At 41.1% G+C, this 144179-nt stretch overlaps 3 protein-coding genes across 8 annotated transcripts; 2 read left to right on the top strand and 1 right to left on the bottom strand.

The window, feature by feature from the left end:
• Window positions 1-1973: 1973 nt before the first annotated feature.
• SMYD5 (SMYD family member 5) lies at window positions 1974-16058 on the top strand. Its single transcript, XM_063459982.1, has 13 exons — window positions 1974-2127; window positions 4423-4531; window positions 4849-4988; window positions 5891-6012; window positions 6307-6376; window positions 6756-6860; window positions 7734-7796; window positions 9247-9317; window positions 11053-11159; window positions 11908-11964; window positions 14682-14776; window positions 15021-15091; window positions 15673-16058. Exons 1-13 carry the CDS (start codon window positions 2035-2037, stop codon window positions 15818-15820), a joined length of 1251 nt encoding a protein of 416 aa, XP_063316052.1. The 5' UTR covers window positions 1974-2034; the 3' UTR covers window positions 15821-16058.
• Window positions 16059-69924: 53866 nt separating this feature from the next.
• On the top strand, window positions 69925-88359 carry GLOD5 (glyoxalase domain containing 5). The gene is made up of 4 exons (XM_063459981.1): window positions 69925-70045; window positions 83800-83949; window positions 85412-85567; window positions 87706-88359. Exons 1-4 carry the CDS (start codon window positions 70007-70009, stop codon window positions 87844-87846), a joined length of 486 nt encoding a protein of 161 aa, XP_063316051.1. The 5' UTR covers window positions 69925-70006; the 3' UTR covers window positions 87847-88359.
• A 3358-nt stretch (window positions 88360-91717) lies between these two features.
• Window positions 91718-143831, bottom strand: EXOC1 (exocyst complex component 1). Of its 6 annotated transcripts, XM_063458025.1 has the most exons (21): window positions 143714-143831; window positions 132555-132713; window positions 130315-130445; window positions 128964-129123; window positions 128187-128207; window positions 127006-127193; window positions 126319-126546; window positions 123207-123339; window positions 122185-122294; window positions 121474-121527; window positions 116219-116359; window positions 115491-115596; window positions 113109-113153; window positions 111047-111210; window positions 107453-107563; window positions 104731-104807; window positions 102964-103192; window positions 102286-102469; window positions 101240-101439; window positions 93550-93744; window positions 91718-92276 (listed from the first exon to the last, which is right to left on the bottom strand). In XM_063458025.1, exons 2-21 carry the CDS (start codon window positions 132676-132678, stop codon window positions 92124-92126), a joined length of 2754 nt encoding a protein of 917 aa, XP_063314095.1. In that variant the 5' UTR covers window positions 132679-132713; window positions 143714-143831; the 3' UTR covers window positions 91718-92123. The 6 variants fall into 6 exon arrangements, with proteins under 6 accessions (XP_063314095.1, XP_063314097.1, XP_063314098.1 ...); XM_063458027.1 differs by lacking the exon at window positions 113109-113153; XM_063458028.1 differs by lacking the exon at window positions 121474-121527.
• Window positions 143832-144179: the final 348 nt, after the last annotated feature.

Below are 144179 nucleotides of genomic sequence, written 5' to 3'. Positions count from 1 at the left end.
TATTGTGGGTTCAGTATCTGTGTACATTTTGTAAGCACAACATTAGTTGAGATTCTGACACGTAAATAGAAAGCACAGGCAAAAACCAAAACACTGTAACTTGTTCTTCTTACAGGCACATGAAATATTTTATATCTGTTAACCATTTAGAAAAAAAAATGAGAAAAGGAGCAATCATAAAAAAGTAAGTTGTATTTACATTTCACATACTAATTAACATGAATAGCTTCTTGAAAATTATTGAATTGTGCCATTTGAAATACACTAGGGTATATTTAAGGGGAAGGAGAGGGGGCTTAAAGGAGCACTATAGGGTCAGGAACACAAACATGTATTCCTGACCATATAGTGTTAAAACCACTATCTAGCCCCCTTGGCCTCCCTAAAGATAGTACAATCTTACTCGTATTCTTCAAGTCTGAAGCTGCTGCCTCTGCCTGTGAACTTCCTCTGACATCAGAAGTGGTGGCCGGATCCAATCACAATGCTTCCCCATAGGATTGGCTGAGACTGACAAAGAGGCAGAGCCAGCAGAATTCAAACACAGCCCTGGCCAATCAGCATCTCCTCATAGAGATGAATTGAATCAATGAATCTCTATGAGGAAAGTTCAGTGTCTGCATGCAGAGGGAGGAGACACTGAATGTTTGGATGCATTTTAGGCAGCCATGTCCCAGGAAGGGTCTCTAACAGCCACCTAAGGAGTGGCCAGTGAGGTTATCACTAGGCTGTAATGTAAACACTGCATTTTCTCTGAGAAGACAGTGTTTACAGCAAAAAGCCTGAAGGTAATGATTCTATTCACCAGAACAAATTCAATAAGCTGTAGTTGTTCTGGTGACTATAGGGTCCCTTTAATTTTATCACAAGCAGTTTACATTGTCCAAAACCAGGAATAATGTATCCATATAGCAGCTGTCTCTCAAGACATGCAGCTCAACACAAACTGGGATATCTTCTTTAGCTGCTATAATTGTGTACTTGTACTTCTTGGAGGAACAAGCTAAGCACCATAACCACTGCAGACGGCTTTAGTGATTATGTTGCCAAGAGTACCCTGGAACATCCAATGGTAAATAGTCAAACCATGGATTGACATCTTACCTGGTCTCACTGGACGCCTGCAGCCCCTGCATCCAGTCTTCTCTTGCAGGAGAATCTGGTTAGTGCTACAGAGCCACACAAGATCACACTCATTAGCTGAGAATGTCAGCTGTGTGTTTTCAGACAATAAGCATGGTCTTGCATTGGCATGCTTTATTCTTTAGACATCATACTTCTCTCGCAGGTGGCCAAATGCATTGCGGGTGCTTGGAGACTCACATAACTTGTCAAGCCTTACTAGAGGATAAGATACTTGCAATGTTCCTTTGAAGGGACACTAAGCACCATTTCAACTCTGTGAAAACTCAGCTTGGGAGGTAGGAGTCTTAGCATGGTATGTAGAGTTTGATTTTACCCCATAGTCCAGGCATATAAAACTCTGACCCCCAGCTATTCTTTTGTTCATATGGTTGTGAACAGAGTATTTACAACGTTCACCCAAGCAACTGAGGGGCATGCACACAGCTCAGTCTCTCTACAGAATTTGAGGTGGGCGATATGCATTACTGTGCTAGCCCAACTTGCACACATAACTTGGACAGCAAAAGAGGAACTCAAATTCTTTTTGACTAATGAAGTGAGCATGTTATTACGATGCTTAGCACTTCCCTTCAATACATACTTTAAACAGACAGTAAAACATATTTAATTTAGCCTACCTTTTAACTGCCCCTCCACCTCCAGAGCTTTGGGCAACAAATAATGAAAGCTATGTGTAAACTGATTTCCTAATAATCACTGTCCCAGTTTGCAGAGCCTGACAGCAATATCTCCTTTATTTTTAAATCTACCGCCCACTTCCCATGCAGATCCAGTCACATGGTCTGCTGATCTCAGTTCCTCCTGCTGCTCCCCAACTCCACGTGGGTAGATACCCACTGCACAGGCCAGTCAGCTGTTTCCGGGTCACAGTTCACGCTACCTCCCATCATGGCAGCCTCCATGTGCGACGTGTTCGCCTTTTGTCTCATGCCAGAAGAAGCCCGGAGGGTGGCTGAGATCCGCTTCATCAACAGTGGCAAGGTATTGGTGTGAAGCCAGGCAGGGAGAGGACAGATCTGGGGAGAGAAATGAATTTTGTAATGTGGAATAGGGGCTTTGCAGACACACACAGACACATGCGGCTCATCTCCTGTCTGTCTGTGCAGTCTGCGAACAAAGGGATCCAGCCCACCCTGTGTGCATGCTGTCTGTGGTGACAGGCTGGTTATATATTAACACATACATGTAAGGGGACATGTGGACTTTCTAACCAGGATTGCTACTCCAGGCCACTGCTTTCCTACAAGTTTATCCATGTCAATTATACTGTTGCTGCTTAAACTATTAAATAAACGACATCTGATTGTGTGCAAATGTGATAGTGACAGAAAAATAAAATAAAAAAGTAAATCCCCACTCACGAATGTAGGACAATTGTATCACATACTTTAACCCCTTAACGACCAAACTTCTGGAATAAAAGGGAATCACACATGTCATGTGTCCTTAAGGGGTTAAAAGAGAGGTTTCCCCTGAAATGGTGCTGAGCTGTCATTGTCAGCAAATTATATGAGCTCCTACTGTGTGCATGGTTTTGCCAATGCCTTTTTGTGCCTGTTCTTTTTTTTCTGACGTTTTTATTACAAAAGCAAATTGCACGTTTTATATTTAAAATAACCAAAAAGTTGGGTATTATTACATTTTGTTCTAGTGTGACCTAAAATTAATTCCCTTACTAATTCAACCCATGTGTTTTGTTTTTTTCCCTGTAAATATTATTTCCGATGTAAAATTAGTGTAGCTGTTCCATCTCGGTACATACCGTATGTATAACTTGAAAAAAAGACAAAAAGAGAAAATAAATCTTATTTTGCAGGATACATATAAAATAGTTATAGATGTGTCATTTTTAAGAATTCCTCCCATTCTGTGTCTGCTAAGGTCTGAAGAAATACATCCACTGTGACACAAGTGACGTTTTTACTGAGCAAGAAATTGTATCATGTTGACAAGATTATTCAAAATGTTATGCATTGCTGCATGCCTTTAATACTGTTTCAAGCTCTATTTCGGCTAAACATTTGCAATTCTCCAAGATTCCACTTTTAGCAAATAAATTCCCAAATTGTCTAGCTAAAATACAGTATTTCTCCCTGTTGATGTTTACTTTTGGGTGGAGAAAAGGGCATAGCCTCTACATCCACCTAACCTCCAGGGCTTTTGGAACTGTTATCTCTCTCACTGTGTCATGAATGCACAGGTTTATGTATGAAACTATGAGACCTGTGTATATTATGCCAAGAGCTTGTATTGGTTTATTTGCCAAGTAATCATCTTGTCTATATTTTGCATTTTACAATGTTCTTGGTATCAGTAATGACTGGAAAGAACAAGGAATAAGTAAAAACACCCATCCTTTTGTATTGTTGCACAGTAATAGGTTATGTATAGGACATTGTATAACTTTCAGTTTATATAAAGAGAAGGTAACAAAATACATAATATTTACTATAGTTCACATATTGCTATTGTATATTAAATAGCCAATAACAAGTTGTGTGAGTCTCACAAAGTAATAAACTAATAGTGCTGCACAGTTCTTCATATAAAAGGTGCAAGGAATAAATATAACAATTTTATGATAAAGCAAAGTTATACGGCTGAATTCATGGTGGGCAATACACAGGCGTGTGTGTGTATATATATATATATATATATATATATATATATATATATATATATATATATAATATATATTTAAAGGGTTATTCGAAGCACCAAAAAAACTTTATCTTAGGTGGTTTTGGTGCACAGATGCTGTCCTTTTTTGGTCAATGTGAAACATTGCCATTTCTGAAAAAAATAAATGTTTACATTGATCCAAAAATGTGTCTCTTATGGCATTAAGATTGGCAGCCACTATAGGCACTTTCTCATGGAATATCTTTGAAAATCAAAGGTCTACATTATGACACTGAATGTGTCAAATGCACGGGAGTCATTGCTTCTCTTTGATTGGGGGAGCATTTGATTGGTTGAGTGTTGCTTTTTATGTCCACAATGCGTTAGGGTATTTTATTGGACAAAAGTCATTATTACTTATGATGCACCAAGAAGACTTGAATGACGGTGAGTATTACAGCAATTTTAAAAACAAAAACAGGTGACCGTAATTTGAACATTGACAGGAACACTCTAACGTTAAAGTTAACATATTTATTTTTACCTTAAGAGTGTTCCATTAACATATGATTTGCTGCCATCTCGAGCTGTGTGCCACGCACAACCAAGTTTTTGCAAAATACATAGTTGGACGCTGTCATTTTTCTTATCCAGGGAAAGGGTCTGTTTGCCACCCGGTCTATAAGGAAAGGGGAAACTATATTCCGTGAGAAACCACTAGTCTCCTCTCAGTTCCAATGGAATGCCCTGTACAGGTATAGAGGTAAGATCGCCAACTCTTTCCATACATATGCTAGTGGGTAGAGGGTGATTTGGAGCATCTGACTCGTCCAGTCCATATACGTAGTTTGGCAGGAGATCACTTGTATTACCTGCAGAGCTCCATGCCAATCTTGGAGCTTTAATAAATGTTTTAATGATGTTTTGGCCTTTATGTTGCCCATTATAATATATGGTGTGTGCTTGATGATTCTTTTTACTGGGTTGCTGTATATACAGGAAATGTTCCTGAGTGAGTTTTTTTTTTAGCAGGATAACTCCCTTGGTTTTTTAAAAAAATTTTAAAAAATGTATTCACAGCTTGTGATCACTGTTTGCGTTCACTGGAGACGGCAGAGGAAAATGCGCAAAGACTTTCTGGAAACGTCAATATAATCCTCCCATACCCTGAACTCTGCACTATTCAGAATGGACTGCACCAGCAATGTCCACGATGCCGGGTCAGGATTACATGTGTATTATATGCAGTTTATATAGAACTTTAATGGAACACTCTATTGAATTTCTTTTTTTATTATTTTGTTTTCATGTTTACTAGATCTACCCCAAAATAAAACTTGCATGTATCTTTGGAGGTATATGAAAAAGCTTGCAAAGCTGCAGACTTGCTGTCTGCAGCCTTTGCAAGCCACCTGCTCTTTTCCCCACTTAGACTTTTAGTTTGTGCTGTCGAATACACCAATCAGAGGCTTTATATTGAGAAGCCTTTGTTCTGGAGCTGCACAGCTTTCCAGTGCTTCTCAATCTGTAGTACAGCTAATTTACAATGGGGGGGGGGGAGGGTAGGGAGATACACCTGCCACCTTCATTAACTTTGTGGTACTTACAGAAGAAGAAAAAACCTCTCTGGCTTTCTTAGTGACATCCAGGGAGGTGTTTCTGCCCCCAGTTATAAAAGTGCTGTTTTCTATTTAAACTGGCAATCTTATAAACAGTTGAAAAAGTGTCAAGCTCCAGACACATAAAGCACTTCAGCAAATTGCAGTGCTTTACGTATGTTAGAGCGTTCCTTTAACCCCTTAAGGACCAAACTTCTGGAATAAAAGGGAATCATGACGTGTCACACACGTCATGTGTCCTTAAGGGGTTAAAGGGGAAATACATTTTTTCCACAGCTTTATTTAAATGGTGTTAATTTGTACAAGTAACTGCCATCATATATCCTTATGCCTCATAAATATATTTTTAAGCACCATTAGGCCAAACCTTTCAGAGCGCACTATTTTACTAGCTGTACAGTTTACGGATGATATTGGAGTTTATTTAGTTAAGGGCCATGTGCTACTTAGAGCTGAGGAACTAGCTATGCCTCCAATTTAACATTTGCTTTCTTCCTGCACAGGTCTCATACTGTAGTGCTGAATGCCTTAAAGCTGCAGCAGACCATTATCACCAGGTTCTGTGTCTTGGGCCTTCTAGAGATAACCCTTCACACCCTCTGAACAAGCTGGAAGAGGCCTGGCGGTAGGTTGCAGTCTCTGTTTCCTTAGCACCAAACCACAAATCTCTATTTCTGATTGCCAAAAAGTGTAAGCACAACCGGGAATAAAGTGACAAGATTCTGTTTTATCATGACACATGTGCCATCTTTCAGTTACAATATCCCTATATGGAGCTTCTGGATCATGGCCAATCATTATGTACCTGATCTGTATCTAGGTTTATGCTCACTTATGATGGCTTTGTACATCTTTTAGCATTTAGCTCAGTATTCAAGCAAGAATGTTTCGTTATTGATTTCTTCTCATTCTCCCCTAGAAATATACATTATCCTCCTGAGACTGCCAGTATCATGCTGATGGCTCGTATGGTGGCCACTATCAAGCAGGTATGTCCTCCTCTGATCATGCACATGGTTTGTTGATTTTCTATCTATGTGAGTCTAGAAGGAAATACCTATTTGTGGTTAATGGTTATGTAGTGATGTTAGAATGTTGATCCGTTTTACTTTTAAAATAAGATCTGATTCGCTGTCCAGAAATGTTCAGAGCTGTGCTTTAGGGATAGGACAAAGCAACATTTAAGGGCAATACAGAGCCTGTTCAGCTTTACATCCAAACATGCATCTGTAAAGCTAAATGAAAATAGTAACTAAGTGGAGCAGCATTCACTAAGAAGTTTGGAATGACATAAATAGTTAAAAGAAAATACAGACACTGAACATTAACAATTAATTACTTACAGCTATATTTTTGTTAAAATAACAGGCTAAGGACAAAGATTGGTGGCTGCACCTTTTCTCTCAGTTCTGCAACAAGACGGCCAATGAAGAGGAGGAAATTGTCCATAAGTTACTTGGGGACAAGTTTAAGGTAATTCCTAAAAACAAATACTTCATTATATCAAACCCCAATCTCCAGTTATAAATGTGCTTTTTTTTTTTTTTGTTTGAGCGAGAGAGAACATCTTGATATGTGTAGCTAATGTTGCACAATATACACTGGGGCTACTCTTTGCTTAAGAATGGCTTGGAACTGCAGCATTTTGTAAAAAATCATTGCAGCTCTAAGACAGCTCTCATAGTTGTCAGTAAGTCAGCCATGATGATTAGTTTGTAAACACCTTTATTGCCAGGAGAGAACTGAGCCTCACTACTTGCATTTACATAATGAACTGGGCTGTCTATAAGCTAAAACTTTTCCCATAAACCTTTGCTGGTCAGAAGTTAACGTGGATAGGAGTATTATTATTAGTAGTATTAGTATTAGAAGTAGTTGTAGTGTGTGTGTGTGTATATATATATATATATATATTGCGCCAACTAATTCTGCAGCGCTTTACAAAATTATGAAGGGGGGGGAGGGGGGGAATTTCCAGTACATGAGACAATTACACAGTGACACAGAAACAATAGATAGATGAGGACCCTGCTGAAACAAGCTTACAGTCTAGATAGAGACCCCATAGACAAGAATGAGACACGCCTGATTGGTTTCTCTTCCTGGTGTGTGACGGTTCTGCATGCAGCTTCAGAGAGACCCAGTAAGCAGTGTTTCTGAAGAATAATTTAAAGTTATGCATGTTTCCAAAATGTATTTATTTTTCATTACTTTTTAATGCCTTAATAAGCCTCTATTTTAATGTGACTGCAACTAATGGCAACTAATGTTTGTGGCACGTCCTTTGGTATGTGGAACCTTCCTGGTAGCTAAATGAGTTTGTATAATCTTTTTTCTACCTCTCAGGGTCAGCTGGAACAGCTCAGGAAGTTATTTATGGAAGCCCTGTATGATGAGCGAGTGAGCCGGGTAAGTCCAGCATGGCAGTCGGAGAGCAGAGGAATCATGCTATGTGCCAATATGGCTTACAATTATCTAGCCTTCTAACATAAATTGGAGTTCACCTGTTTAGGCGCTTTTTTTCAGTCTCAAATGTAATTGTTTGTTATATGTATAGATAAACTAGAGTACAATATCAGTAGTGACTCTCAATCTTTCTGAGCATCATGGGAAATGTATTTCACTAAAACGTTCAGCCCACTTGCATGTTTCTTTTGCACAATCACATTTTGTTAGACATGCCACTGGGACATATTCTATTATGTAAATATTAAAGTCCCTTAATGCTGGCTTAAACAAATGTATAAAACATTCCGGAACAGAGAGACAAGCCAACTCCCTGGAAGGCATAAATATTTGCTGGCAGGATTTTCCAGGCCTCAATGTGAATGTCTGTCTATCTGTTAATTACAGGCTACACAAGCAATATAAACAAATATTTTCATTGTTATCCCTGTATGTAAATCCACAGGTCTTTATTTTGGCATATTTTAAGAGTTGAAACCCAGCTTTATTTTATTATATTCATAGAGATATTGAGAATTTATTCTGTGAAATTATATTTTTTAGCTTAAAATAAATAAATAATGTTAACATTTGTAGTATGGGGCCTGAAAAATCCAGGTCGCAATTACGACACAGAATTGGATCCTAGTACAGAGAATGTGTGACTTCTCCAGCACAGAGACAGCTTCCACAGAGCTCTATTTCTCCCCTAGACTGCTTATTTGTATCTTGTTTGAGTGATTTTGTTTGTGTTTATATCTGCATTTGTAAATGATTGCTATTGTATGTATGAATTTATATGTGTAAGTATGTGTCTGTATGTATGAATGTGTTTTTTGCATAGGTGAGTGATTCTTATGTGTGGCCCTTGTTTTTATATTAATTTAATAAGTGGCTAATGAGGTACGATAGTTTGCATTAGGTATGTGTGAGAGACAATCTTATGGCAGGTGTCTCGCAAAAAAGAAAAAATTCTAACTTATATTCCAAGTAGTGAAATAGCTAATGGGAACAACTACTTCCAAACTGAAAAGGTCTCAAAAAGTCTTTTGAACTTTAAATGTTCATTGTAAGGGGGGAAAAAGCCGAAAGAAGATTGCGACTTGTGCTTTTAAATTAGAACAATGTGCACAACCATTTGCAGATAACCCGAGCAAAAAAGAAAATCCCAGTCTCTCTGAAACACATTTCCTACTCTGACTTGTTCATTGACAGCAGCCTCTGTTGTTGTTGTTTTCCACTATGCTTAAATCTTCTTTGTTGAATTTGTGTGTGGTTTATTTACTAAATGGTAAAATGTGGTGAATTAAAACCTAATTCCGTTTGCAGTAACCGATTTGTTTACTTTGACAGCTGGTAACTCAGAATATGATGGTATTTAACATGGCATTCACTCTTCCTGTTTCTTACACAGTGGTTCACCCCTGAAGGCTTCCGGTCTTTGTTTGCTTTGGTTGGAACCAATGGACAGGGAATAGGCACAAGGCAAGAAAACACAGATCTTCTGTAGATAATGCAATACTTTCATAATGATGATATAACATAATTGGTTTAATTGAATACACCCACTTGTGTGTTTTTTAATCATCACAACATTTTTCTGTTGCCAGTGTACAATATATTTTGTTTTGTTTAGTATAACGTTCATATTCAGCATTAAAGGAATAATCTATGCACCTAAACAACTTTAGCTTAATAAGGCAGTTTTGGTGTATAGCTCATGCCCCTGCAGTTTTACTGCTCAATTCTTTGACATTTAGGAAGTGAATTGCATCTGTTTCAAGTTGCATCACACAACAGGTCCTGTTACTTCCTGGTTTGGTGAGCTCAGTGCAGCTAAACTCAAGAGGCAGTATTTGCCCAGAGTGCCTGCCTTGTACAGACTTTTCATTGAGCTGCATTATTAAGCCTGTGATTGGACAGCCACAGAAAGTCTGGACTGAGGAAGAAGGGGAGGGCTTGCAAATGCTGCAGAAATGAAATCTTAAGCTCTTGCAAGCTATGTTTTCATATACCCTTAAGGAAAAATGTAATAATGCAGGTTTGTTTTCATTGTGGGTATATCTACTAATCAGTGATTTTTATTTTGTATTTTGGCAGTAGAGTGTCCCTTTCAAATGCTATGCTGTATGTGATACACAAGTTTGGTGGGTCTTGCAAACAAATTGCAGACATTTTGGAAGATTGTTCAGTATTTTGCCTCTTACCATGTAAACGCATGTTAACTTAGAGTCCTGGGCCCTTGCCCTTCTATCCCCTTTCAATATTTTTGATAAGCAACAAAAGGGGGGATGATCTTCTGAACCAATCACAAATAAAGCAACATAGCGTATAACTGTGTATATAAACAGATTATAAGAATTGCGTTCACAAGTGGCCACTCACACTTTTACTGAAGTTTGCAAGCTTTGAATATTTATTTCTTTTCAAGATGAGAATTCCAAATCTTCTATCTGGGTTAGAATCTCCATAGATGCATTTAGATATATGTGCTCAAGAAAGGAAATATGATAAAAATGAGGTGCACATTCAGAGTGAAGTACAAAAATTCGTTTTAATAACTTACATCAAAATATAAAATCATCAGTGTAGTCCCTCTATGTCACCACCAGGGGTCCTACGCGTTTCATCCAGCAAAATAGGACTTCCTCAGGGACTTGCGTGGTGTATGGTCAACAGATACAAATGACAAACGCAATTCTTATAATCTGTTTATATACACAGTTATACGATATGTTGCTTTATTTGTGATTGGTTCAGAAGATCATCCCCCCTTTTTTGCTTATACTGTGTGGAAGACAAGAGGAAGTCTTTGGGGATATTGTTGGGAACCTTATCCTATGCAGGGAAGTTTCTTTCTGCTGATATAAATTGAGCACTTATTACACCGTGGTTGGTGAACACACACATTGTTTCTTTTTGCACTTCAATATTTTTGATAATGCTGAAAACTAACTGGGATAACTTTAGCCACAAGAAAGGCTAGATCATAATTTTAGAATTACAATAGTAAAAGGTACATAAATTATGCTTCACACTAAATGTATGATGTAATGGAAACAGCCCAAACTCCCATCCCATATGCATAGAATGTCTCCTATATTTCTCAAGGTTTTGGCCACATGTTTGAGTAACTTCTTGTATTCTGCCCCCTTTTCTTTAATACTCTTGGTACTTTTTCTGTTGGCTCTGGATGATCAGACCATATACTTCCTTGCAGTTCCTTGAGTCAGTGGGTTCATGCCTGTGATGCGCTCGACCTACCAGCTAAGGAGAGGGAACAGCTGGACACCGTTATAGACCAACTCTACAAAGATATTGAAAAAGGTCAGTGCTGGTGCACTAGAATAGATAGTCAGGGCAGCTAGCTTAAAAAACTAACAAAACAAAAAAGAACTCTACGCAATTTAGTCAGAATTGCATGTGTCCACTATGATTTTTAATGTAAAGACATTTTGCAGCTACAAAAAACAATGTGCATGTACTTTAATTTTTACATTTTAATGCCAGGAGTTCTTGGTATAGTCAAAGCTTGCCAAGCAAATGTATTTAACCCACACACATGGGCATGCTACACATTTAAGGGAATGCATTTCCATGCACTCAGAGCATCATGGAGTGAGTATATCACCTCCGGCACAAGAGTGCTGAGGAGTTAAGTGCGTTTTTGACTGCTCTGCACTGTGCGCACCAATACATTCTTCAAGATTGTCTCTACAAGATTTCACTGACCCGCTGTCTTGTCTTGCAAAAATTGCAGTTCCAAAATCTCTATTGTATTTGAAGAAAAAAAAACATGTTTACTTCCTATGCAGGATTCCTAATATTGATGTTAATATAAGTAGTATATACATTTACAAGCCTGTACAATGTACAAACATATCCTTGAAATACCTGCCACTACACATTTACACTTTGGAGCCAAAGGAGAGGATGAATCTTGTCTAGACCCATAGCCAGTTTCTAGGTAAATGCCATGTGCCTGCTGCAGTCTTGTGAACCACAATAACTAAAATGTCCTGCTGTTGCCTTTGCTGAGTTTTATTCACCATAGGTTCATGTCTTCCCTTTGTAGAGACGGGTGAATTTCTAAACTGCGAAGGATCTGGACTGTACATGCTGCAAAGTTGCTGTAAGTCGGTGCTATGTGGTGTGGTGTGATGTAATATACAACAAACACTTTTATCTGATCATCTTAATTGTTACAGTTCCTTATGATGAAAGGGGTATATATGAAAATAAATTACGATGATTATAATATGCTGCTAATTGTGTCTATATTAGTAATTTTTCATACATATACAAGCATTTGCAGAAACAAAGAGATTAATGAGATATGAAGTGTAGGGGAGCTTCAATACCGGCCATCGGTATCTCAGCCGAATCCTCTTGAAGCTGGAACAAGCGCTGTTAGTGAATAGCTCTATTCCACCCAGTAACTAGATGACACATAGTTCTGGGAGTATAACTAGTTTTTATTCCACAGGCTTGGTCTTTTATACACAGACCCCCAGCATGGGGTCTCCATTCACACAAAGAGTCAAAGCCCGTCCAGGCGCCTCTGTGTCTGGGAGATAGTTCAGCCAGATAGCGGTTAAACTAATTCTCTCCCGAACACAGAAGGTGTTGCATACAAATTACTCCAAAACACAATAAAAAAAAACGCAGGAACCCCAACATACTACATATCCCCGGATAGCGCTGATCAGAGTGCCCAAGATGGTAAGATAGTGCCCAGATCCATGGTGTGTAGCCAAATCACCACCGGGGTAAAGTTTTGACCTGCCACTACCAAAGTTCAATCAGAAAATCGTTCCAGGGGAAATGTACTTGCAGCCAGTCAAATGTCGGAAGCTCCTGCAGGCACATGAAAGAGGGCTCCCCCTGGCTCTCAGGGAGTGATTGGTCACATTAGTCTATAGTACCTTCCCTCCAAATAGCTCTCTCCTGGAATGTCTGGAGGTGGGGAAAAAGAGAGGTTAAAAGTGACCGGGGACTCGAGGGTGAAGTGTTCAAAAATTATTTCCAGGCGGTTGGCAGCCAAGTGCAGCTGAAGACCATTTTGCTGATTTGTGGCCGGATGACTGTCAGGTTAGAGCGTTCGGTAGAAAGGAAGGTACGGAGCCAGGGCGATAATAGTTAATTAGGGGGAAATGTAGGAGAATAGGACCCAGGTCTGCCACATGAAGATAATTCACAATACCATTTGTATTGTACTAATCACTGCACTAATCTGCCATTTTTGTAAATTGTGTTTGGAGTGCCCTTTTAAGTTGAATATATATATATATTTTAGCAGTTTTACTTATTTATAAAGCAGTTGAACTGACAAACCATTAATTAATGGTCAATTAAATAACCGTCTAAGCACCAAAACTTATTTAATAGCCTGCAGGAGGTGTGTGTGTTAGTTAAAAGTTTAACATAGTGGAATAATAAAACTTCTAAAGTGAACACACTGTGCTGTCAGTTCTGCTTTAAAATGAAAAAAAAAAATAACTTCAAGTTTGCAGTGTAAGTCACAGCCAGGGGAGATGTGGCTAGGGCTGCATAAACTGCACAATTTGTTTTGAATTATTATTTATAAAGCGTGAACAAGTTCTGTAGCGCTGTACAATGGGTGGACTAACAGACATGTATTTGTAACCAGGCGAGTTGGACGCACAGGAACAGAGGGATTGAGGGCCCTGCTTAATGAGCTTACATGCTAGAGGGTGTGGGGTATAGTGACATTAAGGGTAGGGTAGAAACGTAGGTTGCTAGGATAGTATTCATTGAGGGCTTAGTGTTTTGATTACAGTTGCAGGAGAGGAATCGGGGCGGGGAGGGAAAGAAAAAAGTATGGGTGAAAGTCTAACAGAGGGGAAGGGCGTTCTATAGGAACGGTGCCACCCTAGAGAAGTCTTTAAGGCGTGCATCAGGGGTAGGAGTACGAACAGAGGTTAGACGTTGGTTCTCCGGCAGAGTGTAGGGGCCTAGATGGGACCCCTAAATGGCAGAGAATTGAGCAGTGAGACTTGAGGCATTATCTATTCACTAAAGCTGCTTCATTAAACTAAAATTGTTTTGGTTCCTAGAGTAACCCTCTAAGAGTATTATCTCTTCAAAGATGTGCATGAATGGGAGAAAATAGAAATGAATAAATTGTAGATTGTAGCTTTTATGTACAATCATGAAGTGCTTTATTGGCAAATTAGATTAGTGTGCTCTTTTCCACAAAATAAAGTTTTAAGTTTCCTGTAATGCAGCAGCTAAAATATCTCCCAGTTGTAGCTTCACTCTACCTGCATGGGCCCTTAAATTACTTCCACCAGAGAAGCCTTACTAGAAGCTGGACACTTGGGTGGCAACTGCCACACTGTGCCTGCAATGCTTCTCATGAGTAGCACTCACATCCAAAATTGCAGTATGTGAGTAAGTTAAACCAAAGGGAAAAAAGAGAACATCCAAATCAGTGGAAATTCCACTTAAGTGTGCCTTAAGATTTAGATTTTTATAGCTTTCAAATCGCAAAAAGAAAAATATCCATCAGTTTATAAACCGATTGATATTTTGTCTGGATCCAACATTCTTTTATCTTTAATTCAAAACTTTATCCTAATGCCGTACCCAATGTCTGTCCATGCATATACGTTCTCTTGCTCTGAATCTCTAATCCTAAACTTCATGCTGCCAACCCACATACGTTAAAATCAATATCCTGTGTCTAACTCCATTAATTCATAACAATAATCTGTTTTGTTCTTCTATCTTTGGCTCGTTACTGATTAGCTGTACAAGTCATGTTACTTTCAGTGTTTTTTTTTTTTTTAATGCCAATAAGTTTTGTTTATTTATGTGCTTCCATAGGTAACCACAGCTGTTTGCCAAATGCTGAGGCTTCTTTCCCAGACAATAATTTTCTCCTTCACCTCAATGCATTGGAGGACATCAAGCCTGGGGAGGTAGGTACCACAGAGAGGAACGAACTTCCTTAAAATATATGATATTATACTCTATAACTTATTCCAGAAACAAATTCCTGCACTTTACCAGTTTACATATCCGAAAATTTAATCTATAATAAAATAACCTGTTTTGTCATTGCCATTGGTACAACCTTTTTACATACATGATACATATAAAGCATTTGGCTGCAGCTCGGTGGGAGGTAGCACACATTCCATAAATCCCTTTTTGTTCTCCCAGGAAATTTGCATTAGTTACCTTGACTGCTGCCAGAGGGATCGAAGCCGCCACAGTCGACACAAGATACTCAGGTAAACTAGCACTTATGTGTACAAACACATTGGTGTGTAATATAATAGTAATATCAAGGATTGAAATTTCAAGCACTGCGCTAGTAGCCAGGCCTTAAAAGTTACATGTGAGTGAGGCTAGAGGGTTTATGGTGGACTCCTCAGGTGGATTTCTTCTAGCTCTCCAAAGGCTAGTGGAAATTTTTCATTATATTTTATGATTATATAATGCATGCTAAAAACTGAAAAGTTCAAATAATATACGGATAATAAAATAGTGTAATAGTTATAGTATTGTATAGATCTAATTGTAATCGTACGATACAAAATAGTATAAGGGAGAATATTTCATTGAGATAAAATGCCTTAAATTAAAATTACAATGCGATTAAATGATATACCAAAGTAAGGGACTACTTTGTCTTATGTAGAAACCTGAAGTTGGAAAAAAAGCAGAGCTTACTATGACAAGTTTTGTCAGTTCCCAAAACCATTGCCAGACATGGTTGAGGGAAACAGTCATTTAGAGTTGGTCTATGGGGGCGTCCCATGATCCCTATACTGTTCATTTAGTAAAAACTTTCTACGGTTTCCTTTTGCAGGGAAAATTACTTGTTCGTCTGCTCCTGCCCAAAGTGCCTGTCACAAGCAGAAGACCCAGACTTGACATCTGAGGAGGAGGAAGACGACGCGGACCTGGATGGAGAGACCGATGATGCTGAACTTGAGGATGAGATGACGGACGTGTAATAAGTTGTCCTCTGGAAAAGATTTCACATTGCTCCACATGTGCCAGCGTTTGTTATCCTTTATTATAGAAAGAAAGAAAAAAATATCCGATAACAGTTGTCCAATAATCAGGAGACACCTCTATCATGCTTGGAACATTAAAAGCTATGGCTGATTTTGCCTACTTCCTCAAGAAGACTGTTTTCTCCTTGCAACTGTCCGCACGGTACTTGGAATGTTTGGATAAAGGTCGAAACACTATGCCAATTGATACCCACTACACTGGTTTGCATGTAACCACCCATAATCCTTGTTAGCTGCCTAATTATGAAACAGATTTGTGAACCCATAGGGAAAATGTTAGGGTTATTTTGTTGCAAATCTGTAGTATTCTAGATTATTAGAAATGTCCCTGGCATGACCACTTATTTATATACGTAATTCTGGCTGTATAAAGGATTCACATAACATCCCTTCAAACTCAAGGTTGTTGGTTTTTTTATGAACTCCAGGAATTTGCCATCTCTTGTTCAATGCAGAGTTTCTGAAATGTCCTTTTCACTTTTAATAATTGAAGGAAAAAAAGTTGTCTCTTGGTCTCTTATTATTTTACCCTTTTAATTTCTGTTTGAAATGTGTGATTTGTCAGAGGCTGGGAGACTACATTTACAATTAATCCATCTGTGAAGTCACCGCTATTGCAAGTGATCTAAAGCACCAGTTAAGGTAACCGACATGTATAAATGCTCCTGACTTTGCCCCTAGTCACACTTGGACATAATGTCATCTTGCCCTCTTCTCCGTTTTGTAACATTCTGTCCTCAGACCTGATTTCCTCTTATAAAATCAAATTACAGACTACCAGCTTACCTACTGGCTAGTGTTTCCTAATAAAGGAGATGCTTGTCATTGAAGGTGAGAGTTTGCGGTTTTTCTGCTCATCCTTTAAGGATCCAAATTTTTATTGGCACTCCAAAGGTGAATAACAAGCATAGACAGTGGAATTTAGAATTCCTCCAGTTTTTTTTTTTTTTTTTTGTATATACATTTTTTTTCCAGGATTTTCAAATTGCCAAAATTAGATGCGATAACAAAATGCTGCGCAATTGCGCTAGGGCGTGTACAAGAAGAAGAGGAAGTACAGAAATATATATAACGTAGCAGTTTACAGTATCTAATTAAAGTGCATACATGTTTTTTTTAATGTGTACATTTGGTACATCTTGTATAACTGAGTAGTCTACCCCATTCATCACCTTCGGTTGTTTGCCAATATATTTTAACTTTTAGACCTAAAGTATATGTAAATTGTCAAAACCAGGGCAAGGCACGCTTGGACATGGGACACTACGATGGGCTAATGATGCACTCAAGGATATGGGGTGCTGCACCTGCCATCCCATGTGGACACATCATGTTTCAAGTTCTCAGATTCTTACTTGGGGCTACGTTGGCCTGCATACCTAGTGTTACCCGTAGAAGATAGCAAAGAGAAGGTTAGTAACCTGGGGGGGAGGAGAAACCCTGAGACTAGCAGAAAGGGAGTGAGTGTAAAAGAGACAAAAAAAAGGGAGGGGAGAGAGGGAGGGGCCAGGTGCATCAATATTTTCTTGTTAAGAACGAAGGAACTGACTTGGTGACGCCCTGTAAAATAGTTTTTTCCTTATTTCAGTTTGCTGTATGTACAGTGATATATGCACCCCATACACACACACACACATACATATAAATCTACAGATCATCTCTCATACATACATAGACATGTGCACACTCACATACAGACACACACTGTCACATACAGAGGCATATATCAATATACACAGTCATATACATACATACAAACATACATACCAGGTTATTTACAAAAATGAGAATTGTCAGGAATTCAAAGTGGATGACACAATAGTCAAACTGGAAGCATTGTATTCCTGACAATTGTTTTAGTGAATAACCTCACAATCAGACACACACATCATCATGGACACAGACACACCAAAACACAGTCACAGACATACACGCATTAACACAATTACAAACATTCATAAAAAAACAGATGTGGGAGGAGCCTAACCTCGAGCCGGAGCGGTCGCCATCTCCCAACGCTCCGTTCCCGACACGGAAAAACTGCCGATTCTCGGGGGATTTACCCCACATTGGAGCATAGACACACCGGCTCTACCTGAGGAGCCCACCAAGAGGCGTCCTATGCCATTCCTACAAGCCGCCAAACTGAAACGCCAGAAGCGGAGATCTGGGGCCTACAGACCGCACACAGGCCTAGACCTGTCGGCGCTGCTCCAAGGCCTTGAACCCCTGGCCGACTCAGACTCTGAAGCTTACCTGCCCACCCAGACACCGACTATGGGGCGTCGGACGCAGAGGCAGAATCCAGAGGCACCCACAGGGTCCAGAGACATTGGGTCCATGCTCCAACGGCAGCCACTGACAAAAATGGCGGCAAGGGAGCCTGAAGTCGAGCAGGCCGTAACGGATGGGATACAGGCTGACCCGGCCCCTGACCAGGTACTTCACCCAGCAGGGGACACAGAGGGATCAGCCGCGGTCACACAACGCGACTTCCGTAACCTGGTCGCAGAGATAAAAGGCCTATTAGCAGCCGATGTGGCAGGAATAAAGACCGACCTACAAGCGGTAAATGACAGGGTGGCAGTGTCAGAGGGCGACATCACCCACCTCCGTAGGGATCTGTCGGCCCTAACGGACACGGTTTCCAACATGCACGCGACTCAACAAGCCCTGGCACTCCATTTCACAGCACTGGATGATAGGTCAAGGCGCAATCATCTTAAAATTCGGGGCATACCCGACCCAATCACGCCCGACGAACTCCCACATTATCTCCGGAGGCTGGTGGCCTCGGTGCTCCCACCAAGCCAGGCAAAGAAGTTTTCCCTAGACGGAACCTGCCGTTACCGAGCAACGCACGCTTGCCAGGGACAAGAGATGTCATAGTCCGCTGTTCAACCGCGCAAGATAAGCAAAGCCTGCTGACAGCACTACGAGGAAAGACACCGCTAGCATTTGAAGGCGCCACACTCTCCTTTTATCAAGACCTTACCAGGTCAACTCTGCAGTGGAGAAGATCTCTGAATCCTGTCACCAGCCAGCTGCGAACAGCCGGGATGGAATATCACTGGAGATCACCTAGGTTCCTGGTGGTATCTCACGAAGGGACGGTACATAAAATATCTACTCTGGCAGAAGCACCACAATTCCTGCGGAAACTGGGCTTAATGGCCCCGAAGACAACTCCTGCTCAACGATCAATCACTCAAGCACGGGACCCGCAGAACACCGACCCCTCCACCTCAAGGAGGCCTCAGACCCCCTCATCGGGGACTTGAATATAGTGGACAATGACAATCACGAAGATGTAGTCTGACCTCTTTGTGATTAGTGCCACAGCGCACACAGTATGTCCCCATGTTTTTCTAGCAAGTTTTATTGGACTATAGTTTGACCTGAAATAGCTCCATTGGCCACCCCAGTCCAGAACGCTCAAAGGAGCCTAAACACCCTCCCACCCATAGTGAGAAGCTCCGGCTCCCTGAAGTTAGAGTACCCACCCGTATGGTGGAGCACACTCCCACACTAAAAAATCCCCCGCTCTCCCCCCCCCGCTGCCCCCTAGGTTAGGGGTACATTTAGAAGGCAGCTGAACCACTCATTTGATCATTAGTCACAAAACCGTAGACACGGACTATGCCGCTGCTCTCCCTAAGCTATATTACTCTCATGTCAAAATGTCAATGTATGGTTGTTGTTTATTACTCTTTTCACCCAATTGTCTTTTCATGACATATGTTGTCTCATGTAACGTATTATGCACCCTACCCCTCTTTTATTTTTGTATCCAACCAAACGCTGACATAACAAAAAGAAAACCTTCAATAAAAATTGATTGACAAAAAAAAAAAAAAAAAACAGAGGTACATACATTAAAAGACACACAACACACTCAGTCACATAGACATAGGCTTATGTATAGCAGGTTGGTTGGTAGGTTATTTGAATTGGTGTTTAGGTGTGTTATGTGACTAGGTATGTAGTTACTCAGCAGAGTATTGCTGGTATACCACAACCTACACTTAGCAGCTCCTTTGCCAGCTACATACGGGGGGAGTTTCTAGGGTTGGGAGGTTTTCAAGGCTGCTTTCTAAAGCAACTACTCACTCTGAGTCCTACCGTGTTCCAGGCTGTGACACTCTTCCCTGCAGTGCCCACCTCACTCTAGCGTTTGGTCACAAATGCCCCCTCAAATTACCCTAGTGGTCCAGTGGTATCCTATATCTGATCCCTGGCAGTCCGGTGGTGAATAGCAGGAAGCGCACGTCCTGTTTAAGATCATAATACCCACTCCTTCATGGCTCCGGCTTTCAATGTTGTCAGAGCGCAGGCTGAGAATCTCTGAGCCTGTTTTCAGACTCGCTAACTAAGCGCCAGAACCATTCAAAGGCTGGTCCTGCTGACAGACACACTGGCACTCACTCTCAATGACACACACACTCACTGACAGACAACTACTTGACAAACACATTTGCTGACACACACAAACACTGACATACACCCACACACACTTACTGACAGACACACACCGAGTCACACTGGCAGAGACACTTACTGACAGACAAACATACACTCACTAACAGATACAATTACTGACACACACACACACTGACAGTAAAACTGACAGACATACACTCACTGACAGATACATTTACTGACAAAAACACACACACTTACTGACATACATACATACACAAGTTGTTTTCCTGGCACTATAGCTCCCTATAGTGGTCCCCGGTGGTGCAGTCACTTACGTGATTCCAGCGCTGATATCACTCGGCTGGTTCAGGATCCTCTGGAGGGGGAGACCAAATGCACGTGCGTGGTGATGGCCGTACTCGAATTAGTACTTCCCCCATAGGAAAGCATGTATAATATATTCCTAAGGGGTTTTACATGACTCTGCATGTCCTTATGCATAGTGTGAGGACATCCAGTGTCAGGCAACCAAAAGTCGCCTAACGACCTGGAAGTCCCTCTAGTGGCTGTCTACCAGAGTTAATCCTCAAATGTAATTATTGGAGTTTGCAATGATTTCCTTTGCAGGGTTAAGGGACTTGGGACACTGCACCCAGACCACTATAGTGAGCTGAAGTGGTTTGGGTGCCTATAATCTTTAAGGTCGCAGTTCGCCGGCCCCTCTTTCTGTTAAAAGGTCACCTTTGTAACTAATCCAGCCAATTCAATGCTTTCCCGAAGGAAAGAGTTGTGAGGCTATTGCCCATGCACCAATCAACATCTCCTCATAGAGATCTATTGAATAAATGCATCTATATGGGGAGCGTTGGCAACATTACACATTTATACATTGCAGCACTGAACTAGGAAGCACCTCTCGTGGCCATCTAAGCGGCTGGCACTAGGAGGTGTTACTAGGCACAAAAAAGGCAGTGCAGACTGCAGGGATAGGCTATAGACACCAGAGCCACTACATTAAAGGGAGACTCCAGTGCCAGGAAAACAATCAGTTTTCCTGGCACTGCAGGTCCCCAATCCCCGGTTGCTGAAGGGGTGAAAACCCCTTCAGTAACTTACCTGAGGCAGCGACGATGTCCCACGTCCCTGCTTCTTCCTCCGCGCCGCTCCTCCCTCTGATTGCGTCGGCCGGTGGGCGAGACTGATCCTGCCCACCGGCCGGGGAGACCTAATGCGCATGCGCTAGAAACCAGAAAGTGCATTCTAGTGGCTGTCTAGTAGACAGCCACTAGAGGTGGAGTTAACCCTGCAAGGTAATTATTGCAGTTTATAAAAAAACTGCAATAAATACACTTGCAGGGTTAAGGGTAGTGGGAGTTGGCACCCAGACCACTCCAATGGGCAGAAGTGGTCTGGGTGCCTGGAGAGTCCCTTTAAGCTGGTGACTATAGCGAGTGCGATTAAAACCCCAGGCTGTGCTTAAGGAAGAAACCAAAAAACAACAAATACAGGGTGCGCTGGATAAAATAAACGAAAACGATAACACAAAAAGGAAAGTCTCTATAGGTACAGTGTAGACCTTGAGTAAATGTTCTTCTGTTCTCGCTTTGGAATCGCAGTGGTTGGATATGAAACACAAAAGCAGAGAAGGGGGGGACCAATAGTGCAAAACCGTATGGTAGAGAGGATCACGAACAACACAGACGTAGAGAAATGCCAACTTACAATTTTTAGAGCTAAGCCCAGCTCTAGGTAAAACAGCTTACAGTGGTATTTGATACTCCCCACATGTAGGATATAACTGGGCAATTGGAGTCTCCACACGATTCTTTAAAACTTCTGAGACAGACGTCAGCATATAAAATATATAAAAGAAAAAAAACCAATGGTGCAATAACTTAGGTAGTACTGCAACAACAGACAACACAGAGGTCCTAAGAGTGCCAACTTACAATTTAGAGAGCTATAACCAGCTCTGAGTAAAACAGCATACAGTGGTATTTAAACTCCCCACGTGTAGGATATTCCTCTAGTGATGCTTGTAGTGCCGGTCTTATGAAAAATAAAATCACAAGAGAGGGCCCATAGTGTTTTCCATATGTAAAAATGACAAAGTGATAAAAAGAAACGTACTTACAGTGTTCAGAGCAGCCACACTGCTCTATGAACCAAGCGTAGGTGGAATAATCCCCACCAGGGATTTCTTTTGCAGTACTGGATCTTGTTAAAAATGATGATAAAAAGATCAGCCAGGATAAAACAGCAGCATATAAAGTAAATGAACTAACCCAAAGTAAAAGGTAGTAACAAAATACTTTAATATAAAACAGAGTAAAAATACACAACGCGTTTCGCCAAACAGTAGGCTTTTTCAAGTGTAGAGTAAATAATCCTGGCTATTCACATTATATAGGCAGCTAATTTGCAATGAATTTCAAAGATTGGCGCCAAAATGGCATCATTACCATGTGACTGCAGTCACATGACTTTCAGTTATACATATGATAGGTGGACATATTAAAATAGTGAAAAAAAAATCGTTTTTATATTTTAATAGTATAGGGTAGTACTAAACCCACATATGACCTGAGGGGTATAAAAAGAAATAGACTTTTATGTGAGGGAGGGAAGAAATTAGGTTGTGAAATGAAAGGTTAAAGGTCGCGAGGGCGTGGCCGTTTTTAAACCAAAAAGGTGGGCGGGGTCGGCATAATGCTGTGTGTATTCGCTGGGAATGCAGGGAAATGTAGTCCTGGTCACATGACACTGGTTTACACATATAATAGGTGGACAAGTTAAAACAGTAAAAAATAATCGTTTTTATATTTTAATAGTCTAGGGTAGTACTAAGCCCCCATATGACCTGAGGGGTATACAAAGAAATAGGCTTTTATGTGAGGGAGGGAAGAAATTAGGTTGTGAAATGAAAGGTTAAAGGTCGCGAGGGCGTGGCCCTGGGACCATCTTAGTAGAGTGGAGTGTAAATAGAAGGCGGCCATATTGTTGAAGGGCAAAAGGGGTGAAATGTAAGGGTGGGCACTATATTTAAAGGGCAAAGGGGTGGAATGTAATTATGGTTGGAGGAGAACATACAGAATATTAAAACATATTAAAAAACAGTGACAATATAATACAATTTTATGTGCAAATATAAAAAAAAAAAAAAAGTTAAAAAAAGAGGAAAATAAAGTTGCAGATTGTATATGGATAAATATTGCTAATAAAGGTTGCAATGTATTTTGCTACTATTAAAAGAATAATCCTAATAACCATATTAATTAAAAGTGAATATAAATTATTATGAAACAATACAAAGAATTACAAAAAATTAAAAAGGTCAAATTCTGCATTTAAGCCATCTGGGGTTAGTGTCTTAAGATTAAAAACCCATTCCATTTCGGCTTTTCCCAGAATATTTCTTATATCACCGCCTCGCCATGGAATATTGCATATTTGAATAGGGGTGAATTTAAGAACGTTGGGGTTTTTTTGGTGGTGTGTCAGAAAATGCTTGGACACTGTGTGATTTTCAAATCCATTTTTGATGTTTCGACAGTGTTCTGATATCCTAATTTTTAGGCACCTTGACGTCATGCCTACATATTGGAGGCCACAAGGGCACTCCAGTAGGTATATAACATTTTTCGTACAACACGTAATGAACTGTTTGATATTATAACTTTTGTTGGTAATATTGGATTTAAATGTTGTGGTTTTATTTGGGACTGACGTTTGGGTAGTTTTACAAACAATACATTTTCTGCATTTAAAAAAACCTTTGATGTTAGACAAGGTGGATAATTTTTTTGATGGTTTGGTCTTTGTAAAATTTTTTGTTAAAAGCGTTTTAAAATTAGGGGCACCTCTAAAAATGATATTAGGTTTTTCAGGGATAATTTTATTGAGAACAGGGTCTTCATATAAAATGTGCCAATGTTTGTGGATAGTTTTCCTTATGTCTTTGTTCTTGTTATTATAGTCAAAAATGATGGGTAGGGAAGGGGTAGTGGTGGAGTTTTTATTTTTGTATTTTAGCAGACTACTCCTTTCACCAGACTTGATTTTAGTGATAATGGTTTCAAGTTTTTCTTCTGAATAATGTTTGTCTAAAAATTTGTTTTTTAAAATGTTGCTTTGTTCGTTAAAATCTTCGTTAAGTGTGCAGTTTCTTTTGAGTCTTAGAAACTGGCTTTTTGGAGCGCTATCTAGCCAGGGAGTGTAATGACAGCTGTTTTGATCGATGACTGTGTTTGTACACACTTTTTTGAAAAAAGTTTTCGTGTTTAATTTACCATCTTTAATAAAAATGTTTAGATCTAAAAAGCTGATTTCTTCTTTACTAAATTCTGTGGTTAAAACAATGCCTTTGTCATTATTGCTTAAGTGATTTAAAAAGAGTTTTAAGGAGTTTTCAGTACCTTTCCAAATAAAAAATAAATCATCGATGTAACGGAAATATGAGACCAGGTTTGCCCTCCAATCATGGTTACCCCAGACTGCTTCAGTTTCCCAGTCTGCCATGAATAGATTAGCGTAGCTGGGGGCAAACCTGGTCCCCATAGCCGTGCCTCTTTTTTGAATATAAAAAGAATCTAAAAACCAAAAAAAATTGTTTTTTAAAATGATATTAATACCTTCTATGATGAAGTCAATTTGGGGTTGTGGTATTCTCTTTTCGGCTTCAAGTATTGTTGTGACTGCTTTGCAACCTTTGTCGTGGGGGATAATTGTATAGAGTGATGTAACGTCGCAAGTCACTAAAATGTAGTCATTGTGCCATGTAAAATCTTTAAAAAAGAGGAGAAGGGACATAGTATCTTTGAGGTAGGATTTCATATTTTTTACAGATGGTTGGAGTAAAATGTCAATGTATTCCGATAGGTTTGATAAAATAGAGTTGATGCCAGAAACAATGGGGCGGCCTGGGGGGTTGGTTTCATTTTTGTGGATTTTTGGAAGAAAATAAATTACTGGGATTTTAGGGTGTGATTTATTGAGGTAGTTAAATTCTTTTTTGTTTAAAATGTTGGAGTTACTCCCTTTCAGTAAGTAATTATATAAAGTGGCTTGGATTTGAGGGCTGGGGTCTGTTTTTAGCTTCTCATATACATTAGTGTCGTTTAGTTGTTTGTGGGCCTCTTCTATATACATTTCTTTTGAGAGGATTACAAGGCCGCCTCCCTTGTCCGCTGGTTTAATAACGATATTTTCGTCTATTTGTAATTCTCTAAGTGCTTTTAGTTCTTGGGGGTTTAAGTTAAGTTTGTCTGACTTTTTTTTCTTAATTTTATCAAGGTCTTTTAAAACAAGTTTTTCAAAAACCTCTAAAGGTCCAGACTTGCAATTTGATGGATAAAATTTAGATTGTGGTTTAAGGTGTGTATTGATGATGTTAAGGGTGGTGGTGGGTTGGGTAGGGGTGGTAGGAAGGGACGTAGTTTCATTTCCCATAAAAAATCTTTTTAAAGTGGCTTTTCTTACGAATTTGTTTACGTCCAAGAATGCTTGGAAGGGTTTAAATGATGTAGTGGGTGCAAATTTTAAGCCTTTACTGAGAACGGCTATTTGGGTGGATGTGAGTGTTTGTTGGGACAAATTAAAAATACCCCTTTCTTTAATGGGTTTTTGATTTTCTATTCTATTAGCCTTTCTCTCTTGCTCCCTTCTGCCACTTCTCCTTCCTCTAATGAATAACTTCTTTTTCTTACTCGTGATGCTTGGAATGATAGTGGGTGAGACTGTGTGTTGGATCTGATTTCTAAAAAATTATCCTCCGTGTCTATTTCAGAATCTACTGATAGGAGTTGATATCTGTTATGGTTAGTGATGGGGGATTTTGGTTGGTCTGTGTAGCCATAGTTTCTATGTGCAAATCTAGATCTTTGAGGTCTGGGGGAGGCATCCTTATATGTATTTGAAGTGTCATTTCTATAAGAGCTATAGTGGTTGTGATTGTAGTGGTTTTTGTGGTGGTGGTAACGAGGTGAGTGCGTGGACTCCCTTTGGGAGGTGTAGTGATAGGTTCTGGGATGTTTTTTGAGTAAGGGCTGGGGTATTGGTGGTATATATGATCTTACTGTGTTGTCATAATGTACGTTTGAATGTTGGTGAGGTCTATATGTGTGGTCTGATGTGTATTTCAATGCTTGGTGTTTAGGTGGGTGTTCATAGTTAGAGTAACGCGAAGTGTGAGCCTTTTTCTGATGTATAGGTGGACTACTTTTATTAAAGTTTAGAGAATTAACTACCTCAATAAATCACACCCTAAAATCCCAGTAATTTATTTTCTTCCAAAAATCCACAAAAATGAAACCAACCCCCCAGGCCGCCCCATTGTTTCTGGCATCAACTCTATTTTATCAAACCTATCGGAATACATTGACATTTTACTCCAACCATCTGTAAAAAATATGAAATCCTACCTCAAAGATACTATGTCCCTTCTCCTCTTTTTTAAAGATTTTACATGGCACAATGACTACATTTTAGTGACTTGCGACGTTACATCACTCTATACAATTATCCCCCACGACAAAGGTTGCAAAGCAGTCACAACAATACTTGAAGCCGAAAAGAGAATACCACAACCCCAAATTGACTTCATCATAGAAGGTATTAATATCATTTTAAAAAACAATTTTTTTTGGTTTTTAGATTCTTTTTATATTCAAAAAAGAGGCACGGCTATGGGGACCAGGTTTGCCCCCAGCTACGCTAATCTATTCATGGCAGACTGGGAAACTGAAGCAGTCTGGGGTAACCATGATTGGAGGGCAAACCTGGTCTCATATTTCCGTTACATCGATGATTTATTTTTTATTTGGAAAGGTACTGAAAACTCCTTAAAACTCTTTTTAAATCACTTAAGCAATAATGACAAAGGCATTGTTTTAACCACAGAATTTAGTAAAGAAGAAATCAGCTTTTTAGATCTAAACATTTTTATTAAAGATGGTAAATTAAACACGAAAACTTTTTTCAAAAAAGTGTGTACAAACACAGTCATCGATCAAAACAGCTGTCATTACACTCCCTGGCTAGATAGCGCTCCAAAAAGCCAGTTTCTAAGACTCAAAAGAAACTGCACACTTAACGAAGATTTTAACGAACAAAGCAACATTTTAAAAAACAAATTTTTAGACAAACATTATTCAGAAGAAAAACTTGAAACCATTATCACTAAAATCAAGTCTGGTGAAAGGAGTAGTCTGCTAAAATACAAAAATAAAAACTCCACCACTACCCCTTCCCTACCCATCATTTTTGACTATAATAACAAGAACAAAGACATAAGGAAAACTATCCACAAACATTGGCACATTTTATCTGAAGACCCTGTTCTCAATAAAATTGTCCCTGAAAAACCTAATATCATTTTTAGAGGTGCCCCTAATTTTAAAACGCTTTTAACAAAAAATTTTACAAAGACCAAACCATCAAAAAAATTATCCACCTTGTCTAACATCAAAGGTTTTTTTAAATGCAGAAAATGTATTGTTTGTAAAACTACCCAAACGTCAGTCCCAAATAAAACCACAACATTTAAATCCAATATTACCAACAAAAGTTATAATATCAAACAGTTCATTACGTGTTGTACGAAAAATGTTATATACCTACTGGAGTGCCCTTGTGGCCTCCAATATGTAGGCATGACGTCAAGGTGCCTAAAAATTAGGATATCAGAACACTGTCGAAACATCAAAAATGGATTTGAAAATCACACAGTGTCCAAGCATTTTCTGACACACCACCAAAAAAACCCCAACGTTCTTAAATTCACCCCTATTCAAATATGCAATATTCCATGGCGAGGCGGTGATATAAGAAATATTCTGGGAAAAGCCGAAATGGAATGGGTTTTTAATCTTAAGACACTAACCCCAGATGGCTTAAATGCAGAATTTGACCTTTTTAATTTTTTGTAATTCTTTGTATTGTTTCATAATAATTTATATTCACTTTTAATTAATATGGTTATTAGGATTATTCTTTTAATAGTAGCAAAATACATTGCAACCTTTATTAGCAATATTTATCCATATACAATCTGCAACTTTATTTTCCTCTTTTTTTAACTTTTTTTTTTTTTTTATATTTGCACATAAAATTGTATTATATTGTCACTGTTTTTTAATATGTTTTAATATTCTGTATGTTCTCCTCCAACCATAATTACATTCCACCCCTTTGCCCTTTAAATATAGTGCCCACCCTTACATTTCACCCCTTTTGCCCTTCAACAATATGGCCGCCTTCTATTTACACTCCACTCTACTAAGATGGTCCCAGGGCCACGCCCTCGCGACCTTTAACCTTTCATTTCACAACCTAATTTCTTCCCTCCCTCACATAAAAGCCTATTTCTTTGTATACCCCTCAGGTCATATGGGGGCTTAGTACTACCCTAGACTATTAAAATATAAAAACGATTATTTTTTACTGTTTTAACTTGTCCACCTATTATATGTGTAAACCAGTGTCATGTGACCAGGACTACATTTCCCTGCATTCCCAGCGAATACACACAGCATTATGCCGACCCCGCCCACCTTTTTGGTTTAAAAACGGCCACGCCCTCGCGACCTTTAACCTTTCATTTCACAACCTAATTTCTTCCCTCCCTCACATAAAAGTCTATTTCTTTTTATACCCCTCAGGTCATATGTGGGTTTAGTACTACCCTATACTATTAAAATATAAAAACGATTTTTTTTTCACTATTTTAATATGTCCACCTATCATATGTATAACTGAAAGTCATGTGACTGCAGTCACATGGTAATGATGCCATTTTGGCGCCAATCTTTGAAATTCATTGCAAATTAGCTGCCTATATAATGTGAATAGCCAGGATTATTTACTCTACACTTGAAAAAGCCTACTGTTTGGCGAAACGCGTTGTGTATTTTTACTCTGTTTTATATTAAAGTATTTTGTTACTACCTTTTACTTTGGGTTAGTTCATTTACTTTATATGCTGCTGTTTTATCCTGGCTGATCTTTTTATCATCATTTTTAACAAGATCCAGTACTGCAAAAGAAATCCCTGGTGGGGATTATTCCACCTACGCTTGGTTCATAGAGCAGTGTGGCTGCTCTGAACACTGTAAGTACGTTTCTTTTTATCACTTTGTCATTTTTACATATGGAAAACACTATGGGCCCTCTCTTGTGATTTTATTTTTCATAAGACCGGCACTACAAGCATCACTAGAGGAATATCCTACACGTGGGGAGTTTAAATACCACTGTATGCTGTTTTACTCAGAGCTGGTTATAGCTCTCTAAATTGTAAGTTGGCACTCTTAGGACCTCTGTGTTGTCTGTTGTTGCAGTACTACCTAAGTTATTGCACCATTGGGTTTTTTTCTTTTATATATTTTATATGCTGACGTCTGTCTCAGAAGTTTTAAAGAATCGTGTGGAGACTCCAATTGCCCAGTTATATCCTACATGTGGGGAGTATCAAATACCACTGTAAGCTGTTTTACCTAGAGCTGGGCTTAGCTCTAAAAATTGTAAGTTGGCATTTCTCTACGTCTGTGTTGTTCGTGATCCTCTCTACCATACGGTTTTGCACTATTGGTCCCCCCCTTCTCTGCTTTTGTGTTTCATATCCAACCACTGCGATTCCAAAGCGAGAACAGAAGAACATTTACTCAAGGTCTACACTGTACCTATAGAGACTTTCCTTTTTGTGTTATCGTTTTCGTTTATTTTATCCAGCGCACCCTGTATTTGTTGTTTTTTGTTTTCTCCATTTTCTGAAGGGTTTGAGGGTAGCCCTTCCTTTCAGGTGTGCAGCTTTTTTTCCCCCTTGTGATCAGTACTGTAGCGCTGTTCCCCTCCCACCTTTTCTCACTGTGCTTAAGGAAGAACAGGTGAGAGAGCCTACAAAGTGGACCAGTAATGTGAATTGAGTGTCCACAGAGACTAGCCGGGAAAACCACCCCATTGGGAGATCAAACCAGGTAAAATCTTGGGGAGTAGTTAAGGGGAATAAAATAAATCACTTTGCCAGCCTGGAAACGGGACATACTAAAAGGAATGACAGATTGGAATGCCCATAGACTTTAACAAGGCAGTGGAATGTCCATAGAGAATAGTGGACATAAAAGGAATGCCCATAAAGAATAATGGAAACAAAAGATTTCAATTAGAGACAAAACTATTACACATATGAAATAAATCTTTTGCCACAATACTCTCCAGATTCAGTGTCAATTTTTGAAATTGAGATTAAGTGGGATTATCATTGTTTTCTATGGAATGACAATGGTGAATGACTAAAGAGAATGCCCATAGACTATAATGGGAGGCAACACATAAACTCATTTGCAGGTAAATCTGTGTAATGTAGCAAATTCATCTTTAGCACAGGTGTTCCCCAAGTACATCAGTAGATTGTAAAATGAAAAGTAACTGGGATTATAGCTCTTTTCTATGGAATGACAGGTAAATGATGCAATGGAATGCCCATAGAGTATAATGGGAAGCAATATGTGACTTGGAATCTGAACCGTGATAAATATCAAGTAAATATTTTGCAGGCATACTCTGCGAGTTCAGTGGCAATTTTTGAAATTGAGATTAAGTGGGATTATCATTGTTTTCTATAGAATGACAATGGTGAATGACTAAAGAGAATGCCCATAGAGTATAATGGGAGGCAACACATAAACTCATTTGCAGGTAAATCTGTGTAATGTAGCAAATTCATCTTTACCACAGGTGTTCCCCAAGTACAGCAGTAGATTGTAAAATTAGGGATTATTCTAGCTTTAGTGACTGAATAATCTAAATTTTATTAATGACAGGAGGCGAATATTTGCTTTATCTTTCTTTACTGAACCTCCCAGCAGCAAAGGAACAGTTAACAGTAATGTAAAAAGTTCAACCAATCAGATAGTATAACAGTATTATATGATGTCATCAAACTCCTCCCATATCCTCTTTCTTGCTGTGGTCGATGATATGTCTGTGTCAACCGTGTAAACTGTAACGATGAACTGCGGACTAAGTTGGAGTCCTGAAGTAGTCAACATGTGGAATCTTCAGCGTGCTTGAAGGAGCCGTATATACAAAGGTAGGTATTTTTCACACTAAGGGAATAGAGAAGAGACGTGAGAGTATAGATTCTCATACTAGGTGAATGCAATTTATGGCATGTATGTTAAGAACAAATTGTAGTTACTCTTTGAATATAATATTGAATATTTCAAACACTAGATTAGAAGTGTTATGGCTAGAACCTATGGCCGATGGTGTATAAAGTGTGTGTAACCAGTAGACTGGAATGCATAGTAACTTACCTGGGCGGGTGTTAAAAAGTGAAAATAAAGAAGGGGGGGAAAATATTCGCCTCCTGTCATTAATAAAATTTAGATTATTCAGTCACTAAAGCTAGAATAATCCCTAATTTTATGGCAAGACAGGAGGCTTCATATTTGCTGTTTTAACGCTCCTATATGATAGAAGATGCAGCATGTGTCATAGGTTTGAAATAAAATGTACGGAATGTGGACTCTCTGGACCAATCTGCAGATGACAAAATGTCTGAGAGGAAGCTTCCCGCGCGAAAGGCTGAGGATGTGGCTGCTCCTCTGACTGAATATGCGCCAAAATTTGAGTCAATGCCTGCTTGCGCTAGTATCCATCTGATCCACCGTGCGACGGTGGGTGCGGATACCGGTTTGTGTGGTTTTACATAAGACACGAGGAGGGGTCCCGTAGGGGGGCGTAGAGTGGTGGTGGCATCTAAATAATGCCTTACGCAGAGTGCCACGCAGAGTGACTGTCTATTAGGAAAGTAAGGTAGAATACGGAGGAAGAATTAGTTTTGTTCGCTAATTTTCATTAGCGGTCCAGGATTCAAAAAGGGAAAAGACTTGAGTGATATCCCAGAAACAGGAGTATTTAGGAAGAGGGGGTCTGGCTAACCTGATCCCTCGTAAAAGTCTACAGACTGAAGGATGTTTCCCTATTGACGCATTGTCAATGGGATTATGGGCTGCAGAGATAGTGGATCTATAGACATTAATTGATCAATAGGATTTACCTTGATCAAATAGGGTAGACAGAAAATTTAGGATGATCGTCAGAGGTGCTGAAAAACACCAGCTGACCCAGTCTGGGTTCTCCTTAGTGGAGTGACAATGACTATCGTCACTATTAGGGCTTTGACCCGGTAGAGGGTGCGTTGGATCATGGAGAAAGGTGGGAAAGCATAGGCTCCTGTCTCCGGCCAAGGATGTAGAAAGGCGTCGACTGCCCATGACTGGGGTCTGGGAGCCAGCTGATAAAGGCTTCCGTCTGGCGGTTCAGACGGGATGCAAACAAGTCCAGTGTAAGGGGCCCGCGAAGGCAATGAATTTGGTGGAACACGCGGGGGTCTTATTGCCAGTCGCTTACATCCCTCCAATGGCGAGAGAACCAATCCGCGACTAGGTTGTCCGTGCCCGGAAGATATTCCGCTCTGATAGATAAGTTCCGTTCTAGACAGAATTGGTAAAGATCTTTGGTCAGATCGGATAGTAGCTTGGATCGGGAGCCTCCTAACCGATTCACATAGCGCACTGCAGAGACATTGTCCATGCGCAGTACTACAGTTGAAACAGTCTTTCGTGAAACTGGGAATTGCGAAAAGATCCTGTAATCAATTCCAAACAATTGATGTGCAGTGCTTGTTCGGATGGGGACCAAAGTCCCCCTGTGGACCTTTGGGCGCATGTGGCGCCCCATCCCAGGAGACTGGCATCGGATTCCAGAATGAAATCTGGTTGTGATCCGAAGATGGCTTTGCCATTCCAGGCTTCCATATTGTGAAGCCACCAGTGAAGTTCTATACGAACTTCGTCTGTCAGTTGGATGTACTGATCGTAGGAGGTGGAACGGTGTAGGTAGTATGTCTTGAGCCGTTGCATGGCTCGGTAGTGTAAAGGTCCTGGGTAAATGGCTTGGATAGAGGCGGACAGTAGGCCTATAGTATGGGCCAGATCGCGTAAGCGAATCTGATGGGTTGATAACAATTTGCGAATGTCTTGTGCCATTATCAGGATGTCATCAAAATATATGATGGATCTAATCCCCTGTGATCGGAGTAGCGCCATCACTGGTTTCATCAGTTTCGTGAAACATCATGGTGCGGAGCATAGTCCGAACGGGAGGCATGTGAATTGCCAGATTTCCTCTTGCCAGAGGAATTGAAGAAAAGCTTGATGGTTGCGAGCAATAGGAACTGTGAGGTATGCGTCTTTGAGATCGAAGCTGGAGAACCAATCTCCCAAGCAAAGGAGGTCCCTGAGTAGATGGATGCCGTCCATCTTGAAGTGGCGATACCTGACAAAGTGATTCAGGTTTTTTTTAAGTTGATAATTGGGCGTAGGTCTCCAGTTTTTTGTGGCCAAAAAAAAAAAATGTTGCTTAGAAAAGTATGCGGGAAAGGGGATTTCTCTATTGGCTCTTTTTTTACTAGCTTGCGCAGTTCGGTTTGTAGTGTCAGGTTGTCTGCTGCAGACATCTGTAGTGGTGTAGGTGGGGTGTCCTGGAAGGGGTGGAAAGGAAATCTTTTTGAACCCTTGGACTGTGTGTAGGATCCATAGATCCTGAGAAAGTAATTCCCACTGTTGGAAAAACTGTTTAATCGACCTGCTATCGGTACATTGAAAGAAGGGAGATTTATTACCTGGAGCAGCTCTTCCGCGTAGGAAGGCAGATCCACGTCCCCGGATAGACCCTCTATTAGTGAATAGTTGCCTGTGGTAGGGTCGGGGTTGTCCCGATTGCCAATAGTTTTCAGAGGGGCGAGGCCTGTAGCCTGTGAAGGCGATTCTGCTGTTCGTTCGGCCTCTATAACGTCCAGCTCTCCCAGAAAAACGGCCTGAATGAGAACGAAAAACCCTGCGCAAGGAGGATTGGGCCTTATTTAGGGTGGTGAACACCGCTACATGTTTGGAAAGGTCTTTCATGAACGAGTCCCCAAACAGTAATCCATTGCCTCTGGTCCCAGTTCTCCGGAGCTCAGATTGGCTAATTTTGCATCCAGTTTGTACAGTGCCGCCTAGTGTCTCTCAGTGGACATGGCCACATTAGCGTTGCCTAGTAAGCATAAGGCTCTCTGGGCCCACTCTCTAACTGTGTTTGGGTCAAATCTGGCGTGAGAGCTACCTTATTTGGAATGGTCGGTCGAGGGCACTCGGCTCTGAGTTTTGCCCTAATTTCTTTGTCCAGTGGTTTGCATAACCACATTTTACAAAAGTTGGAAATGTGCTCTGGTGGAGCCCATTCTGCTGACCGTGGGTGTCTGATGACCCTGGGGTCAAATAAAGGATCACCCGAAGCATCCAGAAGGATGTCTGAATCGGGTCCTTTTGATTAGGTAGTATAGCATCTAGATCTTTATGTGTGAGAAAGGTTTCCTTGACAAATTCCGATGGGGTATCCCCTAGCGCATTCGCCGAGGGGTCCTCACCAGAATATCCAAGGAAATAATCGTCAACCCCGTCTAACGTGTGGGATGTAGACCCTCTAAGGGGTTAAAGTTAGCTTGAACGGGGCGAGTGGCAATCAATTTTTGGGACTTGGCAGGAGCCTTGCCCTTGCCCGCAGACCTACTCTCCCCTTTCCAGGGGCGTTTGCGTGTAACCTCCTGATCCGAGGGTTGAGAGTCCTCGGAATCAGAGAGTTGACGTGCAGTAGGGGTGACTTCGGCCGAAGTCTTCTCATGAAAGGCTGCTAATGCCTTGGGGATGGAATCTGCAATGGTTGAAACCAACCAGGCTCTGAGTACCTGGGATATAGCGGGCTCATTAGTACCTGGGATATAGCGGCTTAACAACAGTTAAGTATATTAATTTGAAATAATGGAGTTGAATGGGGTTCACCCAAAATTATTTCAGAGTATAGATGAGGGTCACCCAAAATATTTGTGTAGTTTAATACGTAGGCGGCACTCAATATTTAGTGGGGTTGTCCACTAAAATATACACAAGTGGGTTGTACCACTATGATAGTAAACAGTGGGGTTAACCACTTAATTATAACCATAGACAGTGGGGTTCACCGCTGAGTAGTAATAAAGTATCACTTTAATTATAGTGCATTTGTATAAGGGGGTCACCCTTAACAGTAATATTGGTGTTAAAACACCTTAAGAATTGATATTAAAGTGTTGTATCACTTTAATTATAGTGCATTTGTATAAGGGGGTCACCCTGAACAGTAATATTGGTGTTAAAACACCTTAAGAATTGATATTAAAGTGTTGTATCACTTTAATTATAGTGCATTTGTATAAGGGGATCACCATTAACAGTAATATTGGTGTTAAAACACCTTGAGAATTGATATTGAAGTGTTGTATCACTTTAATTATAGTGCATTTGTATAAGGGGGTCACCCTTAACAGTAATATTGGTGTTAAAACACCTTAAGAATTTATATTAAAGTGTTGTATCACTTTAATTATAGTGCATTTGTATAAGGGGGTCACCCTGAACAGTAATATTGGTGTTAAAACACCTTAAGAATTGATATTAAAGTGTTGTATCACTTTAATTATAGTGCATTTGTATAAGGGGATCACCCTTAACAGTAATATTGGTGTTAAAACACCTTGAGAATTGATATTAAAGTGTTGTATCACTTTAACTATAGTGCATTTGTATAAGGGGATCACCCTTAACAGTAATATTGGTGTTAAAACACCTTAAGAATTGATATTAAAGTGTTGTATCACTGTAATTATAGTGTATTTGTATAAGGGGGTCACCCTTAACAGTAATATTGGTGTTAAAACACCTTAAGAATTTATATTAAAGTGTTGTATCACTTTAATTATAGTGCATTTGTATAAGGGGGTCACCCTGAACAGTAATATTGGTGTTAAAAACACCTTAAGAATTGATATTAAAGACACTCAATATAATGAAGTGGCAGATAATAAAATGGTGGGGGTCACCCACAAAGCCTTCCTTTATTTAGTAACAACAATGATAATACAGCAGGTGTTGGAAAAAATCCTGAGAAGGAAATAAAAGGGGGGAAAAAATCACTAAAAGAAATTCAGGTATTAGCACTTTAAGGTGCTATAACAGAAGAGGAAAATAGTACTTACCAGATCCGAAGTCAGGCGAGTTGATCGCTGCTCTGGTGACTGGAATACAAATAAAATGGCCGCCGCCAGCAAAAGGGCGGGAAACAATGCACTTGCTAAGTGCTGATGCGAACGGGCGGGGTAACGCGAGGGAGCGAAACTGAGAATAGTAAAAAGCAGTAATGAGTCGCAGGAGGAAAAACCTCCTGCGATTTAAAGGGGAAACCTAAATAAAGTTTAATAGGAAATTGACAAAGTAGTCCAAGATTGAATAGAATGAAATTAAAATAAATAGAGCATAAATGTTTCCACAGAAAGTGTTGTTAAAGTGATAAGTGAATAAAGTGTTAAAGGTATATGACCATTGTAAGACATTTTTTAATTGAAATAGTGTATTAAAGGTTAAATGATACAGCAATATAATTGGAGTAGACTCACCTGGGAGGCAAGCAGCAAAGAAAGAGGATATGGGAGGAGTTTGATGACATCATATAATACTGTTATACTATCTGATTGGTTGAACTTTTTACATTACTGTTAACTGTTCCTTTGCTGCTGGGAGGTTCAGTAAAGAAAGATAAAGCAAATATGAAGCCTCCTGTCTTGCCATAAAATTAAAAGTAACTGGGATTATAGCTCTTTTCTATGGAATGACAGGTAAATGATACAATGGAATGCCCATAGAGTATAATGAGAAGCAATATAGGACTTGGAATCTGAACCGTGAAACATATCAAGTAAATCTTTTGCAGGCATACTCTGCGAGCTCAGTGGCAATTTTTAAAATTGAGATTAAGTGGGATTATCATTGTTTTCTATGGAATGACAATGGTGAATGACTAAAGAGAATGCCCATAGACTATAATGGGAGGCAACACATAAACTCATTTGCATGTAAATCTGTGTAATGTAGCAAATTCATCTTTACCACAGGTGTTCCCCAAGTTCATCAGTAGATTGTAAAATGAAAAGTAACTGGGATTATAGCTATTTTCTATGGAATGACAGGTAAATGATACAATGGAATGCCCATTGAGTATAATGGGAAGCAATATGAGACTTGGAATCTGAACCGTAAAACATATCAAGTAAATCTTTTGCAGGCTTACTCTGCTAGTCACATTCTAGGTTTCTAATTTTCTTTGTTAACTCACTGAGGGTTATTTTATATATATATATATATGTGTGTGGGAGTGTGCTGTGTGTGTGAGCGAGGGTGCTGTGTGTCTGAGGGTGCGCTGTGTGTGTCTGGGGGCGCTGTGTGCGTCTGGGGGTGCTGTGTGCGTCTCGGGGGTGCTGTGTGCGTGGGGATCCGTTCTTCCTGGGGGTGGGGAGCCATGCTTCCTTCCCTGGTGGTACAGTTGAGAGTGCGAACTCTAACGTGCATGCTAGAGTTCACTCTCGCGAGATCTGAGCGTTGCTGCGGTAACCGCGGCAACGCTCAGACCTCGCGATAGGACCCGGCGGGTCTGCTGGCTAGAGCTCTGCCGGTACTCTCTCCTGCCTCCCTCCTTCCCTCCCCAGCCCGCGGCCGCATCTCAGTGTCTCTGGGCCGGTGAGGGAGATCTTTGATCTCCCCACCGGTCCATGGAGACACACAGCAGGGTTGGCGCTTGGATAGCGCTGGCCCTGCAGGGGCTGGCAGGGGAGATTTCCCCTGCCGGCCTCGGCCCCACGGCCATCGCGGCCCACCGGGCATTTGCCCGGTGTGCCCGATGGCCAGTCCGGGCCTGCTATAGACAACCAGATCACTTCATCTGTTTTAAGTGTCTCTATATTGTAAGCTTGTCTGAGCAGGATCCTCATCAACCTATTGTTCATGTAAGACTTTATAATTGTCTCATTTCATTAAATTTCCTTCTTTTCTAATATTGTAAAGCGCTGTGAAATAAGTTGGAGCTATATAAATACCAATAATAAGTGGTTTGGTTACATTGCTGTTTAGCTATGTGAGCTATGTTTTGTTTCCATTGGCTAATCCAGTTGTTCCCAAACATTTTAGGTTAAAGGTGCCCTTAATATTTCAGTATTTTCCCAGGGCACCCCAAGTCAAAATTTCTAGGTTGTATACAGGGCCGCCATCAGAAATTTTAAGGCCCCTAACTTAGCTGCGTGTCTGGGCCCCTGGGAGCCCGCATCCAAGCCCGCCCACAGGAATACACACACAGACTCAAACACACGCACTGATACAAAAGGACACAGATACACACAAAGATACATACTAACAGACACGCATACTGAAATAGACATACACGCATATAGGCATACATACTGACACACATATACAGACACACAGGCATACATATTGACAGACAGACACATAATAACATACATACTGTCAGGATCCCGCAGGCGGCTGCGAGGGGAGGCTGCAGTCCGCTCGCGGCACTCACCCTCCAGCCGTCCGCGGGTCCTTTCCCGGCATACGCTCGCTGGGCGGCATCCTCCCAGCCTCGGATGCCGCCCACGTCCTCCTCTCCGTCCCCCAGCGGCAGCATGCATGACGCTGAACGCTGGGGGACCGCCCACTCTTGTACACACCGCGGTCAGCCACCTGACCCGGCGTTAAAGACACAGTACGACAATCACAGTGGGAGACATAGATATCTCCCACGTGTGATTGTTAATTCTGATTGGAAGTTATCCAATCAGAATTAACCACAGGGTTTAAATACTTACCTTTCCTGTTCCTCCCTGCCCTGTTGTGGTCTTTGCTTACTAGTATTGATACTGAACATGTGTTTCTGGTTACGTACTCTCTGGCTTGTTAAACTGACTTTGTGACTTTCTCCTACCCTTTGACCTCGGCTTGTTTCTCGTTATCCTGTCTTCTGGTTCCCCTTACTCGGCTTGTCTCCTGACTATTCTGTGTGTGCTTAGCCCTGCCACTCTAAGGTCCGGTACGGCACCCTTTCTGTGTGTGTGTTAGCGTGTTAGGTTCCCCGAATCGTGACACATACAGACACACACACGCATAAGGACATACAGACACTGACATACATACATTCATACTGGCATACATTGACACTGGCATGCATACATACTGACAGACATAGATACATGCATACTGACATACATGCATACAGACACTGATATCCATACACACACACACACAGACATACATTCATAATGACATACATTGGTACTGGTATGCATACATATATGCATACTGACATGCATGCATACAGACACTGACATGCATGCATACAGACACTGACATCCATACATACACACAAACATATATTCATACAGACATACATTGATACTCATACATACATATATACATACTGACAGACCTACATATATACACATACTGACAGACGTACATACATACTGACAGACATACACACTGACACAGACAGCTCATTTATCAGCCACCCTCCTGTTTCTTACCGTTTCTTTGCAGGAGGGTGACTGGGGCTGATGGGAGTCAGCGTGGCTCTCCCTCTTCAAGGCCTCCACGCTGCCTATCCTCCTGCGCAGAGTGAGCTGGGAGGAAGTGACCGTCCGTCACTTCCTCCGAGCAGCACTTGCATTGCGGCTGCATTTATTTTTTCTTCAAGGGGCCCTGTCGCGCTATTACATGGTCACAGTGCTGACAGTGCCCCTGAAGATATAGGGCCCATCGGGTGGCACTGTCACGTCTAAACATTTGTTATGAAGGAACACAACTGCAGATTTCTTATAGTTTGAATATTTATTATCAAAAGTAAAAGGTATTGACTTTAAGTCCAATTACAGGTACTGTAGCTTTCATTAATAAACGATAACTGAAGTCCACAATTACAGGCACTGTAGCTTTAAGTAGTAAACGATAACTGAAGTCCACAATTACAGGCACTGTAGCTTTAAGTAGTAAACGATAACTGAAGTCCACAATTACAGACACTGTAGCTTTAAGTAGTAAACGATAACTGAAGTCCACAATTATAGGCACTGTAGCCTTAAGTAGTAAACGATAACTGAAGTCCACAATTACAGGCACTGTAGCTTTAAGTAGTAAACGATAACTGAAGTCCACAATTATAGGCACTGTAGCTTTAAGTAGTAATCGATAACTGAAGTCCACAATTACAGGCACTGTAGCTTTAAGTAGTAAACGGTAGTAATTAGCAGACACTGAATCAGAAAGAGTCTCTTTAGTAGTATTAATGAATTAGGGATTATTCTAGCCTCGGTGAGGGAATAATCTAAATTTTATTAAAGACAGGAGGCGAATATTTGCTGTAACGGAATGCAATGTATCAGCATACGATATCCGTTGGTACATCTAGGAAATCCACAGTCAGAGTAGAAAGCAAGGCAATATTCCCAATCCTCCCAATAACCGGACGAAACACAGTTTGGGAGTCAACTAACTCGGTTTATTCACAGGCAGCATATTTATACAGTTCCCCATGCAAGGGGTTTCCAGACAGTAATTCCAGGGGATTTCTCCCACCATGCACTGTGACTTTCCCAACAGGCCTTGCTGCACGAGAAAGATACTCCCACTAAAATGGACGACTAAGTGGATTATCTCCTCGTGCAGCAAAACCGACAATTGACATTAAAATGCAGAAATTACACAATATTCGGTACTCTGCAATAGTTGAACGTTCGGTAGATAGCTGAGGTCGGAGCGCACACTTTGTGAGAATACCGCTCCGATCCCAGCTGAATTGACCGAACGCCGCACATAATACAATAAAACATTAAAGTGAGTTTAAAAGTACCGAATAAGTACGGGACATACAATGTACCGAACGCGGGACTCCCGAACGCTCTGGAAGTCCAGCGGCGTTCAAATCATCGAGTAGCCGTTTTCAGTTCCAGGCTCTCGACGACCGAACACCGCTGCAGGGACAAAGGATCCAAGATGGCCGACCGCCGCATGGTCGGTAGTGGATCGACGGCCCCCTCGGAGAGCCCTTAATTACCGATTGCAACAATGTTGCAATCGGTGAATTGGTACCACACGACTTGGGAATGTGTGGTCGACCTGGGGAGCCCGTATTCGTACGGCGAACGGCCAGGATAGCCGTGCTTCGTCGTATGAATGCTTGGTGTGCTGGCAGCATACGGCTGCCAGCATGCGAACGGCCACAATACGGTACATACACAGGTTAAAATACACAGTACATATTCAGCCTACGGACAACCTTTAATAACTACAGTCCAGAAGTGGCTAGTTTTGCCACAATGCTCCCCCAGAACCAAGCCGGCATACACAGTCTGATCCCAACGGATCGGCTTGGGGATGTCCGGGAGAGTACTCACAGATCACTTCTCGAGTTCAGTCTGTCTGGATAACCCGTCAGCGTTACCGTTTTGTTTTCCTGGCCGGTAATGGATAGTAAAGTCAAAGGGCTGCAGCGCCAAGCTCCAGCGCAGCAGCCTGGCATTGTCTCCAGACACACGGTTTAGCCACACTAACGGGTTGTGATCTGTGAGTAAGGAAAAAGGTTGTCCGTACAAATAGGGCTGTAACTTTTTAAGGGCCCACACCACGGCCAGGCATTCTTTCTCGATGGCGGCGTAGCTCACTTCACGAGGCAGCAATTTGCGGCTTAAATAGGCTACGGGGTGTTCTCCGCCATCGGCTCCCACTTGGCTCAGTACTGCCCCCAATCCAAACATTGAAGCGTCTGTGTGAACAAGAAATCTTTTAGTTGGATCAGGAGCAGTTAACACAGGAGCATTGGTGAGAGCAGTCTTGAGTTGTTGGAATGCCTGCTCACACTCTGGGGCCCAGACAACCAGTCGGGGAAGGTTCTTTGTCGTCAGGTCGGTTAGGGGTTTGGCGAGGGTGCTATAGTCAGGGACGAATTTTCTGTAATAGCCGGCTGTCCCTAAGAACGCCAGCACCTGGGTCTTAGTCCTGGGGGTAGGCCACTTGGCTACGGCCTCAATCTTGGCTGGCTCGGGTCTCTGCTGCCCACATCCTACACGGTGGCCCAGATACTGTACCTCGGCCATACCTATGTGGCACTTGCTAGGTTTTAGGGTTAACCCAGCCTCCCCAATGCGATCTAGGATCGCCCCTATGTGGTGTATGTGGTCTTCCCAGGTCTGACTAAAAATGGCTATATCATCTAGATAGGCACAGGCATACTCCTGAAAACCATCCAGTAGCCAATCTACCATCCGCTGAAAGGTAGCCGGAGCGTTTTTCATTCCGAAAGGCATGACCTTGAACTGGTACAGGCCAAACGGAGTGACAAACGCCGACTTGGGGATGGCATCATCGGCTAGGGGAATTTGCCAGTATCCCTTACACAAGTCAATGGTAGTGAGATACTGGCCCCGTGCCATCTTATCTAACAGCTCGTCTATCCGGGGCATCGGGTAGGCATCAGACACCGTCTTGTCATTTAGCCTCCGGTAGTCAACACAGAATCGGGTGGTGCCATCCTTTTTAGGTACCAGGACTACCGGCGATGCCCAGGGGCTATCGGAGGGTTCGATAACCCCTAGCTGCAACATTTCGTCTAGCTCGGCTTTCATATGGGTACGGACGGATTCTGGAACCCGATATGGAGCCTGGCGCATAGGGAGCTGCCCCGGGGTCTCCACTCGGTGGGTGGCTAGCGGAGTGTACCCAGGTAAATTGGAGAAGGTAGCCCCTTTGGCTACAATCAGCGCTTGTACCTGGGCACGCTCCTGGGGGCTTAGCCGCTCCCCCAGCTGAACTCCCCGGGAGGGCTCTATCTGCTCCTCGGGTTCTAGTAGGTCGGGTAAGGGTAAATTTTCCTGATCCTCTAAGGAGGAGGCACAGATTGCCGTCACATCCTCTATCCTCTCATGGTAGGGCTTGAGCATGTTCACGTGAAGCATGCGTCTCTTCCCTACCCCTGAGCAGGGGCCGATCACATAGGTAGTGTCGCATCGCTGCTCCACTACCTGGTATGGGCCTTGCCAGATGGCCTGCAGCTTATCTGTGCGGACGGGTTTTAAGATCAAAACCTTCTGTCCCACCTGAAAGCTGCGGTCCCTGGCTCCTCTATCGTACCAGCATCGCTGGCGTTGCTGGGCCGCCTGGAGGTTGGTGTGTACAGCCTGAGTCAGCGCCTCCAGACGGTCCCGGAACTCCAGGACGTATGATACGATAGGGGTTTCGTTAGAGGTACTCTCTCCCTCCCAGTGTTCCCTAATCAAGTTCAAGGGTCCTCGCACCCTCCTCCCAAACAGTAGCTCAAACGGGGAGAAGCCTGTCGACTCCTGGGGGACCTCTCTATAGGCAAAGAGTAGGTGAGGCAGAAACCTCTCCCAGTCCTTGTGGGTTTCCCCGAACGTCCGAAGCATCTGCTTCAGCGTCCCGTTGAACCGCTCACATAGTCCATTGGACTGGGGGTGGTAGGCGGAATTAACTATTGGCTTAATGCCACACACCTTCCACATATGTTGAGTAACTTCGGCCGTAAATTGGGTACCTCGGTCCGAGATTATCTCTTGGGGAAAACCTACTCGGGAAAATACCTTCATTAATGCTTCGGCTACGGTCTCAGCGTGAATATTAGAGAGGGCCACGGCTTCGGGGTATCTGGTGGCGTAGTCCACTACAGTTAGGATATACCTTTTGCCAGAGGGGCTGGGTTTTGGCAGGGGACCTACGATATCCACTGCTACTCGGCTGAAGGGTTCGGCTATGATGGGTAGGGGGCATAGTCTGGCTTTGTGGCGATCCCCTCGTTTACCTACCCGCTGGCAGACGTCGCAGGAGGTGCAATATTGGCGCACGTCCTGAGAGATCCCGGGCCAGAAGAAGGCATGGGTCAAACGATATCGGGTACGGGTCATCCCTAGGTGTCCGGACAAGGGGATGTCATGAGAAATTCACAGCAGCTCCGGTCTATACTTCTGGGGTACCACTAGTTGTTTATTAGTTAAGGTGACAGACCCCCCCACATCTTTGGCCGTGACACGGTATAGCAGCTCTCTCTCCCTGATGAACCGCTCCCCCTCTAACCCTGCTTGGTCGGTTTGTGCCCGGTCCCTATATACTTGGAGAGTGGGATCGGTCTGGACTTCGGTCGCAAAGGTAGTCGGGGTATCCCAGGACATGGGGGTCAGTTGGGGAACATGGTCTCTTACCTGAGCCTCAGAGTGCGTTGGTGTAGCCGTGGTGCGAGCCTGTTGCCGGGTGGTTACGGGAAGGGCATCCTGGTACGGAGTCTGGGGAATAAAAGCGGAAGTCATTTGGCCCAAGTCATTCCCCAGTACAACATCGGCAGGTAAATTCTGCATCAGCCCCACTTCTACGGTCCCCTCTCCCACACCCCAATCCAAATGAACTTTGGCAGTAGGTAGCCGGTATACTGCTCCCCCGGCCACCCGTACTGCCACGGAGCCGCCAGTGTGGGTTGCGCCTGGTACCAAATGTGGTGCAACCAAAGTTAAAGTGGCTCCCGAATCCCGGAGCCCTTGCACCTCCTTTCCCTCCAGGGTCACTAGCTGCCGATGGTGCTGTCGGTTGTCGGTGGCTCGGACTGACATTACTTCGTGCAGCACCCCTAGAGACTCCTCAATTTGAGCGCTCAGCACGTCTTGGGTGGCGGGTGCTACCTGATAATGGTGCGCAGCAGCCCTGGGTGCCAAATTTTGTCGCACCTGATTCCAAGCTTGCCGGCTCCGGTTTTGGGTGCACTCTCGAGAAATGTGCCCCCACTGCTTGCAGGTGTGACACTGAAGGTTAGCCCTGCCGTTGTATTGGGAGGGGGCTGGTGGAGTATTCAGTGCCGGCCTGTGCAGGGGTGCGGTGGGGCCGGTAGGGATAAGATTATTGGGTGGCCCTGTAATCCGAGGGAGAGTCTTATTTTGGGCCCCGTGATGTCTCCTGGCATCAAAATGCTGATCCGCCAATTTAGCGGCTTCGGGTAGGGTGAGTGGTTTCCGGTCTATCACCCATTCTTGTGCTTCTGGGGACAAACCATTAAAAAATTGTTCCAGCAGCATTAACTGCCTCAACTCCTCCATGTTAGTGGCGTTGCTGGCCTGTATCCAGCCTAGCGATGCTTGGTCCAGCTTGTGCGCCCATTCTGCATGAGAATCTTTCTCAGGCTTGCGCAAGCCCCGGAATTTCCGCCGGTATGCCTCTGGGGTAATAGCATACCTCTCCAAGATTGCCCTCTTTACTTTAGGGTAATCCTTACTGTCCTCTCGGGGTACAGCACGGTAGGCTTCAGCTGCCCTACCCGATAATTTGCCTGCCAGCAGCGGCACCCATACTGCGGGCTCCAAATCGTGCAGATCGCACAGCCGCTCAAAGTCCTGCAAATACCCATCGATTTCGTCCTTTTCTTCACAAAACGCTTTAAATGCGTGATGTGGGACTTTGGGCTTGACCTGTCCGTAGGTGGAGGCAGTAACAGACTCTGCCCTAGGCGGGGTTGCTGGTGTGCTGGTCGCCATCAGATAATCCTGTACATCTGATACCATCACGGTCAGTATTTCCAGCGGTACTGGTTGCGGTAAAAACTCCAACCTGGTTCGCAGCTCTTTTTGGAATGGGGTCTCTTCCTTGGCTGGTGGGGGTGTAGCGCTGCGGGCTCGGTCTCCCTCCATCAGTTCAGCGATCAGCACAGCCTTAGACTTGTTGCTGGCTATCTTACCCCTGGCTTCCAGTAGCTCTTTTAAAGTTTGTCGTTTCAGTATGGTATAATCAATCTCCATACGAATTGCCCTTGCTTTCCTTGTTCGGTCGTTCCAGTTTCCACGAACGCTGCTTTTTCGGCTGTAAGGTTCGGATCCCGTCGCTTGCCACCAATTGTAACGGAATGCAATGTATCAGCATACGATATCCGTTGGTACATCTAGGAAATCCACAGTCAGAGTAGAAAGCAAGGCAATATTCCCAATCCTCCCAATAACCGGACGAAACACAGTTTGGGAGTCAACTAACTCGGTTTATTCACAGGCAGCATATTTATACAGTTCCCCATGCAAGGGGTTTCCAGACAGTAATTCCAGGGGATTTCTCCCACCATGCACTGTGACTTTCCCAACAGGCCTTGCTGCACGAGAAAGATACTCCCACTAAAATGGACGACTAAGTGGATTATCTCCTCCTGCAGCAAAACCGACAATTGACATTAAAATGCAGAAATTACACAATATTCGGTACTCTGCAATAGTTGAACGTTCGGTAGATAGCTGAGGTCGGAGCGCACACTTTGTGAGAATACCGCTCCGATCCCAGCTGAATTGACCGAACGCCGCACATAATACAATAAAACATTAAAGTGAGTTTAAAAGTACCGAATAAGTACGGGACATACAATGTACCGAACGCGGGACTCCCGAACGCTCTGGAAGTCCAGCGGCGTTCAAATCATCGAGTAGCCGTTTTCAGTTCCAGGCTCTCGACGACCGAACACCGCTGCAGGGACAAAGGATCCAAGATGGCCGACCGCCGCATGGTCGGTAGTGGATCGACGGCCCCCTCGGAGAGCCCTTAATTACCGATTGCAACAATGTTGCAATCGGTGAATTGGTACCACACGACTTGGGAATGTGTGGTCGACCTGGGGAGCCCGTATTCGTACGGCGAACGGCCAGGATAGCCGTGCTTCGTCGTATGAATGCTTGGTGTGCTGGCAGCATACGGCTGCCAGCATGCGAACGGCCACAATACGGTACATACACAGGTTAAAATACACAGTACATATTCAGCCTACGGACAACCTTTAATAACTACAGTCCAGAAGTGGCTAGTTTTGCCACATTTGCTTTACCTTCTTTACTGAAACCTCCAGCAGCAAAGAAACAGTTAACAGAACTTTTCAAAACAACCAATCAGAACAAAGCAACAGTAGTATAAAACCCCTAAGCAGGCTCTTCCACTTCCTCTTTCTTTGATGAGGTCGAGCAGGACAGCAAGGAAACCAACGAATCCACCTTGTAGCAGACACATCCAGAGAAATAATCGTCAAGCCCAGAGAGAAAATAGATTACACTGCAAGAAAAAGGAAAACATCGTGAAAGTAAACTGTCAAGGCAAGATGTCATATCCATACAATATCACTTGCACATTATAATACCTGATGAATAAACAAAGTCTACCGATCTTATGAAGACCTAGTATCTAGTATGTACCTAAACTAAAAGGCATGGACGAAACATAATTACAACACAAACATGATGAATAAAAATGCACACAGACGATCGCTAAATAATAGAAATAAGCTTTATTATGTAAAACAATGCATTCACAAAACATAACAATTTCCCCAATTAATTATAAGACCCAAATCCAGGGAGGGAACGTAAGAAAAGGGGGGGAAATATTCGCCTCCTGTCTTTAATAAAATTTAGATTATTCCCTCACCGAGGCTAGAATAATCCCTAATTTTATGGCAGGACAGGAGGCTTCATATTTGCAATTTTAACGCCCAAATAGTAGAACCAGAAGCAATATGACATAGAGGACTGAAATGAAAGGAGAATGGAAAACCCATTCCCTAAACCAAGCAGCGGTGTATAGAAAATGCAGAAACAGTTCAAAACGTCCGTACACAGAAATCAACAGCTGTCCATGAGTAGACGGAGGAAAGAACCAGATCCTGGATCTACATGGTCGTGTACAACAGAGCCGTGGCCTATCCGGAGAATAGGGGTACAACACAGAGGACGAATAGAAATGAAATATGTGTGGAGCAGAAACCGATGTACTGAACGGCAAGAAGGAAGAAGACACTAAGTCGATACCATGACGCCAGAACGCCATGAAATACAAGATGTACTGGGAAAAACCGTAAGCGGAAAAACTGGCGCAAGGCAAGTCCTTGTCATCAGGTCATTCCTCAAGGAAATGCAGAACACACGATACCACTAGACTTGAGGAATAGCAAGAGATAGGGCTCCTGTACGGTATACTCCTCTTGGTAGACTGCAGACCACGAGATCCTTACCAATGCCAGAATCTTGCGAAAACGCACATGAGTCGTCCTCTAGCTGACATAGGACGTGAATGGCCCCATACGATCCTACCCTGAGAGGGCAACTCAGCCAGACAATGGGGACAGCCATAGGGACCCAAACATCTCTCCAGACACCAGTCATGGCAGGCTACCCCTGTGGATCCCACACAGGACCTGGAGACAGGGAGTCGTAGATTGCCTTCCCATGGCAAACTCCAGCAAAGGGGAAAGCACAGAGGACTCCTCCGAAGTGGTGTGGCCAGGCAAAATGACACTCCCAGGAATTCGGTCTGAAGCAAAGCCCGAAGTATCCTGGAAGTAAACAGGATGCGTACGCCCCGAAGGAGACCAAGCTTGGAAAACGCGTCCCTCGCCTTGCTGAGGGTCCGGCAGCCAGCTGGAGAACCGCTCCGTATGGCAGTTCGCACCGAATTTAATCATGCCAGTAGTCGAGACCCCGGAGGGTGAGGCAACCAATCATTGGGGTCTCTCCATGGTCGGATGAAGCCGTCCGCCACATGAGTGTCTCGTCCCGCAGACATTGTCACAAATGACGAATACTTGTCCAGACGCTATAGATAGCGATCCTACGTGAGATCCGACTGCAGTCCAAAGTGGGCAACCAGTGATAAGTCCAGGCCGGAAGGTAGCGAGCAGTACCACTTCCCCTGGGAAAGCTGTAAACGTTGAACAAACCTGCAGGTAGTTCCATGCAGTTGGCGTGAAGAGGTTCCTCCTTTGAACTCCAGAGTCCAGGCCGAAGTTGGTTGGGGTCCGAAACTCCTAGGTAGGCCAGGTCCCCCTATGTCGGAGTCATCAATAAAGTTTTAGATGATCTTCGTCCGAAGGTCACATGATTCGGCCATACCAGGCCGAGGACCCGAGAAAGTGTCATGTTGGAGCGGCTGATAGTACCGGAACCTGGAGGTATGGCCTCGATGGCGAATAACAACTGGTCAATCGACCGGGTTGGGCCCCCAAGTGTGACCCGCAGGTTGCGGAGCATATGCCTGGCATTTTCCTTGAAGACAGACATCTTGGTCCTCGGGTGGCGGAGCATGCCTGGACCGAATATCCTATGAAAGACAAGAAACTGGGTTGACTGGGAGTGAGTCAGATTCAATATGTCTATGTTGATGGCAAAATCCATGTGGGTTTCTCGGATGTCCAGTCGAGGGAGAGAACCAATCATCCACGCCGAGCAGCTCTGAGGGAATGAGTGCCCTCCGTCTCAAAGTGTCCACAGGCGACATATGCATTGGGAGCATGTAGGATGGGGATGGGGCGGGAGTCCACTCCGCCGCACACTTCGCCCAGCCTGGCAACTTCGGAATGGACGCCTCTTTTGGTGATGCGTATTGCTCATGGAACGGTCCAAGGATCCCCGTTTTGCAGCTCTCAGGGGTAGAAACCAACTAGGCGATACCTATAAGTCATATAGGTACATTCCAAAAGGGAATTTAGTATTATTCGCTTTCCAAGCTGTAACGCGCCATTTGTCCCGAGGAAACATCTGTGTCCGCGTGTCGTCGACATCCAGTGGTTAGTCCCGGATAGAGTGCAAACCCTGTATCAGGTGTCTGCGGGGACCTTTCCGGACCCTGTCATGAAGACTGATCCTCTAGATGAATCCATTCGTTAGCCAACGCGTACCAGGGGTGCTCGGTGTAGCGTCTAGGATGGCCGGTGGAGTGTCCCCTGTAGGGTACCGATGGTTTCTGGCAGTGAGGTCAGCGGGGTAGCATGAGGACAGGACAAGTGACCTTATGGGCACGGGAGATTTGTCCTTTAGTCGTGATTGCATAACTGTCATAGAGGTAACACTGTTGGAGTGATACCTGGTGAGGCCAGCTGGGGGTCACCCAGCGTGCAAGAGGGGGTCACCCAACAAGCACAAGCATATTATGCAGTATAGGCCAGCAGGGGAGGGGGTCACCCTCAGTCTGAACATAATCGGACACTGTAGGTACAGTAGTGCCATAGTGGTTGGCCTTCAGACGTGATTGCATAACTGCCATAGAGGTAACACTGTCTGAGTGATACCTGGTGCGGCCAGCTGGGGGTCACCCAGCGTGCAAGAGGGGGTCACCCAACAAGCACAAGCATACTATGCAGTATAGGCCAACAGAGGAGGGGGTCACCCTCAGTCTGAATATAATAGGACACTGTAGGTACAGTAGTGCCGTAGTGGTTAGCCTTCAGACGTGATTGCATAACTGCTATAGAGGTAACACTGTCTGAGTGATACCTGGTGCGGCCAGCTGGGGGTCACCCAGCGTGCAAGAGGGGGTCACCCAACAAGCACAAGCATACTATGCAGTATAGGCCAGCAGGGGAGGGGGTCACCCTCAGTCTGAGCCTAATCGGACACTGTAGGTACAGTAGTGCCGTAGTGGTTAGCTGTAAAATAAAAGTAGCCAGACATAGCCAGTCCAGCAGTGCAGCCGGCAGGAGGGGGTCACCCTCATATAACCATAACCGGGCATTGCAGATCCAGCAGAGCTGTAGGTAAGAGGGGGTCACCCTCAGGGTGGTATCATAGAGGTCTGTACACCCAGTAGTGCGGTCAGCGAGAGGGGGTCACTCTCATTACGGTTATGACAGGACTGTATGTGGGGTCGGTTAGCCCCCCTGAAGGGGAGAAGGGTCCATACAGCTAGGAGCTGATGCACAGCTACAGACCACACAGGCATAATAATATTAGGATACATTTGAAGTGTATGTATAGTGGAAAATTTAAGTCCCTTGCAGGAAGGGCAGCAAAACCTTGGCAGGGGAGCTAGGTGCTGAAAACAGACCATATAATGTTTGTTGAGAGAAAGGCTTGAGTAGCATATATCACATGTGGCATAGTCTTGTTAAACAAAGATTTTTAAACAAAGATATTTATTTGAGCAGTAATACCCCTGTAAATCTAAAATTCTCCTTAGTAGCAAAAGGTGTGGCAAGTTTACTGCTAGGATAGAGAACCTAGTCACATTGCATCAGACAACATAGTAAGCTGCAGTGTGAGCTGAGAGAGTGCCTGGGACAGATCCTGCTATCCAGGATCTGTCACATGCAGCATGTAAGACAGGCACAGTAAGTAGGGGGATAGCTGAAAAATTGGGCCATCTCCCCTTGTATAGGGAGAGGGAAGGCTGGCCACATGGCCAGCAGGCAGCAGGGCAGCTCGGTGGGTGGGACCGGGCTGTATGCGACGCATGGAGCCCATGCGGCTCCAACAAAATGGCCGCCGCGGCCACAAAAGGCCTAGCGCGGCACTGCCACGGTTGAAAAAGTCGCTCAGCAAGCGGCCAGGGGCCGCGGGGAGCAGGTGGGGAATAAGGGAGAAAGGGTATGGGCGACAGAGCCCAGCAGGGGGACCCAGGGAGGGGGAACAGAGTACAGGCAGAGTAAAATCATTAAAGCAGGGACATCCAGAAAACTGCATGCTACATAGCATGGAGTGGTATAGGAAATAACACAGAATAAACTGCCTAGCTAAACACAGCAATAGACTGCCTAGAGAAAGCCAGCAATAAACTGCCTAGCTAAACACAGCAATAGACTGCCTAGAGAAAGCCAGCAATAGACTGCCTAGCTAAACACAGCAATAGACTGCCTAGAGAAAGCCAGCAATAGACTGCCTAGCTAAACACAGCAATAGACTGCCTAAAGAAAGCCAGCAATAGACTGCCTAGCTAAACACAGCAATAGACTGCCTAAAGAAAGCCAGCAATAGACTGCCTAGATAAACCCAGCAGACAAACTGTTAAAATAAATTCAGCAAGAAACCTGCCTAAATAAACCCAGCAATTAAGCTGCTGAAACAAACCTATGAAATAGACTGATTAAACAGACTGTTCAAATAAGCAAGCAGAATGTAGGATAAAAAAACAACCCAGAGCAGAGACAACTCTGAGTTGGTGAGTGCTCACCTGGAGGCAGCAGCAAAGAAAGAGGAAGTGGAAGAGCCTGCTTAGGGGTTTTATACTACTGTTGCTTTGTTCTGATTGGTTGTTTTGAAAAGTTCTGTTAACTGTTTCTTTGCTGCTGGAGGTTTCAGTAAAGAAGGTAAAGCAAATATGAAGCCTCCTGTCCTGCCATAAAATTAGGTGATAAGAAGTTACAATAGCTGTTCCATAGACTTTAACTGAAGCGATACAGATGCAGCTAACTGAGATAAAGTATGAGTTGAAGTTAGCTGTAACGGTTTTGTTTTATCGAAGGACTTTGAAGACAGGAAATAACAGCTTTGAAATGCAACGCTTATCACTGAGGTTTTACTTAGCTTCCGGCACATAGAACACTGGTTCCCGAGATCTCCTCTGAGGCGGTTATCCTGGAAGGAGAGAGTTCAGCTTTAGTCGTGGAAGAGGAGAGGTGAAGGGAACTTGAAGTCTTCTAGTCCGGTCCGGTAACAGAGGGCTTTCACAACGATGTTGCAGCCGGTTCGTGAGTACGGAACGTAGTTCAATAATCCAGCGTCGCTCAGCTGGTGCGGTCGGATTAAATAAGGAGACCGTGTCATAAAGGGGTGTGGCTAAGCTCCGTGGAACCAGGAAGTAAGAGGATACCATAGTTAAGGCATGACAGTACCCCCTCCTTAATGAGCAACCTCTGGGTGCTATTGACTTGGTTTAGAAGGGTAACGCTTGTGAAATTTGGAAATCAATTTGTCAGCATGAACGACAGAGGAGTTTTCCCATGTATCTTCATCAATTCCATATCCTTTCCATCTGATGAGGTATTGTAAAGAGCCACGATGGATCCTTGAATCCAGTATACTTTGAATTTCGTATTCTTCTTCGCCCTGGACCAATATGGGATCAGGAGAAGTAGTGACATTTCTTTGGAAAGGGTCAGGATGATGAGGCTTTAGCAAAGACACATGAAAAACAGGATGTAGCTTCAAAGTAGGTGGAAGTTTCAATTTAACAACATTACGGTTGATAACCGATAGTATCGGAAAAGGACCAAGGAAAAGGGAACTTAACTTCTTTGATGGACGGTTTGTAGAGATGTTCTTTGAGGAAAGCCAGACAAGATCACCGATTTTATAAGAGGGTGAAGGTTGTCTTTTTGTATCAAAAAACTTCTTTTGATTGGAGGAGGCCAATTCCAGATTTTCATGTAATTTCTTGAATAAAGAGGACATATGAGAGATTTGATTCGAATCGGAGAGATTAGATGAAGAAACTGTCTGAGCAGGAAATGAGGAAGGATGAAATCCATAATTGGATAGAAATGGAGTCATTTTGCTGCTGGTATGAAAAGAGTTATTGTATGCGAATTCTGCCATGGGTAACCATGTTATCCAATCGTCTTGTAAGTGCGAGCAATAACAGCGTAGATATTGTTCTAAGCATTGGTTGACTCTTTCAGTTTGTCCATCTGTTTGAGGATGATATGCAGATGATAGTTTACGTTGGATATGAAGAGTGGCACATAATGCATTCCAGAATTTGGAGGTAAATTGAGTTCCTCGGTCTGAAATGATATCGTCTGGCAGTCCATGAAGTTTAACTATGTTGTCAAGAAATATTTTTGAAAGTTCAGAAGATGAGGGTAACTTCTTTAAAGGAATAAAATGAGACATTTTCGTGAAGCGGTCTACTACCACTAAAATGGTGGTATGATGATGAGAAGGAGGTAATTCCACCATAAAGTCCATAGAAATGGATTGCCAAGGTCGTTCAGGAATCGGTAAATTCAATAATTGACCGAATGGTTGTTGATGGACATGTTTGGATCTTTGGCATACAGAACAAGATTTGACATAAGATTCAATAGTTTGGTCTTGACGAGGCCACCAATAGTATCTTTTAGACAATTCAAGGGTCTTTTTTATACCTGGATGACCTGCCAGAGGAGAATCATGAATAAATTCGAGTACTTTAGTTCTGAAAGAGGGAGGTACGTAAATCCGGTCTTTAAAATAGTAGAGACCGTTTTTCTTGGATAATTTAATTGATTTAGGAAGTTCAAGAGCATCTTCACTGAGACCTTTAATGTCGTCAATAAGAGAAGATAAGATTCCAATAACTGTAGACGGAGGAGGTTCAATTTTAGTGTCTTTATGGATCCTGGAAAGGGCATCAGCCTTTTTGTTTCTAGACCCAGGTCTAAAGACTATTTGGAAGTTGAACCGGGAGAAAAAGAGATTCCATCTTACTTGTCGAGCAGACAGTGTTTTATTGGAGTGAAGATATTCGAGATTTTTATGGTCAGTATATATGATTAAAGAGTTCTGAGCACCTTCAAGAAGGTGTCTCCAGGTTTCTAAAGCCACTTTGATACTTAATAATTCTTTTTCCCCTGTAGGATAATTCTTTTCGGCAGGAGATAATGATCGTGAGAAGAAGGCGACAGGATGAAGAGGTTCTTGAGGAGTTTTGTGTTGAGAAAGGACAGCTCCAATTGCAAATTCCGAAGCATCCGTTTCAAGGACATAAAGATATGAAGGATTTGGAAGTTGAAGAACAGGAGCTGTTGTGAACTTTCTCTTTAATTCATTGAAGGCAGTTTGAGCCTTCTCGTTCCAATTGAAGGGATGTTTTTTACTGTTAAGTTGATTGAGTGGGTGAGCTATCTCAGAGTAGTTTTTAATACATTTTCTGTAGAAGTTGGCGAACCCTAGAAATCGCTGTAATTCTTTTACTGTAGAGGGAACAGGCCAGTTGATGATACAATCGACTTTTGAATTATCCATACCTATTGAATGAGGGGAAATAACATAACCTAAAAAGGTTATTTCTTTGACGTGAAATATACATTTTTCGGGTTTAGCGAATAGTTTGTGAGTTCTGAGTCTGGATAACACCCATCTGACATGTTTTTTGTGTTCGTCAGGAGTGTTGGAGTATATGAGAATATCATCTAAATAAATGATGACACAGACGTCCAATAAGTCTCTAAAGATATCATTTATGAAATGTTGAAAAGTTGCAGGGGCGTTGCAGAGGCCAAAAGGCATCACCAGATATTCAAAGAGGCCATATCTTGTTCGGAAAGCAGTTTTCCATTCATCATTAGCCTTTATCCTGATGAGATTATATGCCCCGCGAAGGTCAAGCTTGGTGTAGATGGTAGCAGTTTTCAATCGTTCAACCAGTTCACTGATGAGGGGAAGAGGATAACGATTTTTAACTGTTATTTTGTTTAAGGCTCTGTAATCAATGATAGGACGTATAGTCTGGTCTTTGTTTCTCACAAAAAACATACTTGAGGCAGCAGGTGAGCTAGAGGGTCTAATGAACCCTTTCCGAAGGTTTTCATCCAGATATTCTTTGAGAATTTGCAATTCAGCCTCAGAGAGAGGGTAGATGTGCCCAAAAGGTACTGGGGCACCAGGTATGAGGTCTATAGGACAATCGTAGGAACGATGAGGTGGGAGCGTTTCAGCTTCTTTTTTACTGAAAAGTCTGAATAACAAGAAGGTATAGTTGGTTCTTTGGAGATCTGAAGAATAGGAATTTGCTGTAAACATGTTTCTTTACAATAATGTGAGTTAAAGGTGATAGAGAAAGGAGACCATGAAATTTGAGGGTTGTGGTTCCTTAACCAATTGATCCCTATTATAACGGGATAGAGAGGTGATGGAATAACATCAAATACTAGAAATTCAGTATGAATATGATTGGTGGTTACCTTTAGAGGGATGGTTTCATGAAGAATCGGTCCCGAGGATATAAGGGAGCCGTCAATCACTTTAATAGGAACAGAAATGGCTTTTCGAACACAAGGAATTTTATTCTTTGTTACAAAGGTTGAATCGATGAATACTCCATGTGCACCAGAATCGATGATAGCTTCAGTCACAATTCTCACCTTGTCCCACTGTAGTATAAGAGATATAGGAGTGAACGAAGTGGTTGGTGTAGAAGGGAGCGCACTGAAGATCGCAGGGGTATAGGCTTGCCTACCGGTCTTTGTCCGTTTTAATAAGGGACAATCAGAAACCAAATGATCTTGAGAGGCACAATACATGCATAGGTTTAATTGACGTCTTCGGTTCTTCTCTTCAGGAGTGAGAGGACTTCTTATTACCCCTATTTCCATAGGTTCACTTGGTAAGGAAGTCTTTTCTGGAGCTTTTGAGGGAGTGAAAGGTTTGCGGTCTTTAGAATGTAAAAGGGCTTTTTCGGCCTTTCTTTCTCTTAATCTTCTGTCAATACTGATTGATAAGTGAATTAGAGCGTTCAAAGTAGTAGGGAGTTCTGTTCTAGATAGTTCGTCTTTTACAGCTTCAGATAACCCAATTCGAAATTGGTTGCGCAATGTGATGTCATTCCACTGCGTTTCTACTGCCCATCTTTTAAACTCAGCAATGTAATCTTCAACGGGTCTATGTCTTTGCTGTAGTGTTCTGATTGTTAAATCAGCTGTTGCTTGTTTGTTAGGATCTTCATAGAGAAGAGACATGGCTTCAAAAAATTCATCCAGTGAGTCTAAGATGGGGTCATCGTTTTCCAGAAAGGAATGGGCCCATGACATAGGTTCACCTCTTAGAAAGGAAATAACCGAACAAACTTTAGTTCTTTCTGTAGGATAAGATCTAGGTTTCAAAGCAATTAATAGTTTGCAAGAGTTAAGGAACTCCCTGTATTTAGAACGATCTCCAGAGAACTTTTCAGGGTTACATACAGCAGGATCACTAGCCGAGTGCAGAATAATATGAGGAGTATGAGTTTGTAGATCTCTGACATAAGTGAGAATTCTATCGTTAGTAACTTGCAGGTCTTGCACACCTTGGGCTAGTGTATTAACTCTTTGATTCAGCGTAGTTATCGTAGAATCGAAATCTGCTGGATCCATTACAATGGCTGGATTATTCTGTCACGTCTAAACATTTGTTATGAAGGAACACAACTGCAGATTTCTTATAGTTTGAATATTTATTATCAAAAGTAAAAGGTATTGACTTTAAGTCCAATTACAGGTACTGTAGCTTTCATTAATAAACGATAACTGAAGTCCACAATTACAGGCACTGTAGCTTTAAGTAGTAAACGATAACTGAAGTCCACAATTACAGACACTGTAGCTTTAAGTAGTAAACGATAACTGAAGTCCACAATTATAGGCACTGTAGCCTTAAGTAGTAAACGATAACTGAAGTCCACAATTACAGGCACTGTAGCTTTAAGTAGTAAACGGTAGTAATTAGCAGACACTGAATCAGAAAGAGTCTCTTTAGTAGTATTAATGAATTAGGTGATAAGAAGTTACAATAGCTGTTCCATAGACTTTAACTGAAGCGATACAGATGCAGCTAACTGAGATAAAGTATGAGTTGAAGTTAGCTGTAACGGTTTTGTTTTATCGAAGGACTTTGAAGACAGGAAATAACAGCTTTGAAATGCAACGCTTATCACTGAGGTTTTACTTAGCTTCCGGCACATAGAACACTGGTTCCCGAGATCTCCTCTGAGGCGGTTATCCTGGAAGGAGAGAGTTCAGCTTTAGTCGTGGAAGAGGAGAGGTGAAGGGAACTTGAAGTCTTCTAGTCCGGTCCGGTAACAGAGGGCTTTCACAACGATGTTGCAGCCGGTTCGTGAGTACGGAACGTAGTTCAATAATCCAGCGTCGCTCAGCTGGTGCGGTCGGATTAAATAAGGAGACCGTGTCATAAAGGGGTGTGGCTAAACTCCGTGGAACCAGGAAGTAAGAGGATACCATAGTTAAGGCATGACAGGCACTAAGTGCATGGGCCACCCAATGGGCCCCATTAGCGTGCGGGCCCCGGTACAACTGCACCGGCGGCAGTTCCGTCGCTACACGTGTGGCTTGGGCAATTTCAAGAATTTACACTGAACCTTCACGGTTCAGAGTCCAAGTCACATATTGCTTCTCATTATACTCTATGGGCATTCCATTGTATCATTTACCTGTCATTCCATAGAAAAGAGCTATAATCCCAGTTACTTTTAATTTTACAATCTACTGCTGTACTTGGGGAACACCTGTGGTAAAGATGAATTTGCTACATTACACAGATTTACATGCAAATGAGTTTGTGTTGCCTCCCATTATAGTCTATGGGCATTCTCTTTAGTCATTCACCATTGTCATTCTATAGAAAACAATGATAATCCCACTTAATCTCAATTTCAAAAATTGCCACTGAACTCGCAGAGTATGCCTGCAAAATATTTACTTGATATTTATCACGGTTCAGATTCCAAGTCACATATTGCTTCCCATTATAGTCTATGGGCATTCCATTGTATCATTTACCTGTCATTCCATAGAAAAGAGCTATAATCCCAGTTACTTTTAATTTTACAATCTACTGCTGTACTTGGGGAACACCTGTGGTAAAGATGAATTTGCTACATTACACAGATTTACCTGTAAATGAGTTTGTGTTGCCTCCCATTATAGTCTATGGGCATTCTCTTTAGTCATTCACCATTGTCATTCTATAGAAAACAATGATAATCCCACTTAATCTCAATTTCAAAAATTGCCAATGAACTCGCAGAGTATGCCTGCAAAAGATTTACTTGATATGTTTCACGGTTCAGATTCCAAGTCACATATTGCTTCCCATTATACTCTATGGGCATTCCATTGTATCATTTACCTGTCATTCCATAGAAAAGAGCTATAATCCCAGTTACTTTTCATTTTACAATATACTGCTGTACTTGGGGAACGATAAATACGAACTTCAGAAAAGTATATAAACGTAAAAAAATATCACCACAATAAATAATGTGTATAAGTGGCAAAGTATATACTTATCTCAGTATTCAAATGAGACAGCCTCCCAGGTCATCACCCAGATCGGATGACCTTTACACAGCAAAATACAAGACAACAGGAATATTTGGGATACGGCTGAGAAATCTATAATTGTGTCAGACCTTCCGGCATTCGCTAACCGTGGACTTCCGGGTTCTCGGAGCGCGGCCACTCCCCCTCCTATGACGTGGTCGTTCCCAGGGTTCATAGAGAGTCCGCGTCAACACCACAGTGCTGGATCAACTCGAAAGCTCCCGCGAACTTCAAACTGAATATTTACTTCTACTGTGTATCGGACCCGGACTGTTTAATCATTTACCCTCCTTCTCCTCTCCTACGACCTCGGACTGTTTTTGGATATTCTCTTGCCTGCTGCAACCTCGATTCTCTGTGGAATCTCTATCACCAATTTGGATTATCACTCCTTCATAAGTTAAGTAAACCAGATTGGCTCAAACTTAATATATAACCATCCTAAATCTAAGTGGTTCGCTATCTGCTCCACATCAACTCATAATCTTGTTTCCAACACCTACTTATTAATTATCTGCATCCTAATTTGGAACTTCTCGCTGGTTGTGTTAAATTTACCTTATCCTAAAACAACTTCAAACACCGCTGCTGGTTATAACCTGCCAGGAATTAAAGAGACAGTTCATTTGATTATCTTTTTTATTTAAAGTAATAAACATTATCAAACTCAGAAATCTGCAGTTGTTTCCATCTTATCAACAATTGAGCATTACAGATTGATCCAGCCTAATTAATGGATACAGCAGATCTCACTTCTGAAATCACCAGATTAAACCAAAGAGTGGATACTCTCACTCAAGGCATGCAAGATCTACAGATCACCAATGAAAGAATCCTTACTTATGTAAGGGACTTGCAAACCCATACTCCTCACACAGTTACACACTCGGCTAGTGACCCTGCTGTCTCCAACCCCGAAAAATTCTCTGGAGACAGGTCCCAATACCGAGAGTTCATCAATTCTTGCAAGTTGTTGATTGCATTAAAACCCCGATCATATCCCACGGAAAGATCTAAAGTTTGTTCTGTTATTTCATTTTTGAGAGGTGAACCCATGGCCTGGGCTCATTCCTTTCTTGAGAATGATGATCCCATATTGGATTCTCTGGATGAATTCCTTGAAGCCATGTCTCTCCTTTACGAAGACCCAAACAAACAAGCGACTGCAGATTTAACCATTAGAACACTGCAGCAAAGAAACCGGCCTGTTGAAGATTACATTGCTGAATTCAAACGATGGGCACCTGAAACTCAGTGGAATGACATAACTCTACGTAACCAGTTCCGTATTGGGTTATCTGAAGCTGTCAAAGATGAGCTCTCCAGAACTGAACTACCTACTACACTAAATACACTTATTCAACTGTCAATCAGTATCGACAGAAGACTTAGGGAAAGAAAAGCTGAGAAATCACTCACTAGCTCTCTATGGAAAAAACCCTTCACCTCTTCAAAGGCACCGGAGAAACCTATAACTCCCGCTGAACCTATGGAAATAGGGGTTGTGAGAAGTCCTCTTACTCCAGAAGAGAGAACCAGAAGAAGACAACTGAACCTCTGCATGTACTGTGCTTCGCAAGAACATGTGGTCCCAGACTGTCCCCTATTGAAACGTCCAAGAGGCGGTAAGCATGGTTCTACCACGACTGTAATGAGTGTACTTCCTTCTAAACCAACCTCTCATTTCTCCTCTGTCTCTCTCATATTACAGTGGGACAAAGAAAGAATTACGACTAAGGCCATTATTGATTCCGGTGCTAATGGGGTGTTCCTGGACTCATCCTTTGTTACAAAAAATAAAATTCCTTGTGTTCAAAAACGTAATTCCGTCTCTGTCAGAGTTATTGATGGCTCCTTAATCTCCTCGGGGCCCATTCGCCTTGAAACTGTCCCTTTAAGGACTACTACTAATTATGTCCATTCTGAATTTCTTGTTTTTGATGTCATAAATTCTCCTCTTTATCCTATAATATTAGGGATAGACTGGTTACGGACTCACAACCCACTTATTACCTGGGCTCCTTTCTCTCTCACGTTTAACTCTGCATATTGCCAGAGAACATGTCTACAACACATCCCCATTTTGCATGTTACTAGGGAATCCACTATACCTTCCAGCTATTCGGAGTTCGCTGATGTGTTCAGTAAAAAGGAAGCAGAGACACTTCCTCCTCATCGACCCTATGATTGTCCGATTGACCTTGTTCCTGGTGCTCCTATCCCTTTTGGACATATTTATCCCCTCTCTGAATCAGAGCTAAAAACCCTCAAGGAATACCTAGATGAAAACCTCCGGAAGGGGTTCATTAGACCTTCCTGTTCACCAGCCGCTTCCAGCATGTTTTTTGTGAGAAACAAGGACCAGACTATACGCCCCATCATCGATTACAGGTCTTTAAATAAAATAACTATTAAGAATCGTTACCCTCTTCCCCTGATCAATGAGTTGATTGAAAGATTAAGAACAGCTACCATCTACACTAAACTTGACCTTCGTGGGGCATATAACCTTGTTAGAATCAAGGCCAATGATGAATGGAAAACGGCGTTCAGAACCCGATATGGTCTTTACGAATATCTTGTCATGCCCTTCGGGCTATGTAACGCCCCTGCAACCTTTCAGCATTTCATTAACGATATCTTCCGAGATCTCCTAGACGTTTGTGTCATCATTTACTTAGATGATATTCTCATCTACTCCAACAACCTTGAAGAACACAGAAAACACGTGAGATGGGTATTATCCAGATTAAGAACACACAAATTATACGCAAAACCAGAAAAATGTATATTTGAAGTCAATGAAATCACTTTTTTGGGATATGTTATCTCCCCTCATTCAATAAGTATGGATACCTCCAAAATAGATTGCATTGTCAACTGGTCTACTCCTACTAATACTAAAGACTTACAACGTTTTTTGGGATTTGCCAACTTCTATAGGAAGTTCATTAAAAATTACTCCAAGGTTGCTCATCCCCTCAACCTGCTCAATAGCAGTAAACGGTCCTTTGCTTGGAACGAAGAGGCTCAAGCAGCCTTTGATGAATTAAAACGGAGATTCACAAGTGCTCCCATTCTTCAACTACCTAATCCTGCTTTTCTCTACGTCATGGAAACGGATGCTTCTGATACAGCTATCGGGGCTGTCCTCTCTCAACACCAAACGCCTCAAGATCCTCTCCATCCAGTAGCTTTTTTTTCACGATCTTTGTCTCCTGCTGAACGAAATTATCCTGTAGGAGAAAAAGAATTATTAAGTATTAAAGCTGCATTCGAAAACTGGCGTCACATACTTGAAGACACACGCACTCCTGTAATTGTTTATACCGACCACAGGAACCTTGAATATCTTCATTCCAACAAAACACTCTCTGCCAGACAAGTACGCTGGAATCTTTTCTTTTCCCGTTTCAATTTTCAAATCATCTACAGACCTGGATCCAGAAATAAAAAGGCAGATGCCCTGTCCAGAATTCACCAAGATCTTCCTGTAAACGAAACTCAACCTCCTAAAATCATAGGTATTATTTCGTCATTAACTGATGATATTAAACATCTTAAAGAAGAAGATCTTGAACTTCCCAAACAAGACAATCTATCAAAAAAGGACGGGTTGTACTACTTCAAAGACAGGTTATACATTCCTCCCTTGCTTAGGAATAAAATACTCTCCTTGATTCATGATTCCCCTCTGGCTGGTCATCCTGGTACAAGAAAAACACTGGAGCTGTCTAAAAGATATTACTGGTGGCCTCGCCAGGACAGAACCATAGAATCTTATGTCAAAAACTGCCCAACCTGTCTGAGATCAAAATCTGACCATCATCCACCATTCGGTCAATTACTGAGCCTACCTGTTCCAGAAAGACCTTGGCAGTCCATCTCAATGGATTTCTTGGTAGAACTCCCTCCTTCGCAACATCATACCACCATTCTGGTAGTGGTAGACCGTTTCACCAAGATGTCCCATTTTATTCCTTTAAAGAAATTACCCTCTTCATCTGAACTTGCAAAAGTATTCATCAACAACATCGTGAAACTCCATGGTCTTCCTGAAGAAATCATATCAGACAGAGGAACACAGTTCACCTCCAAATTCTGGAATGAGATGTGTTCCTCCCTCAACATTCAACGTAAATTATCTTCAGCCTATCATCCTCAAACCAACGGACAAACAGAGAGAGTTAACCAATGTCTTGAACAATACTTGCGGTGTTATTGCTCTCATTTACAAGATGATTGGATCACGTGGTTACCAATGGCAGAGTTCTCATACAACAACTCGGTACACACTAGTAGCAAAATGACTCCATTCTTCTCAAATTTTGGATTCCATCCTTCTTCATTCCCCGATCAAGGACTTCCTTCTTCTAATCCATACGTCTCCAACCATAACTCGTTCATGTCTGCCCTCTTCCTCAGGTTACGTGATAACCTTAAAAATGCATCATCTGCTCAGAAAAAGTTTTTCGATACTGGTAGACGACCTTCCCCTACTTACAAGGTTGGTGATCTAGTATGGCTCTCTTCAAAAAACATTGTTACCAACCGTCCCTCAAAGAAACTAAGTTCACTCTTCCTTGGCCCTTTTCGTATATTGTCACTCATCAACGAAAACGTGGTTAGATTGAAACTTCCACCTACCATGAAACTGCATCCAGTCTTCCATGTGTCGTTGCTTAAACCACACCACTCCGACCCTTTCATGAGGGATGTTCATACCACTCCTGATCCCATTCTGGTACAAGGTGAAGAGGAATACGAGGTTCAGAGGATTCTCGACTCACGAATCCATCGTGGTTCCTTACAATATCTTGTCCGGTGGAAGGGCTACGGAGTTGACGAAGACTCATGGGTGTCGTCCTCCGCGGTGCATGCTCGTCGACTTATCAACGCGTACCATGCTCGCTACCCATCCAGACCTCGTTGACAGCATCCGGTGGCTGCTTCTTATGAGGGGGGTTCTGTCAGACCTTCCGGCATTCGCTAACCGTGGACTTCCGGGTTCTCGGAGCGCGGCCACTCCCCCTCCTATGACGTGGTCGTTCCCAGGGTTCATAGAGAGTCCGCGTCAACACCACAGTGCTGGATCAACTCGAAAGCTCCCGCGAACTTCAAACTGAATATTTACTTCTACTGTGTATCGGACCCGGACTGTTTAATCATTTACCCTCCTTCTCCTCTCCTACGACCTCGGACTGTTTTTGGATATTCTCTTGCCTGCTGCAACCTCGATTCTCTGTGGAATCTCTATCACCAATTTGGATTATCACTCCTTCATAAGTTAAGTAAACCAGATTGGCTCAAACTTAATATATAACCATCCTAAATCTAAGTGGTTCGCTATCTGCTCCACATCAACTCATAATCTTGTTTCCAACACCTACTTATTAATTATCTGCATCCTAATTTGGAACTTCTCGCTGGTTGTGTTAAATTTACCTTATCCTAAAACAACTTCAAACACCGCTGCTGGTTATAACCTGCCAGGAATTAAAGAGACAGTTCATTTGATTATCTTTTTTATTTAAAGTAATAAACATTATCAAACTCAGAAATCTGCAGTTGTTTCCATCTTATCAACAATTGAGCATTACAAATTGAAACACAAAAGTGTACATAGTGTAAATCTACATTAAATCATTGGTAAGTGATCATGAAATGCACTCACGAGATGTAGATGAAAAGACAGCGTTGCTAAGGTGCCTCCCCCGATTGTGATGGGGGGCTGATGCCTTTCTCCACTTGCTCCAGACGATAAGTGAAAAAACAGGACTTCCAAGGTGGTGGAAAAAATAAAACAATTTATTAAGGATGAATAATCACCCAGCAATAAAAGTAGAAATACAGGCTTAAAAAAGAGGTCCTACGCGTTTCGTTCACAAACTGGAACTTCCTCAGGGACCAAATGAATAAAATTACATGCAGAAATGACAGAATGAAAAAATACAGCCTACTCCCACCCTCCCACCAGTCCTGTTTTATAGGGCTAGCCCCTGAGTTGATTGGTGATCATCTGGGCGTCCTCCTTTGTTTCCTCCCTCATTGGTGGAACAGTAGGTCATATCCAGCTGATTTCTTTCAGAGTTAGTTGAAATTCCCGCGTTCTGTATCGGCCGAAAACCGGAACCGGAAGTGAACCTTCACTTCCGCGTTCCACTGAATCATGCGTTCCAGCAGTGAAATCCAAAGAGGTTGGGAAGTATAATGATGTGGCCATCTGGTGGTCGCCAGGAGAACAGTCCCAGAGAATAGGAATTTTAAACAGATATGAATCTATCAAGAGAAAGCATAATAATATCGGCAGCAAAAATGGAGAAATAGGTTTATGCAACATACATCGCTTGTGCCCCATAAAAATCGATACAAAATACAATTTATTTATAATTTCATGTTAGAATAACTATAATATATGAATTTGAAAAAATATATGAATTTGAAAAAATAGTACTTACATCTATATAGATACTATTTACTAAAGTGCCCTGTTTGTGTTCAAATATATTTAATTTCATTTGGAATTATTTAAAGTTATAGAATATACAATTTAAATAATAATATATGTGAATTTAAAAAATAATAATAATAATATACATATCTACCTTCAGAATACTCTTCATATATAAATGTGTATTTATCCCAGTGAAATACCCTTGATTGGGTAATGGAGAATAATAATAATAACGGCTATCTTCTTTTTAAGGAAATATGTAGACAGTTATAATGTGGGGGCTTCAATCAAATGCCCCATAAATCTCAATACAAATTTAATTAGAATAGCCCAAAAATATGTTATATATGAATGAAAAGTATATTGGATACATCCACCTTAAGTGTATTTGTTATATATATATATGTGTATATTCCACACAATGATACATCCTTAACTGGATAATAGGTCCAATTGTGGACAACCTGATTCCATTTCCACAGTGTATACAGAGTGTGGTATAAGAACATAGGTCCATACCACTACCTCTAGTAATGGGAAAAGAAAGAGAGATAAACAAATATTGATCTATCAACAAAATACTATACTTTATAGGAAACAGATCAGATCGATGTCTACGTTTAATCCCATAGGCTCCAAAGTTTGTAATTGGTGAATCCAAAAGGTTTCCCTTTGGGATAAGTTCTTAATCCTATCGCCCCCACGCCAATGGGGTACGACTCTCTCAATACCTATACATCTGAACTGTTTCCATGAAAAGAGAGGGCATGTGCTGCAATGGGCAGAAACCGAATGGGTAGTTAACCCCTTCCTGATGTTATTCAGGTGCTCAAGAATACGAACTTTCAAAATTCTCGTAGTACGACCCACATACTGTCTGCCACACGGACACTGCAGTAGATATACTACAAAGTCCGTGTGGCAGCTAATATCTGATTTGATGTGATATATCCTCCCAGTGGTGTGGCTGGAAAAGGTGTCAGATCTTACAATGGACACAGTTCTACAGGCTTTGCATACATTGCATCCCCTGCAAGATCCCGTATTGGTGTTAGTGGGAGAAGTTTTAATAGCGTAGCTAGGAGCCAGCATGTTCTTTAGATTTTGATTCTTTTTAAAGATCACTTGGGGGTATTGGGACAGATGTTTTCCCAGCACTGGATCTTGCAATAGTATTGACCAATGTGTTCATCCTTAATAAATTGTTTTATTTTTTCCACCACCTTGGAAGTCCTGTTTTTTCACTTATCGTCTGGAGCAAGTGGAGAAAGGCATCAGCCCCCCATCACAATCGGGGGAGGCACCTTAGCAACGCTGTCTTTTCATCTACATCTCGTGAGTGCATTTCATGATCACTTACCAATGATTTAATGTAGATTTACACTATGTACACTTTTGTGTTTCAATTATAGATTTCTCAGCCGTATCCCAAATATTCCTGTTGTCTTGTATTGTACTTGGGGAACACCTGTGCTAAAGATGAATTTGCTACATTACACAGATTTACCTGCAAATGAGTTTATGTGTTGCCTCCCATTATAGTCTATGGGCATTCTCTTTAGTCATTCACCATTGTCATTCCATAGAAAACAATGATAATCCCACTTAACCCCTTAACGCCGTTACGGCGTTCCATGCCGTCGCGCTTTAAATGGGCTTTAAAGCCGTTGCGGCGGCATGGAACGCCGTAACGGTTTAAGCCCCCAGGAGCCAGCAACTACTCACCTCCGCCGCGATCCTCTTCTGGGGGGCTGCCTGAGAGCCCAGGCAGCCCCCCTCCGGCAAATGAGGCCCCCGGGGGCCATGTGATCGCTCTCAAGGAGCGATCACATGGCCCCCTATAGCTGGCTATGGATCTGCCAGCAGGGGGACTGTTTGAAATATCAGACAGTCCCCCTGCTGGTAGGAGGTGTAAAAAAAATAAAATAAACATGTTTAAAAATAAATTAAATATATTTTAATATATATATAATATGTATATATATTATATATATAATATATATACATATTATATATATGTAACGTCATGCAACGTGTATTTTAATATTAATATAAGTATATAAATTAATATTAAAATACACTTAGAATGACGTTACATATATATAATATGTATATATATTATATATATAATAGATGTACATATATATATTATATATAAATACGTATAATTAAAATAATAAATAAATAAAATAATAAAATAAATAAATAAAATATTGAAACAAAATTTAATATAAATTATATATGCATATGTAATTTCATTCTAACTGTATTTTGTTATTAATATATATATATCGGTAACAAAATACACTTAGAATGACATTCTATATATATCTATCGTTGTATAAAATACAAATAACCGCAAATATATATATATAGATAAATACATATAATTACAGAAAAGATTACATTAGTATACACGTAGAATTTAAATACCTATAAATGCATATATATTAAAATTCTACGTGTATATTTAAATAATCTTTTAACGTAATTATGTGATTTGATTAATTAAAATTTGATTGACATGCCTGACAACACAGGGAGAAAGTGCAGAGAATTTAATTCGCAAGCACTATATTTGACCCTGTAACTCTCCAAGACACCATAAAACCTGTACATAGGGGGTACTGTTTTACTCGGGAGACTTCACTGAACTCAAATATTAGTGTTTCAAACTGGTAAATTGTATTACAACAATGATATTTTAAGTAAAAGTGACGTTTTTCGCATTTTTTACAAGCGAACGGCACTTTTATGGTCTATATTATTGTTGTAATATGTTTTACGGTTTTAAAACACTAATATTTGTGTTTAGTGAAGTCTCCCGAGAATAACAGTACCCCCCATGTACAGGTTTTATGGTGTTTTGGAAAGTTAGAGAGTCACATATAAGGCTTGCATTTCATTTTTTTCACATTGAAATTTGCCAGATTGGTTATGTTGCCTTTGAGAGCATATGGTAGCCCAGGAATGAGAATTACCCCCATGATGGCATACCATTTGCAAAAGTAGACAACCCGAGGTATTGCAAGTGGGGTATGTCCAGTCTTTCTTAGTAGCCACTTAGTCACAAACACTGGCCAAATATTAGTTTTTTGCTTTTTTCACACAAAAACAAATATGAACGCTAATTTTGGCCAGTGTTTGTGACTAAGTGGCTACTAAAAAAGACTAAACATACCCCACTTTCAATACCTTGGCTTGTCTAATTTTTCAAATGGTATGCCATTATGGGGGTAATTCTCTTTCCTGGGCTACCACACCGTCTCAAAGGTAACATTACTAATCTGGAAAATTTCAATTTGAAAATGGAACGTTCTATATTTGACCCTGTAACTTTCCAAAACACCATAAAACCTGTTAATGGGGGGTACTGTTGTACTCGTGAGACATCGCTGATTACAAATATGCGCATTTTTTTGCAGTAAAACCTAACAGTATTATGACATTCACAGCTAAAATGGCAGACGGAAATACAAATTTAAAAAAAAATCTTATTTTCTCACCTTTTTTTTATTTTATTCATAATAAATTATGTTCCATATATGAATAGTTAATGATAGATTAAAGCCCTGTTTCTCCTGAACAAAATGATATATAATAAGTGTGGGTGCATATAATTTGAAAGAGGGGAACTACGGTTGAACAGACATATAGCGCAAATTCCAGTTTTTGTTTACATTTTGTTTTGATCAGAACGTGCACTATTGACTCCGTCCTGAAGGGGTTAATCTCAATTTCAAAAATTGACACTGAATCTGGAGAGTTTTGTGGCAAAAGATGTATTTCATATGTGTAATAGTTTTGTCTCTAATTGAAATCTTTTGTTTCCATTATTCTCTATGGGCATTCCTTTTATGTCCATTATTCTCTATGGGCATTCCACTGCCTTGTTAAAGTCTATGGGCATTACAATCTGTCATTCCTTTTAGTATGTCCCCTGGAAACGTCACATAATTGCTGCATGTGAGTCTGGTCACGTGGGCTTTTGAAGCTTTTAAATGTGTCGGCAGGTGCTTCAGTGAACCATCACCTAATACAATGATTGCTAAGACTAAGCTTCCTGGCTGTAATAGAACTACACCTCCCATGATGCTTTGACAGTGCTAAAGTTGTGGTTTGCTTACATGACCGAATGACCTAACAGCTGCTGTTGCATTGTGACTGTCCTAACACTGGATCGATTTTACAGCCGAATTATTTCATGGAGTGTCCTCTTGTAATTTGACGCTGCCTGTCATGCAGATTATATTGTGCAGAATAAATTATGGGCAGTTTATAAACACTATTTAATTTTCTACCCATATTTAGAAAGTGGGAATTGTGAGCAATGCTCTGTTCGACATGCAAGAAAGGGTTAATGAACTTGGGCAACAGCAACACACCCACAGCCCTCCTATTCTGGGCAGCTCCCAGCTCTTTGAATAAGGAAGTGCAGCAGAAGGAAAAGTACCAAGTTTATTGCATTGTTCCTGCTGCTGAGAAGTCAAGACATGCTCTCAATCTGCCGTCTCCTTACACACCGAGCCCAGGTATACCCCGAGCCCCTTACTTACACCCCAAATCCAGGTATACCCCGAGTCCCTTACTTACACCCCAAAACCCCCGAAAAATACCTGGGAACACTTTTAGCATTTTTTTATTTTAATACTCAGTTTGTAGTTTAGTGAATAAACCAGTCCAGTCCTAGTCACACACCAAGCATAGAGACTGATTACCAAGGATCATGTCTGTACTCAATGCCAGAAAGGTACGGAGTCCAAGTACACTCTTTCATATGGAGTTCAGACCAGACTTGTACACACAGCCTAAATATTGCCTGAGTATCCCTGCTCACAATGCACTCACAAACTGACTGAATCTAGAATTACTGATCACGTCTCCGTACTGCCTGAGATTAGTGGGAGTTACAAGCACCACTTATTTCAACTTCTGCCATTAAAATGGCGTCAAGTGCCACTTGGGAGTGATACCCGCACTAATCTTGGGCAAAGAGGGAACCATGTACGTCCCAGTTCTGCCACAGATAAGGTCTCCACAAACCATGCAAAGCATATCAGTGCATTGTTCATTGTGGTAAATAATCATACAGGTGATGTCACCATCCATGCAGTTTAGGGTATTAAAAAAATGAATTGTAACATGAAATCTATCTGCAGGCACAAGATCTATCGATCTGCAAGCCAGTTTACTAATGTGGGTCTCTTGTGCCATGTAATAAAAATGATATAGCATACCTCCCACTATTTCAAATGGACAAAAAATAACCCTCTAATTTGACAGGTGTGACTGGAGATGTGGCCAGGGGAAAGGCAGTTCGGAGAAATTTTAGATGGCTCACTAATAATTTATGCAAATAGAACAATGCATCTCACTTACGCAAAGTGATTTCTAAACACACCACGTAATTTAACCCCTTAAGGACACATGACGTGTGTGACACGTCATGATTCCCTTTTATTCCAGAAGTTTGGTCCTTAAGGGGTTAAACATACGTTACTGTGAGTATTAAAGCTGCAGTCACTTCTTCCCCGAAACATGTTTTATAAAGATAGAATCTTTATAAAAAAAAATACTGAAATTCCAACCCAGTCAAGAGATATACTGAGACAAATAAGGGACTTATACCTTTTAAGGGTTAATGACAATATATTGCTCCCAATTATTGCAAAATTCTCTTGTACGCAAATACAGTCGTGGATGACAGAGCATGTAAAAACAAAAAGCACCTCTGAACGGGCAACAGCAGACCAACTTTGCGAAGTTCTATCTTCAGCTTATTGCAAATCCCTACAGAGGTTCAAATATTATTGTATATAAGCATCTGGGAAAAATAAGAGTCTGGCTACAAGCAATTAGTATGCATAAGAGCCATAACCCTTTTGTGCTTCCCATGTCGAGATCTCTCAGAAAATCCTGTATAGATAGTATTTAGTTCCTACAAGAATAGCTTCTATGTGCCCCAAAAAAACAAATAAATGTTGGAGGTTTACCCAAGAAAAAGGCACTACGTTACACGTCTGGTGAGGATGTTCCAAATGTCGCAAATACTGGCGGTATGACATTTCTGTTTTTCAATTCCATACTGGGTTTATTATACCCAACACCCCACTTTAGTGAATAACTCTCTTACTATTTGTAATCTGAGACAAATATCCTAAACATGTAAAATACTTGATTTTCCACACCCTTATAGCTGGTCTAACCCTATTGTCTAGAAACTGTGCCTTCACAGAGATCCCCACAATACAAGAGATCTCCAAATTGATCTCTCAAACAGGGAGATATGAACTGTCAGTCAGAATAACATGCTCCCTGCCCGGGCATCTACTGGAAGGATGCTTGGGAAAAAGTGGTACTGATACCGGAGAAACTGACGGAAGCCAAGCACAGAGAGATGGACACAGGTTTCTTCAGGAAGGAAGAGATTCTTTATTGGATCTCCGATCGGGACTCAGAGGGACTAGCGTCACCAAAATACAGCAAAGTCTGAGTACTGAATACATAGAGTACATTCCTTATATAGCACTGTAGCTCCTCCCACAATTAACTACACCCACACATACCCTTAACCTATTTAATGAATAGAGTCTAAACTCATCCATCCGGTCTAACCACGTGGCTCATCTGATACAAAGGAGAGGGACGCGTAATTCCAGTTCTTACATTCCTGCACCTGGTCAGTACAGTGATGACAGTATCTTAGCTACGTGTAATTAACCAACTGATACTACAAACACATATACATACATATGCCTTGTGGCAATCTTAGCCTGCTAAACTTGTATTTTACTGGAATTACATCACATTCCCCCCTTTGATGCCTCTGATATTTCACAATTACTTGAGGCATCACTTAACCTTGGTTTGCATATACCTCAGGTTACCATGAACCAGACCAGACTTATCTTATGATGTGAATCTTCAACATTCATCTTCTTGCATTGGTTATCCCTGATCTAGAGCCTTATACTTATATATCGCCATTATCTGTGCAGCAGCCTTCCTCTCTGCTATACTTCCTATCAGGCTTTGCACAGACCTAACTACTAAGGGTATAAGACACGGTAGGAGTAGACACAACAGTAAAATCAGTAGGACTCCACCTACCACTGCCTTAAGCCCTCCAAACCACTCATACCAGCTACCAAACCAACTACTTGGATTGTACCCTTTCCATACCTGAGTAGGCACATGCGCTAGTTTAACCATATGGCTAGTAAGCTCAGCTATTGCTTGCCCTTCGTCATCTATTTGAAGACAGCAATTACTTAGGTTAAACTTCCCACATACACCTCCCTCTACTGCCAAAAGGTAATCCAAGGCTAATCTATTTTGGTAGACTGCTGTCCTCATCCTGGTGTTATGCTTCGCTAGAAGATTGAGCGCTTGTGATGTCTCATTTGTGATAATCTCAACCACCGCCTGTAATCTTATAATACGGTTGAGCATATAAATAGGGGTTCTATAACCAAAGGTACCATCCTCAGCCCACGTGGCTGGCCCATAATAATCTATGATACGCTGGGGAGGCCATTCATCATCTTCCCAGGCGCCTATCTCTATGGGTCCCCTTTTCTTCCTATGATTCACATCATACACTTTAACACCTAAAGTCTCACCTGTTTCAATCGGTAACAAGAAGAAGGATGGTTTGAGCATACCCAACACACATGCCCCTTCCCAGTCCTGTGGCAGCTCCGAATAGGCTTTCTTACCACAGATCCAGTACAAATTTGCTGGGGCTCTCCAAGTAGATGTGATGGATAGATCAAACCACACATCCTTTAAATTGGCATATCTAGCAAACGGGTTAGATGGTTCTGAGACATTTGAAGCCGACCACCAAGTTGTATTCTTTGTATCATCATCATAAGCTTTTTGCCCTAGACAAGTTAATTCTCCTACAGAAGTATTATACATCATTCCTTTCCTTGCTATGCAAACATAACCTATGATGGAGGTCTTTAATCTCCACTCAGATTTACCTCTAACACTCATCTGATAATCGGCTTGTGAAGATATTAATTGGTCAACTGCCTCAGAACCGGACATTACCTCCTTTGCTTCCCAAGGCCATTGGTCTCCCATGTTAGTACCTCCACACACATAGCAGTTGGTAACATTAAGACTACCGGCAATACTTTCAGCTAGATCAATGAACAGGTTTTTAGCATTATGGGGGATCTTATTATCTATACTCATCTCTTCGTAAAAGGAATGGTATACTTGATGAGTCTGGGAGGATACCGTATCAGTCTCTATTCCTATAAACAATAATGTCCCAGGATCTAAACCCGTCCCGTATATTTGAAACCCAAATAAATTTCCATACTTATCTAAGAACTTGTCGGGGTTATTAATGAGTATATGGACTGGGTTGCATTCCATAGACTTACAATAAGGGCTAGTCGGCAACTTAGTCACTATCATGTCTTTGTCTACTGTCTGTCCCCAAGTTGCCCACCCCACACAAGACCAATATGGGCAAAAGTTATAATCTCTATTTGGGCATCTAGGACTTACATATTTATTTTTGCTACTGGGACAAATATATTTATCGTTAGACCCATACGTCCTCTCCCATCTAAGATCCCCACATACATTCCACGGCTTTCTACCACTCGATATCGCTTTACACGCATCAAATAGCAGAACACCCGAAGAATGTACGGATTCTAACACCGTTTTATTAATTAGGGTCCCCTGAGGATCTCCATTCCTGAGAGTCAACCAAATTGTACGAGGTTGATACTCCGGACTGAAGCACTTAGGTTCTCCTACTCCTAAATGGCACACACTATAATCTATATTTAAGTATCTACATCTCGATACATCTCCTTTACACTCGTATTGTGAATGCCAAATTAGGGTTTGGGAAATATGGTTACCTGTTCTCGTAGTCTTAATGCATACCTCACAGCTAGGAGTGTCGGTACCTCTACCTTCCTGAATATAAAAACACATATAAATAAACACTATCAAAAGCACATCTTTCGCCGTCATCCTCAGTCTTCGTCCGTGCGATGGCGCCTCAGCTTCCAGGATGTGAGGGCTGCAGGGAATGGAGTTCTGCTCATCTTCACAGGTGTCCCTTCGAGACTTTCCTGGCTTATACACTATGTGATGGTAAGCGGACAGGCTTTATTATGGCCTTCTCACTCACACCTGTAACAATAAAATTTGTAATCCACAATAATTCCTCGTTACTCCGACTGAGTAGTGCGTTTTAACCGGATCTTGCAGGGATTCTCTGGATCTGCTGTAACTTGCCAAGAATCGACTGCTGCTGGTTTAACCCTGGAGTGATGTATCCACGGAGTCACTTCTGCTACTTTTATTGCTGTAGGGGTAGACAAAAGAACAACATAAGGACCTCTCCACTTGGGCCCTAACGGTACATTATTCCACTCTTTAATCCACACTTGATCTCCTGGATGATAACTATGAACAGGGGGATAAATATTCACAGGTAATCTATCTTGTACCCATTTCTGTACCTCCTCCATAGTCTTACCCAACTCTACAACCTGCTGCCGGGTAATTCCTTCTCCCAACTGACTCAAGTCCCCCCTTAAGTTACCAAGTACGGGAGGTGGTCGCCCATACATGATTTCAAAAGGAGAGAGGCCCATCCTTCTGGTAGGGGTACTGCGGATTCGCAATAAAGCTATGGGTAAGAGAACGTTCCACTTAAGTTGGGTTTCCTGACACATTTTAGCCAACTGGTTCTTTATAGTTCTATTCATTCTCTCTACCTTACCAGAACTCTGGGGTCTATATGCAGTATGAAGCCTCCACTTTATACCAAGCATATGAGTCAGTTGTTGTAGGCACTGGTGAACAAAAGCTGGACCATTGTCCGATCCTATAGAACAGGGTAGTCCATATCGGGGTATTATTTCTCGTAGCAGGAATCTCACAACTTCTCCTGCTTTCTCTGTACGAGTAGGACATGCTTCTACCCAGCCTGAATAGGTGCACACAATTACCAGCAGGTAACGATGTCCACCCGATTTAGGCATCACTGTAAAGTCTATTTGTAGATCGGACATGGGGAGTCCCCCCATAAACTGAACTCCTGGTGGCTTTACTGGTCCTTGTCTTGCATTATTCTTAGCACACGTTACACATCTGCGTACAATGGCCTGAGTCAAGTTGGACAATCTTGGTATGTAGAAATGTTTTCTAAGAGATTCTTCAGTACTGTCTCTCCCAGAATGTGTCCCGTTGTGATAATTTTGGACAATTTCTACCGCTAGCGATGCTGGTATAACTATTCTTCCATCTTCTAGCTGATACCACTTGTTCTCCAGATACTTTCCCGGTTCAGTCTTTAACCACTCCTCTTCTTGAGCTGTATAAACTGGAGTCCATTGGGACAGTGGAGTTGGTATAAGAGCAGCTATATGCCCTACATACTCCTGTCTTCCTGATTCAGCAGCACGCTTAGCTGCACTATCTGCCATCCGATTTCCCTTGGTTACATCACCATCTCCTCTCAGATGCGCTCGACAATGTATGATACCGACTTCTTTCGGCTCCCACACTGCTTCCAATAGTTGTAGGATTTCAGCTGCGTACTTGATTTCTTTGCCTTCTGAATTCAGTAGTCCTCTTTCTTTATACAAAGCTCCGTGGGCATGAGTGGTTAAAAACGCATACTTAGAGTCCGTATAGATATTTACTCTTAAACCTTCAGCCAATTGTAACGCTCGTGTTAGTGCTATTAATTCTGCCTTTTGTGCTGATGTTCCTTTCGCCAGTGGCCGAGCTTCTATCACCTTGTCTATTGTTGTCACTGCATATCCTGCATAGCGGATCCCTTCTTTCACATAACTACTGCCGTCGGTGTAATATTGAACATCGGGGTTCTGGATGGGAAAATCACGAAGATCTGGTCTACTTGAGAATACTTCATCCATTACTTCCAAACAATCATGTTGACTTTCAGTAGGTTGTGGCAAAAGGGTAGCTGGATTTAAGGTGTTTACAGTCTCTAAATGCACTCTTGGGTTTTCACACAACATTGCTTGATACTTGGTCATACGGCTATTACTAAACCAATGATTTCCTTTGTAATCCAACAACGTCTGTACTGCATGTGGGACTCGTACATAAAGTTCTTGACCCAGAGTGAGTTTATCGGCTTCAGCTACTAGCAGGGCGGCTGCAGCTACGGCTCTTAGACAAGGTGGAAGTCCGCTGGCCACTGCATCCAGTTGCTTAGACATGTAGGCAACAGGTCTTTGCCATGATCCCAAGTACTGTGTCAATACTCCCACAGCCATTCTTCTTTGCTCGTGTACATATAAGTAGAATGGTCGTGTGTGATCAGGTAGACCTAATGCTGGGGCACTCATCAAAGCCTTCTTCACATCTTCAAATGCCGTTTGCTGTTCTTGGGTCCATAAGAAGGGGTCGTGCTCTGTACCTTTGATAGCTGCGTACAGAGGTTTTGCTAGTATCGCATAACTGGGAATCCATATCCTACAGAAGCCTGCTGCCCCCAAGAATTCTCGCACTTGTCTTCTATTCTTGGGTATTGGTATTTGGCAGACAGCTTCTTTTCTCTCTGGCCCCATAATTCTTTGACCTTCAGAGATATGGAATCCCAGATACTTGACAGTTGGCAAACACAACTGAGCCTTCTTTCTGGACACCTTGTATCCTGCCTTCCAGAGAATGTGTAGTAGATCGTGCGTTGCTTGCTGACAGATTTCTTTTGTAACTGCTGCTATCAACAAGTCATCTACATATTGTAACAATACACACTCTCCTGGGATGGACTCGAAATCCAATAGATCTTGACTTAGGGCTGAACCAAATAGGGTAGGTGAATTTTTAAACCCTTGGGGCAGTCTTGTCCAAGTCATTTGGCGTTTTGAGCCCGTTACAGCGTTCTCCCATTGGAAAGCGAAAATACATTGACTTTCTGCGGCAATTCGGAGGCAAAAGAAGGCATCTTTGAGATCTAAGACTGTGAAGTAAGTAGCCCCGCCCGGAATTAAAGCAAGCAGGTTATATGGATTGGGTACAACTGGATGTATGCCAACAACCGCATCATTGACTGCTCTTAAGTCCTGCACAGGTCGATACTCATCTGTGCCGGGCTTTTGAACAGGCAGCAATGGGGTGTTCCAGGGGGAAGTACAGAATTTTAGGATACCATACCGTATGAACTTATCCAGATAGGATTGGATGTTCTTCTTAGCCTTCTGCGGAATGTGATATTGTCTTAGGCTCACTGGATAAACCCCATGTTTCAGTTCAATTTTTATTGGTGGAATATTGCGGGCCAGTCCTGGTGGGTTGTTCTCTGCCCAAACTCCTGGTATGTTAAACAATGTCTCATCACTCCTAGGGTTTTGGCTAGTCAACACTGTATAAAGTCGCCACTCTTCTTCCTTTGGTACGGATAAAGTCATAATACCTGAAGGTCCATTAAACTTTAAAGATGTTGTTCCATCTGGTAGGAACGTAATCTGCGCTTGTAATTTGGATAGCATATCACGTCCCAGCAATTGGACTGGACATTCAGGCATATAAAGGAATTGGTGTTTTACTACGTGGCCTCCCAATGTACAGAGTCGACTTTTAAGAACCGGTCTTTCAGCACTTCTTCCAGTTGCTCCTATCACAGTAATAGTCCTTCCAGATGGAGGAGCAACTAGATTAGTCACCACTGAATGTTCAGCACCAGTGTCGATCATGAACGCACTCCTTTTCCCCCCTATTGATACATCGACCATAGGCTCCGCTCGACCAAGGGGGATGGAGCCCGGTCGGTATCAATAGTCCTCCATGACCGTGTCAGCCAATCCTACAAAGTCCCTACCTTCTCTATCGCGAGACCTTTGCGCTGCTGGAATATACCTGTCTTCCCTAACACTTCCTCTGTTCCCATTACTCCCTCTATAACCATTACTCCCTCCGGGACCTCCTCTACCTCTCGCTCTGCCTCTAAAGTTTCCGTAGCCTGCCCTGGGTTGGTCTCTCTCGTACTGCTCTCTTTGCGGACATTCGTTCCTCCAATGCCCTTCTTCCTTGCAATACGCACACTGATCCCTACTCAAAGGCTCCCTACTCCATCTATTATTGCCTCTATCTGGGCCCCGTTTATCTATGCCTGCGATCGCTACCGCTAGCATATCAGCCTTTTTACGCATCTTGCGCTCCTCCTCTTTCTTGCTTTCTGTTTCCCTATTCATATAGACCTTATTAGCTACCTCCATTAGTTGGGAGATTGACATACCTGCAAACCCTTCTAACTTTTGTAGCTTGCGCTTAATATCTCCGTAAGCTTGGCTGACAAAGGCGGAGTTAACCATTCGGGAATTGTCTGCGTCTTCCGGATTAAAGGGGGTGTACAAGCGGTACGCCTCCAATAATCGGTCATAAAAGACACTGGGCGCTTCATCGCTTTTCTGGATCACCTCAACTGTCTTCGACATGTTAATGGCTTTCTTTCCTCCGGCTTTCATGCCAGCAATTATAGCGTCTCTATAGGCTCTGAGTTGAACCATATCAGCACCATTTACGTTCCAATCGGGATCAGTGTTGGGATAATGTGTTGCGGCCCATGCTGCTGGATTAGCTTGGTTCAAAGCACGGGCTCTATCCTCTAATGCTTTAATGGCTGCTTGATTTATTCTTGTCCTTTCCTCATTGTTAAATAAAGTCATTAATAACTGCTGGCAATCAGCCCATGTCGGATTATGTGTCTGTACTATTGAGGTGAACAGATCAGTCATGGCTTGTGGTTTCTCAGTATACGAGGAATTATGGGTCTTCCAGTTTAAAAGGTCGGTAGTGGTGAAAGGGACATATACGAAGACAGGGTCAGCGTGTGCCATTTGACCTGCGGCATCGATATAAGCTGACCCGGGATTTAAGCGAAGAGGCATCTGATAGTGCTTTAATTGTTGGGCACCAGTCAACTGTCGGGTTTGGATGGGGCTACGTAGGGAAGCGTCAGTCATGGGTTCCGGTCGGGGAGATATAGGGTATGGGGATGTGGGAGGTTGGTTTTGGGAAAAGGTAGTGAATAGAACACTTCGGGCCGAGCTAGATGAAGCTTGACCGGAAGTCTGAAGTGGCGCCAAATCAGGATATTCGTTTCTAATGGGGGTGGGTTCTGGTTCCGGAAGGGGAGATTTAGTACGAGGGGGGGTGGATCCTGTACTGGAGGAGGAAGCGGAAGTGGATGAGGGTAATGAGGGAAGGGTTACAGGACTTCCTGTATTTGCGTCACTTCCTCTTACCGGAAAGTAAGGGGGCGGCAAAGGGATCTCGGACTCAGGGGGCGTGTCCAAAATGGGCCTAACACCAGCCCTAGTGGACGAACAAGTCCTAGCTACCATGAGGCGACACTGTTCCTCGTGGCATGTCCGGAGCCATTTTGGCGAGTCATTTACGGCCTGTCTCCAACAATCAATATAAGGAAACTGGCCGTAAAGTTCAGGCCTACCTGATACAGCCACGTGTAAGCGCTGTACCAGAGTTGGATCCAAACTGCCACGTGGCGGCCATGCCGCAACCAAAGTAGGCCACTCCCTAGTGCACAAAGTGACCAAACGTACAGGGGACATCTTAACCCCAAAATCACAAACTTTGAATCCCTTTTTAAAATTCTTAACCATACATCCTAAGGGATCCGGAATCGTTGACTGCGACGCACCCATATTTAACAATGGAACGTCGTCGACAACGATTACTATACACGCGTACTATTCAACAGTCACACCCGTTTCCTCTGGCAACAGCACCACGTGGTACGGTTACCAAGTGAAACGTACACAATAACAATAAACACTCAGGGAATTCCCGTACACACACAGCTGCTACACCAGTCACTATATAATCAATATTATGCCCTTTGGCGTAACTACACAGTCACCCACGCTATAATTCTCTATATACGAATTACCCGTCTATAACACACCCCAGTAACATCGTCTTTTACAAATAGCGGTTACAGTACGGTTAGCATAGGTCAAAGCACAAGTTAAGGTCACAATACAATTATTAGTGGTTATGGTGTTAAACATGCAATGGACGACAATGATTAGTACTTATTATATAATGTCAGTAAATATACAGGGTTATGGTACCGTGCACTATAATACAGCAACACACTATTAACACTCTCGCTAGACGGCTGAGCTCGCGCTATCTAACAAGATATACACTTTACTAAAACAATCGTTAACACATTTACAATTCCCAACTAAACTATTGGCCAGTACCTTGAATGGACTACCTAAAACTATATACACCCGTTTTGGTTAGCCACACTGCCCAATCACCACATATATAGCGAGCTAGAGAACCGAATTTACACAGACGCCTCTTAGTCGCACTATACAACGAGCTAGAGAACCGAATTTACACAGGCGCCTCTTAGTCGTACTATCAAAAGTCTAGTGGGTTCCAAATTTACACGCCTTCCCACTTAGCCCAGATAGGATGAGAACTAGCGAACCGAATTTACACAGGCGCCGCTTAGTCTCCCGGTCCCTCCGACCTAGCGAACGTAATATACACCCTAGAACGCTAGTCTAGACAAGACACCGGTGTCCGGCTAGGGCTATCTTACACCAGGACCCCGCCTGACTAACCAAATCAAACGGTCTGACTAAAGAGCGTTCGATCGAGCGGTGCGCCTTCGCTCCTTCCCTCCGACAGAGGGGGCAGATACAGATTCAAAAACCCCTTTGGGCCTACCGCACAATCGGTATACCCCTAGCGGGTCCTGCCGTCTAAAACAGCAGTTATCTTACCTCCTCGTTCCTGAACCTGAGTTCACACTCATCGACGGGGACACCCCAGCACTTCTCACGTAGAGGCCGATGATCTCCTGGACAACAGACCAGTGGCGCCGAGACGAAGGGAGGTCCACGCAGAAGTTCAGGGGTGCAGCCGTAGAGAACGTGGGCAAAGATAGACCGTCTCACGCCTCTGCCTCTCAGCTACCGTTGAACGATGAGCTTCCCGGCCAATGCACCAAATGATACCGGAGAAACTGACGGAAGCCAAGCACAGAGAGATGGACACAGGTTTCTTCAGGAAGGAAGAGATTCTTTATTGGATCTCCGATCGGGACTCAGAGGGACTAGCGTCACCAAAATACAGCAAAGTCTGAGTACTGAATACATAGAGTACATTCCTTATATAGCACTGTAGCTCCTCCCACAATTAACTACACCCACACATACCCTTAACCTATTTAATGAATAGAGTCTAAACTCATCCATCCGGTCTAACCACGTGGCTCATCTGATACAAAGGAGAGGGACGCGTAATTCCAGTTCTTACATTCCTGCACCTGGTCAGTACAGTGATGACAGTATCTTAGCTACGTGTAATTAACCAACTGATACTACAAACACATATACATACATATGCCTTGTGGCAATCTTAGCCTGCTAAACTTGTATTTTACTGGAATTACATCACAGTACCAAACGCCAGCCACAATGAGTTTTCTCCATACGGTTCATTATTTAATTTGGGAGATCCAAAGATCGGACAGCTGCACCAATGGATTTTGATTTACAAGGAATTGAATATATGATGCATTCGTAAACGAAAATGTCAGTTAAATCTGTGTAGGCAGACCCCTAACAACCAAAACTACTACTGGCAGTGAACACTTCTTGCTGTTGTCTCTTCACTGAAGCACACAATGTACTCCCCCTTTCCCAACCCCATCCTTCCCCTCCAGTTCTAGCCTCTTAGACATTGTCCGTTTGCCAAAACCGCAAATTCACCATATACACTTATGTTTGTCTTATTGATTATGTGTGTAGTGCTAATTCCTAATGTATGGCATACAACTGTACTTAAGTGAGTTTGTTTTGACTCTGTTATGTATGCTGCTTTGTGCTTAAAAAAAATAAACTTCTAATTTTGAAAAAATAAAATAGCCAAAGACAGCTGTGCTTTCAGTTCAGCTACTCTGCCCTACAAGGTTTACTCCAACCACCATGACTACTTTAGTGATTTGAAGTGGTCAGGGTGGCTTGAGTATGTATGTGCAGTGTTTCTGCTTGAAATGCTGTACATACAAAGATATTGTTAATTGTGTGCTGCAGGCTAGTTGCACCCAAGTACACTTAGCATTTGCAGCCCAAAACTCTGTTTCAGGCTGCCAATGTCAATTCTGTGCATAAAAAATAAACACCTGTCATCAGTGCATACTGCCGACAAACATAAAAATTGCTTCCCACTCCCTCAAACCCACATTGTGCAACCTTCCACTACATAGTTTGTTTTTTTAACCCTCCCATTTCCCCTGATCCCTCCTTTTGCTGGCCCAAAGCGTGCGCATACGCTCTGAGCCAAGAAAATGGTCCAATCACAGGCTTCTCTGTGCAAAGCCTGACATTGGACTGTGCCGTGGCCCCTGTGACGTTGGATGGGGCGTGGAAGATCAGTTTCGGGAGACACACCTGATGCTTGATTCATGGTTAGTAAAAACTCTTTTTTGCAAGTTATACTGAAAATGGGTGGGCGGACCTTCACTACAGGGCTCAATAGGGTAAAAGTTTCCATCACCCCCCCCCCCTTTAAATTTACATTTTATTTTGAATTCTCACTTTAGTGAATAACTCTAAGTCTAAATAGTCTTCCCAATTTTTGTGCAGAGAGTGAATTAAGGAAGACCACAGAGACTAACAGGGTTATTTACTAAACTGAGAATCCAAAGTGATTTTCAAATTTAAGGCCAAATTAGCCAACCTGGAAGCATTGCTGAATTAGAGCATGTTTCCAGTTCGACTATTCTAACCTTAAATTTGAAATGCACTTTGAATTCGCTGCTATTGTCAGTTTCCAAACTCTGTCTGACCCAAGGTGTATTTATATGGCTGAAGGATCATCTCATATACTAAAGCTAGGGATGAGTTTTTCTCTTTTATTTATTTATATACAAACTTCATCTGAAAAACTCTGTGCATTACTACAGTTCCTTATGTCCATAAGCAATACTCTACATTCCAGGTACATTTTTTTTAGGTTTCACCCTTTATTATCCTACAAAATATATAATAATTTATAGATGTTATACTGTAGATAGAATGTGCTAAAATTAGACACATCTGCAATGCAATTATTCCTCTTTTTATGAAAAAATACACCATGGTCTAGTTTCCCGGGCAGTGATTTAATTCACAGAAGTATCATGTAGAGAGGTAAGTGAGCCTGGCTTCCAGCCACACTACGGTCACATCACACACGTGTATATTGACACGTATCACTTTGTTTTTTTCAATCCATGTTTCAGGTCTCCTCTGCCCTTGTCCGGTATGCCAGCAATTTGCAACCCCCTTTCCAGATTAAACATCTGGATCATTTGGTGCTGACTGTACGGTGCCTGGAGAAAACCGTCAAGTTCTACACTGAGGTCCTGGGCATGGAAGTCACAACCTTCAAGGTACGAGCAGATATAGCAAAGCAAACCGGGGGAGAACGGGTAAGAAGACACATAGGTCAAAGCCAACATATTTAAAGAATGGCAAAACACAATACTACTGATCGTTCTTTTTATACTAGGTGGCAGCTTTGAAAACAACTGTGTGTGTGTTTGTATACAAACAACCCACAACTTCACCCTCGGTGCTAGGTGCGGATCAAATGCACTGATCCTTTAGGACTGTATTAATTACAGCTTCCCCGGGGCAGATCCCAGAGTATATTTCCTTATAAAACAATCAACCCACATTTTTTTTTCATACCCTGGTCGTTTGAGAAACAGCTGCCTGATGTAAAACAAAACAAAAAACATATCCTCTGGCCACCTCCACCAACTGTAATGAGCCAGGGCTTCAGCCCCCTAAGCTCCCACTATATGGCAGCATGGATAAAGTGCATGATATAAATGGAACTCATCCAGGCATGAGGGACAATGGGAAAGAATGTGGAGGTCTTTCTCAATTCAGGTATGCCAATCATCAGGCACTCTAGTTATTTTGCCACGTCACAGGGGGAGCAGAGAACACAAAAGTGGGTGAAATGTCAGGTTGAAATCTAAGACAAACATAGTAGGGCCCAATGATGATAGTTGGAGGTTAGTGGTGACAAAGAAGATGGACAAGTGAGGAATAAGTTTGATGACATGTGGATGAGATCAGTGGGGAGGGTCATACACTCTTAAATAAGTGCTGAATACCAAGATTTTGTGTGCTAGCCCTCCTTGAGCTAAGCTATACTCCATTAATTCACTTCTACCAAAATGAATACCAGTAAAGCTGTTAAAAGCACACCTAAGGCACCCAAACTACTTCCTCTCATTGAAGTGGTCTGGGTGCAGTGCCCCTGTCCCCCTTAGTCCTGCAATGACAAACTGAAATGTTTACTTTGCAGTACTAAGACTGACTCTAGTAGCGGTCTATCAGACAGCCACTTGAGGCGCCTTCTGGAGTTTCACAGAGTTTGACAATGCTGGAAGTCCTCACGCTCTGCATAAGGATATCCAGCGAGGCAATGCTTTCCTATGGGGAAGGCCTAATGCAGATTAGGTTCCCCCATGAGATGACGGAGGAGGCAGAGCACGAGCTAGCGCCGAGGGCTATAAGGTAAGTAAATAAAGAGTTTTATAGCCCTTTAGGTGCCGGGTAGGAGGGCCACCAAAGGGCTCAATAGTGTTAGGGATGCACCTTTGTATTGCTAGCACTATAGTTTTATTCTAACTTCCTTCCTTCCCTCTCCGTAGCTCACTAACCCGCTTTGCTTCCTCTCCTCCAACTGCGTAACCTAACTAATAAAACGACAGGCTATAACCATTATATCGTGTATGGCCAGTTTTCTTCTAGGGTTAATGTAATTGAATTTAAAACCATAATGCAGCATTCCTTTGTATAGGTGAAATAAAGTGTTTATTGCACTCTTTGTTTCAGGGTAACCGCAAAGCTTTGAGCTTTGGAATACAGAAGATTAATCTTCACGAGGCAGGAAAAGAGTTTGAGCCCAAAGCTAACCTTCCTACTCCAGGTTCAGCAGATCTGTGTCTAATAACAGAGACTCCAATAAGCACAGTACTCAAACACCTCCAGGTACGTCACTGACCTTCCAATATCCCCTTTAACAATCATTTCATAGATTGCAAGTCCTGCTTTCCCTATTACCAGGGTATTTTGACTGGCTTAAACGAACACTCCAAACATCATGGCCACTACAACATGTTCATACTACCACTAGAACGCACTGTGTGTGTAAATAATTATACATACATACTTTTTTTTTTTTTTTTAACGAAGCTAAAATCTATATAGATTTGTGTAAAATTAGGTATGAAGACCTCACTCATAGGTAATTAAATAAAGCATGTGTATTGTTATCATTGTTGCAGATCATAACATTCACAGATTCCTTCAAATTCGTTCAGAGGGTTTTATTCTTGATAAATATAACTTTGGTTAAAGAGTAAATCAAACATTCTGTGCATCGATACTCCCTTTACCAATGAAGCCCAGTGTGGTGCTTGTGCTCATTTAGAATGGTAACTTCCAATTTACTAAATAATCAGTTGTATACACATAGAAAGAGGGACCAATCTAAGTCCTAAATTGAAGGCGACACATACTGACCCAAGAAGAGATTTGGAGCCCCTATCTTCATCCGGGGAAGCACCTTTGAAGCATGCTTTTCATCTATATTCTGTGAGTGCATTCAATTAAGTGCTAAGAACCTTATTTTACTGTATCACACTATGTTCTGTGTATGTAGATTCCTCTTTCTATGTGTATACAATTTGGCTATTAAGATTACTACCTGGGAGGTAATCTGAGAGAAGCTGTTTTATTTATAGATAAGTATTATTATTATTTTTTTTTTTATCGCCACACTCCTTGTACACTTGTGGTGGAAGTACTTTAAATAATAATTTTTGCCAAGGAAACTTCTTGTGTGAAGCCACCATGCACTTCTCCCACTCTCCCTCTATCTGCTTGACCTGTGTTTTTAAAACCCATGCATTTCACAACCCCTCTAAGTTATCACAATGTGCAGTCCAATACACTTGCTTGACAATTCCTTGAGCAGAAAGAACGTTTCCCACATTTTGCATCTGGATTGCTCTTCTGGGCGAGATCAGTCTGATATGCAAATTGTATAGGTTCTCTCTGTAATGGCACAAGTGAGCAAAACATTTTTAAAACCTGAGCAGGGACTAAACAAAAGGCAACGTATTGCGTTGTCACAGCTTTTGCTCATTCTCATATTGTCTGTTTTTTTCATCAACACCCTGTACACATTTACAGAAAGTGAGATGTGGAACTACAAGCCACTTGGTTTATTCACTAAATATTCAATTGTAATAATATAAACCAAATTGTTTGTATTCTAAACTCTACAGTGTTCCTTTAACACACGATCTGATTATCATCTTTGTATAAAGATATATTTTCTACATACTGTTAGTGGAGTACAGCCAGGGATGTGTCTACCACAAGGCAAACAAGGCATTTGCCTTGGGCGGCATTTTCCAGGGGGTGGAAAAAAACGCGCCCCCGAATGCCTAGGCAAATACCTTGTTTGCCGCGTTTTATGGGAGCCCAAGAGCTGGCCACCTTTGGATTTCCCTGGGACAGGCGGCGAGGGAGCACTTTCCCCCTGAGCTCTCTTATATCATATTCTGGCTCCCGGCATCACTCTGCGGCTTGCGAGGGAGCTGAGCAGAGAGCTCAGGGGAAAGTGCTCCTTCGCTGAAGACTTTGAGCGCCTGCCCACCTGCCTGCACGCCCGGCCGCCTTCCTGCTCAGCAGCCCCACTGGACGCCAGGTGAAAAATCCACCCAGTTATCCCAAATGTAGGGAGGCTGGGTGGATTTAAATAAAATAATAATAATAATTGTGAGTGTGGGGAGATGTCAGTAAATGTGAGTGAGTAAATGTGTGTGTCAGTGAATGTGTGTATCTGTATGATTGTATGCGTCTGTCAGTGAGTATGCGTCTGTCAGCGTGTGTCTAAATGATTGTGTCAAATCAGTGAGTGTATGTGTATGTCAGTGTATCAGAGTATGTGCTGGTCCGTGAGTGTGTGTCTGTCAGTCAAAATGTGTTTAAGTTAACAGGATGGGGCGGGTACACTTAAATTAGGGGGTGCCCGAGATCTGTCATGCCTAGGGCAGCACCATATTAAAATACACCACTGAGTACAGCTATACTTTAACAATTTAATTCATTTGTTGCAGGACTGTGGGGTCAAACTCGAAGAAGGGCCAGTGCCACGGACAGGAGCTGTAGGGGAGATCATATCTGTGTATTTCCGGGACCCTGACCACAATTTAATAGAGGTGTCAAATTATCACGGAGATTTAAACAAGAAGTCTTAACCAGATTTTGTGTACTTGTGTAAAGTGTGCATTTTTACTAAATTACTTTTTTTGTTCCACCCCACCAAGTATAAGAACATATGAAGTCTACACCAATACTTACATAGCAAATTCTGTTAATAAAGTTTAAAACATAACTAAACAACAGGAATACAGTTTACTCATTACAAATACTGCTTTTGCCCTCTGATGCTTAGATCTGACAATTTACAGCACACTGTGCATGCTGCAGGGATCCTCTACCACCAAGAAAGCCACAGGATAGGGAATAAAAAGCTCAATTACATTTTAAGTTGTAAAACATAAAAGAAAAAAATTTCAAAGTAAAGGGTCATAAATTTGTAACATTTCAGAATAGAGACAGTTTTCATTGTGTGTATGGATCTGTTTAGGGTTTAGTGACCACTTACATATTACATTCTGTAAATTTTATCATTGAAACAGCAATGCACTGTTCTAACAGACCAAAAATAAATAAAAAACATAGGCATACAGGGTATTTTCAAAATCAGGACAGAACTATTTTTTTCTTCTTTTATGCATTTTTCTGAAAATATTTATTTTCAATTTGTAATTATGCTAATTAGTATCTAAATAATGCCAAGTCTCTTTATAAAAAAAAAAAAATAAAAAAAAAATATATATATATATATAGTGTGTGTATGTGGGTGCACTTAAAGACAAGGGAAAATAAATACAGTTGAACAAGCACATAGCAAAATTAGATCAGCAAACACTTTTCAACTAATATACAAACCAAAATAAAGCATGAAAAAGTTTGAAAAGTATGTAATAAACATTTACAGACTTACCTTAACCCCTTAAGGACCAAATAAAAATAAAAGGGAATGTGTCCTTAAGGGGTTAAACTTGGTCAGATTGCATTTTTGGGCACATCTCTCAGCTAGTATAGTTTCTTCAGCCCCCCCCCTCCCCCCCCCCCCCCTGATATCAGAGCCTGCTCTGCATTAATCACACTGATCAGACTCCTTCTCTGTTAGAATGTTGCATGGTAAAGAGATATTCCAACTGCACATGTGTAAATCTGTCATGCATGCCCAATGCACTTTTCCAACATTCCTAGGGATAGGACACTGATTGGATGTGAACATGTGAAAAGCATAGGAAGAGAAGAAGCAGATGCATATGAAAAGAAAAAATACACTCACTTGCTTTTTTTTCAGCTTCCAGAGTGAGGTGACTTTCTCATTCAAAGCTCAAGTGTTTGAATGAGACAGTTGTCTGAAAGGGATGCATGTCCCATTAGGATGTTAGACAATTGCCTTAGTCCTCACTAGGTTAAGAACAAAACAATAAAACATGCAAACAGTAGTCATTGTTTTTATTTGTGTTCTACAAAGACAGGATCTATATTCCAAACTTCCATTTAAATAACATCCATAAAATGTTACCATTTTTATTTTAAAAGCTTTAAGCACGTTGAAAGACATACTATGACCGAGATAAGCTTAGAGTGACACTGCATTGGTTCTAATGGACATCAGATTTATCAAAGCTTAATAGACAATGAAGAACAGTTAATAAACATCTGTTTATATCGAACACACCCAATGAATTACAAAATAATAGAGCTATGGAATGCAGCACATACATATATTCACTCCAAGGATCATCTTAGATGTACAATGGCAAATGTATCAAATCATAAATTCAACACATATTTTGGGAATGCCAGCTTCCTCCTGTACATAACGCTTTTAGAACTCTGTGCAGAGCCAAAATAAGGAATATAGGTTTTGTTCTTTTTTCTCCATTGTTACAAATCTGAAATTGCAATGTGTCTGATAGCAATAGCTTAGAAATGACTAGCATGACAAGTGTGCTCCTATTTAAGCTTACATACAATCAAATAAAGGGTTTGGATTAACCTGTAGGAAACGTAAGGTTCCTATTCGAGTGGGTCTCTCACCATTGAGTCTGCTGCCTATTCTGCATATATAATCAATCAATGAAGAATCTGATGTAGTGTTTCTTGCGAAGAGAAGGTAAATTAGAGAAAACTTGGAACTCTGCAAGCATGTTTGCCAGCTTTTCATAATTATTCTGCTTGTCAGCAGATGTTACCACTTCTAGCACATAAGCAAAAATACACAATTCAAAGCGATGTCTGAGGGATCTTCATTGGAATCTTCTAAGAAACACAATGAACTTAAATGGAATCCAATGTACTTCACATGAGAAGATCCTCCACCCCTGTCCTTTAGTGGTTTGTAGCTGCCTATTAATATTCAACCATCCACCCCACTGAATCCAGACCTTTAAGGAAGCGACTGCAAAATGGAGTAAGATTTGTTTGCATTCTTTTAAAGTTTTACACAAGGAAAATGAATCTTACCATAATTTTACAATTAAAGGAACACTATAGTCACCTAAATTACTTAAGCTAAATAAAGCAGTTTTAGTGTATAGATCATTCCCCTGCAATTTCACTGCTCAATTCACTGTCATTTAGGAGTTAAATCACTTTGTTTCTGTTTATGCAGCCCATGCCACACCTCGCTGCGTAATTTGATGGTGCTATATAAATAACATAATAATAATAATAATAATAATAATATGACTACTAAAGAATATTTTAGGTGAGAAAGGATATGTCAAGACAGTCCTTACCAGGATACGCAAAATAATTTGCTTGCAAAGTGTGTGTGTGTATATATATATATATATATATATATATATATATATATAATGTATACAATCATTTTATTGTCCATAGTAAGTCGTTTTGTTGTTAATCTGACAAATCTGTACAATTTCCAATATTTTCCTTTTCTCTTTGAAAACAATCACCTCTTCCTTGTAAGTAATACAACTTGCTTCCTAAATCCCTGCTGTGTTTATACAAATCTCAATCTATCACTACAGCTGTATTGGATCACCTTCAGCTGCTTATGTCCATTACAGTCAAACTAGTATGGAACTACTCTGTGTAGGACTGCTGCATAGTCATATGAATTCGTTTATTCAACATTATCAACATAGATTGGCTAAGAATATCTCTAGCAAGCGTTTTGGCACAAAAAGTACTGAACAAGTATGAAACAGTTTTACTTAATATATTTATTTCCTGACATTGAATCCTTTTTGTAGTATGTAAAGGTTCACTACAAGCATATTTCTCGCAGAGGAACGTAGCTATTTGGTGGAGTTTCATGAATAAAACTGCTTACTGGGCTACATTTCTCTAAATTTGTTACAGCAGAAACCGATTTGCAGCAAACTGTTGGTAATTTTTTAAAATTTATACCTATATCTTAAATTCAACAAAAGGGTTCAACTCCTATCTGACGTGACAATTTTTGCAGTGATAATGTAAAGCTGCAGATTAACAACCACAACAGTTTTATTTTTAAACCCATTTCCCTTTAACAGTGCATTATATAACATGAACAGGAAAACGGTGTTTAAACAAAAGACCTTTGGATGGCACAGTTTAAAATGTTACTATTCCTGACAACAATCTTTAACCAAGTACATTTAGATTTTCTTTTCCTGTATAAGATCAGTGTTTTTTGTTTATAGTACAACAGCTAAGTATGGAAGAAGTAATTCTGAATTCATCTTTAAAAAGCCTGGGGTTTTTACCTCTGTGCATGCCCTGATGTAGACTAATTCAGGACATATTTTAAACAAGTTTAGTAGATGGACCTGCTGCTAATTATTATGATTTTGCAGGCACAAGTTGGTTTATATTCTATACATCATGACAGAGTTTTGATTTTTTTCCCACAACTGTCCTGTTTGGCATCAACTAAATAAACCATTAGCTTAACCCCTTAAGGACCAAACTTCTGGAATAAAAGGGAATCATGACATGTCACACATGTCATGAGTCCTTAAGGGGTTAAAAACATTTTTAAAAAGAAATACAGAAAAAAACGAAAGCTTTTTCAGAGTGCTCTGAATATATAGGACACACATCACACTTTAAAGTACTGCTCAGTTCTCATGTTAGCGATCAGCGAACAAATTAGCATATTTATCTTTCATAACAGATGTCTCATCATTTTCTCTTCTTTCTCTGGTGTGTTTTGCCCTGTAAATGATTACATTTAACCCTCTGAGTGCCAGAAGTGTGCCATATGCACTCAAAAGGTTAGCCGTGGCAAGTTTACAAAAGGTTATAATTCCTTTCAGTAGTTTTATAGATAGCACAAACACAATATAAGGTGACCCTTTGTAGGGACTGCTTGTTAATGCAAGTAATACATAAAGTGCAGTATTGCTCATATTATGCCTTTTTAAGCTGCTGGTTACTAATGCGACTGGGCAATGCTAGAGAAGTAATCCAGAATGTCCTGGATTGTAAATTCCATGGTAATACCAGCTCCAGTGTAACATTTCTCAATGAGACCCTCAAAGTCCTTGTACTGACGGATGAATTCATCCTGCATGGAGTGCCAGACCACCTGTTGGAGAGAAGAAAAAAAACAAAACACATTATAAGCCATCTATCAGCACCGACCCTTACACCTTGGAATGCTGAGGCAGAATGGGTTAATCCTGCTTGTCATATAGTAAATATTGAAAGGACATATCAGAAGAAATGTTGTATTGCTAAATATGGCACATTTACCCAGAGTATAGAGTGTTCTGTGAGAGCTTTGGCCATTTGAAAGTAAGAGGGATGTTCTTTCAAATAATCCCCTTTATAATCAGGAGCAATGGAGGAGAAAGAACCTTTGTGACTCACCCTAGCGTTCTATAAAACAGAGCTACTGGGTTGATTCTGTGAGAACATCTATTCAGAGCAAACATAAGATGAAAGGTTAAATGAAATCTTGCATTATATAAGGTCATAAACCCAAGATTTATTTGAAACAGAATCACTTACTCTGCTCACTAGATCAGGGTTAACTATTTTGGCTCTGAATAGCAATGTGAATGGCTCACCTGCACAAAGGTGGTAAATGCAGTTTACAAATCTCTGCAGGGCCAAGCTTAGTCGCTTCTACTTTATACTCAGTTTGGAAATAGAAGTATACCTTTAATTACACAAATTATCGTTATCACCAGCTAAAGGGACACACCGAGCACTTTTTCCACTACACTTCATTGTATAGGTTATGGGGTCCTATAAAATGTCCTGAAAATAGATCTCTAAAATATGTGCCATTTCAGTGATTTACATTTACACACTACCCACTGATGTTATGTCATATAGGGAAGTCTAGCTTCATTACTGAGCCATTGCAAAACTTGTATGGCTCCAACATGTTCATTCTGTTCAAGTCAGTCTCCTGCTTTTGCAACACATAGCTTAGTTTCCAGATTGGCACAGTAGTCTGCTGTATGTGTGCACCCACTCACAGCACAACTCCTGCAAATGCTGGCTTGCACACAGAATACACATTGTAGGAGATGACAATGAAACAACATTATTAAAATGTAAAGGATTTAAAAGATAGGTTTTCAGATACAGCTTCAGCGCACTAAAAACACTTCAAAGAGCTTTATGGGTTATGGGACTAGAAGTGTTCGTTTAAGTCACAAGTGAAAACACTACATGCAATACAAACAGCGTTATTCACTAAACTCAGAATTCTAGTAAATTAAATCTGAATGGCAATATTGAGGCTAACTTTGCAGATGTGAAATGATCTCCAACTTCATTACAGTCACAGCTTAGCTATTTTAGGTTTACAGTAAAATATTTCAATTTCTAAAGTGTATAATATTTACCTGTAACAAGTTCTCCTCCTCACATAGATGTTTGTCCACTTTGCGGTAAAGGTTATCCAGGCCTTTCTTCACTTCCTTTCCAGGGTAGTCCTTTATGACTTTCCGCAGTTCTTGCTTGCTAAAAGCTAGCTGGTAGCTGACTTCCTCATAGCCAATTCCCTGGGCAACGCGTGCTTTCACCCCTTCAAAGAATATCTTCAGAAAAACATAACATCACACCCAATAAGAAACGTAACACAAATAGGCACACACTGCTATAAATGCAGATTCAATAACATGTACACCACATGATAGAAAAACAAAACAAAAAAACTATAGAGTCATAACTTAGAAACAACACGTTTCCCATTGTAAGAACAGGCCTTTGTACAAAGCTGGAAAATAACGGGTGCAAGCTTTTGCATGACAGCTACAGAGTGACATCATTTACAACTACAGAGAAAAATAAAATACACATATACATATATACACACATACATATGCTTGTGTCTGAAACTCAAGTATGCCAATACACACACACACACACACACACACACAAACTCTCTCTCTCCTCTCCCATTATCACTGAATGTGTAAGTAAAACTGCTAAATCTATACATGTAGGGTCTGTGAAAGTCCCATTGCACACACTGTGAAAGAACACACTGAACGAGCAGACTGGCGTAACAAATAAACAAAACAATAAAAAAAAAAAAAAGTGAAGATCACTGGACCTACAAAAACTGTTTTAGGCCTTATTAACCCTTTCAGGGTCAAGGGATTGGCCATCCACTTGTACTCAGTAGATCTATTAACTCCTTTTGGGCCAGGGGTTGAGCAGTCCCTAGTCCTCAGTACATTTAGAATATATACATTATTCTCAGCCTGCAAGTCCACAAGAAGAAGGGGTAGAGACCAATCATAGAGTCATCATCTATTTCCCCCTTCCATTTAATGTTTTGCAAATAATTTCATGTGGTTAAAAAAAACAATATTCCAAATAATTTATCTAAAAAAGCACAGCTCTTCTTATCCAGATCTTATAAATTCCCAACTTTGGGAAGTATGAAAATTAATAATCTTCAATTTATTTTATTACTTATGACAGATAAATCAAATAGTTTATTTTGATACCTAATTGCAGCTAAAACAAAACGTTTTGTCCTTCACAAATATAGAATAAATAAAGTGAAAGGTGGGTGGAGTGCAGTGAAAAACCAAGTGCAGGCAAGCCTCTGTGAGGAGGTCACTCCAACCACAAATATATACACCAAAAAACAGAAAACACAGGGCGCCACAGTCACTATATCAGCAATATAAAATGGGGGTAAAAAAGGAATATAGAAACAAAGATAAAAAAATAGCAAGAATTTATTGATAAAGTATCCACACTTGACAGCACAAAACATGTGCAATAAAAAATGTATAAATAAAAAGGCCACAATAGGCCAAAGACCCTTAGGTACAGCATCTTAACACAACATAATACTGGACTGAATGAACAAAGTGCAAGTAAAGATAGAAGTAAAGGTGCACAAAGTCAACCACTTTCAAGTTCAATATATAATGAACTAAAGGCAAAATATTGCACAAACAATTAAAAAACAGCATATATGCAAATAAAACCGCTAATACCAAACTGAAGGGTCACAGGATATGCTCAACGCGTTTCATCTTGCGACTTCCTCAGGAGCGTCTTCTCTCTTCAAGATCTTCCCTTTTGAATCTGCCGGTCTGTGCAGTAATTTCCGTCATCGCCCATGCACGCGCAGCGTCAAACGCACCGTCATGACGTACGCGTGACTGGCCTGCGCATTTGCGTCCACGCTGGAACGCAGGATATCTTTATTGGTAATTTACACAGCCGCAAAAAGGGCGCTCTACAAAAAAAACTACCAAAACTAATGCGGTCTGTGTGTACACTTCCTGCCTACCCCCCAGCTGACCCCTAACACTCATTACTACCAGCCTAAAGAATAATATAAATAGTACTGGTAAGCGAAGAAAATACAAAAAATATATAAATATATAGAATAAAAATGTATGTAAAAAGGTGGCAAATATATATATCAATGCATAGCATTAAGTGAGATACGGATCCAGAAGTGTATATAAATAAATATGTTGGGTGGAGATAAGTCTATTTCCTGGCTAATCATGACAGCATATACACATGGGTTAGCTCCTCCCCTACAGCCGATAGGACAGGAAAACCACCAAGGTTTTAAAAGGAGGCTCCATCCCTAAGGTCATCAGTCTTTTTACTGTCCTACAGCCCTTAGGACGTGAGCAATTTGCTCCCTTTACTTACGGACATGTATGTTTTTTATCTTCATTACATTATTTGCCTGTTTTACTGTAGTACATTATGCAGTTGTGCTTTTATGCTGTGATGCATTTAAGCTTTGATATCTTTAAACTAGTGCATTATACAGCTGTACCTTATTTTTAAGATTGTGGTACATTATGCGGTTGTGCTTTTACTAGGAAGCATTTAAGCTGTGTGGCATTTAAAACGGTTTCAGTTCCAGGGACAAGTTTCGCCTCTCTTCTGGTGCTAAGAGGAAAAGCACATGAAAGCCTACACTGGACCTAAGAGGGGCCAACAAGAGGCTGAATGTCAGAGTCTTCGGGATGGAGTCAATCAAATCCATATCTCAAGCAATCTGCAAGGATAATTTCCTTACCTCTATATATCTCAAGGAGGCTTACTTTCAGTCCAATCTGCAGAAGAAATCTTCGGCATTAGCTCAGAAGAGAACTTACATGTTAGTGCCCTACCATTTGGCCTCAATGCGGCCCCAAGACTCTTTATATGTGCTTATAGTGTTATTGAGAGTACATAACTCCACCTGGTTCCATTATATGGAGGATCTACTTCTGATAGCTTTAGACCCTCAGAAGGCAGGCACACAGAGGTATATAGTTCTTTCATAACTAGTTTGGCTGCTTGATGAATATCAAGAAAAGCAGTTTCACACCAGCTCAGTGGTTGACATTCCCGAGTGGAAAATGCTATGCTCTGCTTCTCCCTATCTCCGGAACAGTTCCACAGATTGTAAAGGTTTTCTCTGCCAGTTTCTTCATTTCTGCTTGGTAACAGCAAGAAAATAGATGCAACTACTAGGAATCCTGGCTTCCACCAGGAGACTTGTCAGATGGGCCCAATGGCATCTCTGGATTCCTTACAGATCCTTCCTATCTTGGTCTAACAAGAGAAAGATTATTGGAGCCAGCCACTTACTATGTCCCCATCAGTGGAGTTACACCTTACCCTGACAGCTGAAAGAGGGATTAGATCTCTGAGTTTCCAGTGAACAGAACCTCATTGGTCAATTATTAGCTTGAATTCCAGTTTTTATAAGATTGGTTGCACAGTGTTTGGACCATGTTGCACAATATTTCCATTCATTTGTATGGAATTAAGTCATTTTCAAGGCTCTTCTTCACTTCAGAGGCTTGCTGAAGAACGAGTGGGTCCAAATTTGCTCAAATATTAATGCAACTGTATCCTATATCTATCAAGATGGGTCTCACAGATACGTATTGATGGAATTCCAGCCCATAATGATCAGTACACAGAAGAACAAACAGTGGCTCAGAATACAATGCCTGTTTGCTGGAGCTGAATAACTGTGGACAAGGTGGATTGGCAACCATGTCCTGACGTATCCTCGGGGTTGACGCAGATTGTCTGATACCCTACATAGATCTGATGGCCATTTCTTGGAACTACCAGGTCCAGAAGTATTTTTTACATGCTAGGACCAGAATGCTCAGGTTCAGGATACATTGACTCAAATTTAGAATTTTAGTCTGATGTACATATTTTCCTGTTTTTGACTTTCCTAAAAAGGCAATGCAAAAGGTGACAGTGGAAGACCGTGTCGATTCTAATTCCTATGATGAATAAGATGATTCTGGATCCTCCAAGGGAAATTCCAGTACGTCCAGACCTATTACAAGGCCCCATGACACACCAGGATCCTCAAGTTCTGGTGTTGATGCAGGAGTCCATATTAGTATAGGCATCCCTGAGACGGTAATTGAGATCCTCTTACAATCCTATACAGGCTTTACTAAGCTTTGACATGCTTTTGTCTGTTGGAATAACTCCTCGTTCAGGCCTTGACAGGTTCTGTGTTATAACACTCTAGAGGAGCACTTACCTGCACTTTGCTTCATATAGGCATTGATTGAAATCATGCCTCCACTGAGTGTGGTGAAGCCAATATGTGACGTACCACTGGTCTCACGGGCCCTGACTGAACCATTATTCGAACCTCTAGAAGGAGCTTCCATGGTGGTAGCACAGAAAGTGCTGGTGGCTGGTACCCCAGCAAGGAAAATGGGTGAACTCCAGGCTTGATCCTGTGAACCCCCTTTCACTACTTTTCAACAAATATGGTAGTCTTGCATTTGGCACATGAAGATCCTGCCTATGGTGAATGCTTATCTGTGTCATACTCTACCTGTACTGATGGGTACCGATTGAGCGTTGATGCCCCTGGTGCTTTGTTTCATGTAAGCAACAATTGAACTCAAGTCTCCGCTGAGGGTGTTGAAACCAATATGTGACGTACCACTGGTCTCACGGACTCTGGCTGAACCTCTAGCAGGAGCTTCCATGATGTTAGCACAGACGTTGCTGTTGCTGGTGACTGGTACCTCAGCAAGGTGAATGTGTGAACTCCAGGCTTGATCCTGTGTACCCCCATTCACTGAATTTCAACAGGATATGGTTGTCTTGCATGTAGCACCAAATATCTTGCCTAAAGTGAGAGCCTTTCAATGCCATTCTCTACCTGTACCAAAGAATTTGGGGCATTCTCCACTAGTGCTGTTACAGCGTCTCGTGGGCTTCCATGGCAATGTTCTCTGGTGAAACTTTGTAAAGTTGGCATTTGGACCTCTTTGAACTAGTTTGTCCTGCATTACATATTGAAGCAATTAATGAGGCACAATTTGGACGTCACGTCCGTTCTCTACCTGTGCTGGAGGGTATCAGGGCACTCTCCTCTCATGCTGTTGCAGCATCATGGGTTGCCATGGCAATGGTTTCTGCTGACACTTTTTGTAAGCTAGCATTTGAACCTCTTTAGACACATTTGTCTGGCATTTCATACTGTTCGTTAAAACAGTCTATGATGCACAATTTGGTACTCAAGTACTTAACTCAGTTCATTCTTCTATCTATGTTGAATTATTCTGATTATTTGATTGGCTATTCTGTCCCTCCCTTTGTAAGCTTGGGTATTCCCCATGTGTATATGCTGCCATGATTAGCCAGGAAAGTGGAAAATGTATTCATACCTACCGTAATTTTCTTTTCCTGGCTATTATTCATGGCAGCATATACTTCCCACCCATTAATGTCTCTATTTATGTACTGTAGAGCTTGTAAACCGACTGAGGACCTTAGGGATGGAGCCTCCTTTTAAAACCTTGGTGGTTTTCTTGTCCTATCGGCTGTAGGGGAGGAGCTAACCCATGTGTATATGCTGCCATGAATAATAGCCAGGAAAAGAAAATTACGGTAAGTATGAATAAATTTTCCACTTTATATTTCCAATAGGCAACAAAAAACATACAAGGTACATTAATTGATGATTATCAGTATATACATCAATGGTAAAGGCATATGCAACTTAAAAACCATTGAAAGTAGATGTAATATATACATATAATAGTACATGGTAGGAACATCAGGTAAAACGACATCAAGATCTATAAAATGGTCTTCAGGAACTCAAAAGTAATCTTTCACATAAATAGTCCTTCTTAGAGAGGAAAACAAAAAATGAAGGTATAAAAATGAAAGCATAAAAATAACATCATAGAATTGAGGGCATAAAAATGTTTGTGTTTATTCTTAAAAAAACAAGCACTCCCGAAACCATATTCCAAATATATATTAAAGATCAAATTTTGGTTCATATATTAAAAACTATTTCTCCATAATCAAAAGGAAGTTTGGGACATCAGACAAAAATTATGATAAATATATAAAAAATTTAGTGATATAATCAATCCATAAAAGCCAGTATGTCCAAATCTGTGTTAAGCCCTGAGGGGACAGAGGATTTCATTCTATATATCCACTCTGTCTCCCTCATGGCTAACATTCTTTCAGTATCCCCGCCCCTCCAATGTGGTACAATCATATCAATCCCAATACAAATAAAATCCTTAAAATCACTATGTTTCATATTCTTATTTTTAATTCCATTAAAATGTTCCAATAATCTTATGTGAAGTTTTCTAATGGTACGTCCTATATATTGGACTCCACACTTACACTGTAACATATATACCACAAACTTGCTCTGCCAATTAATAAAATGTTTAATTTTCAAAGTTTCCCTGGTCACAGTACTAGAAAATTCCGTAATCTTGTTTTTCTGGAATTTACATGTACTGCACCTGCCGCATTTAAAAAAGCCCTTGGGTCTTTCTGATAAAAAAAATCAACTTTCTCATTTGAACCTCTTTCTTGGGTAAAACACTAGGGGCTAAGATATTCCTTAGATTATCAGGTCTTTTATATATTACCTTGCGATTTCGGGGTAAAATCTTTCCTAGATATTTATCTTGCAGTAAGATCGGCCAGTTTTTCTTGATCGATTTCTGTATTAAATCAGCCTTATTGTTAAACTTCGTCAAAAAGGCAAACTCTGAACAGTTACTTACATCTTTCTTATTTCTATTATTTTTTACTAGAAGGTCTTCCCTCGGGAGACCTTCCACCTCTCTCTGAGTATTAGATAAAAGTTCTCTAGGATAGTTCCTATCTAAAAACTTCTTGTTTAAAATTTGAACCTGTTCCTTAAAATCTTTCTTCTCTGTGCAATTTCTAAAAACCCTCATAGGGATGTTGGTTAGCCATTTACGATGATGACAACTTGAAAATTCAATAAAGCCATTCCCATCAGTTGGTTTAAAAAAAGTTTTACTATGGATTTTCCCTTCTTTTGAAAACAAGGTTAGATCTAAAAAGTTAATGGTCGTAAATTTAAGACCATATAAATTAAGATTTATATAAGATTAATATAAGATTAATATAAGCTAAAAACTCAGCTAAAAGACTCCTGTTCCCCTTCCAGATAATTAGAACATCGTCTATATACCTCCTTCACTGCACCAGGTTCGCACCAAATGGGTTATTGTGCCAAATATTGTTTGCTTCACAAATATAGAACATGATTCTTCCTGTATTGAACTACATATGTATAAAAAGTCCTCTGGGTACCTACAGATGTGCTCAAGAACATGAGGCTATTGCTGGAAGAGAAAATACTTTTCAGCATGAAAAACCAATCTATTTTGCTTTAAGCTTTTGTAATGTTTCGCTCACGACAAATTCTTTCACAACATTTTTAAATCCTTAATAAAGTTACTAATTGAATATAGTTAGTGAAGTTAATACATTTTTATGAGACAACTCCAAGATTGCAGAGGATTGACATCATTTTGGGAAAGCACAATTTTGCATGTCACCTAAGATCAGGTGTGAAATTGTAGATTTTCTGGACAGAGCATGTAGTATTATATAGTAAAAAAACTACTATAAAATCTGTTATTATTCATTTAAACATTCACTTGCAATGAGAGGATGTACTGTTAATTTAAATCTGTTTAAAGCTGCCAGAAATGTTTCTAAATGGAAGGTGGAACTTTGTCCTAGACCAAGAGATAGGAAAATGGAACTTACGTTTAATTTTTCCAGTGGGTGTCCCAGTGAGTATATGACATAAGACTGCAGGTGGTCACCGTACTTTTGTTTGGCTTCTCTCTTCTCGGTTTCTAGGCATGATATCTTTAGGCGGGAAAGAGTAGCAAAAATGTGGTGGAAGTTTTCCATCATCACCACGTCCCTGGGTGTCTTTTGACTTTCGTTAGCTACTTTTTCAACTAAGACAAAAAATACCAGTAACAAAGTCAAAATTCTATCTTGAATGCATGTACTCCAATCCCTGCTTTAAATGCAGTTACGTCAATGAACACTAGGGGGACCATTTAGTTTAATGTACAGATCTGCGGTTAAAACAAATACTCAGAAGACTGGTAACATCAAGAAGTAAATTGCCCAGAATTAATAAAGATTGCAAAAAGCACACTTGGCATGTATCAATTATACACTGATCAGTTCATATGAATAGCTTAAAAAAACTATTACTGTATAATTACTAGAATAATTAGTCTTCTAAGGTCATAAATCAAAATGGAATGAATAATTCATTAAGAGACATCAGCTGTATAGAGCTATCAATGCCAAATAGTCAAAACCGTCCATGCTGACTGTTTTTGGGACCATACAGTGATTATCATAAGAAATATATTATAACTTAATAACTGCTTCTTGGCACAGGTTAGGCAGATTAATTTATATAATGACAGTCTTGGCATTCAGTTTTATAACGTGGACTACATATAATGCACTGTAAATGAGATTGCTTTAATATTGATCACACTGCACATGTATGGGCTTTTAAAATTGCAAGTATAAAACTTGAAAAATATTTCAAATTGTCAAACATGTACTCTTAAGAACCAACACAATAGGTCTCCAGAATCCAGCACACAGTCATGTCTACTGTTAAACTATCCCAGTCGTTGATTCATTGGTTGACTTCCACCCAAAGAGAAGCATACATTGTATTAGACCAAGTTGCATGGTTTGCAGACAGACCGAAGTAATATGTGATAGCTTGTCAAGCAGAGTGAGACGATGGCTGTAGGCTCTTTCTATAAACCTACCATTGATGAACACAGCTTTGATAAGTTTAGTGTATGCTTTGTCCAGATCTCCACGTCTCTCTGCTACACGAAAGATTGATTCAGCAAGTTCGGCAAACTCTTCAAAGCCTGACACAAATGGGAGGATGCCGACTTTGCTTTTCTTCGAGATCTTCACTTCTTCCATCTGCTTTATCTGATTAATCTGTAGGTCAAGCACACATGAGATGAGAGGAAAAAAAGGCTTTTGACCATAAGATAGGAAAATGAAAGTCAACATAAAAATATATCTGATGAAATCAATAACTGCTGACACACAGCAAGAGGAAGTAGAAGCCTAAGAAAGGATGGGGTCACATATCTCCCCAAAGATGGATTATAAGAAGTCACACAGGAATGTGCAATATTTAAGGATTATAAACTTTGTCTTGGAAGATATTATAGGAATAAGCATTAGCATAAGCACATCCAATTATTAAGGTTTCTGCATATGAAAAGACAGAAATGACTTATGCTTTGGCATTATTTTTTAACTTAACAATACTGAAAGTAATCAAGGGGTTACCCAAACAAAGAATATGAAATTAGCATTAGATCTATTTTATTTTACAGGACATTGTCTCATTCTAAGGAAAACCGTACACTGCTGCGCAGAACTACATAAAAGCTGAATAAAACCATACATGGCATATCACTTACTATGCATTTATCAAAGTTTCTCTTCACGGTTACAAGGACATTGCCCAATGTGGTGCTCAAGAAGGAGCCAGAGTCTACATTTTCTGCTGTCCAGACGTGGTGACTCATCTTCACCAGCATGTACAGAGAATTAAAGCTGTCAATTTTATCACCCAGCGCTATAAGAGTGTTCAGTTCTGGCTCAATACTACGAAATATGAAAGTCATAATCTGGCGGATCAAATCCTTCCTGTGAAAACAAGGATTAGAATTTGCATAGTTTAACAGGGCTACTCAGGTGTAAAGAACCTATCAAAATGAGAGATTTCACACTCCCCAACTGAACACTTAAAATGTTTGTCCAACCCTCTTATTTGACAATAAACTAATCAGTTTAGGATTTCAGAAAACATTGGCTATTATATTTTTATGAAGTTTCAGCAGATTCCGCAGAGCTTTATAGACAATAACATGGGAGACTCATTAGATGAAATATAATAATTATTACACATACTGAAACATATTATAGGCCCACCGTTGCAATATTACAGAAATATAGGCCCACCGATGCAGTGTTACAATCTAGCACCTTGGGTAATCAGAGGAAGGTTTTAGTCCATCTGCAATTGTGATGCGCAGATGAAATGCCCGATAAAACCTGTTCTGGTCATAGGATGGGGCAAGAAAACTATCCCGTAATGCATAACAGGTTCACCAAGTATGGGGCAACATCAAAAGTGAAGTGGAGGGTGGCTAGTGGTGAATCATCAGCTGGTAAAAACAACTCTCACCCTCTTGCACATGGGGTTAATGTAGAGAGAGGCTGACACTTCAGGGCAGATGCTACATGTAAACCAATCATTAACAAAATTCACCTGTTTCTGCCGTCATAAGCATTGTAAGTTCACATTATCTATTTTGTTTCTTCCAAATATTATTTTTACAGGCAGGTATTTGATAAATGAGTGAGTCATTCCAATCTTAGATAGTATGCAGGTTTGTTATGATGTATTATTATATTACTAAGATACTATAAGATATTAACTGATATCACTCCTCAAACTCATTAATCATGTTGGCAACAAACTCAACTAATTCGGAATTTCTCCAATAACTGCGAGCTATAAAAGTTTGTCCACGAGGTAAAAGCGGTTTCCTATTTATTTATTTATTTTAACAGGGAGCTAAGGACTAAACTTGGCTAACTCCTCCAAGCTACTGAAATTAGTCTCATATACATATATACATACACAGATGTAAAAAACAGATAAAATTCGTATCTTGTAATACCTTTTTTATTAGACTAATAGAATTTTTTAATGACAAGCTTTCGGGAGAACCTCCCTTTCTCAAGTCTGAAGCATTTCTGAGCAAGACGACACATAGAATTCAAAGATAAGTTGTGATACAGGGGTTAAAGGGACATGAGTGCAGATAAGACAGGTTTGATAGAACATAGATACCATTCTCGCAGAGGGTTGTAAATATCTTATACGAAGATCCCAGAGTGAGGGGGGGAGAGAGAAAAAAAAAAATAAGCGAACTGTGTAGAAGATGGTGCTAGAAGGGGAAGTATTAATATAAAGAATGCATGAATTTCCATCCAAGAGTTACAGGACATGCATGAAGGCCTATATCCAGCATGCACAGACAGACGTACACACTGATGTACATATACATATACACAAGAACAAACACACTGTATACTTGAACACTATATACACACACATACATATATATATATATTTATACACACAAATTTTTTTTGCCAGTGTCATGGCTACATACTCTGATGGCATGGACTGCTGTGCTCCAGTATTTAGATGTCGAGATAAAGTTCCACCATCGCTCTCATCTTGGTCACCCTAGAAAGGAGATTGCAAGGCATTATAGACCTATTATGCAACCAAAAACTAATTGTAGAATATTAACACTACTCCCACAAAGTGGCCCCTCCATATTTGTATTGTCATGATATAAGATGCTATAGGGCCAAATTAGGGAAGTGTCCTTTCTCATTTACGTTTCCAAATTGGTCATTCTGATCAATTGATTTTCAGGTCCCATGACTCATTTGGGACAGCTTAGCAGCCAATCAAACGTAGGCGTCACAAAGTATGTCACTTTGAGCTTTTTAACAGCTTTCACATAGAGAAAGTAAGAGGTTTCTCACTTTAAAAAAATATTAAAATTTGACAACTTTACTGGTATGTCTTATCTGAGGGGGATTTATTATCACAAAAGAATAGCAATAAAAACCAAAACAACACAACACAAAACACCCTATATACTTTTTATACTTACATACCCATGGTGTTTTACATGGGCCATGTTCATACATTTCTACAGTCATTTTACAACAAATAGTATCTGCATCACCACCACGATAAATAAAAGTATGATTCACAATCTATGTATCTATCCAGCTACCTAGCTATCTAACTTACCATGGAATTGTTCAGAACAATTTCAATACAGTTTTTGTATATTTTAGTGTTTACTTTACCTTTTTGCTTTAACCTTCCAACCAGACTTATGGTGTGACCCACATTTTATTGTAAAGATAATATTAAGTTTCAGACATAGCCGATGTATATGTTCTTCCAACAAAGTACATAGGAAAAAGTATGATAGTATAGTATTAACACAGCTGATGTATATCTTTGTAGTCAATTATTAATGACGAAGCCTAAGTTGGTTATGAAGACACCCAACGGTACACATTTTAGAAACCCTTCATGGTCAATGCCTTAGGAAATCTAACAAAAATGAAGGAGGAGATTTAAAAAAACAAAAAGCACACAAAAATCCACTAAAAACCAAGTATCACTAGAAAAGTGTCTTGATTTATAAATTAAAATGTTCCTCGTTCTGTGTAAAAGTATAGGAGCTCACAACATCTCTAATCCATTATCTTTACGAAATATGGCATATGAGCTTGACTTTCACAAAACCACAACAGATGAGTGAATTTAATTATTTATGCCCTCATTATTTTAGGTACCTAATCTATCTTCCATGCTTCCTTGAAAATGTTTTACATATTTGTGGTTTACTCAACTGTTTAAGCGGACATAGTATCCCTACTTAACCATATAATCTTTTCTGGCAGATGTGTTCCTGGTTCTTACACTAATATTCTAGTTGGGGTTTGTATTTCCAACGAGCCCCCTCCTGAAATTCCTGCCTCTAGGAGTTTGGCGTGATATTTATTGTGGTTCTGCCTTGCAGGATCTCCTCATCGCCTGATAATCTCAATCTATGAGTTTCCTCATCCAGGCATAACAAAGTCCCCATTTAACCCAGTTCTCCTTCACAGGCCTGTTTATCAAAATGTTACTTCATTCAAGTCTAAAGGATTCACAACCATGATGTTAAAGTTTGCACTATGGGAGGTGATTTTCCCACAGACTATAAGCTATGATTGCGAATCCAAAACAACACATCTCTCCACTTGAGTATCTAGGACTAATTCCTGGTCTAATTATTTCAGATCCATGTGTCTGACACAAGAAGCGTTTTGTCCTCCTTTTACATATTATTCCTCCTCGTGCTTTACCATCATACCACTACTCTGTCTTGTCAGGGCATTTTCTCCACTCTGTCTGTCTGCAATCTCCTCATTGTTCATATCATGTGTATCATGTTTTAGTTGTTAGTGCCCCTTTCCTTTTATTACCCGTTTACTTTCCCTAACATTCCTGCATGCATGTCTTGCAGTACACTATAGAATGCAGCTTTGCAACATCATTCATGTGCTAGCCCAAAATATACATTATCCATGTTGCAGGAGAGAATGGAACGTATTGGGAATCTGCATCAGTCTAGTATTCCCATCGCACACACCATCAAGGAAGAGCAAAGAGGGTGGTGGCTGTCTTTGGTTTCTAGGTTTCATAAAACTTCGAAAACATTGTTTTCTTTACAACTTGCCCAGGTTTTAATCTTTTAATACCAATGACTCCGCGAAGAAAATCTATTTAAATCTGATCTAATTACAAAACACTTGAAAGCATTGGGTCAATCAATTGCACTGATATTTGTAGGAATCTCATTTCACTCTCAGTAAAGCAGGAGCAGAATCAAAGGCACAAGTTGAAATCAAGCTAGATCTTCAATATACGGTATATAAAAGCAGGTAGAAGTCATTTAATTAGTTTGTAGGGAAAAAAAATAGTATAACAAAAACAAAACAAAAAAAACCCTACACAACACTGATCTAGGCTACCCTATGAAATACACAAACTAAAACAAAAGTGAAGAAAATATATTTTTTCAAAGTAGGTCCCTTTAAAAAAGAACTGTTACTAGTTTTCCCAGTATACCTGTGTCTGCTACTGACGTGTCTGGTAAAAGCACAGATCTTTTTAATAGACTGTATTAAATCTTTAACTACATATTTGAAAACGAAATTCACTAACAGCATATAAGGAATGCATGAAATTAATTGTCCGGAACAAAGAAAAGATAAAGCAATCTCAAGTTTAAATAATTGAGCAAAGCGCCATACCATGGGTGTTCGAGACATGCTCTGATGTTGGGACAGATTAAAGAATTTACTGATGAAGTCTTGCTCGGCCAGACAAAGAGGCTCCAGTTCACTTAGAACCTGCGCGAAGATCTGAAAAGAACATTAAACATATTGAGCTTTCTTATCGCCTTGAGAACATCTGTGCATTTAAAATTCTGTCCTGTGGTAACACAAATCACAAAGTGCAACAGCTATATATACACATATATATAAATAAGTAATGCACTCAAAACTATGTTTATTTTCATGCACAGAGCTGTCCATAGAGATTTTGGAACATCAACATATCAAACATCCAACGTAGACTTGTCATGACATTATATCATATCACATTTGGCAGAGCATATTGTCTTCATGAATATGATTTCTCATTTAAGCTGTCTTATACTACATTTTTCAGTTTACATTACTAAACTGAATATAATCAGTGGAGCAACTACAAGAATCAAAATAGGAAATTACCAGACCAGAAACTGTCTCAAAGGTTGTATAGAGTAAATAGCACCATGTGATTCAACTATCCTCCAGTTTAACCCATGTGTCCTGCATCTTAATCCAACATCTCACTGACCAACTTTCCCAGATCACTTGCAGGTTGTTGCATGCTAAATAAGAAAAGACAATACTCTACCTTAAGTAAACTAATTTTATCATTCTACAATGCTGCTGCCCATCCCATGTGTTCCCTATTAAGGGTTAATAAGTATAGGGGTGTATATAAAAAATACCCCTTTCTGTCTCATTAGAGATATATTTGCCAGAAGCTGAAGGGTCAGTGTTAGGACCCGCTTAGGGGGGTCTGCCTTGACGTTGGCAGGCGGGCATTCCCTCCAATGGCCATTGGAGCAACTAAATGACCTCCATTTGTCTAAATATACATAGGGATTAAGGAGAGAGCGCAGGTAACATTTTATTTTCTTTGGTTTTTACTATATATTGGGGCTGATGTGTATTGTAGTCCTTGCTGCTGGCGCAGCAGTAATGGGACTAAGCGCAGGACTTCTCTTTTTGTATTTGTATTTACTTTGTATCACACAGCCTGGTTACAATGCTGCTGCCCATCCCATGTGTTCCCTATTAAGGGTTAATAAGTATAGGGGTGTATATAAAAAATACCCCTTTCTGTCTCATTAGAGATATCTTTGCCAGAAGCTCAAGGAAGCAGGCTGAAGTGTCAGCGTTAGGACCCGCTTAGGGGGGTCTGCCTTGACGTTGGCAGGCGGGCATTCCCTCCAATGGCCATTGGAGCAACTAAATGACCTCCATTTGTCTAAATATACATAGGGATTAAGGAGAAAGCGCAAGTAACATTTTCTTTTCTTTGGTTTTTACTATATATTAGGGCTGATGTGTATTGTAGTCGTTGCTGCTGGCCCAGTAGTAATGGGACTAAGCGCAGGACTTCTCTTTTTGTATTTTAATTTTATCATTCTGCATATCTGTTCATAATTGCTCCATTCAGCCTACTATGCCACCTACAGCATTGCCCATAGCAGCTCCTAAACCCCCAATTCCAAGGCAAAAACCCTACCGAACTTGGTATTCAGTAATGCAGACCATATACCTGATCAGTTCTCCTCTCCAGTGAACGTACATTTCCTCACCACCAATGTCCCTTCCCTTCAGGTCTCACTGGGCAGGGGTTCCTCACGAGTTCTTGCGGACCTAACTTTTTGTATCTTTTCTATACTTTATTTACTTTATACTTGTTATCTTCTACGGTATACTTATCTTACAATAGTGACTGTAAGCATTGCATCAAATACTCACTGTGTGCTGATTGTAAAAGGTACTCTTTATAATGACACAATCTTGGATACATTTGTTATTTCACAATTTAGTCCCCTCTGCGTGTACATTTCACTTCTAGATTGTGAGCCCACGGGGCAGGGTTCTCTTTTTTTTCAGTGTGTCTAAATATTATTCTATGTTGGTATAATTATCAATGTGCCTTTGCATTAATTGTAAAGCTTTCTGGATTAGTCTGCTATAGAACTGTTAAATAAAAAAAATGAAAGGCCTTGGACTACTTCAACAAATGTATTGCACTGTAGAAACAAGTGGTCTCCCGCACTCTGTTCCCAAACAAGGTGCTTAGCTGGACCTGAGGTTGGTCAAACCTCGGTCAATAGTAGAAAGAACAGAATGGTTCAGGCACTCTAGGTGTGTAAATCAGGCAGGTTTATTAGAGAACACAGCAATGTTTCGACCTCAGCTGAGTTCTTTATCAAGCTTGTTGAGTTCAGTTCAGTCTCCAATAATCCTGCCTGATTTACAAGTGCCTGAACCATTCTGTTCGTTCTGCTTAACCAGGTGTGACATATTTTGGTGGTTTGAAAACAAGGAGAAATGTATTTTCTTCTTAGTCAGATAGAGGACTTAAAGGATCACTATAGGCACCCAGACCACTTCAGCTTAATGAAGTGGTCTGGGTGCCAGGTCCAGCTAGGATTAACCCTTTCTTCTATAAATATAGCAGTTTCAGAGAAACTGCTATGTTTATAATAGGGTTAATCCAGCCTCTAGTGGCTGTCTCACTGACAGCCGCTAGAGGCACTTCCGCGCTTCTCACTGTGATTTTCACAGTGAGAAGACGCCAGTGTCCATAGGAAAGCATTGAGAATGCTTTATTATGGACTGGCAGAATGCGCGCGCGGGATTTGCCGCGCATGCGCATTCAGCCGATGACGAAGAGAAGGAGGAGGAGAGTCCCCCGCCCAGCGCTGGAAAAATAGGTACATTTAACCCCTTCCATCCCCTAGAGCCCAGCAGGAGGGGGGCCCTGAGGGTGGGGGCACCCTCAGGGCACTATAGTGGTCCTTTAGAGATGGCCTCTCCCCTGAGAATGCGTCAGGAGATGCACTGAAATTGAATTTGCATTTGCTTATACACACTAGGGCTATAATACATGTAACCTTTAATATTATTTAATAATAAAAAAAGAATGTCAGTTTTCTTTTAAGGAATCTTCTCAAGATGTAAAAATCAACATTAAAGGGATTCTCCAGTGCCAGGAAAACATATCCGTTTTCGTGCACTGCAGATACATCGGCGCTGGGTCATGCTCCGCCCACACTCCTCCCCCGCCGACAGGGGAGACCTAATGCGCATGCGCGGCAATGGCCACGTGAGCGCGCACTAGACCTCTCCATAGGAAAGCATTATTCAATGCTTCCTATGGGGATTCCAGCGACGCTGGAGGTCCACATGCATGGTAAGAACACGGAAGCCCCTCTAGTGGCTGTCTGACAGACAGCCACTAGAGTAGGACTTAACCCTGCAAGGTAATTATTGCAATTTTTATAAACTGCAATAATTACACTTGCAGGGTTAAGGCTGATGGGAGTTGGTACCCAGACAACTGCAATGAGCAGAAGTGGTCTAGGTGCCTGGAGTGTCCCTTTAAAGGCAATTGAATGTTTGATTTTTCAAATGTTATCTAAAGATCGCTTTTTACAAATTGCCAAGTGTACTGATTTAGTCAGCTGTGATACAGATTGAAATATCCTACACCATTAAAATGGACAGAAGAGGAGAGAAGTAGAGCAGCACTAAAAAGTTTATGGGAGATACCTTGTCAAACTTCGTTCTGTCTGCTACATCCAGATCTGAGGCAGACATGTTTCCCATGTCTAGGAGTGAGGATGATTGAGACCTACGATTGCCAGGGCCCTGAACAGTGAGTTTATTGAGGCTGGATGTGGACCCCGTCAGCTTCCCAGAACTTCCATGAAGACCTAGAAAAACCAGCAAATGTAAAAGAAATCAGTAAATGGAATTACCATGGCAATTTTTTTTGGTTTTTTTACATTCTATATTTTTTAAATTCAGTCGAACATAACAGGAATGTAGTTTTTCGTGTAACACATGAATGCAGTGGAAACCAATATACCAAAGATCGCTATACAGGCATGCGTTGTTATAGAAACTTTCTCAATCAGAAAATCAGAAGAGCCATGGCTCCACCTGAACCCTCCCCCCAACACCCACCGGTTGTTACTTTAGGAAGTATAGCTTGCGGGAGCAGAGCGGACATGACTAGGACAGTAGGATCTCTTTCCCCATTTTAGGTGGGCTGACATTGTTTTGGACTCTATTTGCATACATCGGTGTCGTACTTTGTGACGGTGCTAACCCGTGTGTGAGGTTGGGGCTCCCCATCTTAGGTGTGTGTGTGCGCTTTAGCCTGCCCCACGACCTCTCGTGTTGCACGGTATGTTATCTCTTGCATGGGGGGGGGGACATTGCACGATAATCGGTGCATGTTTATGGTTGTGATTTGTCTGTTGGGACAGGTCGTGACACCCCTTTTTCCTTTTATGCTGTCCCGTTGACTCCTTTTTTTTGCATCAAAACTACTGTATTCTGAATGCACAATGAACCATCTACTATAATACATATTGCATATGCAGAGCTACTGACAACACGTGGCTTTCTGGTGCTCATCCTGCTGCACACAACCTCTATATCCAAAAGCTGAAGTTGTACTCATCCCAACTCATGGCTAAGCTTTAAAAATGTATCAGAGTGTTCTGTTCTAAGGAGTTATCTAAAATACTAAAAGTGCAATCACATAAAATAACTAAAAAAACTGAGAAACCAGCAGACACATTCCATTGTTGACTCCTTCCCTATGACATTTTTTCTAAAACTCTTTAAATGAATACACCAGCTTAAATGTGCCCCAGTGACTGTAAAACTGGTTCACTATTTCATGCATATGTTAAAAGGAACTGTGGCTGAGCAGAGTGCAAACTCAGGGGAATGAGGCAGCAGGGCAATATGTCATTGTGTATTCCAGGGCGCACTTTTCCCATATGTGGGGCATAACTCATCATTCTAGGCAGAAACGGACTACAGAAGACAAAAGAAAATTCTGTTTTAATCATAATCAGAAATAAACTTAAACATTAAAAAGGAACAGCAATGGGTATAAAAAGGATTGTGTAATTTCAGGCTACTTAAAATGACTGCTACAAAAACACAGTTCTGGGTTATTTCTTTTTGTGTACTTTTACAGTTGTTTTAGGGTTGAAATGGATTTTTGGAGTAACCTAGTAGCTCCTGTCATCACACTCTTTTCTTGATTATTCACGCAAGGCAAGATACACCGATTATACTATTACAGTCTCAGTTTTGCTACAGTACAAACTGTGTTAAACAAGCCTTTTAATAACCACTACTGTTCCATTTGCTCTGAAGCCCCGCTCACTTCAGAGATGGTCAAGAGGAAACCCTTTTTATAGAATCAAAACTACCATGATGCACTGCTTGAAGAGGGCAAAAGCGTTGTGGGTATTGAAACCATTAGCGACACTATATAGTCATTAATTGGCCACAATTATTTTATTATTTGTTTTGTGTTCTGTTCTGAAACATAAACCCACTTCCAGCAATGCTCAGTGGAATGTTAATGAACAAATATTTCAGGGCAATCAAGCCAGAGTTTTATTCTACATAAATAATTAACACACAACCTGATTTTTGTCAGATTTCAATTATACGTGAGTGAAATATATTATCATGCTTTAATAAAGTGATTGTTAAGGGGTAATCCGGAGTAGAGCAGGTGGGAAACTCACTGCTCAGAAATGACTGAGTCTGAGATTCAGAGGAACAGTGGTGTCATACTCACTCTCCGTCTCCTGTTTCATGGCGGTTTCTTTTCGAGGCAGCGTTGCTGGTTTTGCATTAAGTGGCAAGCGTTAAAGACAAAGATGCATTAGAAAACAGGCATTTAGCATGGACCGTGCACAAGAGGCAAGTTAGGCACTAGTCAGAAAAGAAACATGCAAAAAGATATACCAAGCAATTACGGTAATCTAGAACATTGTTACATGGATAAACATATCACTAAAAATGGAATGTAAGAGATGTCAAGGAGGGAATCCTGTATTAGAACACGTAATGATGGGTGGATGGGTCTAGAATGAAAGGATAAGCCTTATTAATTCTGCATATGGTGAATGAATAATTTCATGGAGAAAAGACTGAAAGCTTGATATTTGCATTGGTGTCCGATCTTTTTTTTTTACAGTGGGAGATTGGCCATGTTTATTAGGTTTTTCTTATGACAAATTGCATGTTTTTTTTTGGCAGAATAACTATGAATATTTTGCAATTATGTATCTCATGGATAAATATAGAAGATTACAATAAAGGGTAAGCTTCATCTCAAATACTGGGAACTATCCTCAGCTCACTGTATGGGATATATTGATTCAGAATTGTCCATTATATATAAATATATTTACATTAATGCATTGTCTCTTTACATTGCTGGCAGGGGTCTCTACTTGTTTTTATTTACCAATTATATACCCTTCTGTCCTCATCTAAGTAAATGTTAAAGGCTAAATGTTGTAAGGCGATCTGGATAAGAGCATTTTAGAAAGAACTAAATATTGTTAATACTTTATTGTTCAATAGTTATTTGTTAATTATATATCTCAAAAGAAATTCACATTTACTGTAATATAATCTTTATTTAGGTGGGATTATGGAGAATTGACAAGGAAAATTTAAATTGTAGGTTAAATTAGCAGAAATTAAATATTTTCTATTTTTGGAGGACACCTATTGTGATCTACAATTTGCAAATCCTCAACAAGCCCTGGTTTAGTGAGTTCAACCGACTGTTTTATACTATAGTTAATGTATTTTATTGTTTCTAATGAAGTAGCAGTACCGGTAATGATACAAATCGAGCAATGCCATGTAACTCACACAAAATGAATAGTAAGGTCACCCCACACCAAGCATGGCCTCTCCATAGCAAGTCCTCTTACTCGGACACTAATAGCACTATCTCAAAGATAGTGCTGGAGCGTGTTTTCCAGAATGAGCTGTTCTGCACAAGCACACAATTTGGAGTTCTCAGAGGCCAGTGATGGCTAATCTTGGAAATGCAGATAGATGTCCGCAAACTTGGTTTTGGATGTTGTTCAGCAAGTTTTTAAGTAGTTCACAAATATGTGCACTGCCAAGGGTAGTCACCTGTGTCGAAAGGCCTTGATGAAATAGAGTGTTTTCTGGCTATTTCAACCTTCGTGCTAACAGAACATTTTATATTCATGGAATAGAAAGGCTGTTCTTATTATATGTAGACAGCAACACGTTTTAAAAAGCAGAAGCATCAGGTGTTAGTTGGTATTTAAACTGGAATCTGTAAGTGCAATCAGCACTCCTAAGGCACAAGAATAAAATAGCAGGAAGAGAGGCATTTTATTTATAATATATGGCAAGCTCAGCAAGTCGTGAACACAGAGTGGACCAGAGGGTTGAAAAACTAATTGTTAAACCCAGTCGAATTAGAAGAAAAGTGCTCTCTGCACTGCTAATTGACAAGTCTCATCCTGGATTAGATGTTCCCAGAACTCGGCGTATCGAAGCTTGTCCTGCACTAGACGTTCACGGAGTTTCACATAACATGTTCTATCCTGGAGCTCTCGTTAACAATGCCTATCCTGTATTAGAGGTTTCCAGAGCTCACTGTAAAAAGGCCTGTCTAGGACTAGAGGTTTCCAGAGCTCACCGTAAAAAAGCCTATCCTGGAGCTCTCGTTAACAAGGTCTATCCTGGTCTAGAGTTTCCTGGAGCTCTTGTTAACAATGCCCATCCTGTATTAGAGGTTTCCGGAGCTCACCGTAAAAAGGCCTATCTAGGACTAGAGGTTTCCAGAGCTCCCCGTAATAAGGCCTCTCCTTGAGCTCATGGTAACATGGAAGATCCTAGGCTAGAGTTATAGTAATATGGCAGATTCTAGGCTGGAGATTCCCTATGTTTACAGTAACTTGTTGATTCCTATTCTAATGTTCCCTATGCTTACAATAACATGGCTATATTTACAGAAATAACCCAGAACCCAGGCTATAGGTAACCTATGTAACAAAATAACTAACTACACCAAAAAGAGAATGAAGAGTCACTGTGTCCATAGCACATCATTAACTATTAGAGGGGGAAAAAATTGTTAAGAAAAACATAGTTACAAAACATTTTAATTCAACAAACTTACCAAACTTCTTCCCTTCTTTAGTTGCACCAGTCATCTTGTTCCTAGCAACTTCAAAAAAGTCTCGGATTTCTCTATCATACAAGCGTACAATATAATCCTTGTAATTCTACAATACAAGACAAACAGTAAGAAAAATGCACGTGTGCCTCCACTGCACCCTGTATAAAACCAGCAGATTGGACTCCCCAATTCCTGACATGTGACCCATTCTATAACAAAAACACACACACACACCAAAAAAACCTTGGTCTTAATGAGAGGATTCCTCCTTTGAAAATGTTGAACTATGGGGTTAATGACAAGTAAGGTTAACTTACAATGTATTTTGGGCAGTGGGTATATTTTTTTAGTCGTACAGTTTTTGTTTTTTTACCAGGAGAACAGGAACCCACGGAAACTCAAAGAACTTGAGATGGGGCATCTCCAAAACAGTATATTTATATTACAACAGCAGTAGTACACATAGTAGTATTTAAGCCCCTTTGCCACAGTGTTCTAGCCCTTGTTTTTATATATTAAAAGTTAGAGGAAAGATTATTTATAATCAGATCTTTCATTGTTATGTAGAGGTCTTGAGGATAGAACTGCTGTGGACAATACATTTCATATTACACAAGGGGCAGCACACGACAACGAGCAGCAAACTGACGTATGTCAGGCTTATCTTATTAAATCTCTGTTAAATTGGAGATCCAACAGACTTCAATCACATTAAGGAAAAAACAAACCTTCATAAGGCCTTCATATCTATTGTATTCTGTTGTTTTAAGCCACTCCATTAACTTGGCATATCGCAGCAAATCTCGGTGGAAAGGATGGTGGTTTGGTAGTGTCATTTCAACAGTTAGAGCAGAACCCTGATCATGGCCCTTTAGGGACACAAAAAAAAGAGAAAGTAAAGAAAAGGTTCATATTGTTCAGTCAGTCGATTCATACATTGTACTGAAATTCCTACATTCCAAACATACATAATGAAGCTTTGCAATCTGGACAATACCATTGTAGAAGGTCTATTTCAGGTAATGAAACCTGTTGTCTTCAGATAGTTTAGACAATAATGGGAATTTGCATAGGCAAATATACAGCCTTACTAAAGTCACCAATACCAGTACAGCTTAATGTTTCTGAGGCATACAGCCTGTCGTTGCAGTCTGCGCACTGTAAAACCTGCCCTTGTTGCAGAATAGGCAGTGTTTACATTGCTATCTATGTCCACCTCTAGTGGCTCTCACTCGGACAGCCAATAAATGTACTACCTGCACAAGTTCCTGTAATCTGTGCAGGACTTACGTTCAGCGTCTCCACACTGTGCAATAAGGTGCTCTATGCTCCCCATAGAGAAGTATTTAATCAATGTTATAATGTTACTTACGGCGATAGTAAATACAATATACAAAAGTGCTTAAGTTTTAGGCAAGAGCCTTTCTTATCTTCATCTGATGAATACTACTCGAAGATCACTACATGTAGAAACAGAATGGAACCCGTAAGTTTCCTATTATGTTTGTTTTACATACATAGTGTATAAATGGTGAATCACATGACATAAAAAGCTGCCATAACCGTGTGAACAAAGTGAACATTTTGCTAATTTTTCAGCAGCAATAGTTGCATGCTTGGTGTTGCTCTGGACATCACGGTGAATAATTCTGGGCAAAAGTAAATCAGCAAAAAAATATGGTGGACCTCAGTCTTTACCTTCTGGGTGCCATCAAATAACAGTCACAAATGAATATGCTGACAACTTATCCACATAAGCGAAACATTGCAGGTAGATCTCCATTCCTATTAACCAAGGTTAAATGTCACATGGGAACTGCCTCCATTGCAAAGTAAGATCCTCAGGGCGTCCAGAGGGAACACTTTAAGAAGTCAAATTCAGGGTCATAGGATGCTAGCTCACAAAGGGCTGTAATTCAGAAGTGCACTGCAATGCATATTATTTCATGAATGGACATGCACGGAGTCCCTAAAGTGGGTACTGTGTAACTCTCTTTGGTCAATTGGCTGTGCCTGAATCCTCGGTTACGGATCTTTCACTATGCTTATTTCCATCACTGACACACTGTTTTCTCTTTTCATTTACCATAACACTTACAGGGATATTATTGTTGCTTATCATTTCGTGTTCTAGTCAATAGGCAGCTGCTGCAATTTCCATGTTTATAGAAATATAAATTGTTTCGCTAGTATGCAACTTTTCTTCAATGAGAAATCTCACTGCCCCTTCAGTCACTAAGCAATTTTTCCCCTTCTTGAGGCAAAATTTGAAAATCGCTTCAAGTTGGGTTCTTTTGGATCAAAAGCAGTGATACCTAAAAAATGTGACAGCTTAAACTTGCTGGGCTTTTTCAGAGAGGTACTGTTTAATGCATATTATTTTGAAATGCTGTCTACACAATGGAAGGAGGTCCTGAAGAGTATGGTAATTCAAAGTTTACGTATTGTCTCTATGGCAGAGACTACTAGTAGTATTTATGCTATCAGATAAGAGAATATGAAAGCCTTAGAAAACGCAATAGTTATTCCCCTTACCATTTGGAAAGCAGATAATAGTAAAGTCTCACACAGCTGTTCCCAAACCTTGTGCCGAGGCGCCACGGAATATTTCTCCGGTACTATGATTATAACACCAGGGAAACATTACTGCTCAACAGGGATCCGGTCGAATGCCGCAGTCCTTTAAGACCGCGACCTTGGCCCCTGTAATGTCGGCCGTGAGGAAGTGACAACCTGTCACTTCCTCCCAGCATCCTGCAGGAAGACAGCACGGGCGGGAGAGGAGGCAGCCGCATCGTGAGGGGAGAGGAGCATGAAGAGCTTCAGACCCCTCACTCCCACTACCAGTAGGACTCCAAGCCACCCTTCTGGCACATAAGGTAAGCCAACAGAAGGGTAGCTGGAGATATTAAAAAAAAAAAAAATCATTGTGTGAGTGTGTGAATGTGTGTGTGAGTGTTTGTATGTGTACGAGTGTGTGTGTGTGTGTGTGTGTGTGTATATGAGTGTTTGTATGTGTGAGCACACATCTGTGTATGTGCATCTGTGTGTCAGGGTGTATCTGTGTCATGGTGTGGGCATATGTATCAAAGTTTGTGTATGTCAGGGTGCATCTGTGTATATGTCGGTGTGTATCTATGTGTGTGTATGTGTCTGTGTATTTATATGCATCTGTGTGTTAATGTGCATGAATATCTGTGTAAGTATGTATGTTAGTCAAACACCAGCACAACATACAAGCACACTCCTGCAATCGAACACAAATATTACATACAAACACACCCCTGCATTCAAACAAAAAAATATACAAACATACCCCTTCACTCAAACACAAATACTTCACACAAATGTACATCCACAATTAAAAGTGAACATTACATTCAGACACACCCCTGCAATAAAAGCAAACATCACATACAAACACACCCCTGTATTAAGACACAATAAATGCATACAAGCACCCCTTCAAACACCAACACTGTACCGATATAGAACCTAGACATTTTGACTTGGGGTGCCTTGGAAGAATACTGAAATATTAAGGGCGCCTTGAACCTGAAAAGTTTGGGAACCAGTGGTCTAACAGCTGGGCTATGAACATAACCTGGCCATCATCAATTAGTTAAACATTTAAGAGGATGTTTACATGTTACTCACAGATGGGTTTAAGTACAAGAACCTGTCAATAACATTATGCTGCACCATAAATAATGCATCCTTTTAGTGTTGAGCAAACTGGTCATTACCTATAAATATAAAAACGATTTAGCCTGGAGAGCAGCATTGCATATACTGGAGGAGGGAAAAACTTAGGGGTTATTCTCTAGATCTGGAATTTGAGGAAAATGAACAATGGAACTGAAAATTTTAGACCAAAATACCTAAACTGGAAAGTTGTAGAATGGCTTTAATTTGAATTCTGCTAATTTACGGTAGTCTAATTTATGCTTGAAGGAACACTTTATATAGTTCAGCATACAAACCAATTTCTAAAACTATAGTGTCCCTGTCCCTATCTACCACCGTTTGTCATAAAAATATTACAAAGAAATGTTTGTACTTACCTTTTACAGCACCGAGACTCCCTCAGTGCTGCTGGCCTCTCCTCCTCCGGCAAACTCATTGAGGATGTATGGCTTCCTCCGGAGATGGTCCAATCCAAAGCTCCTCATAGAAGAGCACTGGGGACCTCATGTTTTACTTTGTCAGTGCAGCAGAAGTATGCACTCAGTATGACAGCCAATAGAGGTGTATTTAACGTTTCAAGGTAAACATTGGCATTTCTGCAAAACGGGAATATTTTACCGTGAAGGGTTAAAAACATACAGGACTACTGCACATGGACCACTTAATTAAGATGAAGTCATCTGGGTGACATTGGTGGTCTTGTTAGAAAAACCTACATTTATAAGGCATTTGATTGTTTATAAGACAATCAGGGCAAAAATGTTGTATCTTATTGACATGACAACACAAAATCCAAGGTAAGTTCTTCCATTAATATACAAATGGCATATTACTATACAGCATCCGCAACTAATTGATAACGCGATTTGCCTTCCAGCTGAAAAAGCAATTCTAAATTATATTTTGATTTTGTGCGCTCTCCAATTCCATCGCAGGTTGAAGACACAAATGCATTGATGATGCTAAGTGACAGGTATGTTGTTAACGTTTTGTATTCCAAATGGACTTTGCAGTGTGTATGTGTGTTTCTTTAAAGACATTCCAGCGATTTTGCACACATGTAATTGTCATGAGATTGATGTTCTAGTGAAGTTACTGGGCTCCTTCATCAAATATGAATCATAAGTTAAAAATTGCACATATCATGCTTTGTTCATGTGCTATTTTGGAGTAATTGGTTAATTGTTAGAAAACAAAAAAAAAAATGTATAGAAGGACTTGGGCATGAAATACGGACATTTAGGAACTATGTAGATGTTCTACCACTAGGCCATGCACAAGTGATGCCTGTTAGTCTGTATTCCACCACAGGGAACAAAGGAGCAAAAGCCACAATTGTTCAAGAGTTAGCATTATTGCTCTATATTTATTAAAATAAATACAATAGAATGTCTGGCAGGTAACCTCCCTAAAAAACAAACATACATTAAATCGCTCTAAAATAACAAACAAGCTAACTCACACCTCATTATTTCACTTCAGAAAATGCACATGTTAAAAAATCCAATTCATAGAGACCACTGCGATATTAGTTAAAAAATAAAATACTTTAAATGCTACAATGAAACCATGCTTTGTTAATTACTAAACAGGAATTACCACTGCCAATAACACAAGTGTGATAGACAGACAGACAGACACACACACATACACAGTTGTTTTATAGCTGTGAAAAAACTCTTCTGAAACCTCTGTAGAGGTTATGGTGCCAGGATTGCCCTGGTGCTGGTCCTGGGTAAGATGTCAAAATGTTTAGCACAACTTGACAACTTATCTGAATCCTACCAGGTACACACGTCACATCTGCCGCATCCAGTCTTATCAGGAGAACGCTTGGCGGATATGTTCTGAAAATTGCTGCTGTCCTGCGTGTTTTGCATCTCCTGATGGAGAAGACAATGCAGCTGATGCAACGCAGACACCCGGCAGCACCAAGGTAAGCAGCAAAACTGACACTTTACTGTGGGATAGACCCAGAGTACTCCTGGCACCATAACTGCTCTGTCACATATGGACACAGCAGTACGCAAAAATGATTTGCTGCTGCTAATGAATTTCATTGAGTGGTGTTTTCCTGTTTAATATTAGAGATAACAAAACACACACAAACTGAACAAGATGACAGTATCGATAATGAACAGCAGGCACTTGTAAACCGAAATCTCCTTCTTGAAGCAAAGAAAAGGCATAACTTATTGCATTAATGAACTGGGTACATTTTTGCTGTTGTCATAGTGTTAGTGATTGCAGGCTCTAATCAACATCAGCAGTCAGTGATGCAACCCAAGGTACTCACAGCCTTAGACAGAGAGTAGGACCTGCTATACAAGTAAGGAAACATCTGCGTGAACTAATAGGAAATAAAATATAGAATGTAAACAGACAGGTAAATGACAGGGAGGACAGAGAAATGTCCCATTTACCTGACCATGTACTACCATGTAGAACTATGAAAATGACGAATATGAAATGGTAAACAAACAGAACTGCAGTAATTGCATTTGTTTTTATTTGCTAGAGAGAGGATTACGGTAAGTGGGCAAGAGACGTGCTTAATTTGGGTCAAAAAAGCAGTCAGAATAAAAAAAATATTCACTAACAACTTGTTTTTCCAGCCTGGAGAGATTTATGCAAATGTAACCATGCCAAGAGAAATGGAATAATACCCAGAGAATAAATAACTTTTTTTTTTTTTTTTTTTTTTAACATAAAAAGTGGCCAGCTCAGCCAAGCCAAACAATGCTTATCTCATCTAATGTGGACCATGACTAGTCTGATTTTGGATGTGTTAAAGACACTCTTAAGTCATCTGTCTGTATACTTACAACTGACAACTAAATCATTCTCCACAGATTGAGCTAAGAACCCATTACCCATTCTTATTAAACTATAAATTACTGCAGCAGAAAGAAACTAAAAAGCATGTTAACTAAACAAATATCTATTTACAAGCTGTTTGTTTATGCACTTTCGGTATGTTAATTAACAATACATTTTCCAGGCATACCTGTTGGACAAAAACATTGTTCAGGTGGCTTGCAAGCCTTCGGGCAAACTGTTCTCGGAGGTCACTGAATAACTGCTGCTGTTGCTTAACAGCCTGAAGCATTTTGTGCCCTAAAAAACAAAAAAGAGATTGGTCACAAAACACTGTTAAGAATTAATGGACAAACCATGCTACTGATGTCCAGATTTTCCAGTGTGGTTATGGTTTGTATGTGTGGTTATTATTTGTATGCAAAAAAGGAGTCATTTCTTAGTTGTTTCAATATTGATCTATTACTTTAAGAAAAGGGACACTATATAAAGAACGCTTTGTGTTTTATGGTCTTGGAAGCACCATCTGCATGATTGCATTTTACTTTTGGGTCAGAAAAACACTTTTGGGTCAGAAAAACAAACAAACAAACATTATGTGAGCATCCTGATTCTGTGATCGCCTTCTGTACTGCACAGCGCTCACTAAATGATCTGTATATAATGCGGGTTTATTGCAAATACAACTTCCATCATAAATATATGTTACATCTTTTTGTAATTTGGATTGGTTGTTTTTGCATACTTTTTTTTTTTAAATCATTGTTTTATGAAGATTAATCTTAGAGAGTGTCACTAGCAGAGACAGTCACTATGTTTATATACTGAGGGTTGTATCATTTTGAATAATGAATGAAAACATTTAGCCTGAGATTGTTAAACTGGAAACACTAATAGAACAGATGAATAAAAGGTGGTGCCCTCTTGTGAGTGCTAACAAACTTAATTCAGGATGAATTTATAAAAATAAGAAAATAAAAGACCCTAGTTTACACAAAGGGAAGGGGAGGCACAAGACAAAAGTGATACCATCCATTTTGTTTCCTCACAAACATCTGAAAAATTCCAGTCTCATTGGTTTCTCCGTTCTGTACGTTTTAGGTTTTTCATTACATTGCCAAAAAATTTCAGAAATAAGCATTTTTCTACTTTTCTGAAAAACTGTGTATTAAAGAGGATATCTATGTGTGTGGTTTTTCCACAGAGCATTACCTGGATGAAGTGCTACATTCATACACTGTAAAAGAGCTTCTGATGCATTAGTACAGGCCTCGATCCCTCGAGAGGAGGAGAGATCTGCTTCCTGAAGAGCTTTAATATGACCCTTGGATAAGTCCATATGGTTCTAGAAAAAACAAGTGATACATTTGTCAATTATATTTGAGCAATTATGCAAAACCAATTTGCCGGAAGAGTGTGTACTTTATGTGGTCAACATTAAAATGGAAAATTCCTTATAAACTAATTAATTTAAATATTAAACATTTAAAATAGGCTGATAATCATGGAAAGAATAAATCGAACCTAAAATGTGTGAATGTGGAACTAAGTTTTGTGGGACTTTTCTGTTTGCTATAGAGGCTCTATATGGATTAATCCCAAGAAGGAATAAACAATGGTTTATTGTACATAGACTGATTTCTACAATAGGAGACTGACATTTTAGTTATCGGTGATCTAACATTGACGCACACACATATATTACCATACAGATATGTATTTTATATCTATATACATAGCGTTCAAGTAGAGATTGTAGCCGTATTAGTCCAGTGATGTAGATGTAAAAAACAGATACAATTTGTATCTTGTAATACCTTTTTTATTGGACTAACAGAATTTTTTAATGACAAGCTTTTGGGACAACCTCCCTTTCTCAAGTCTGAAGCATTTCTGAGCAAGACGGCACATAGAATTCAAAGTTGAGTTGTGATACAGGGGTTAAAGCGACATGAGTGCAGATAAGACACAGGTTTGCTAGAAAATAGACACCATCTTTGCAGAGGGTCATCTCCCCCCTCACTCTGCTCTTCAGAAAGATATTTATGACCCTCTGCAAAGATGGTGTCTATTTTCTAACAAACCTGTGTCTGACCTGATACTATTGATTTATTTATTTATTTATTATTGCCATTTATATAGCGCCAACAGATTCCGTAGCGCTTTACAATATTATGAGAGGGGGATTTAACTATAAATAGGACAATTACAAATAAACTTACAGGAACAATAGGTTGAAGAGGACCCTGCTCAAACGAGCTTACATTCTATAGGAGGTGGGGTGTAAAACACATTAGGACAGGAATTTACACTCAAATAAGGTGGGCTGCCCTTTAGGAGAGGGCAAGAGACAGGTATGTGAGGTAAGGGTTAGTCTTGGAGGCCATAAGCTTTCCTAAAGAGATGGGTTTTAAGGCACTTCTTAAAAGATGCAAGACTAGGGGAGAGTCTGATGGCGGTAGGCAGGCTATTCCATAGGAAGGGAGCCGCCCGCGAGAAGTCCTGCAAGCGCGAGTTGGCCGTACGAGTGCGGACAACGGACAGGAGGTGGTCACGGGCAGAACGGAGAGACCGAGAAGGGACATACCTATGGATCTGTGAGGAGATATAAGAGGGGCTAGAGTTGTTCAGTGCTTTATAGGTGTGAGTTAGTACCTTGAATTGATTCCTATAGCATACAGGAAGCCAATGTAAGGACTGGCAGAGGGGTGAGGTGTGAGAGAAATGACTAGAGAGGAAAATCAATCAAGCAGCAGCATTCATTACGGACTGTAAGGGTGCAGTACGGCTATTGGGAAGACCAATCAGGAGAGGGTTACAATAATCCATGCGGGAAATTACTAGAGCATGGACAAGCTCCTTGGTAGTATCTGGTGCAAGAAAGGGGCGGATGCGGGCTATGTTTTTAAGATGGAATCTACAGGATTTGGCAACATGCTGGATGTGAGGCTCAAAGGTGAGACCAGAGTCAAGTATGACGCCAAGACAGTGCGCTTGCAAGGATGGACTAATGTTGGTACCACAAACTTGGAGGGAGAGCGAAAGATGAGGATCAGTATTAGGAGGAGGAAAGACAAGGAGCTCAGTTTTTGAGAGATTGAGTTTCAGAAAGCGGGAGGACATCCAGTCAGAGATGGAAGAAAGGCAAGCAGTGACACGTTGCAGGACGGCAGGGGAGAGGTCCGGGGAGGAGAGATATAGCTGGGTGTCATCAGCGTACAGGTGGTAGTGAAATCCAAAAGAGGTAATAAGTTTGCCAAGAGAGGCAGTATAAAGAGAAAATAGAAGGGGACCAAGGACGGAGCCTTGGGGAACGCCAACTGAGACAGGGCAAGGGGAGGAGGTATCATTAGAAAAGGAGACACTGAATGAGCGTTGGGAGAGATAAGAGGAAAACCATGAGAGGACAGAGTCACAGAGACCAAGTGATTGAAGAGTTTGAAGAAGGAGAGCATGATCAACGGTGTCAAAGGCCGCTGAGAGGTCAAGAAGAATTAGTATGGAGTAGTGGCCTTTGGATTTAGCTGCGATTAGGTCGTTAGTAACTTTGATAAGGGCAGTCTCTGTAGAGTGGAGAGGGCGGAAGCCAGATTGAAGGGGGTCAAGGAGAGAGTTGGAATTGAGGAAATGAGACACACGGGTAAAGACAAGTCTTTCCAGAAGCTTTGAGGAAAAAGGGAGCAGGGATATGGGACGGTAGTTAGAGGGGGTGGATGGGTCGAGGGATGGTTTTTTTAGTATAGGTACTACAGTGGCATGTTTAAGGTCAGCAGGGACGATGCCAGAAGAGAGCGAGCAGTTGAAGATGTGTGTTAGAGAAGGCACAAGACAAGTGGAGAGAGATCTAATAAGGTGAGATGGGACAGGATCGAGCGGGCAAGTGGTGGGGCGAGAGGAGCAAAGAAGAGCAGCCACCTCTTGGTCAGTAGCTGGGGAGAATGTCTGAAGGGTAGGAAAGGCATGATTTATGTGTGATTGAGAAACAGAAAGGCAAGGAGGGGAGAATTCTTTCCTTAGCTGTTCAATCTTGTCAGTGAAGTAACATGCAAAGTTATCAGAAGTAAGGTTAGTTTTGGGGGTGGCCACAGCAGGGCGAAGAAGAGAATTAAAGGTGTGAAAGAGACGCCTGGGGTTGCGGGAACATGAACTAATGAGAGTGTAAAAATAGGACTGTTTGGCAAGGGCAAGGGCTGCACTGTATGAACACAATATGAATCTATAATGGAGAAAGTCTATTGATCTATCTAATCAAATATATTTAATTCCTATTGGTGTGATTCATTGCATTCTTGAACATAGCAAAACAAACACTTAGCATACTTACTACTAGGAACTCAATCTCGCCCAGAAGTGTCTCACTATTTGTCTTGCTGAGCTCAATAAGGTGGTTACTTTCGGAAATATGATCCATTTGTTCCTTCACACTCTGCAGCATCTCCTCATAACTACTCAGTTTTCCTTCAATTTGATCCACTTCCTTCAGTGCTTCATCGAGCAGCTGCATAAGGATGTTAACTTGCTTCTCAGAAGCCATGATTGATTGGATATTGGCCTGACAATCAAGCAAAGTGTTTACTTTAAACATATTTTACTACTATAAAAAAACAATAAAAAACAACAACTTCCTGTAATGGAAAAATTGGCACCTTCATAGTTTTTTTTCCTTTCTTTACAATTAATAAGGGAAAGTGACGCAAGAAATCATTTTCTTGAACTGTAGGAGTCCAAGTGGTAACTAAGACTTCTACATCATTCTGAGAAATACAGTCCAAGAATAATTGAGGACTAAGGTTGGACGAGTCCAGATTTACAGTAGGTGTCAGAATTCCAAATGACAGTTTCTCAAAGTTTTGTAAAACTTTGCAGTGATGTGATATACAAGATTCATTAAATATCTGTATTAAAAAATTACATGAATACATTATTTTTGATCAAAATTACAATCATGCTATACAAAATATGTAATTTTTTTAAGGTGTAACAGCCAGACAGAATTCTCTGGACTACTAACCCCATCCAAAACCTGCAGCTCCCGTGATAACTTTTCTGCAAAGGCCTCTGCATTGGAGATGGCATATTCACATCCCTCCATCATTATTTCAATGTCCTGCTTCTCTCTGGTATTTAACTCCTGATACTCTGCGGCAGCTTCTTCATCCCCTCCAGCTACATTTTGATTCTCGCCACTAGGGACAGATTCTTCACAAATCGAACAAAAATAAATCACTTAATAGTACTACTTTAAATGTATTAATATTATTTCCTACCATAAAAAACAAGATCTTTCTACAGTGGCTCAGAGAAGCATACACAAAAAAAGAGAAAGAGAGACAGAAAAAAAAAAAAGATACTAGTTGTTTTATAGAATCATAGCAGAAAACTAAACCTACTCTACACAAACTTCCAAAAAGACTCTTACTAGACATTGTGTGAAAGCACTAGATACAAGAAAACATACATACTCTATTTAAAAAGGGATACTTTACAATATGTTAGGGTTTATATAAACAGCTCTTGTTTTCAGCAAACATTCATTTTTTTTGAATTTTTTTCCCTTCCTGCTCAATGCAACAGCTATTTGCTCCACTAATAACGGAGGCTTATTTAAATTTCCCATAGCCATTTGCCACCAAAATGACATTGAAAAAAAAATGTAATATGTATCTAGGTTCTACAGAACACAAATAATTTTCAAGGTATTTATGTTTAATATTTCCTGGTAGCTTAACATGAACTTAGTTTTAACATCACTTCTAAATGCCCATATTTTGATTGCTAGCACATGCATACCTGGGAACTCACTTGGTTATATCAAGTCTCTAGTTCCAACGGCTTGGCCTTATGATAAAATGACTATAGGGATTGCCTTTTATTCCCACCCACTTGTAGCTATTTTATTGATGAGATCAGGTGGGTGGGACAACACTCATTCTTGCCCAGGACTATCTACTTCCTTAGAGTAGACCTTAGTGCCCCTCTGGCACCCCAAATGTTGAGGGCTACATCTCCCCTGGTGCTTTGCCGGCATTAAGGGAGATATAGTCCACAACATCTTGAGTGCCGAAGGTTTCCATACGGCTGACTCTGGGAATTAAGGAGGACAAATAATGAAAGATCCCAGGTACGAGTGCTGCTCTCTATACATATCATGACTATGCAAATACCATGATAAGAAAAAAACATGCTACCCACCTTCTGCAACTTTAGGTAGTTCTGGAGAGTAATAATTAGGGGAAAAAGAGCAGAGGACAGTAAGCAAAAGAGTATTAAAGCAAGAAAGGCAAAGACGGTATACATATAGATACAGAAACATAGCTGTACAGAATGGCATGCCTTTACTGGAGTTACTTTGTCATGCAATTCAAAGATACACCAGCTACCAAAACAGCAGCTTACAGGACTGTAAGATGGCTTGAACCTTATGCTAAAGATTGTTGAACTGGCCTAAAAATGTAAGACGTACCTTTCTACTCACTTCTCAAAGCTATTGTTTTTAAATAATTACATCACATACATTACACTTTCAAGCATGCAACTACAGGGGTTTATGTATTATACAAAAGACAAAAAGTATGATTAAGGGAGACGTGATAGGATAAAGGGTAATAGCTGTCCTGTAACAGCAAACAATATACATTTTAACAGAATTCAGCTTGAGAGAAGAGCACTGTTTCTATGTCTGAGAACTATCTTCAATCAGACCAAGGATTTGAATCTATACAAATATACCTCTAAGTCAGCAAGATCTACTGAGAAAAATAAGCATGTTAAATAGAGCACAAACATCTTCAAACATATATGCACAGATACCCAGAGATAAATTCAAAGAGATAATGGTGGTTATGGTGAAAAGTTCCCATAATTAATAATGGGATTAATTGTGTTTTCCAAAGAAGCAGAAAAATGGTTAGTAACTACAGAATGTGAATTGGCCAGCAGGGAGATACGCCAAATATTCTGAAGACATACCTTCCAAAAGCTGGGAGCTGACATTGGCAAACTCAATTTTCTTCCGGAGATATCTCTGGTTCAGCTTCCAAATACAGGAAATGAATGTATTCTTCTCTGCTGTGCTGCTGGCAACCCATTTGTACACTTTGTCAAAATGCAAGTCAAAATCTGGATTTTCCTGTTAAGATAGCAAGAAAGCAACAATAAAACATTTCTCAAAATGACTTTGTAAGCGTTAAAAGTTATTGCCTTCACAATACATCCACAAGGAAGAACCAAAATAACGGTACTATTGATAACTCCATTTGAAAAACACTAACACTAGCACTAAAATCGCTGCATCTTTGAACATGGCGGACACTCAAATTTCCCTTGCCATTCAAGAACCTGTATAGTGTGGGCATGATCAGCTCCTATGTCCACTGACACACCATCTCTTAGTTTCCTCTGATTTGAGCGATCCAGTCATGGATAATAAACCTTGTGCAGCAGTTCCACATGTTTCTACAAGAATAAAATAGCTACCAACACTACATGTCGCAGAAACCCATTGTATATTGTTTTTTCTAAGCAATAACAGAAAGAATCCTCTCCAATGCAATGCGATATATGTCATGAAATTATATGATAGGGCATAGTTTCTGGTGAACCTTTACTACTTAACATCAGTGTAAATAGTACACTGTTAGGACTGATTTGGTTGGTAAATCCAGCTGAATTCTGTCTGAGGATATAAAGCACATGCAGGAGTTTCAAAGGGGAGTGGTCAAGGGAATGAAAATTTAAATCTGACAAATTATAAAATATGCATCATTTAAACATTTGAATCACTTTATAAAAAATGCACTGTGCTAACAAATGTATAGATATAATCAGACTTCTATATTTGGATATTTGTAGGTAGTGCTACTATACTTTTGGCACATAATATTATATGTGACCGGACAGTGAGGGCACATCCATTCTTGGATGAACCAAATGAAACCATTTGATACGTTTTTAATCCAATCCTTCCCAACCCAGTCTTCAAAGCACATCATCAGTCCAGGTTTTGTCAGTATTGCTATTTGAACACAACTGGAAAATGTATAGATCAAAGACTAGCTGTATGCAATGAGGATTGAATGATGGACCATTGATTTACTCTAAACAATTGTTTTACATATATGACTTTGAATCTGTTTTTGGATGACACATCCACTTTAAAGAAATGAAAATGAAAAATGTCCATACATTTTCAATTTTAAAAGCTACACAGTTTCCCGTGAGGCTTGCCCTATATGTGCTTTATATATACTATCATACCACATAGTAATACATTAAGTTTCATTTACCCTAAAAAAAAAAAATAATTTAACATGAACCTTACTTTGACAGCATCTTTTGCATCCACTACAGCAAGGTCTTTAAGCAACCAGACAGTCTGTGTTTTATAGAAATCTCCTTTGTCAGCTTTTTTCACTTTCACCACGTTCACACGCACAGGACGTTCTGTTGTTACTGTAAAGAGAGAACATGTGTGTTATAATAACCTGATAAAAATCCGATGCAAAAAAAAGTTAATTGGGAACATCGCAATGGGACGTGAGAATCCATACCCAAACAAATGATGTTATTTTTTTTACAGTGTCTAATGGCACGAAACGTGGATCAAGATCACAAATACACAACTTAGCAAAATGTTTTCATTGAGAAAATAAAATAACCCAAGGGGAAATCACATCTTCAAAAATGTAATTTAGATGCCTTAAAGCAAGCATGTCGAACTCGCAGGCAACAATGGACATCTTTGCGGCCTGGCAAGCCGCGAGTACATACTTAGTGTTATAGCAGAATAGGCACCTGCTTTACCCACATTGCAGGTGCCTACTCTGCTAAAACTTACCCGGCCGGGGAGGAGGGCCAGCGAGGGAGCTCAGTGTTTCTGCGACCTCGCACGCGCCGTCTGTAGTGAAGCCGGGCACCGGAATATAACGTCATATTCCAGCACCCGGCATCACTAAACTGCGCGCGAGGGAGCAGTAAGGAGCAGATAGAAGATCCCCACTGGAGCCCATGGAGAGGCCCTACATCAGCTCCCAAAGGTAGGGAGCAATAAAGAAAATGATGTGTGTGAAAGAATGTGTAAATATGTGTGTCTGTCTGAGAGTGTGTGTGTGTTTGTCAGTCTGTGTGTGTCGGTCAGTGAGTGTCCTATCTGTGTGTGTGTCAGTGAGTGTGTGTCTGTCAGTGAATGCGTGTCAGTGTCTGTCTGTCAGCGTCTGTCAGTGAGTATGTGTGTGTGTCAGTGTGTCTGTCTGTGAGTGTGTGTGTATGTCAGTGTCTGTGTGTGTGTGTGTGTTGGTCAGTGTTACTCCACTGTCCAGTTGCAGGGTGCAGGGTGCACCTTTTTTTTTTTTTAAATAAACTTAAACCTTGTTTATGTGGCCTGTGCTAGACTGAGTTTGACACGTTTGCCTTAAAGAGATACTATAGTCATCAACACAGCTTTAGTTAAATGAAGCAGTTTGGGTGTATAGTTCATGCCCCTACAGTCTCACTGCTCAATTATCTGCCATTTAGGAGTGAAATCACTTGATCACTTGTTTGTGTTTCTGCAGCCCTAGCCACACCTCCCCTGTTTTCAACATGTTAAATGTTTGCAATCAGATCTTTCAAACTTTCTTTAGAAATTTGTATCTCCTGCTCTTTAAATTGAACTTGCACACAGGAGGCTTCTGCACTGTCTAGAAAGCCGTTAACAGAGTAGGGACTGTTTTGGTGCACTCAAGGAAAAAAAATCATGAAGCAAATTACTCCTGATTTTTTCCATAATATTTTTGCCCAGAAATTATAGCGTAAAATAACAGAAATACCAATTTTAGTTTTCAAATTTCTAGTTTTCATTAATTTATTTACTGGGTCCATGTTAGTTTATGGACAAAATAGCCATGACTAAAAGTCCAGCTGTGAGCCAAGGCTAATTGGCCAAAATCAGGAGCCAACCTCACTAAATATCTTGTGGTTTAAGAGAAGCAAACCATGCAGCAACATGCCAACATGTAGTGTAAGGATTCCACAGAACAATACACTTCATTATAGCAGCAAAGTGAAAACCAACACCATATTAATACCCATTATTTTGAAACAAGATGTTCAATTTGCAGGCGTCTACTTACATTTAAATAAACAGTACATACAAATCTTATTCCTAATGCTATAGTGTCCAAATGCCAGACTAATTTTAGGTTCACCAACTCCCGCTTTCACTTACCTTTTCTCCAGCGTTGAGACTTCCTTGGCGCTGTCGCCCACACCTTCTCCTGTGATGTCACCACCCTGCTCTTTCCCAATGGTCAGCGAGCGTCATGCATATCTAAATATTTATCATAGGAAAGCATTGAATCCAACGCTTTCCCCTGCGCTGCAATGCCACGTGACCAAGTTTTACTCAGTCGTTGTAGACAAAGTGCTTCTAGTGGCTGCCTGAAACAGGTGTGTTTAACCCTGCAGTGTAAACATTACAATTTCTACAAAACTGCAATGTTTTACAATGCAGGGTGAAAAATACAATTTCATTGAGATGAGCTGGTCTGGGTACCTTTACGGTCCTTTAATATTGTGACTTACCAGTGGCACATAAAAAGCAGTTTTTCTTCTTCTTTCCAGCCTTGCACACGTTCACAATGCTTAACAGCCGTTCATCATTTGGGGTAAAGATATCCCTTTGCAGGGCATGTTTGATGGCAGTCATCTTTTGAGCTCTACTTCCACACCATCAGCTGCTGTCTACAAAACATAGAGGATGCAAAACTCTTTGTAAGACTGTGATGCTGATCAGTTATGTTTACTCTAAGTGCTAAAGTCTCTGAAGATCTTAATAACGCAAGGGAATCTGTGCAATTTATACATAAATATGCACGCATCTGATTTCACCCACAATCCTTCAAGAGTGATCTTACAATATCTAAAACATGAACATGCACTAGTCAACCAAAAGATGGGAGAGAAAGGTTAGGATACTGCAATACCTATGAATTGTAAAAAACACGTATATGTCTCAGCAAGGAGGGTAAACAAAAGTGGGAGGTATCAGATAAGCATAAATAACCGTGATAGGAGACAGGTATATTGGGATGGGGTTGTGGTGAAAGGAGATGGAGCCGAATTCTGATGCCAGTGGGATTCCTATACTTTCTCTTCTTGTAAAATTACCGCAATTCATTCTGTTTTTTTTTTGCTGAACCTTTTATTTTTTATACCCTGGAATGTTACTTACTTTAACATGTATCCAACAATTGATTTCGATTATTGCCATTTATATAGCGCCAACAGATTCCGTAGCGCTTTACAATATAATAAGGAGATTTAACTATAAATAGGACAATTACAAGAAATCTTACAGGAACAATAGGTTGAAAAGGACCCTGTTTAAAACGAGCTTACATTATATACCGTACTTGAATCTGAATGTGTGGGTACTCTGCCAACTAATCATATGTCATACATGTAAAATGTTAAACTGTAAATCCTTTATCTCTATTCTGTATATTTATTTAAAACATATTTGTAAATTTAAAATAAAACACAGAGCATTTTAGGCAAAAGTGGAAAAAATCTCCACAGTTTCAGGTCTAGTAAATACCTTCTTAAAAGTCTTCTTTACACCAGTAGATACTGCAATTGACTTCAAACCAGCTATTCTGGGTTTATACACTAAACTCCAAATTGTACCAAATTAAAATCTGAATTGCAAAATTAAAGGAAGAATAGTGAAGCTGTATCTATAGCAGAGTTGAAGTTTTTTCGAGACCGTCTATTTTTCCCTCGATCATTACATTTTTTTCCCTATCACTTTTATTATATCAACTGAAAGAGTACAACCAACAGAATTTAGATTTTCACACAATCTGAAGTTTAGTGAATAACCCTGATATAAATATATATCACAGCATGGCTATTTTATCCTAAATTTTGCAATTCAGTTTTCGATTCACTGTTTAGCGAATAAACCCAAACGGTTATTCTCTGAGTCTAAAGTGTTATTTCTCAGCAATACAAAATAATGCATTTCAAGGTTTGAGCATGGAGGCAAAAAGTATGAGATGTGATAATAATGCCCAAAACATATGAAATTTGCTTTTGTTTATGCCGCACTACTATTGTTACATAATACATATATATCAACTGTCAAAGTAAAAATAAAGAATTTAACAAAAAATAAATAAAAAAAAATTCTATGCCAAAAAAGCTTCACTTACAACAGGAAGTGACTGAGATCATTTTTCAAATGTGAAAATTTTGGCCAAAAATTTGAAATTCTGCATACTTACTTTTAAAACAGTAATGAAGGCCAGGGATTGCACTTTTTAAATTTATGTTTGAGCTCCAATATTATAAAGGGACCTGCTTTGCATTATTATGCAGTGTATATTAATGATGATGATGTTATTCAGACACTGACTGTATATAAATAATGGTTTTGTTTTTCACACCCTGACTGTATACAAATGTTAATGGTCACACCCTGCCTGTATACAAATGTTAATTGACACACCCTGACTGTATATAAATGCTGGTGTTGTTATTACCCTGACCCCGACTGTATATAATTGCTGGTGTTATTATTCACACCCTGACTGTATATAAATGCTGGTGTTATTATTCACACCCTGACTGTATATAAATGCTGGTGTTATTATTCACACCCTGACTGTATATAAATGCTGGTGTTATTATTCACACCCTGTCTGTATATAAATGCTGGTGTTGTTATTACCCTGACCCTGACTGTATATAAATGCTGGTGGTGTTATTACCCTGACCCTGACTGTATATAAATGTTGGTGTTATTATTCACACCCTGACTGTATATAAATGCTGGTGTTATTATTCACACCCTGACTGTATATAAATGCTGGTGTTATTATTCACACCCTGACTGTATATAAATGCTGGTGTTATTATTCACACCCTGACTGTATATAAATGCTGGTGTTATTATTCACACCCTGACTGTATATAAATGCTGGTGTTATTATTCACACCCTGACTGTATATAAATGCTGGTGTTATTATTCACACCCTGACTGTATATAAATACTGGTGTTGTTATTACCCTGACCCCGACTGTATATAAATGCTGGTGGTGTTATTACCCTGACCCTGACTGTATATAAATGCTGGTGTTATTATTCACACCATGACTGTATATAAATGCTGGTGTTATTATTCACACCCTGATTGTATATAAATGCTGGTCTTGTTATTACCCTGACCCTGACTGTATATAAATGCTGGTGTCATTATCCAGACCCTGACTGTATATAAATGCTGGTGTTATTATTCACACCCTGACTGTATATAAATGCTGGTGTTGTTATTACCCTGACCCCGACTGTATATAAATGCTGGTGGTGTTATTACCCTGACCCTGACTGTATATAAATGCTGGTGTTATTATTCACACCATGACTGTATATAAATGCTGGTGTTATTATTCACACCCTGACTGTATATAAATGCTGGTGTTATTATTCACACCCTGACTGTATATAAATGCTGGTGTTATTATTCACACCCTGACTATATATTAACGCTGGTGTTGTTATTACCCTGACTGTATATAAATGCTGGTGTTATTATTCACACCCTGACTGTATATAAATGCTGGTGTTATTATTCACACCCTGACTGTATATTATTATTATTATTTAATAATTTATATAGCGCCAACAAATTCCGTAGCGCTGTACAATGGGTGGACTAACAGACACATAATTGAGATCAGACCACTGGACGTACAGGAACAGAGGGGTTTGAGGGCCCTGCTCAATGAGCTTACATGCTAGAGGGAGTGGGGTATAGTGACACAAACGGGTTAAAGTAGGGGAATTAAATAGTTTGTTAGAGAAGGGTTTATTGAGTGCTTGGTAGGTCATTTTTGACAGTTGCAGGAAAGGAGTCATGGGGTGGGGGATGAGAAGCCTGCTGACAGTTTAATTGATACGCTTTAACGAAGGAGTGAGTTTTCAAAGATTTTTTGAAGGAGTGGAGGCTGGGTGAAAGTCTGATTGAGGAGGGAAGTGAGTTCCACAGAATAGGTGCAGCCCTAGAGAAGTCTTGAAGGCGAGCGTCAGAGGTGGGGATCCGGGCAGAGGATAGGCGTAGGTCTTGGGATGAGCGCAGGGGTCTCGACGGGACATACTTGTGTATGAGGGAGGATAGGTATGTTGGAGCAGCATTATGTAGGGATTTGTAAGCAAGTGCCAGAATTTTGAATTGGGCCCTATATCTAACTGGAAGCCAATGCAGGGACTGACAGAGCGTGGAGGCGTGGGAGGTGCGACCAGACAGGAAAATAAGCCTCGCAGCCGCGTTCATTACAGATTGCAGCGTTGCAAGCTGGGAACATGTAAGACCGGTCAGAAGGGGATTGCAGTAGTCGAGGCGAGAGAGAACAACAGCATGAACCAATATCTTAGCCGCGTCCGGCGTTAGATATGGGCGGATGCGCGCTATGTTCTTGAGTTGGAAGCGACAGGATTTGACTATCGATTGGACATGGGGAGTAAAAGAGAGGTCAGAATCGAAAAGAACCCCTAGGCAGCGAGCCTGCGAGGTAGAGGTGATAGTAGCGCCGTTGACTTGGATGGAGACAACAGGAGTAGCAGCACTTGAGGGAGGAAAAACTAGAAGTTCTGTTTTGGACAGGTTGAGTTTAAGGAAGTGAGCAGCCATCCAGTTGGAAATAGCAGAGAGGCAGTCAGAAACACGAGTCAAGGTGGGCGGAGAGAGATCAGGGGAGGACAGGGAGATTTGCGTGTCATCTGCATATAAATGATATTGGAAACCGAAGGAGCTGATGAGTTTACCAAGGGAGGCAGTATAGATAGAGAACAGTAGGGGGCCGAGGACAGATCCTTGGGGGACGCCGACAGAGAGGGGTTGGGGAGAAGAGGCAGAACCAGAGAAAGAAACACTGAAAGAGCGCTGGGAGAGGTAGTGTAACGAGTATATACCCCTACACGCAGGATCCAGCAAAACAGAAGACAGCACAGAGGAGAGATACGTCTACCGGACCTTAGAGTGGCCGGACTCGACGTAAAGGAGAAGTACAGAGTCAGGAGCGATCCGAGGTCAAGGGCACAAAGAGACAGCGTAAACGAGAACTAGCCGGGGTCTGGTACACAGGAATCAGCAAGCCGGCAAACAGTACAGACGAGGATAAAGCGAAAACGAAGTCAGAAACAAAGCCAAGGTCAAGTACGGAGAAACACAACTGAATACAACAAGCACTAAAGGGAACTGTAGCAGAAACCTCGATAGGGCAAGGAACTAAGGGAAAAGGGTAAGTATAAGTAGCCTTCAAACTAACGTGATTGGCTCCTGTCACTTCCACTCCCCCAACAGGTAAGTGTATGGGGTGATTGGCGTGACAGGAGCCAATGGGAGCCTTTTTGCAATTTAGGCTCCCACTGTCTCTTTAAGAGCGCGCCCGAGATTCGCGGCGCGCTCTTAGCTGCAGGCGGGACACGTGACCGCTTCTCGCGGTCACTGCCCGCCTTCCTGTTTGAGCAGTCGGATGAGCCGCGCGCGGCTCGTGCAGCCGCAGGACCGCGCGCGGCTTGAAGAGAGGACCGCGGCCGGCCCCCGGATAAGGTAAGTACCGCTACAGTACCCCCCCCTGAGGACACGCCCTCCGGGCGGGCAGGACCAGGTCTGGCAGGAAAACGCGAATGGAAAGAACGTACAAGGCGGGGAGCATGAACAGCATCCGCAGAAATCCAACTGCGCTCCTCAGGCCCATAGCCCTTCCAATGTACCAAGTACTGAAGCCGACCCCTGAGGAAACGAGAGTCAATAACAGCAGACACTTCGAACTCCTCATGACCCTCCACAGAGACAGGAGGGGGAGGGGGTGTACTCCGGGTATAGCGGTTGCGTACGTAAGGCTTCAACAAAGAGGTGTGAAATACATTGGGTATACGCAGATTCTTAGGCAGACCCAAGGCATAAGAAACGGGATTAACCTTATGTATAATGCGATAAGGACCAATGAAGCGGGGAGCCAATTTCATAGAAGGCACCCGGAGGCGAATATTCCGTGTGGAAAGCAAAACCCTGTCCCCCACAACATAGGAAGGAGCCGCTCTGCGATGCTTGTCAGCCTGAGCCTTCTGGCGGGCAGCAGAGTCCACCAAAGAACGCTGAACCTGCTCCCAAGTATTACGCAAACCAGCCAAATGCTCATCCAGAACTGGCATGCCCTGTGAGGAGAATGCAGCCGGAAGAACAACGGGATGCTGGCCATAGACAACGTAAAAAGGGCTTTTGCCGGAAGAATCATGAGTGGCGTTATTCCGAGCAAATTCAGCCCAAGGAAGCAGGTCAGACCAATTGTCCTGATGGTGAGACACAAAACAACGGAGGTACTGCTCCAGAGACTGGTTGGCACGTTCAGCAGCTCCATTAGACTGGGGATGGTAAGCGGAAGAAAATGAAAGGGAAATACCCATCTCCGAACAAAAAGCTTTCCAGAACCTGGAAATAAATTGGCTACCCCTATCGGATACAATAGATAAGGGAATACCATGTAATCGAAACACTTCTTTAGCGAAGATAAGAGCCAGTTCCTTGGAAGTGGGCAACTTGCGAAGAGACACAAAGTGAGCCATTTTGGAAAACCGATCTACTATCATTAGGATGACTGTGTTACCATTCGAAGGGGGTAATTCAACAATAAAATCCATTGATAGATTAGACCAAGGTCTCTCGGGAACGGGTAACGGATGCAACAGCCCACAAGGAACTCTACGAGAGGTTTTCATACATGCACAAGTAGAACAAGCACTTATATAGTCAGTAACATCCTTACGTAAGGTATCCCACCAGAAATACCGAGAAACGGCTGACACTGTTTTGGAAATACCAGGATGTCCAGCAGTCTTAGTATCGTGATACAGTGACAGAATATCCCGTCTCTCGGGAACGTCAACGAACAATTTATCATTAGGCCTCTCGCCAGGTGCCATGCTCTGTTTCGCTTGAATGGCCTGCAAGAGGGACGAGGAAATAGACAATATAGTAGTTGCTATTATCCTGTCTGGGGGAATGACAGGAGTGACATCAATCTCCTGTTTGTCAATAGTCTCGAATTGTCTGGACAGAGCGTCCGCTTTAGTGTTCCGGTCGCCTGGCCTATAGGTTATTATATAATTAAAGTGAGACAAGAACAGTGACCACCTAGCCTGCCTGGAAGACAATCTTTTAGCTTCGCTAAGGTAGGACAGGTTCTTATGATCCGTAAATATGAGGATGGGATCCTTAGTGCCTTCTAACAAATGTCTCCATTCTTTGAGTGCTAAAATGATAGCAAGGAGTTCGCGATTACCCACATCATAATTCCTTTCTGCTTTGGACATTTGTTTAGAAAAGAAGCCACAAGGATGCAATGGCTTGTCAGGAGACTCTCTTTGGGATAAGACAGCACCTACCCCTATATCGGAAGCATCAACCTCAAGTATATATGGCAATGAGGGGACAGGATGCTGTAAAATAGGGGCAGAGGCGAACGTAGTCTTAAGAAAGTCAAAAGCCTGAAGTGCCTCAGTAGACCAGACACGTGTATTGCCATCCTTTTTAGTCATACGAGTAATAGGCGCTACTATAGACGAAAAACCTTTGATAAAACGTCTATAATAATTAGAGAAACCCAGAAAACGCTAGATGGCTTTCAGACCTTGCGGCAGAGGCCATTCTATGACCGCAGCGAGCTTCTGGGGATCCATCCGAAAACCCTCAGCGGAAATCAAATACCCTAAAAACTGGACCTCGGATTGGTCGAATAGACATTTTTCTAATTTGCAATAAAGACCATTAGCAAGAAGGGTCTTCAGAACTGTCGTAACATGTCTGTGATGAGTGTGAATGTCTGTAGAATATATTAAAATGTCATCCAAGTACACAATAACAAATGAGTGAATAAAGTCCCTTAAGACATCATTAATAAATTCTTGGAACACTGCTGGGGCATTGCAAAGCCCAAATGGCATGACGGTATACTCATAATGACCTGACCGAGTGTTAAAGGCTGTCTTCCATTCGTGGTCCTTTTTTATACGTATCAAATTGTATGCTCCTCTAAGATCTAATTTGGTGAATACCGTAGCATGTTTGAGCCTGTCAAACAATTCTGTTATTAACGGTATAGGGTAAGCATTTTTGATGGTGATTTTATTAAGACCTCTATAATCAATGCAAGGTCTTAAATCACCTTCTTTCTTCGATACAAAGAAGAACCCCGCTCCAGCCGGAGAAGAGGATCTCCTAATAAATCCCTTTTCTAATGATTCTTTAATGTACTCCTCCATGACACGGTTTTCTTGAACCGATAGGGGGTACACCCTGCCCTTGGGAGGTATAGTACCAGGCAACAAATCAATAGCACAATCGTAGGGTCTGTGAGGCGGTAATTTGTCAGCCTCTCTTTTATCAAAGACAGTCTTTAAAGTTAAATACTGAGAGGGTATAGCCGTAGATAAAGGAGGAACAGTAGGAACGTTAATAGAATTCACAGGCGTGACTTCAATAGTACATGACTCATGGCAGGCTTCACTCCATGATTTTATCTGCCCTGTCTCCCAGTCAAAAATGGGATTGTGGGCACGTAACCATGGATACCCTAATACCAACTGTGAAGAGGGAGAGGTGATGACCTGGAACCGAATGGTTTCATAGTGTAGAACCCCTGTGTACATGTGTAGCGGTGCAGTCTCGTGAGTAACAACTGGAGATATCAATGGTCTACCATCTATGGCCTCAACGGCCAAGGGTATCTCCTTCTCCCTGATGGGAATATTGTTTTTCTTTACAAAACCAGAGTCTATAAAATTCTCAGCTGCCCCAGAGTCAACCAGGGCGTATATGTTTTCAACTATACAACTCTCTCCCATATGTAAAGAAACAGGGAGAAGCAGTCGGTTAGGAGGCAATGTAGGAGACTTAGAAATCACACCCAAGGCCAGTCCCCTATAAGGTCTTAGGTGCGAGAGTTTTCCGGGAGCAGAGGACACTCCTTTACCATATGTTCTCTCCTACCACAATATAGGCAGAGTCCCTCTCTTCTCCTATGTAATTTTTCATTATCAGAGAGTTTGGCAACCCCTAATTGCATTGGCTCCTCTTCAGATACTTTTACACTCTCCGGTGGATTAACTCTGGGGTGAATAGGCGTAACAAAACGTCTATTCCTGTTCTTGGTATAGAGCCTGTCCCGAATCCTATTATCTATATCGATGAGGTAGTCAATAAGGTCCTCTAAGGCAACAGGAAGTTCCTTAGCCGCTACCTCATCCAATATAGAATCTGATAAGCCTTCCATGAAGGCAGTAGTTAACCCATTATTGGTCCAATCGACCTGTGAGGCAAGGGTACGAAACTGTATAGCGTAATCAGCCACAGACCTAGAACCCTGTTTAACCCTCATTAATGCTCTAGCGGCATTCTTAGACCTTTTCATAGTGTCAAAAGTTCTGCGAAAAGCTGTTAGGAAACTGTGAAAGTTATGCACCATAGGTCCATTAGCCTCCCAAATAGGGTTTGCCCATTCAAGTGCTTTGTCGGTAAGTTGGTGCATAAAGAACCCAACTTTGGACCTCTCTGTGGGAAATGAACGTGGATACATTTCAAAATGAAACTCTATTTGGTTAATGAACCCTCTGCATGTCTTAGAATCCCCTCCATACCTAGGAGGAGGCGTTAAATGTGCTGTAGCATTAGGCATAGTCGATACTTCAGGAAGCAGGGGTGCAGGAGGGTTAGGTGCGGTTGCTGGAATGGTTCTAGCTAAGAGCGTCTGGAGAGCCTGAGCTATTTGATCCATACGGTGATCCTGCTCTACAAATCTAGCCTCATGGGTCGCCATCTGTTGAGCTAAATCTGCGGGGTCCATGGCCCTATCGTAATGTAACGAGTATATACCCCTACACGCAGGATCCAGCAAAACAGAAGACAGCACAGAGGAGAGATACGTCTACCGGACCTTAGAGTGGCCGGACTCGACGTAAAGGAGAAGTACAGAGTCAGGAGCGATCCGAGGTCAAGGGCACAAAGAGACAGCGTAAACGAGAACTAGCCGGGGTCTGGTACACAGGAATCAGCAAGCCGGCAAACAGTACAGACGAGGATAAAGCGAAAACGAAGTCAGAAACAAAGCCAAGGTCAAGTACGGAGAAACACAACTGAATACAACAAGCACTAAAGGGAACTGTAGCAGAAACCTCGATAGGGCAAGGAACTAAGGGAAAAGGGTAAGTATAAGTAGCCTTCAAACTAACGTGATTGGCTCCTGTCACTTCCACTCCCCCAACAGGTAAGTGTATGGGGTGATTGGCGTGACAGGAGCCAATGGGAGCCTTTTTGCAATTTAGGCTCCCACTGTCTCTTTAAGAGCGCGCCCGAGATTCGCGGCGCGCTCTTAGCTGCAGGCGGGACACGTGACCGCTTCTCGCGGTCACTGCCCGCCTTCCTGTTTGAGCAGTCGGATGAGCCGCGCGCGGCTCGTGCAGCCGCAGGACCGCGCGCGGCTTGAAGAGAGGACCGCGGCCGGCCCCCGGATAAGGTAAGTACCGCTACAGGTAGGAGGAGCACCAGGAGAGAGCAGTATCCCGTAGACCAAAGTTACGAAGAATGTGAAGAAGCTGTTGATGATCAACAGTGTCAAATGCGGCAGAAAGATCAAGGAGGATTAGGATAGAGTATTGGCCGCGAGATTTAGCGGCAATTAAATCGTTGGATACTTTGGTCACAGCAGTTTCGACAGAGTGACCAGCGCGGAATCCAGACTGAAGGGGGTCAAGCAGAGAGTTGGATTCGAGAAAGTCTGTCAATCTGGCGTACACAACTCTCTCGAGGATCTTGGAGGCAAATGGGAGTAGCGAGATAGGGCGGTAGTTGGATGGGGAGTTGGGATCAAGGTTGGGCTTTTTCAGAATCGGGGTTACGGTTGCATGTTTGAAGGGTGAGGGAAATGTGCCAGAGGAAAGGGAGAGATTGAAAATGCTAGCGAGAGGAAGAGCAAGAGAGGGAGACAAAGTGCGGATGAGATGCGAGGGAATAGGATCGAGAGAGCAGGTGGTGGGGCGGGAGGACAGGAGCAGTGCAGAAACCTCTTGTGCTGTAGCAGGTGCAAATGTGCATAGGATGGCAGGGGGAGTGGGGTTGGGTGATATAATGATAGGGGAAGGAGAGAGATTAGAGATCTCTTTCCTGATTGTATATAAATGCTGGTGTTATTATTCACACCCTGACTGTATATAAATGCTGGTGTTATTATTCACACCCTGACTGTATATAAATGCTGGTGTTATTATTCACACCCTGACTGTATATAAATGCTGGTGTTGTTATTACCCTCACCCTGACTGTATATAAATGCTGGTGTTATTATCCACACCCTGACTGTATATAAATGCTGGTGTTATTATCCACACCCTGACTGTATATAAATGCTGGTGTTGTTATTATCCAGACCCTGACTGTATATAAATGCTGGTGTTATTATTCACACCCTGACTGTATATAAATGCTGGTGTTATTATCCAGACCCTGACTGTATATAAATGCTGGTGTTATTGTTATCCAGACCCTGACCAGCCCTGGTGTTGCTGTCCCAGGCCTGTGCTGTCATACAGTGTGTACATTGCTCACAATATGGCTGCTTCCTGCACGGTCGCTGTGCACCGCCCTCCACGAGATCCTGACCCGGAGCGAAGAATAACACAACTCACCGGATCGTTGTCACCGGGATCAGACACCGCACACACTGCTCTTCAGCCGCTCCCAAACATCGGGAAGGAACGGATGCAAATGGAGAACTACAACTCCCAGCGAGCCCTTGCGGGAGGAAGAAATATATTCAAATCTGTGAAACTTTATTAAACTTACAGTGGCTGTATGTGCAAAGCTCCAAAACTAAGCAGAGTGTAGGAGTGTAATAGACATGGTTTGCAGGGAGCTTGGGTACAAACATAAGGAATTTAGGAGATGAAATCAAGAATCAAATCACAAGAATAAGAAATAAAGCAATGTTTTGACTCTTATATTGTGCTTTATAGTGTGTTGTAATTTTTTTAACATGCATTTTAAACAGGAGGTGTACATTTGAATGTATTGTTTATCTCAGAAGCTGCCATAGAGGGTAGCTTGGATGCATTTGCTTACTGCACATGCGCAATAGGTCCCCTCTACAAATAT

The sequence above is a fragment of the Pelobates fuscus genome, chromosome 6, assembly GCF_036172605.1.
Source record: "Pelobates fuscus isolate aPelFus1 chromosome 6, aPelFus1.pri, whole genome shotgun sequence".
NCBI lineage: Eukaryota > Metazoa > Chordata > Amphibia > Anura > Pelobatidae > Pelobates > Pelobates fuscus.
This window is presented reverse-complemented; position numbering and strand designations above follow the sequence as displayed.

Excerpts from the sequence above, each read along its gene's own strand:
- SMYD5 (XM_063459982.1), top strand. The coding sequence starts at position 2,035 with ATGGCAGCCTCCATGTGCGACGTGTTCGCCTTTTGTCTCATGCCAGAA. Across the intron at positions 2,128-4,422 it reads GCTTCATCAACAGTGGCAAG|GGAAAGGGTCTGTTTGCCAC; the intron begins GTATTGGTGTGA and ends TTTCTTATCCAG. Across the intron at positions 11,160-11,907 it reads CTACAAAGATATTGAAAAAG|AGACGGGTGAATTTCTAAAC; the intron begins GTCAGTGCTGGT and ends TTCCCTTTGTAG.
- GLOD5 (XM_063459981.1), top strand. The coding sequence starts at position 70,007 with ATGCTCTCAATCTGCCGTCTCCTTACACACCGAGCCCAG. Across the intron at positions 70,046-83,799 it reads TCCTTACACACCGAGCCCAG|GTCTCCTCTGCCCTTGTCCG; the intron begins GTATACCCCGAG and ends TCCATGTTTCAG. Across the intron at positions 83,950-85,411 it reads TGGAAGTCACAACCTTCAAG|GGTAACCGCAAAGCTTTGAG; the intron begins GTACGAGCAGAT and ends TCTTTGTTTCAG.
- EXOC1 (XM_063458025.1), bottom strand. The coding sequence starts at position 132,678 with ATGACTGCCATCAAACATGCCCTGCAAAGGGATATCTTTACCCCAAAT. Across the intron at positions 121,528-122,184 it reads ACAATGTTTTTGTCCAACAG|TTCACGCAGATGTTTCCTTA; the intron begins GTATGCCTGGAA and ends ATTTCCTATTAG. Across the intron at positions 103,193-104,730 it reads CAGCAGTCCATGCCATCAGA|GAAGGATTTGATCCGCCAGA; the intron begins GTATGTAGCCAT and ends TTGTTTTCACAG.